The sequence below is a fragment of the Cynocephalus volans genome, chromosome 4 (genome assembly GCF_027409185.1).
Source record: "Cynocephalus volans isolate mCynVol1 chromosome 4, mCynVol1.pri, whole genome shotgun sequence".
In the NCBI taxonomy this organism is placed as follows: domain Eukaryota; kingdom Metazoa; phylum Chordata; class Mammalia; order Dermoptera; family Cynocephalidae; genus Cynocephalus; species Cynocephalus volans.
The window spans coordinates 80,354,283-80,498,461 of record NC_084463.1 but is presented as its reverse complement, the minus strand read 5'-3'; the positions used below and the strand labels follow the sequence as shown (position 1 = coordinate 80,498,461).

Sequence of the window (144,179 nt, the reverse complement as noted above, 5' to 3'; positions counted from 1 at the left end):
AGAATCAGTCATAGAGCAGAATGAGGCCACCACACAAGCTACAGGTTAAGAGTAAGAGCTCTGGAGTCAGGCAGACAGAAAGACTCTGGGTTGAAGTCCCAGCAACTTCACTTACCAGCCTCTGACACTGAGACAGTTAGTAAAGCCCTGTGATGGTATGCTCGGGCGATGAGACACATATGTTTAATGTTGGATAATTACTGGTCACTTTTTTAATCCTGTCAGGGTATCTCTGTCACTATGTGTGTATTGTTATTAAATTGTATTTAATAGTATTCTAACCAACCTCATAGAACTCGTGTGACGATTAAATAAAACAAGCAAAAGTCTCAGCTTAGTGTTTGACTTACAGTAAGTGCTCATTAAATATTTAGCTATTATTATTATTTCAGCTGTTGATAATTATCTTAACTCCAATTTCTGACTTAATTCATTTCAGCCAGGTAACATATTCACATGCTAGATAACTAGGTGAAAAGAACTATCTTTTCTCCTAAAAGGATGATGAACATGGCATGTGCTTTGTGTTTCACTCATTGTTCAGGAAGATTCCATTTCTGTATAAAGTTGTGCTATCGATAGGTTGCAGATAGCAACAATTCTGCCAAGGGAGGCATGAGTTTGCACAGGTACTAGAACAAGCAGTCAACAAGAAACAAGCATTTAGTGTCATAAGGACTGGGAGATACAGTTTGGGCTTTAAATCATTAAAGACATCATTACAAATTGGACTCTTTGACGATAAGAGGAAAGAACCAGTAACAAACAACATCTTGAGGAACTGTCCAGGATTTATCTACCATTGTTTCCAAATCAGTTCTTAGACATGAATCTTGATGTCACAGCTAGATTGAGAGCTTGAAAACAGAAAACCGTATATTTTTTACTTTTTATTTCCCCAAATTCTTAGCAAATGATAGATTCTCAAATAACACTTGCTACCTGTCTTATTGAAGACAATTAAATATTTGCTCAGTGGTAAGTGGAAATGCCTGCGTTTTTGTTTTATTTGGTTTGTTTGTTTCTTTGTTTCCAGTTTGCAAGGTATGAAATTTGCTTGGAGCACCTTGAAAACACTGTGCTCCCCTACATGCCTCTCTCCACACATTTATCACAGTGGCTTAGCAGAGCTCTACAATTGCTTAGAGAACAAGAGAGGACCAGGTCACTTCCACTTTTTGTGTCCTCTGCATTAAAATTTTTTTTTAAATTTAAAGGGACATGAAAATCAACTACATTGTATATTGATAAATTTAAATAAATTAATTAAAAAAAGACTTTACACGTATTAATGCATTTATTCTTCTTAATAATCCTATGGATTAGGTACCCCTTTTCTCCTTAAAAAAAAAAAAAGGATTATAAAACACAAAGCAATACAACATAGCTTTGCTAATTAGAAGATAATTAAAATATTCATACAAATATTAGAAATATAACAAAAATAATTGTAACAGTAACTTTACAATATTTCTATAGCTTAAATTTTTCTCAAAATTATAAGACAAAAAAGTAAAAATATGATAAGATAAATATTTTAATTTACAGTGTACTATAGATGGTGTGGTCTGGCAATGAGAAGTTTATAATCACTGACAACGTCTTTGGATCTTGTTAAGATATCTCTGCAACTATATGTGTATTATTATTTGTAAACAATGTCTTGTGGTATAGGCCAAATGGCCCTCTTCCAGCCCCCATTACCAGCCAAGTATAATAATTTTATCATTTGCTTTGTGAGTAATGTCTACTTATAAATGCTCAGAATTTGAAGATCCCTTAGAAGTTTCCTGTCCAGCCACTTTCTCCTACTCTTTTTTCCCTCCTCTCTTCCATACTCTGCCAACATCTGCTTTTAATATTCGATGAAAATGAGTCAACATTTTCAATAATCAACAAAGTGATCTAAACTCCCTAAAATTGCTAAAGTAAATCTGTAATTTGATACCTCCTAGCATTCTAAAATCTGTACAATACAGAGGGAAGTCCTTCATCTCCTGTCATAGATCTGAATCCATTTCTCTTCTGTGCCAGAACCCTTGGAGTTCTTTTTCTTCTACTCCTTCCCCTTACTCCTCCTTCATTATCAATCAGATATCAAACCCTGTCTGTTATTTTTTTAAATATTGATTTTTATACTTTGGGTAATAGACCCCTATGGGATAAAAATTATGGGGTGATAGGCACGTTATATCAGCGTTGTTTTTTATCTCCACAAGGTTAAGTAACTTTCTAAGATATGAAAGCTAGTACATAGTGATGTTTCAGTGTAGATTTTCTACCTCCACCGTTAATGATTGCATAAGTCATTGTAGTGGATTGAATTATGTCCCCCCAAAACTCACCAAAGTTTGAATTGTGTCCCCCAAGTTTCATACACTGGAAGCTTAATCCCCACTGTGACTGTTGAGGGTGGGAAATCTTGTCACGGTAATTGAAAGGCAGTGCCTTGAAGCGGTGATTAGATTGTAGGACTATGCCTTAGTGAGTGGATTAAAAATGGTGGTTATGGGGCCGGCCCTGTGGCTCACTCAGGAGAGTACGGCGCTGTTAGTACCAAGGCCGCGGGTTCGGATCCTATATAGGGATGGCTGGTGCGCTCACTGGCTGAGCATGGTGTGGACGACACCGGTGTGAGCATGGTGTGATCCCCTTACCGGTCAGAAAAAAAAAAAATGGTGGTTATGGGCATGGTTTGGAGGGCTTTAAAAGGAGGATGAATGAGGAAATTGTCCTCTTGACCTCTCTGCTCCACCATTTCACAATGTGAAACCCTGCCATCACTGTCACTACCACCAAGACCCTCCCTGGACTTTGGACTTCCCCACCTCAGAAACTGAAAGCAATAAATTTCATTTTCTTTATAAAATACCCAGTTCCGTATATTTTGTAATAAGCAACAGAAATGGACTAATATGGTCATTGTTCTCTAGAGAAGTAGAACCAAAAGGATATATATAGATATATATAGAAAGAGAGTTATTGTGAGGGATTGGCTCATGCAGTTATGGAGTCTGAGAAGTCCCTTGATCTGCCATCTGCAAGCTGAAGGCCCAAGAAAGCTGGTGATGTACTTCCACTCTGAACCTGAAGGCCTGAGAACCAGAGGAGCCAACGGTGTAAGACCTAGACCCAGTCCAAAGGCCCAAGAGCTGGTGGGCCAATAGTTTCAGTTCTAGTTCAAGTCCAAAGGGCTGAGAACCAGAAGTGCTGATGGGATGGCCAAGGGCAGGAGAAAATGAAAGTCCAAACTCAAGCAGAGAGTGAATTCATCCTTGCTCTGCCGATTTGTTCTACTCAGGTCCTCAAAAGATTGGATGATGCCCACCCACATTGGAGAGGGTAGATCTTTCCTCAGTCCACTGATTCAAATGCTAATCTCTCCCAGAAATACCCTCACAGATACACCCCAAAATGTTTTACCAGCTATCTGGGCATCCCATATCTCAGTCAAGTTGACACATAAAATTAAACTGTCACAATGATCTTAAAATACTGTGATGTATTGCTCCTACAGAGGGGTCAGTGAAACCTATAAAACTTGCTATTCGTAGAAAAATACACAGATAAACTATACACAACATCTAAATTTGAGGTTTCAAGAATCCTGAAGTATATCCTCACACCCCCTAAAGGGATCCATGAACCACAAATTAGGAATTTGCTTTAAAGTATGTCTTGGTTTCACATTTTCCCCTCTATTCCCATTGCCATCACCCATGCCCAGGTCTCCCATAACATCTTTCTTCAGCTTGTACCTCTCCTCTTCAATCTATTCTGCTGCTAGCTTAAGGGTCCTGAACGCTGCATTCATCATATCATGCTTTTGTTGAAAACATCCACAGCAATGATGTGGATGAGTCTGTACATTTTTTTGTATTGAAACATAATTGATTATACAAGTTTTTGGGGTACAGAGTTGAATATCGATACCTTGTAGAATATGTGATAATCAAATCAGGATAAGTAGCATATTCATCATTACAAATCATAAGCATTCTTTGTGTGCACATTTTAATCATTTACTTAATTTATAATTTTTTAGATTCTGTTTTGTCCACTATATTTGTAAAATCCATGGAAGGTAGGAACAAAATCTGCTTTGTTTATTATTATATGGCAATTCCTAAGCACATAATAAATATTTATTGCTTTACTGGGTTTTGGAGCACCCTCCTACGTGAACAGTGGGAATATAAATCCTAGGGAAATTTGCCACTGTATTTATATGCATTGAAAATCTGCTAGAGAAACAAAAGTATGTTAACAGTATGTATCTCTGAGAAGTGGATTGGGGAGGGCTTTTATGTTCTGGGTCATTTAAGAAAAAAAAGCTCCAATGTTTTACATTAACAAACTTAAACATATCTTTTTCTTCCTCCCTTCCTTCCTACCTCCTTTTGGCTTGTCTTTTAAAAGGTCTTTCAAAGTCTGGGCCAATTTTACTAGATCTCCCACTGCACTCTGATTAAAAAGCTCTTCTCCAGTTCATTTATCTATACATCCATATTAATTATATTTATTGAGAGCTCATGACTTGCCAGGCACCACTGAGTGGGGAAAACAGACATATGAACAATTCATTACATTAGGATGTGGTTAAGTGCTGCATTAGAGATGCACACAAAGGCCTGTGGGAGCACAAAGGAGGGAGTGATTGACTTTGCCCAGGTGCCAAAGGCGGTAGGGGAAGGCTCTGGAAGAAGAAACTGTATTTGAACTGGAGCTTGGAAAGGGATTTGGCCAGGCAGAAAAGTGAAGAAAAAATATTCTAGGCAGAGTGAGAAGCCCATGAATAATTTCATGTGGTGTGTTCTGGAAATGGCATGGAGTAAAATAGTGTGTACCCAAATCACAGGAGTCCATGGGCAGGAGTGACGGTGACAGTCCAAACCCAAACATCTCACATTCTGCTTCCTCTAATAAGTCTTCCCAGATGCTCGTGCTCTCAAGAAGGGGCCTCTCTCTTCTTGTAGTCCTATTGCTGGATTATTTAGCATTTGATTCAAGACCTCTTTTATTATTCTCTTGTATTTCCCCATCTGGTTTTCATCCTTCATGTTTGTTCTCCTACTATCCACCTTAATAACAAATTAAGGCACTCTCCGGTGCATAGCAAATGCTTAAAACTAATTGCTGACTGATAGACAGGTGATCCTTTATCTTTCATATTTTCGGATACAAGGCTGTCTAAATAGCCACACCCCAAATGGTTAATTTTAAAGGTGACTGACTGGAGCTTTTTGATATACCACTGGAATAAGGACTGGTGTGCAATCACCTCAAACCATCTTTAGAATGCTCTCTCAAAGTAAAGAGGGCAGACCCATCATTGGTGCAGAACCAGAGTTTCTATAAATAGGGTCTGCTGTGGCCCCATCAGACCTTTCAACACTGACTGAAGAGCTTGCAGTGTTTACTAAACTCCTGAGATCACTAAAGTCTGAAGTAATCTCTCATGCCTCATTAATCTCCGATGTTTGAGGTAATCGCTAATGTGTAATAAATCTCTAGTCTCTGAAGGTTTAAGCCACACAGATGTGTTGTTTCTGATAAATAATGACACACATGAGTTTGCCATTCAGTCATTCAACCCACACTTACGGAATGTCTACATGTTCAAAGCACTAACTTAGGCTTGCTCCCTGTGACCCACACTCTGTATCCTAAGGGCTCTATGTCATAACAAAAAGTGGACAATATACAGAATGGAAGTTCTACGAATGCAAATAAAAGAATTATTTTAGTATTCAAATAGATCAGGGGGACTTTTCCCATTGATTTAAAGTAATGACTTGGAGATTCATTCATTTATTCATTCAATAAATATTTATAGAGAACCTACAATGTGCCAGACACTGTACTAGAAGCCAGAGATATGATAATGGACAAAAGAGGCATGGTTTCTGTCCATATGGAACAAACCTTGCACACAGAAAGCAGAGTCATCTAGAGTTTTACATTTTACTATTCTTTACTGAATACTCATTTTATGCTAGGCAATAATGTGGTCAAGATAAGTTGAGTGAATTATATATGTTCATTACTTGAAAGTATGCCTTCTATTGAATAATAATAATGTGTTTGGGACATGAGATTTGGAGTTAAAAAACTTGAGTACTACTCTTCCTTGTATTAGATATGTGACCTGAGAAAATCATTTTCTTCTTTGTGTCTCAGTTTCCTTATCTATAAAACTGGGAAAGTTGTAAATGCCTACTTCCTGGGATTTTGACAGGAGCACAGAAGACAACTCTCTGTGCTGCTGTGCATGCCTTTCTTACTCCCTTAATTGTCTTTCCCATCTCCCATTCTTTCTGCCTGATAAACGCCTCTTATCTTTGAAATCCCAGGATAAGTATCACTTAATTTAAGAAGTCTTCTCTTTCTATCCCTGATGGTACTGAGCATTCTCGCCTCTGGGCCATCATTGTGCCCATATGGGCTTTTATATTGCGATTACCACATGATATTGTCATGAGGAAGGGCAGAACCTATGTGTTATTCACATGTTCTCTACCTAGCACCGTGCCTATCCCATAATCAGTGCTTAAAAATCTTTGCTGAATAAATGAATGAAAAATATGTTGGGAAAATGCTTCATAAACCCCCAAAATATTAAATAAAAGTAAAATATTATTATTATCATTGTGCTTCTTGTTTTAACTTGGGCTCTATAACAAAACACCATAAACCAGGTGACTTAGCAGCAGAAATTTATTTCCCACAGATCTGGAAGCTGAAAGTCCAAGATCAGGATACCGGCATGGTTGAGTTCTGGTGAGAGCCCTCTTCCTGGCTGCAGATGGTGAATTTCTCATTGTATCCTCACATGATGAACTAGCTGTCTGGCCTCTTCTTGTAAGGGCATTAATCCCATTCATGAAGGCTCCACTCTCATGACCTAATTGCCTCCCAATGGCCTCACTTCCTAATACATCACATTGGGATTAAGGTTTCAACATATGAATTCTACAGGGGCACAAACATTCAGTCCATAATACTTCCAATTCAAGTGGAATTCAATTCATCTTTACAAAATATACAATTTATTTTGGCTGAATTCTGATATGTAACTATGGTGGATGTTATGCTGCTCCCTAATATATCAGTTCCCATCTTTTTCTGGACATATAGGAGAATCATACTTCCCTGCCCACTTGGAGGTAGGAGTAAATGTGTGACTTGCTTTAGCCAATAAAATATGTGGCAGGATACCTTCCATGTGGAAGCATTACATTGCCAGAGCTTGGCTCTCCAGCTCTCCCTTCCCCCCTTGCTGATCATGGGAGTGCACGTTGATATGGAGGTTCCAGAATGGTAGCCTTGAACCACGTGGGGAATAACTGCCCTCAGAGGCACCTAGGACAAAGGACTTGGCACAACTGAGAAATAAACATGTATTCTATTATTCCTCTGAGATTTTGCCATTTCTTACTACCACAGCATAGCCTAATTTACCTTGACTGATAAAGTCAACAACTCACTTCCAGGAAAAAACATGTCAATTTTCTGGGAATATAGACACGGCAGTGATCAAAACCAAAAGCATGAAGAAAAAACATGTCCGAGAGTTGAACCATAACACAAAGAATCTAATTTACTCTATCAGGTTGTTAAACCTCTCTTAACTTCAGTCTTCTTCCCAGAGTCTAGAGAAATCTCTCTTGCAGTCAGTGAAGAAGTAAGGACCAAATCTCCTACTTACATCAGAAGGACAATTTATAAAACAAAAATATTTTTTGAATAGACATTTGGCATAACTTGTTTTAAAGAAATGTGCTTAGGATCTTCGACCAACATGACCACTGCTAATGTTCCGATCACTGCTAATGTTCGGATCACTGCACCCCTCCCTAACTGTAAACAGAAATGAGGAGGGTCACGTGACTGTCCACTCCATCCAGTGCAAGAGGGAAACATTCTTTTATAGACTTGTTATGATTTCACTTTTTTGTTTATTGTGAAATACACACACACACAAAGGACATGAAACATATGTTTACAATTTAACAAAATCATTATAAAGTGAAACTGACATAGTCATACTCAGGTCAAGAAATAGAACATTGACAAGACTCTAGAATACCCACTATGTATTCCTTTCTCTGTAGGTAACTACTGGCCTGACTTCTGGGATAATCATTCTCTTACTTTTCCTCATTATTTTACCATTGTGTCTATTTTTAAAATATGTTACATCATATTTACTGTGACTTAATTCATGTACAATAAAATACACCTGTTTAAAATTAGTTCACTGAGTTTTGCAAATGTACACATCTGTGTTACCCTCACCGCAATCAAGTGCAGAATTTCCATCACTACAAAAGTTTACTCATGTCCCTTTGCAGCAAATACCCCAAGTCCCAGCCCCCCACTACCTCTAATCTGCTTTCTGTTACTACAGGTTAGTTCAGCCTGCTGCAGACTTTTATGTAAATGGAACCATATGGTATATACACTCTTGTGTCTGGCTTCTTTCATGTGGCATAATTTATGTCTGATTTTGAAGAGTATATAAATAGAATTGTAACTCATATTATGATTCTTTTGTTTCTTCCTTTTTTGTTCAACATTATGTTTTTGAAATTCATCCATAAACTTGCATATACCTATAATCCATTCGCTTTTATTGCTATATATAACCATTGTATGACTATAGTATAATTTATTTATCCATTCTGTTATTAACAGACAGTTGGGTTGTTCTACAGTTCCACTACTGTCACGTATTGATTTTGTAAGTTGATTTCACAGCCAGCTGGCTTTCTAAGCCTTCTTATTAATAACAACTCATCTGTAGGTTCCTTTAGATTTTCAGTGCATATATTCATATTATCTATGAATAGTGACAATTTTCAATTCTTACAATAGCTATGTATTTTGTTTCTTTTTTTTTGCTTATCTGCTGTCATGAGGACTTTCAGCACAAAGTTAGGCAGAAGCATTGACAGTGGCATCCTTGTTTTGTACCTGATCTCAAAGGAAAAGTTTTCTAATATGTCATTATCATGTATGACATATACTGAAGGTTTTTGTGGTTATTCTTTATCAGAGTTTTTTTTTTTTTTTTACCAGAGTTCTCTTTTAGTGTAAGAAGTTTTCATGAAGAAAATCATGAATGTGTAAGTGTGCTAAGAGTTTCAACATGACTGGAGAATGAATTTCATCATATGCTTTTTCTGCATCTATTGAGATGCTCATATGAAGTTCTCCTTTAAACTGTTAATGGGTGAACTATCTTAATTAATACTCTCTTATTAAACCAATCCTCCATTCCTCTAACTTGGTAACAATATCTTATCCATTATTTATTTTGTTTATTATTTGTTTATATCCAACTTCCTAAGTGAAATTGGCCTGTAATTTTCTTTTCTCATACTCTCCTTGTCAGGTTTAGTCTCAAGGTTTTGTTAATCTCATGAAAATCTTAGAAAATTGTACTCTTTTTTAGTATTTCAACCTTGTGTATGATTGGACTTATCTTTTTCTTAAATATCTGGTGGAACTCACCAATGAAGTTGTCTGGGACAGTAATTTCCTCTTCTGAAAACTTTTGATCACACATCTGAATTCAGGTTTTTGACTTCTATTCCTTTTTGAGTTTGTTTGGTAACATATTTTTTTCAAGGAATTGTTCTGAATAATTTATTGGTAAAAAGTTTTTCATAAAAATCCCTATATCAACATTTAATATCTGCAGCATTCTGCAGTGTTCTATATACTTTGATTAGATCATGTGATAGTTCATTTTCTGTGTCAACTTGACTGGGATAGAGGATGCCCAGAGAGCTGGTAAAACATTACTTCTGGGTGTGCTGTGAGGGTGTTTCTGAAAGAGATTAACATTTGGATCAGTAGACCGAGTAAAGAAGATCCACCTTCATTAATGCAGGCAGGCATCATCCAGTCCCTGTATGGGAAGCAAGGATAACTCAGAATCCGTTCTGGAGATAAATGACGGCAACAGTAATGGCTATATCCAGGTTCCGAGGGCCATGAATTGGTTAGTGGTGCTGCCAGCAGACAACGTTAGTGATGTTAGCAATGTAACCTGTGCTGTCTGCTATTAGTGGCATGAGTATTAGCAGTGGTGTCTTCATCACATCAAAGCTCTAGGGAAGTGTCCTTGGTAGCTTGGCCCTAAGCCTTCAGCACTCACAGAATCACCACAAAAAACCCTCATCATAAATTCTTTCCTACTTCAGTCAGCCAGAAGTAGTTTCTGTTGCTTGCTGCTAAGAACCCTAACTGTAAGAATAGTTGTTTGATTATTTTAATACTTTCTTGATGATCTAAAAGGTGTCAACGTTATGCAGTTCCCCAATTTTTGAAAAAAAATTATTAGTTTATGAAATAAAAAACTATTCAGGAACTACTGTAATGCTATGTTGTGCATTCAAAACTCCAATGAATAACTAAACTGACCTAAAAAGAACTGATTTTCTCTTAGACTAGCATAGTGACTAAACATAATATTGAATAACCATGTAGTCTATATTATTTAGTTGTTCATACAGCCAAAGTAACTGAACTGACTCTTGCAATAAGTCTATCTTCTTAGCAAAGGAAATGGATTGACTATGTGTCTATATCATTGCCTTCTCAGCAGTTATGAAATGCTTGATCCAGTTAACATTATAGATCAGCTCCTCTTTTTAGGAGATTAAAACAGCATGTAATTAATTAACTAATTAATGTATTGATTTATTATATTTACTTACTGAGTATAGCTATAAGTTTTCACCAAGCAAGATCCCCGGCATGCAAAAAGCTTATGATCTATGTGGGGAGACAACAGCCATTATAACCCATTCTTTCTATCTCCCCTGCAACCACCTTCCTGGCCACCCACCATGACCTCCTGTCTGGACTTCTGTGATTACTCCCTGGCTAGTTTCTTTTCTTCTGCTCCTGCTCTTCTGCAACCATTTCCACGGAGAAACAAGGCTATTCTTTTAAACCATTAATTGGGGGACACTACTGCTGTTCTATAAACCCTTAAAAATTTTCATATATCCTTAGCTTTAAATCTAAAGTTCTTAACACAGCCCCAAGGCCTCACAGGATCTTCCTATATTTCTAACCTTATCTCACTCCTGCCACCAACCCTCTGCCACAATGCCCCAAATATACTTTCCTCCTTTCAATTGCTAAAATGCTTTGATCTCTTTCCTCACTCAAGGTCTTTAAACATGACTCCTTCTGCCTGGAGTGTTTTTACTCCTGCTGTCCACCTAGCTAATCCCAACTTATACTTCCTGTTTTAAGTGTCATTTCCTCAGGGACACCTTCTCTGACCACCCAACTTTCCTCTCTCAAAGCATATAGTAGTTTTCCTTCATAGCTCTTACTGTGATCTGAACTATATATTTGCATATTTGCTTACTTGGGCAGCGTCTGTACGCTTCAGGAAAACAGCCTGTCTTGCTCACCACCCGACACCCAGCAAAGCACCTTGAATGGCTCCTTCAACATTTGTTGAATGAATGAGCGAACAAAGCCAAGGCTTACACGATTCCACGTAAAAACGGTGTTCTGGGTAGAAAGTGCTGTGAAATCACAGAAAAGAAGGAACCCAGTGTAGCCTGAAAAGCTAAGGAAAAGCTCCTGGAGGAGGCAGCACTTCAGCTGGACCCCAAAGGATGGGTAGGATGTAAACAGGCCCTGATGAGACCTGTGAAGACAAGCGACATTGCTCAAGGAAAGAGCAGGACTGGGGAAAGATGGACACTTAGCAGGAGACAGTGAGGGGGTCACATCTGGATGTCAGTGAGTAGTTGGCTTCCAAGTACTCGGTGAGGTCATGAAGTAGACAATTTCTTATTAATCCTATCTCTTCAGTAAACACATTCATGCAGTGCAACTACCCAGGACACAGTTCACCAGGTGTGTGGGGTGAACATTGTGGCAGATATTGTGGGCCAGCTGCGTTGATTCCATGCCAGCCCCTTGCAAGGTGTGCTTCCTGCATACCTGAGCCTAGAAAGCTGAGACTACACCCCCAGGCTCCCTTCAGCTTGAGTTCTGCACCTGATCTACATTCTGTCAAGCAGATACTCCCATGCCAGATTTGGGAGGAAGTGAATGTCATGCATAAGAGGCCACATTTCTGCTGCTGCTCTCTGCAAGCATAGTAGTCAAGACACTTGTGTTTCTGCTACAGCTGTAGCAGAGGTCTCTGGGGCTAGTCATTAGCTTCCTGATTATTGAAAGATATGTGCAGAGCATCTCTTTTGCTCATGCAGATCGTAGCCAAGGTAAAGTGGTTCCAGAATGAAAACTGGAGAGCTCATGATTTCATGGTCTCTCTTAACTAATAAAAAGTTTAAAAATCACTTTAGAATGCAAACACAGTATCAATTCAATCATTTAAAATGCTTAGCCTCAGATAACAATTAGAACTCCAAACTTGATTAAACTTAAAACCCCTTCCCCTCCCACAAGTAAACTAAGGCCTGCTACGGGCTGGCCACTTACAGGGCTTAGAGGGTCTGGTATTTCATTCCTTTTCTGCTCTTCTTCCCAGCTTCCCCCCCTCCCCACACACCCAGTTTTTGACCTCTCCGGGACTGAGGATCAGGAATGTAGGAAAGGAAAGGGGACAGATGAGTCTTCATTTGATGGGTGCTATTGTAAAATGGCTTCACATGTTTCTGGATCTGGCACATGTTTAAAGTTGATTCACTTTGGTGGGGAGTGGGGGGAGGTTCTTTAGAGACCTTAATGTCAAAGTAGTCTTCCCCCTGCAGTTTCTCTGATCTGAGTAAATGCATGCTATTCCTGCACTTCCTTCCTCTACAAGCTCTAGGGAATGGGTGACAAGCCTCAGCTTCATTTCTGTTGAGTGTCGTTGTTCCTCCACAGTGCACCAGCCCACCTCCAGCTTCTAGATTTCCAGGATGGAAGTCAAGCCACATCCATGCTGATTCTCTAACTGCAGGGGAAACAACAAGCTATCCAAGTGATCCCACTGCAGCCCCTCTTACTCAGCTAGTGCTAAGATTTGACACCTCTCCTGCTTTGCGTGGGGGCTTGAGACTCACAGCACACCAGCATCTCCTTCTTTAAAAATCTTTCACACCAAATCCTCTCTCAATCTCTACTCTGTCTACCATTTTATGTCTTTGCTATGATTGACTCATCTGATCAGTTCTCTGCCATCTCTGCCACCTACTTTGAAATGCCTGCTGTGTAATCTGTCTTACAGCTCATTGATCTTATTGTTGTCTCAGTTGATACATGGATTTTAACATCTTTGTGCACGAATATTTATCTCCACACCTTTAACTTCTGCCTTCCTAAGAGAAACTGCTCTTTTTGGATATCCATTCCATCTCTGGAATCCTGACTTAGTGTAACTCTATCTTAGTATTTTGTCCCTCTCACTAATCATTAAGTCATAAATCATGGCTTAAGCTAATCAGGAAAGATATTCTCCAGGTCTATTATTGGCTCAGGTTAAGAATATGTCCTAAATTAGCTCAGTTATATCAAAAGGAAAGAGGCTTCCTCCCTATTTCACCTGCTTGGTATGAGAAAGGAAGTATCTCATCCTCATTGCTGCCAGCAGCCTTCTTGTGGAAAGGAAAAACATCCTGAGGACAATATCAACCAGCAGACCAGGCAAAGCTGAGACCTGGAGCTCTTATCATCGTGTGGCTGGAACTGATCTACCTTTAGATTTCTTGATGAAAGATAAAATACATGTTCTTATTACTTTGGCCAATTTGAGTCAGAGTGTGTGATCTTCTATAGATTCCCTCTATCAGGTCATGAGCCCTGAACTGTTTACTGTGGAAATGGAAACGTTTAGTAATTTAAAAAACATGCAATGATGGAGAACATTTATTGTTAGAGCATAGGTCATTTGTTTCTTCCCTGGAATGTGGGATAGAAGTGACTTTCCAATAACCAAAGGGCTCCCCCATATTTTGGGGAAGCAGAAGAGGTAAAGTAATACCAAGGAGGCAAACACCCCACTGAGACGATAGGCAGAAGCTTCTAAAAACAATTTCTGAAACCATTCTCTTTTGTGGGAAAGAGTTAGACTGCAGTTTTAATGTTCCAGTTGCCTAGGTACCAATTAACAGCACCTGGGTAATTAATGTTATTTGAGATAATTGCTTCACATATATTGCAGAGGTCCAATATGCTTGATCATTTCCTTCCCGGAGAAAATTCTAAACTAAATTTTATTAATTTACAAGGCTAGTGGGTATTTCAAAAAACAAAACCAAAACTCTACAAATGTATTTTGTAGGAAGATACCAAATCAACACATGACCTTCTGAACTTTATTTTTAATTAAATAAATGTCTATATGGGAAGTCACTTTTTCCAGACAACAAGGCTCTTTAGTTAACCATTTCGTTTTTATATTATTAGAGTACTTAATTCTATCAGTATGGTAAATTACCTTGTGTATTTCTGGGAAGCTCAGGATCTCTTTGTGATTATTTTGATGTGTTCAGTGTGAAGAAATAGGATCACACCGTAAGCAATGCCACTTTGCTTCCAGCTACCTGTGGCGTCAATGATAAAAATAGACAGGAATGAGACACAGAATGGCGTCATCTATGTTATGGTTGGAAAAATGATCAATAACCTCTAAATGTCTCTTGAATCTTCTCCCCTACCACTTTAGTTCAGACTTTCATTATCTTGCTGGTTTGCTGCAAAGCCACTAAAGTGTTTTCTTTTTCATTTCCTGTTTTTCTCCTCTTCAGTCCAGGCTTCATGCTGTTTCCAGATAAACCTGAAAAACGCACAGCTCCTACTGCATCGTGCTCTCACTCGAGAGCTTTCCGGAACCCTCCACTGTCAGCCCAAATCAATGGCATTTGGGGTCCTGATGTGTAAAGGTCTTGTAATGTGACCCAAACACACTTTTCAAACTTTCCCCCCAGCCTTTCCCTGCACATAGCCTGTGATTCAATCCACTGGACTGTTTGCTATTCCCCAAACACCCCTCATGCTCCCACTCCTCTGAGCCTTGGCTGTGACCTTTCTCCTCTGATGACTGTCCTCTAATCCTGCCCCTCCTCCCCCAGTCTATGCCTCCTGCCTTTGTACTTGTCCTTCAGAGCCCATCTCAAGGTTAATAATTCATTCCGTACATGTTTATCAGGCACTCTCTATAGGCTAAGCACAGGGGATAGAAAGATCAGTAAGGCCTGACTCTGCGTTAAGGAGCACGTTATCTAATAGGGCAATTTCCCAAACTTAACTAATTACAAGAATTACCAAATGGGAGTGACACCACTCACTATTATTACCCATAATGATTGACTGTTAAAGAAAAAAATTTCATGTCATTTGTTAAAGATGGTAAGGAAGATCTTATTCAAGAGAATGACATTGTGTAGGGGGTTCAAGGCATTTGGGGGCTAATCAAGAAAAAAGATATGCCCACAAGAGGCAGTAGCGCTCAGACTTTATCAGACAGCTCTTGGACAGGATTGCACAAATGTGGAAGTCTCTCTCACAGCCGGAGACTGTTCAGAGGCTGCAATGTGTAGGGGTCACCATCCACAAGGGGAAGAGGGAAAAGAAACTCCTAGGTGAGAGAGGGATAGGAGAGGTGACTTATGTGTCTAGGTGAAGTAACTCAGCAGCACAGAGGAGAATCTCTGGTCAGAGAACTCTGAAGCACCATAGCAGCCTAGGATCTTATAACCACAAGGCTCTGTCTTATCAATGGCCAGCAGATGTGGGGTGAGGTTTTGCGGGATATGCAAAGCAGGCAAGCTCTAAATGGCTACAAACTTGCTTGTTTAAGCTATTTTCTAAATAATTGGATGTGTGAAAATTTGAGTTTGGGGAGGGAAGGCTTTTGAACTAACAGCTTGCAGTGAAGAAATAAACCTAGGGGCAAATACACAGAGACAATCTTTCGCTCAATTATATAACATATTAGGAGATAACTAGCAGTCAGTGCCACAACAACCATTTACAAATTGGATTAAGTATTAAACATTCACAATTTAGTAGGTAGTCCAGCAAATGACAAGACTTATCCTTTAGAATTGTAAACTAGAAAAGGACAAAACCAGTCTGATTGGTGATGGCAGTATTTGGGAATGGGGGGGTGGAAAGGCAATTGTCAGTTCAAATAAATACGATATATAAAGTCAGCCTAGATGTCCTACTGTGTTTTTATTTAGAGGTGAAATAGTCATTCTCATTCTCCCCCTTTTCTTCTAAATAAATCCATGACAGCAGGAGCAATCCAGTGGGTCACTCTAATCAGAGTTCAACCTAAGAAGCCCAAACTGAGGTGTTTATCAGCATGATGGGGAACAGAGGCCCTCAATGCTATGACCGCACAACAGCTTCTGGGTAGGTAATTTTCATGAAAGGATTTCCCTTCAAAATGGAAGAGAAAATGCATTACTCTGCCATGGAATGGTGTACCATCAGAATTGTTTATGTAATCACAATTTAAAATATCTCCCAATTCATACTATTCCCTTACAAAGAATTTCTTCATTTTAATATAGGAAGTTCCTACAATTTGGTCTCATTTTCTATAGTTCAGAGTTGATAAATATCCCAATTATATATTGCACATAAACACAGAAGCACAGAGAGTCTTTACAAACTGAGAGGTTAATGTATTAGAAATTCACAAGTCCCTTAAGAAGTTTCTCAGACATGGGTTATAAGATTTTAATTATGACTTAGTACTCCTTGAGAGGTTTCCTATGTTAATTTGAAGAGGTGGTTTTCATTGTCTTATCCTTGATACCTATTTTTTTGTTCAGCAAATATTTATTGTGCCAGGCACTGGGCCAGAGGATAGGGACATGGCAGTAAACAAGTCCCACGTGATTACTGCTTTAATGGTATGGGGAGTGATGGTCGCCTCCAAAATTGAAGATTCTGACAAGGTAAAACAAAAATGAGTCATTTTGGTGTTTCATTTTCTTGAGGTCTGAACTCCCCTAGGGCTGAAAACTTGTTGCAAATCTGGCTGAAGAGAGAAACTCCCCTCTCCTTTTTTTTCCCCCCAAAGGGAATTGATAGCTGTGTGAATCACTGGTCTGAGGACTTGAACTGAAGCCCCAATTTGCTTCAGCAACGTTTCTGATCAGCCTCAAGGAGGCCAGTTATGGAATCCCACATTCTGACCTACCAAAATATTCATTTGACCTTGAAAACATTCTTTCTGATGCGATGCGGGAAGAAAACAAATAAAGTATTTGAACAAAATATTTGCATCAGTGACTCCAAATTGACACACACTCTGTAGTTTGTCTGGGATGAGAAAACTCTCTAAGGCTCATTTTATTTAGTGCCTGCAGTGTTTTGTTATTCTCTGTGCTAAAGCATGACAAGCGGCATGTTAATCAAAGAACTGACATCCTTCAATTTACTCTTTTCTCACTGCTTGCTATATTCCTCTTTCTCCCCCCAAATCCCACTCCCACTCCTGCCGTTCCTAAAGAAGTGTAAATGAAAGGTTTCATAGTTTTTACATGAATAATTTGGGGGCAGATACTGTTCTTCTTCTAACCCACTTTATGGCAAAGTCAAATTGTGTGCCCTGTTATTTTACATTTTTATCTTTTTAACACAAGAAAAAATCATTTTGGTAAAGGTTAATGCCTCCTTAATATTTATACACTTGAATCATATTGAAAATACATATTAAAATTCTGGAATCTTGAATTAATATGACAACACGCAAAGACTATGTGACACCATTTGTAATTCATTAGCACATACTTTACAATATATTAGCATCAAATGTGAAGTATTCTGTTATGGTCCTGGCAGGCCTGTGAGTTCCATGCTAGTCTATTCTCTAGAACTTTAAGGTTTTTGACATGGATGTCCAGGGACAATTCCAAATGGTTCTTGCAGATCAGGAATAAATTAATCTATCCAGCAACCTGCTAAGTATAATATATTACCCTGAGAAACATGTTCACCTAGCATCCATCCAGCATATGTTTGTCTAGTTCTGAGCAGATTTTGAACACCAGACTGCCACAATGTGAATGAATTGTGACATGATCCTGGTAAATTGGTGACAGCATCTGCTATACTGCACCTGGTACCACGTCTTCCTCCTGTAGTGAGTCTGCAGATGATTAACAGTCCCTACAACTTACATAATTTTGAAATAGTGCCTGGATAACCCCACATGTATCGTCAATGGCTCCTGGAACAGATGAAAATCTAACAGTGTCACATATTTCATAAGTTTGTTCTTTGCTGGTGCTAAAACCCTCTGGAATATTTATTTTAATGACCGGCTCTCTTGGGAATCTGAAAGCCAGTCTCGGACTGACAGGTACACACAATGTCCAAAACAGTAATTTAATGGCTAAACTTAGTTTGACTATGTTCTCAAATATTTAAATCTTAGCTCTTAAAAAATTTCCAAATCCTCTAAAATCATTTGACATTATAAAATATTCAGAGTTCCCCAGGGCTTGAAAACATTTGTAAGGAGCACAGTACAGGAGTTTATGTTTAAAAATATTTATGGGAATATTTTATCATTACAGAGAAAGCAGAATCGTCTGAATTTTAGAATCAGAAGGGCTGCTTCATGTTTATTATTAATCTCTGTGACTGAACTGTTCAGAGCTGCAGTATATTTTTGACCTATTGTGTAGTGTGTATACTTGAGTATGTGTATGTGTGTGTGCACGTGCGCATATGTGTACAGATCTTTAGGGAAAAAAGCAAATGCACTAGTGAATGCCCACATATAGTCTTGTCTTTGTGATCATTGTTACCTGCAAAAGTCAATTTGTCCTTGTGTCCTCCCAGTAAGCAATGACAGCTTTGCTCTCAGCCTCATTCCTGCCATGCTGCCTAATCCCTCCACTTATTATATAGTCATCCTCCAGTTATTATACAGTTATTACTATTACTTATATAGTTGTGATTCTTATTAGTTATTGTTGTTAATCTATTATTGTGCCTAATTGATATTATAGGTATGTATGTATAGAAAAAAATTCCATATATGGAATTCAGTAATATCTGCATTTTCAGACATCCACCAGGGGTCTTGGAATGTATCCCCCACAGATAAGGGGGGACTACTGTATCCCTCTTATCTCCTCTATGGTAACGACACACTGCATTTTAGCTACATACATTGTTGCTCACCCAAACACTACATTTTCCAGTCATCCTGGCAGCTAGGTTTGGTCAAATCACCTCATTTTAGACATAAATGGAATTGTGTGAAGCGCATACGCTATCCTTTGATGCCTTCTGTCAGTCTTGCTGCCTGAGACACCAACTCAATGGCTTGGGTTCCAGCAGCCTTCTTGTGAAAGTATCAAGTGAGGTCCACAAAATGAGCTGGAAGACTTATTCTGTGACAATGGGGGGACCTCACCAGTCCCAGGCTGCCTATCCTCAAATTATTTTATGTAGGAAAGAAACCTTTATCTTGTTCATGGTACTGTTTTTCCTGCTATTGTTGTGTGCAGATGCAGACCAAATTCTAATTCATAGAAGATAGAAGTGCCCTGGCCATTTCTTCTGCACCTGCCCTCGATGCTGTCTGTCCCCTTCTCTGAGCCCTGCTATTCACATTATCCATTGTGCCCCTGAAAGCCCTTTCATGCCTGTCTAACATCCTTGACTGACCGCATGAGGCCTGCCAAGATCTGATGACTGCCTCCCTGTCTAGCTACTCCTCCCAAACTTCAAACTCCATGTTTTGGCAATATTACCAGTCTTCCTCACCCTTCCAATCTGTGTTTGCTCTCTGTCTAGAATGTCCTTCCTGTGCTCAACAACCTGGGAAACTCAAGTTTCAGCTCCAATACTTACTCCTCTTTGAAATCTTCCATGATATCCCCAGATAGAACAGACTCATGTGTCCTTTCTTTTATGTGCCCCTACAATGGATACATGCTCTCATCATAGCAATTAACTAATTGCAGTGACACCTTTTGTATGTCTGTCTCTGTATCAAACTATAATTTTTTAGAAAGCAACATTTCTTCCTTGTATATCTTGTAACAAACACATTTTAGTCACTCAGTTATGTATGCTGAATGAAAACACTGAATGAATTAGTGAATGATTCTGCTAGGGACCCATTCTATTAGGAAGTGACCTACTCTTTTAAATAACCAAGTTTCAACTCCTTAGTTGCATAGGTGACAAAGGGCCTCACTGATTTTTAAAAAAATCATACTAGAACCTTACAGTATACTGTTTTACATTCACTTTTTAAGTGTTTTAGCTACAAGAGCTTGTTAGTGTAAAACAAATGGCATAAAAGTATAGATGAGTACATTTTATACTTAATTAGTTTTAATAATGGCTGTTCTGTATTTGGCATCTTACAGTGGCAAGCTGGCACTGCCAAACACTCTGCTTAGTGCTTCATGTGCTTTATTTTATTTTATTTTTGCCATAATCCTATGAGGTAAACATTGTATCAGGACTCTTCCAGTTGTAAGTGATAGGAACCGAAGTCAACTTATCTTAAGCAAAAGGAACTTGCTGGTGCATGTAGTTAAAAGATCTGAGGGTAGTGGTTCAGGTGAATCTCAAACAATGCTATTAAGATAATACTATCCCTATTCTTATCTCTAGCTCTATTCCTCTCCCCATCTCAATCTCTACCCTCACTGCTATCTCATTCTCTATCTATATCCTGTCCTTATTCTTACCTGTATCTCTGTCTCTCCAAAAGTCTCCCTTCACATAGCAATGATAGTGGACATCAGTAACCTCAAACTTATATTCCACTAGCTTAGTGAACCAAAAGGAAGGAAGCATCTTCCCCGAGGTTCTGGGAGAAAAATCCAAGAGAATTTTCTGATTGGCTGCCTGGCATCATCTGCTTATCCTCAAACTGAGACTGACTAGAGGGAAGGGTACTGTGGTTGGCGAGGCCCAGATCATACCCAACCATGTGAATAGGACAAGGTGGGTTCAGTCTTCCTGAACTAACCACATGGAATGAGTGTATCCATAGGAAAGAGGGGTTCAAGAAAAGGTGAAAAAATGCCAGGCAGGCAAAAATGGAAAATTTCTACCACAGGTATGCTCTTTCCCTAGAGATAAAGAAACTGAGTTCAGAGAGATGACTTAATTTTCCCAAGGACCCACAGGAAGTAATGATGGGACTGGGATTCAAATCCGGTTTTTTCTGACTCAAGAGCCTTCATCTAGCCTCACTCTGCTGAGATATGTTCCCATATACAGTACTAAAAAATAAATACCAAACCCTGAAAATTTAACTGATGATGAAACTGAAACAAACAAAAATAATTAATTTGTTCAGTTCTGTGAATTAGGGCTAAGGCTGAGATCTGAATTGCCATCTCCTACTCAACCAATTCAAGTCTTCTTACCAAAAAAGTATACTATTCATAAGTATAGTTAGGAATACTGTCCATAAACAAATAATTTATGTGAATCACTTCACTCCTTTAAGGACTTTGTGGTTTTATTTTTCTTGAAGCTTTATTCCTCACACAGTCTGTACAGAGGTATTTTCTAAATGGTATTCAGCTTCTTAATACCTTTCTCTGACTAGACATAATCGTACCATCCTTAAACTACCCAAATGGATTCCTATGTGCTCTGTATCTATCTTGACACTACTGTTAATGCTGATCATGCTTTTCGGTTTCCCTAAGAGAATGCAGGCTACCCTGCTCACATACTTTCTATGTTTAAACACTCAACCATTGAAATCATAAAAGATATAAAACATGCCACATTAATATTAAGGTGTTTTAGTGTGAGGAAAGATCACAGAGATCATTGAACCCAACCATCTCATTTTACAGATGAGAGAAATGAGATTCAGAGATTAAGTGATTTGTCCAGTATCACACCATTGGTTTGGCAGAATATGAGGCTCCGGGTCTTCTGGTGCTTTTCTAACAATGTGCCATTACCCCACGTTGCTCCACATTAATTTATCATACACTGCTTCAGTCTTCCTCTCCAATACCTGAATTACAATCTCCTCTGAGACATTGTAGGCCAGAAAATTCATGCTAGAAACTTTTGCCTGTGCACACCAGCCATGTTATTAACATAAAGATCAGGCAGATACAATCAAATTGCAGGGAATATAAAAGTGCCATTGAAAAATGTCGGAAAACCCAGCTATTCCACTGCTGGGTATATTCCCAGAGGAAGGGAAATCATCATGTCGAAGGGATACCTGCACTCCCATGTTTATTGCAGCACTATTTACAATAGCCAAGAGTTGGAACCAGCCCAAATGTCCATCATCAGATGAGTGGATAAGGGAACTGTGGTATATCTACACAATGGAATACTAATCTGCTATAAAAAAGAATGAAATACTAACATTTGCAGCAACATGGATGGACTTAAGGAAAATTATATTGAGTGAAATAAGCCAATCACAGAAAGAGAAATACCACATGTTCTCACTGACTTGGGGGAGCTAAAAATAAATAAATAAATAAATGTACAAACAAATAAATGGGGGGTCGGGGCAAGAAGACACAACAATCACAACAGTTCCTTGAACTTGTTAAGACAAGTGAACAGATATGATGTTAATGGGGGAGGGGGAGAGGGAGGGGGAAAGAGGAATTGGTAAAGGGACACAAAAATCAACTACATTGTGTATTGATAAATTAAAACAAAAAAATAAAATAATTTTTTAAAAACATCAAAATTATTTTTTAAAAAAATTTTGGGAGATTTTAACAGATCCTATGCTTGACGGATATAGGTATGCTTCCTGAATCTTGTACAGAAACTCATTTTCATCACAGAAGAAATAATCCAACTGCTGCAGTAGTAGAAATTAAAAAAAAAAAAAGAAAAAACATGATAAAAGAGTGACAATAAGTCCTTGCAGAAGACTGTTCAACATTGTCCAGATAATTCTGGTATTCTGCTTTTCGATCACATGGCATTTCTTTTCTTGCCTTTTTAATAATTCCTTTTCTGAAGTTATTCAACCTTCATTGAGTTGTCATGTTGTCATGGTAGCCTCATCCCCAAATGTGAATTAGCTATATGTTGACCTGCATGGTCATGATTTTCTTATGAAGTGTTATGCCAATATTGCCAGTGAGGAGATATGCACTACTTGGAAAACTCTCAGTAATAAAATTCTATTAATCCTAGTGCTATCAAGCTTCAAAGTATATCTTTATGTTAATGTTAAGAAATAAAAAATTAAAAATCCTAAATGGCTTTCATTCAACTGTAGCAATTTCAGGGAGAGACCCTGAGCCAGAACCACCCAGCTAAGCCCCTCCTAAATTCCCGGATTATAAAAACTGAGATAATAAATGTTTGTTGTTTTGAACTGCTAATCATTGGTGTAATTTGTTACACAGCAATTTATAACTAATATAGGTTTATCCTGTTCTGTTGTTCTCTTCTCTCCCTTTTATGTGATTGTAAGCAACACTGCAACAAACCTCTTTATATGTAAATCTTTAGATGCTCTCATAATATTATTTCTGTAGGATAAAGTCTAAAAATTAAAACTTCCGACTGTACCTTTTTTAGAGTTAGATAAATATCATCAAATACCCAAATATTGCCCAAAATAGTTGCAACAATTTACACACTTCTGAACAGTGGGTGAGAGTGTCCCTATGCCTTTGCTAATTTTAAATGTTATTAGTCTTTCAAATGTTTCTCAAAATATCGGACAAGAGAAAATATCTCATAATTTTACAAATTTATATTCTTTAACTATTGGTGAGGCTGAGCATCTTTTTGCATGTTTATGGCTAGAAAAATGCACCTTGCTTATTTCAGATGAAATTCTCTTTGCATGCTCCTATCACTTGATCTTTCCTGTTCCACAATGCTTTGCATATAGTTCATATTACCTAAATATGCAGTTTTTGAATGTATAAATGAGTGAATAAATGAAATACAGACATGCAGAAAGTCTTCATTTAACTTCATGGTATTGACTTTTAATTGGGAAAAAAATACTTGAACAAGCAATTAATTTAATTATCTATTCCCTTCCTCTTTATCACTACTAAATTATCATTCAAGTGTTCTCTGACTAAGCTCTTTATCTTTACAACTTGTTCAGGCTAATTTGTTTCTAAAAGCAGCCATATACTTTTCCTCTCTGAATATTTTAAAAATAGTAGACTAGTTATATGATAAATAATAATACTAGTAACAACAATAATAATGATAATTGCAATGATTCTTGGGCACCTACTACATGACAACTGCATTATAAGCATAGTGACCTAATATAACCTTTACTACAGCCCTGTAAGTAAGCATTGTTATTTCCCACTATAGAAATGAGTAAACTAATATCTGATGAGGTCAAATTAGCCGCAGTCATTTAGCTATTAAATGGTAGAGTTGGGACTGAAACTCTTGTCTGTCTGAATTCAAAGTTCATATTCTTTCTACAATGCTCAGCTGACTTTCTTTAAAATAAATCATTGGTATAGTTGTTTTCTCATATTGTGTATTCAAAGAAAAAAGAGAGGTCAAGAAAAGAAAAAAATTCCACAGTTTTAAATAACAAACATTGAAATTATATGTTTTTACTGCCTGGGAGGGCAGCTGCTAACTGCTATGGATTCTTTTTTCAATACCTACTAGAAAGGGAAAATAAGGATTAAATACAGAAGAATGAACATTTTTATTTTCTTCATGATTGACAAACTTAATTTAACCATCAGTGGGCAAGTGGCTTATACCCACTTAAAATGAGAAAATGCAATTAAAAAGTTAACAATGAAAAGAGGAAAAAAAGAAAATGTGGTTTCTTCACACAACTATCAGTCTCTACCATCTAAGGATTTATATCTGGCTGAGAAAATTCTCTCAGTCAGTTCAGAAATAGGATTGCACAATGAATTTTAACACAATACCATGATAATGAGATTGATGCCTTCTTTACGAAGCAATTTACAAACTTTCAGAGATAATTTGGGTTTTTGGATGTTGAGGTCACCACAGACCAAAGGTGAGTACACTTTTCAAATGATATTCCAAAATGCTCTATCAGAATGATGTAAATTTATTTTTTAGAGAAGATAACTCCCCTAAATTGTCAAAAGTTGCTTTCTAACAAGGCTTATGTAGAATCACAGCACTGTGGAATGCAATAATGTGGGGAGTAAATAGCACTGTATGTTGAGGGCACTATGAACTAGAATTCATGTGTAAGCATTTCTCTGCTTCCTTTTTTGAAACATGTTTAAGAGTTTCCATAATCTTAGTCCAGGGAAAGGAAAGAGAAAATTGTTATTGTTGTTGTTATTCTATTGAATGTGACAAACTCATGTTCCTTCAATGATGGACTCAGATGTGCCCTAGAATAACGTTTTATTATAGGTATAACAACTCATGTTCAGCAGCAGCAGCAATGGTGTTAACATGCTTTATACCAAGAACAAAAAAAGGCATAATGGTGGCAACATGATGAGTAGTCTTGCAATACAAACCTAACTAATGAGAGTACCGGGAGTCATTTTTCTTCAACCTGCATGTTGTTCCACATGATCATTGAAGGGTGACACTAAAATTGATAAAACACTGGTATCTCTCTCAAACAGGTGCTGCAGTCTCTCATGGTAATGGCAGAATGTTTATTCATTAATATTTGTTTGAAGTACTTGCTCATATATCTCTAGTTCAGTTTTATTCAGCCAACTGCATGTTAACCCTTGCTTATAGGGTAACCAGAAAATGGCATTCAGAGATACACAGGAATTAATTCTCAATTTATGGAAGTCATTTCAATAAAATTAAATAACAGAAAAAAAAACAATTGAATTTTCTAATACAGAATTCTGTGTCATATATATATATATATTAAAGACATATTTTCTTATTTTATAAATAGGTATATTGTATTCCTTAATTTTTCCATAACATCACTATTTATAACTGATGAGATATAATCTTGAATCACTATTTATTTAACACATTTATATTTTTCACCCTTCCTGTTTCCAAAAACAAAGAGCTGAGGGAACTTAAAAGACATTTATATATAATGGAATATGAAAAAATTTTTAACTGATGTAGGAGCGAATTCCATTTCTGGTAGCATGTTTAGTTAGCTACCCTGAACTTCTCTAAATACGTTGCTGAGTTGGAATAAAAAAAATGAAATCCATAGGTTACAAAACTTAAGTGAAAGCAGGAACACTAACAAAGGAGTGAATGCAAAATATAGCTTTTGCCCTGAGTATTTCTGCTTATACTGTGATGACTAAATGCAGAAGGACAATAGGATATAAAGCCCAAGACCAACCCAAGTGAGGGTTCCAATAGAATACACATGCATATAACTTTTGGGATCCCAGAAGGCTACCCTCACTATAAAAGTAAATGAGGCACAAATAGTGAACCTTAATGTATGCAAATTTTAAAAATCATTTAGGAAGTTGGAAAATCCCAGGAAAGAATGCAGAATGTGACAAAACAATCTAACTGTATTACAAATGTGTGATAAAACTTCACTGAAAGAGATAGACAGAAAAGGTACTGATCTAAGCAACTTTGGAAATGAATGGGATCTATAAGGCTAAAGGCAAAACTAACTGTATATAAGCACCGCACACTAATTGATAAAGTTGTTTCCCACAGGGTACGGGTGAGCAATTCTGGTACTGTTACACATATATATACTGCAGTTGCACTATTAAGTGAATGAATGGTCGATAGTGAGAGCCAGTTTTTCATTGTTGGACTAGAAGTTTATGGATAAGCAAGGGGAGTAGGTTAGAATGATCCAGGTAAGTAACACAGTTGGAGATACCATTGTGAGCTCATGCTAGCTTAATAAAGATACAAATGGTTCCAAATAAAAACATTTATAGGCATTTGTATATACAATGTTTAGTATTACACACATACATTTCCTTGCTTTGTCAGCTGAAAGGGACTAGAAACAATAATACCCAAGTAGCAACAGCTCACCCAGTGCCCAAAGACATTGGTTTCTAATTCATTCTTAATAAATGGAATCAGGGCTCCTTGAAGAACGTGACAATTCTAGGACACAAGCAGGAAATACACTTACACGAGATGAGCCTGGAACATCTTTTAACACCAGAAAGTAATGAAGTTGTCCAAAACAAAACAAAACAAAACAAAACCCCCACAATGATGAGAGTATATCAAACGGATATAGAAGCCAATTGAAAGAGCTCCAAATAATTTGAGACATGAAATAAAGTACCTTTGGATTATAATTCAAAGTATATACAATGAATATCCTTCAGTCCATACTGATATAAATAAATACGGGAGATAAGACACATCTTCCACGCAGAAGAACTCCAAATAATTGATGTAGACACTTTACTCTTCAGGAGGCGGAGCATAGCTCCTTCAGTGTGGGCTGCACGTGACTCCCATCTAAAGAGTACAGTATGGAAAAAGAGAGGAAAGACTAACTTTACAGTGGAGAGACCTGACAAACACTATCTCAACCAAGTGATCAAAGTCAACATCAGTAGTCATAAATCATGTCAATAGTATATGTCTTTGATAAAAGGTGATAAAAATGGCCGTTTACTTCTGTGATCTTTCTCTCAGGCTAATCATGAGAAAAACACCACACAAATTCCATTTGGGAGACATTCTACAAAATACCTAACCAGACTCTTCAAAACCATCAAGATCATCAAAAACAACGAAATTCTTGGAAACTGTCACAGCCTAGGGGTGCCTAGGGCGACACGATAACTAAATGTAGTGTGGTATCCTGGATGGGCACCTACAACAGAAAGGACATTAGGTAAAAACTAAGGAAATCTGAATAAACTATGGACTTTAGTTAATAATATCAGTATTGGTGTATTAATTGTAACAAATAGACAATGCTAACATAAGATATTAATAATAGGGCTACTGGATGTGGGGTATACAGGAACCCTCTATACTATGTTCACAATTTTTCTGTAAATCTAAAGTTGTTCTAAAGTAAAAACTTAATTTTCTTAAAAAAGGCACAAAAGTGGAACAACAGAAAACATGCCTATCTTGACTATAGCACCAGGTGAAGAAAAAAAAAAGGAAAGAAAAGAAAAAAAAAATTTGGAAATTTGTACCATAAGCTGACTTACTGTTCACTCACCATAGTACCTGTTTTGTCTGGAAAACCTCCTATAAAAAATGTAATGTGAAGTGGTTTGGGGTTGGTCATGTCCCCAAGCAAATGCAGATCCTCTCTGGGAGAATTCAACCTCAATCCTGCCCTCAAAGATGTCCCAGAAATAAATTTCTCCCTGAGAATATCTCATAGTGAAAACTATAAAACACACAAGAAAACAAGACTGCATAAGAATGAGCTAGCAGCAGTAAATCCAAAATATTTCAGAAATTAGAATCATAAGACACAAAATAGAAAATTATTACTATTAATATGTTTGAAAAATAAAAATTAAAAAATTAAAAGAGAAGCCTAAATATTTTGACAGAGAAATATAAATTATATATAATGACACAGATGATTTATAAAATAACCAAATTAATTTTTACAAAGTTTAAATTCAAGAAATACTTCTTGAATACTCCTGATATTCCAGGGCATGTATTAAATACTTTCATGTATATAATCTTTTTATTTTCATAACAACAAATAATTCTATTGATAAGTACTATAGTTGTAAAACCTTCATAGTAAAATATTTTCTATTATTTTTATTTTCCCTACCCTCTGGATATTTTCTTCTGATATATTTTCCAATTCCCCCTTCACTTGTGTCAAATCTACCTTTATATATATCTGTTGTGTTCTTATTTTGGGTTATTAGTAATTTTTTTTAGTTTTAGAATTTCTATTTGGTTTCTTTTCAAATATGCAGTCATTTTTTTATATTCAGTGCTCCTTGCAAATTTTTTTAATCTTGTGTTTTATTTCTTCAAATATAATATCCACATTTTTTATAATCTTTGATTCCAATATCTTAATCTTCTGAGGTTCTGTTTCTGTGATCTGTCTTTTCTACTGGTTTTCTCTAATTGTCTCATTTCCTGATCCTAGATTATATTTGAGTGTGTTCTGGTCATTGTACTTGAGAAATTATTCTTAGGAATTATTTGAGGCCTAGAATGATTTTATCTTCTTCAGAGAAAGTTTTTGCTTGTTCTTCCAGGTATCTTAATCTAACAGTCCAGTACCATCTTAATCCAAGTTCAATGATGGAGGTTGTCCTGAATTACCTAGGTGATCCAAAGCTGGGCTGCAAGTCAGCAAGAGTACTGATTTATTTCCACTTCACCATTTTCCTGAGTGCTAAGCTTTCTGGGGTCCCAACTTAAAGCCAAGGGGTATTTATTGACTCCCTACCTTGGGTGGGCCTGTGTTTTGTCTTCTGTCCCCTTTGTTTCACAAGACTAACAAAACTGCTGCTCAGTTTTGCAGCTGTTTCTTCCAGAGCATCAAATGCCTTCAAGGAAAAAGCAGCACTGAGTGTGGGGCTCACTTCTCTAGGTTCTTGTCTTTTTCCTAGATTTTGACCCAATAATGCATCACTATCATATTAGCTAGGGACCTGAAAGATTTTAACAGAGATGAGCTATTGGAAAGAGCTGACCCAAGTAGAGGGAAGCTGTTCAGCAGGCAGGCCCAGCTTTCTTCCCTGGCTACATGTTTGTTTTCCCCTCCAGGTAACTTTCACTTCAGCATTGCCCCTGCCATGCTTGGCTCCAGGAAATAAGTATTCCATCTATAAATTTTAGCTCATGACTGTGCAAAGTCTTCCTCCTTCAGTTCCCCTTAAAATCCAAAAGAGCATGACACTTTCAAAACCACAGACCAAAACACTAAGGGGACATAAAGAGGAAAAATATAGGGAAAAAATCATGATAGCCATTTCCCAAAGAATGTGGTTTTGTTTTCTGAACCTAAAATGAGACCTGGGATTTTGAATTCCCATCAGGAGGACATAATCCCTTGAAAGCTGGGGCCCTCATCAGCCAGGACTAAGAGATAAAGCCCTCTCAACTAGTCTGAATTCTCTTCCCTGAAGCAGCCTGCATAGGGATGATTGACAGACCTAACAAGTCTGTCAATCACAACACAGTGATTGAACTCACCACCCTACCTGGCTCAGTGCCCAAATTCACACATTTCTCTTCAGATGTCCAATCCCTCTCCCAAACCAGAACAGGTATGTGAGGACTTTGAGGCAAGAGACTTTCATAGTCCGTCTGAAATAACGCCAAAATAACATGCTAGTGCCATGCTGTTTTGGTTACTATAACTTTGTATTATGATTTGAAGTCAGGTAGTGTAATGACTCCAGCTTTATTATTATTATTATTATTTTTTGTTCAAGATTGCTTTGAGGTCTTTTTTGTTCCATATGAATGTTAGGATTGTTTTTTTCTATTTCTGTGAAGACCGTCATTTGTATATTGGTGACAATTGCATTGAACATAGATCACTTTGGGTAGTACAGACATTTTCACAATGTTAATTCTTCTAATCCAAGAACATAGAATGTCTTTTCATCTTTTTGTGTCCTCTTTAATTTCTTTCAGTGGTGTTTTGTAGTTCTCATTATAGAGATCTTTCACCTCCTTCATTAAATTTATTCCTAGGTATTTTATTTTTGGGGTGACTATTGTAAATGGACTTGCTTTCTTGATTTCTTTTTCTGCTAGTTTATTATTGGAGTATAAAATGCTACTGATTTTTGTGTGATTTTGTATCCTGCAACTTTACTGATTTCATTTATAAGCTCAAAGAGTTCTTTTGCAGAGTCTTTAGGCTGTACTATATATAGGATCATGTTATCTTCAAACAAGGATAATTTGACTTCATCTTTTCCAATCCAGATGCCCTTTCTTTCTTTCTCTTGCCTGATTACTCTGGTGAGTACTTCAAATACTATGTTAAGTGGGAGTACTGAAAATGGGCATCTTTGTCTTATTCCTGTTTTCATTCAGGATAATATTTGTGGTAGATTTAGTTGTCTTTTACTGTGTTGTGATACTTTCCTTCTATACCTAATTTCTTGAGAGTCTTTATCATGAACGGATGTTGAATTTTGTCAAATGCTTTTTCTGCATCTATTGAGATAATCATATAGTTTTTATCCTTGATTTTGTTGATGTGTATCGCATTTATTGATTTGTGTGTGTTGAACCATTTTTGCATCCCTGGGATGAATCCCACTTGACATGGTGTGTAATTTTTTTGATGTGTTGCTGTATTCTGATTGCTAACATTTTGTTGAGGATTTTTGTGTCTATGTTCACCAGATATATTGGCCTGTAGTTTTCTTTTTTGTTGTTGTTGTGTCTTTGTCTGATTTTGGTATTAGGGTGATTCTGGCCTCACAGAATGAGTTTGGGAGAATGGTCTCTGTTTCAATTTTTGGCATAGTTTGAAGAGAATTGGTATTAATTCCTCTTTAAAGATCTGGTAAAGTTCAGTAATAAAGCTATCTAGTCTTCGGCTTTTCTTTGTTGGGAGACTGCTGAATACTGCTTCAATCTCACTGCTTGTTATTGGTCTCTTCAGATTTTCTATTTCTTCTTGGTTCAGTCTTGGTAGTCTGCATGTATCCAAAAATTTTATCCATTTCCTCCAGGTTTTCAAATTTGTTGGCATATTGTTTATAATAGTATCTAATAATTCTTTGTAATTCTGTGGTATTGGCTGTAATGCCTCCATTTTCATTTCTGATTTTTGTGATATGGCTCTCCTCTCTTCTTCTTTTAGTTAGCCTAGCTAATGGATTGTCTATTTTGTTAATCTTCTCAAAAAAAGAAAAACAACTTTTTGTTTCATTGATCTTTTGTATTGTTTTTTGAGTCTCTATTTCATTTAGTTCTGCTGTTATCTTAAATATTTCTTTCTGTCTACTAACTTGGGGTTTAGATTGTTCCTGTTTTTCTAGTTCTTTGAGGTGCAGCATTAGGTTGTTTATTTGAAATTTTTCTATTCTTTTGATGCAAGTGTTCATTGCAATAAACTTTCCTCTTATTACTGTTTTTGCAGTGTCCCACAGATTTTGGTATGATTTCTCTTTATTTTCATTAGTTTCAAGAAATTTTTTGATTTACTGTTTAATCTCTTCTTGGACCCATATGTTGTTTAGGAGCATGTTGTTTAATTTCCATGTATTTGTATAGTTTCCAGAGTTTCACTTGTTATTGATTTCTAGTTTTAATCCATTGTCTGAAAAGATATTTGAAATGATTTCAATTCTTAAAAATTTATTGAGACTTCATTTGTGACCTAACATGTGGTCTATCATAGAGAATGTTCCATGTGCTGATGAGAAGAATGTATATTCTGCAGTTGTTGGATGAAATGTTCTGTATATATTTGCCAGGTCTTATTGGTCTAAAATGTAGTTTAAATCTTGTGTTTCTCTTTTGATTTGTTGCCTAAATGATCTATCCAGTGCTGAGAGAGGATATTCCAGTCCCCTACTATTATTGTATTGTGGTCTGTCTCTTTCTTTAGGCATAATAGTATTTGCTGGGGATTCCAGTGTTGGGTACACTTATATTTATAATCGTTATTTCATCTTGTTAAATAGAACCCTTTATCATTATATGGTGGGCTTCTTTGTCTCTTTTTATGGTTTTTGGTTTAAAGTCTATTTTATCCAATAAAAGAATAGTTACTCTTCCTCGTTTTTGGTTTCCATTCATATGGTATATTTTTTCCATTCCTTTAGTATTAGCATGTGTATCTTTACAGGTGAGGTGAGTCTCTTGCAGACAGTATATACTTGGGTCTAGCTTTTAACCCAATCTGTCAGTCCATGTCTTTTGAGTGAGAAGTTTAATCCATTTACATGTAGGGTTGGTACTGAAAGGTATTGTCTCACTCCTGGCATTTTATCTATTTTCATTTGGATGTTTTAAATATCTTTTGTTCTTTTCTTTCCTTTTTATTGTTTGTCTTTGATACTTGTTGGTTTTTTGAGATGGTAAAATATACTTTCTTTCTCTTTCTCATTTGCATTTTTGTTCTACCAGTGGCTTTATTCTTTTTTGTGTACTTGTGGTAGTGATTATCATTTTTTGGATTCCAGATGCAAGGCTCCCATTAGGATTTCTTGTAGTGCTGGTTATGTGATGCTGAACTACTGCAGTTTTTGTTTGTCTGGAAAATACACTATTTCCCCCTCATTTCTGAAGGGTAGCCATGCCAGGTATATTATTATTGGCTGGCAATTTTTTTCTTTCAGTATTTTGAATATACCATCCCATATTCTTCTGGCCTGTAGAGTTTCAGTTAAGAAGTCTGCTGTTATTCTGATGGGGACTCCCTTATAGGTGACTGCATACTTTTCTCTTGCTGCTTTTAGCAAGAGACAAACTCTGTTTGTCTTTGACCTTTACCAGTTTCACTATAATGTGTCTCAGAGAGGATCTTTATGGATTGAACCTGTTTGGGGATCTCTGAGCCTTCTGGATCTGGAGGTGCGTATCTCTCCCAATACCTGGGAAGTTTTGGTTATTATTTCATTGAATAGGTTTTCAATGCCTTTTCCTTTCTACTCCCCTCTGGAACATCTATGATTCAAATGTTTGTGCACTTAAGGTTGTCTGCTAGCTCTCTTAGACTTTCTTCATTTTTATTTAATTCTCTTTTTTTTTTTCTTTTTTGTCCACCTGGGTTATTTCAAACAGACTATCTTTCAAGATCAGAAATTCTTTCTTCTGCTTGTTCTAGCCTGCTGCTTAAGATATTGCTTGTGTTTTTATTTCATTGTGTTAATCTTTCTCTTCCATGAGCTCTGCTGCATTCTTTTTTAAATTATTGATCTCTTTATAGATTTCCTCCTTCATATCCTTGATTTCCTCCTTCATATCCTGTATTTTTTTTCTTGTTTCACTATTTTTGTCTAACTGAGTTTTCTCATATCTTCTGAAGTTCCTTTTCAGTCATTTTAAGGGTTTCCTGCTCTATAGGGTCTGATACTTGAGAATTACTGTATCCCTTTGGTGGTGTCATATTTTCTTGGTTTTTCATAATTCTAGTATCTCTGCATTGATGTCTGGTCATCTGGTAGAGCAGTTGTTTCTTGTAATACTCTGGAGCAGGCTTTGAAGAGAGAGATTTCCTCTTTTTCCAGTCTCTGCTGGTGACTATCTTTTTGTCAATGCAGTTAAGGGGTAGTGGGCCACCTGCACAGTGGCTGTGGCTGACTCTGTGGTGGTGAGCCACTCTTGCATCAGCAGTGGCTGTGGTGGACACTCATGCAGAAGTAGTGTTTTGGGCATTCTCCTGCCTTCTGCTGGGTGGGAGGTGCTGCACACAGCTCCTGCCTAGAACCCCTGGTGTGCTTCTACTTTCTGCTGGGCAATGGGGACTGACCATGGCTCTTGCCTAGGACCCTGGGTGCATTCCTGCCTTCTGCCAGGTGGTGTGTGCTGCCCACAGCTCCTGCCCTAGAAAATTTCTTAAACTTGCTTCCATTTACAAAAGTAGCATGAAAAATAAGAAAAAACTCTGGTTCCAATCTGTTTTTGCCATTACCTAGCAATGAGACTAGTCAAATCAGTACAACTCTTTGGGATCTGAGTTTCTTTATGTAAAATGAAGGGGATAGATGATGTTCACTCTACAGTTTCTTCTAATTCTATGATTTTTAAAATTATTACTAGGTTAACTTTTTTCTATAGTCTTTTCCATGCATAGGATATATTTTTTTATTATTGCAAAGTACATATAATTTTTGAATTTGCCTTAAAATTAATATAAAAATGAATATTTCTCTTGTTTTTACAAAGACACACATCAAGCTATTTTATATAGCCATGCATATGTTAAAGCTGCATGTTCATTTTCCATATTACTATTATAAATTGTGGCATAATAACACTTTTGTTAGAAAAGTTTTTCTGATTTCTAAGATTCAGTCTATTGCTATTATTATTTATTCTTTGTACTCGGTCTCTTAGTTTTTCTTCCACAGATCATCCTTGTTCTTCAGCCATTTATGCCTTCTATAGTCTCTTTAGTCCATTTCTGGTTATACAAGGGGACTTCAAAAAGTTAGTGAGAAAATGGAATTAAAAGATAAAAATAAAAAATACAAACTTTATTTCTCAATATAGGCTCCATCAAGTTAAAGACACTTTTATAAGTGATAATACAAGCCACTTAGTCCATCCCTAAATAACTGAGGGTCCTGGGAATTTGAACATGTCAATGCAGTCTTTTATTCACCTTATTAACTGAAAAAAAAATGGGTGCCCTTTAAGGATTTTTTAAGATTAGGAATAAAAAAAAAAAGCAAAATCAGGACTGTAAGGTGGATGCCTAATGATTTCCCATTGAAACTCTAGTAAAATTGCCCTTGTTTGATGAGAGGAATGAGTAGGAGCATTGTTATAGTAGAGAACTCTCTGGCGAAGCTTTCCTGGGTGTTTTTCCTCTAAAACTTTGGCTAACTTTTTCAAAATACTCATAATAAGTGGATGTTATTGTTCTTTGGCCCTTCAGAAAGTCAACAAGCAAAACACCTTGAGCATCCCAAAAAACTGTTGCCATGACCTTTGCTTTTGGCCAGTCCACTTTTGCGTTGACTGGCCCACCTCCACCTCTTGGTAGCCAGGGATTCCATTGTGCTCTGTCTTCAGGATTGTACTGGTAAAGCCATGTTTCACCTCCTGTTAAATCTCTGAAGAAATGCTTCAGGATCTTGATAACACTTGTTTAAAACTTCCATTGAAACCTCTGCTTTTGACTGCAGCTGATCTGGGGGCAACAGTTTTGGCACCAATCAAGTGGAAAGTTTAGTCAACTATAATTTTTCAGTCAGAATTGTGTAAGCTGAACCAATTGGGATGTCTGTGGTGTTGACTATTGTTTCTGCTGTTAACTATGAGTCCCCTTCAATTAGGTAATAAACAAGATTAATTTTTCTTCTCAAAATGATGTGGGTGCCGTGGGTTTTTTAAAAAAAATTTACCTTCTTGTTTGTTTGTTTATCTACAACTCAAGGAACCAACAAACACAGAAACCAAACAGTAAATCAGAAAGCAAGGAACAAAAGACACCTAAGACAACCAAACAATAATCATTAAAATGCTAGGAATAAATCAACACCTTTCAATAACAACTCTTAATGTAAAAGGCTTAAATTCCCCAATCAAAAGACACAGACTGGCTGACTGGATCAAAAAGGAGGACCCAACTATATGCTGCCTACTAGAGACCCACCTCACCCATAAAGACTCACACAGACTAAGAGTGAAAGGATGGAAAAAGATTTACCATGCAAACAGAAAAGAAAAACGAGCTGGAGTAGCTATTCTTATATCTGACAAAATAGACTTTAAACTAAAAACCATAAAAAGAGACAATGAGGGACACTACATAATGATAAAAGGATTGATCCATCAAGAAGACATAACAATCATAAATATATACACACCCAATGTTGGAGCAGCCAGATTTATAAAACAAACTCTATTAGACCTAAAGAAGGAAATAGACACTAATACCATAACAGCAGGGGACCTGAACACCCCACTGTCAATATTGGACAGATCATCTAGGCAAAGAATCAGCAGAGAAAAACAGATCTAAACAATACTCTAGACCAATTGGAATTGGCAGATATCTACAGAACATTCTATCCAACAACCTCAGAATATTCATTCTTCTCATCAGCACATGGATCATTCTCCAGGATAGATCACATAGTAGGTCACAAATCAAGTCTCAACAAATTCAAAAAAATTGGAATTATCCCCTGTATTTTCTCAGACCACAATGGATGAAAATTAGAAATCAATAACAAATGAAATTCTGGAAACTATACAAACATATGGAAATTAAACAGCATTCCATTTAATGACATATGGGTCCAAGAAGAAATCAAGCAAGAAATCAAAAAATTTATTGAAACTAATGAAAATAATGATACATCATACCAAAACCTGTGGGATATTGCAAAAGCAGTACTACAGGGGAAATTTATTGCATGAAATGCTCACCTCAGAAGAATGGAAAGATGGTGAACAACCTAACACTTCACCTTAAAGAACTAGAAAACAAGAACAATCCAACCCAAAGTTAGCAGATGGAAAGAAATCATGAATATCAGACCAGAACTGAATGAAATTGAAACCCAAAAAACAATACAAAGATCAATGAATCAAAAAGTTGGTTTTTTGAAAAGATAAATAAAATCGACAAACCATTAATTAGCATGGCTAACAAAAAAAGAAGAGAGAAGATTCAAATAACAAAAATTAGAAATGAAAAAGGTGATATTACAACTGATTCATCTGAAATACAAGGAATCATTCGAGACTACTATAAACAACTATACGCCAACAAGTTTGAAAATCTGGAGGAAATGGATAAATTTCTGGACACACACAAGCTCCTAAAACTGAGCCATGAAGACGTAGAAAATCTGAACAGACCAATAACAATAAAGGAGATTGAAGCTGTTATCAGAAGGCTCCCAACAAAGAAAAGCCCAGGCCCAGATGGATTCACAGCAGAATTTTACCAAATATTCAAAGAGGAATTGACACCGATTCTTTACAAACTATTCCAAAAGATTGAAACAGATGCAAATCTCCCAAGCTCATTCTATTAAGCAAACATCATCCTGATACCAAAACCAGGTAAAGATATAACCAAAAAAGAAAACTACAGGCCGATATCCTTGATGAATATAGATGCAAAAAACCTCAATAAAATATTAGCAAACAGAATACAGTAACACATACATAAAATTATTCACCACGATCAAGTGGGATTCATCCCAGGGATTCAAGGTTGGTTCAACATACGCAAATCAATAAATGTGATACACCATATTAATAAAATCAAACACAAGGACCATATGATCATCTCTATAGATGCTGAAAAAGCATCTGATAAAATTCAACATTCATTCATGACAAAGACCCTCTATAAGTTAGGTATAGATGGAAAGTATCTCAACATAATTAAAGCCATATATGCCAAACCCACTGCCAATATCATCCTGAATGGGGAAAAGCTGAAAGCTTTTCCTTTAAGAACAGGCACTAGACAAGGATGCCCACTCTCACCACTCCTATTCAACATAGTGTTGGAAGTACTAGCCAGAGCAATCAGAGAAGAGAAGGAAATAAAGGGCATCCAGATTGGAAAAGATGAAGTCAAACTGTCCCTGTTTGCAGATGACATGATCCTATATCGAACAGCCTAAAGCCTCTACAAAAAAACTCTTGGAATTGATAAATGATTTCAGCACAGTAGCAGGATACAAAATCAACACACAAAAATCAGTAGCATTTCTATTCTCCAATAGTGAACATGCAGAAAGGGAACTCAAGAAAGCCTGCCCATTTACAATGGCCACCAAATAAATAAAATACTTAGGAATTGAGTTAACCAAGGAGGTGAAAAATTTCTATAATGAGAACTACAAACCACTGCTGAGAGAAATTAGAGAGGATACAAGAAGATGGAAAGATATCCCATGCTCTTGGATTGGAAGAATCAACATAGTCAAAATGTCCATACTACCCAAAGTGATATACAAATTCAATGCAATCCCCATCAAAATTTCAAAGACATTTTTCTCAGAAATGGAAAGAACTATCCAGACATTTATATGGAATAACAAAAGACCACGCATAGCCAAAGCAACGCTGAGCAAAAAAAATAAAGCTGGAGGCATAACACTACCTGACTTTAAACTTACTACAAAGCTATAATAACCAAAACAGTATGGTACTGGCATAAAAACAGACTCACTGATCAATGGAAAAAAATCCAGAAATCAACCCACACACCTACAGCCATCTGATCTTTGACAAAGGCACCAAGCCTATACACTGGGGAAGAGACTGCCTCTTAAGCAAATGGTGCTGGGAGAACTGGATATCAATATGCAGGAGAATGAAACTAGACCCATACCTTTCACCATACACTAAAGCCAACTCAAAATGGATTAAAGAATTAAATATACAACCTGAAACAATAAAACTTCTTAAAGAAAATATAGGAGAAACACTTCAGGAAGTAGGACTGGACACAGACTTCATGAATACGACCCCAAAAGCACAGGCAACCAAAGGAAAAATAAACAAATGGGATTATATCAAACTAAAGAGCTTCTGCACAGCAAAAGAAACAATTAACAGAGTTAGAAGAAAACCAACAGAGTGGGAGAAAATATTTGCAAACTATACATCTGACAAAGGATTAATATCCAGAATATACAAGTAACTCAAACAACTTTACAAGAAAATAACAAGCAACCCAATTAAAAAATGGGCAAAAGAGCTAAGTAGGCATTTCTCTAAGGAAGATATCCAAATGGCCAACAGACATATGAAAAAATGCTCAACATCACTCAGCATCCGGGAAATGCAAATCAAAACCACATTGAGATACCATCTAACCCCAGTTAGGATGGCTAAAATCCAAAAGACTCTGAATGATAAATGCTGGCGAGGTTGCGGAGAAAAAGGAACTCTCATACATTGTTGGTGGGACTGCAAAATGGTGCAGCCTCTATGGAAAATGGTATGGAAGTTCCTCAAACAATTGCAGATAGATCTACCATATGACCCAGCTATCCCACTGCTGGGAATATACCCAGAGGAATGGGAATCATCAAGTTGAAGGTATACCTGTTCCCCAATGTTCATCGCAGCACTCTTTAGAATAGCCAAGAGTTGGAACCAGCTCAAATGTCCATCATCAGATGAGTGGATACAGAAAATGTGGTATATCTACCCAACGGAATACTACTCAGCTATAAAAAAGAATGAAATACTGCCATTTGCAACAACATGGATGGACCTTGAGAGAATTATATTAAGTGAAATAAGTCAGGCACAGAAAGAGAAATACCACATGTTCTCACTTATTGGTGGGAGATAAAAATAAATAAATAAATTCACACACACACACACACACACACACACACACACAAAACCGTGGCAGCGGGGAGAAGAAGACATAACAATTACTATTCCTTGAAGTTGACACGACATGCAAACAGAAAGGACATTGTTGGGTGGGATGGGGGAGAGGGAGGAGGGAAGGAGGTTTCGGTAATGGGCCACAATAATCAACCACATTGTATATCGACAAAATAAAATTTAAAAAATAAATAAATAAATAAATGTGGGGAAAAATTTTTTATCTTCAACATCATCTCATCCTTTCTTAAAATGAGTTATCCATTTGTAAACTACTGCTTTCTTTCGGGCATTGTCCCCATAAACTTTTCATAAAGCATTGATAATTTCTCCATTCTTCCATCCAAGCTTCACTATAAATCTGACGTTTGTCCTTGCTTCATTTTTAGTGGAATTCACATTGCTGTAATAGGGACTCTTTTCAAACGGATGTTTTATCCTTCTGAGTGCCTCAAACTAGATCCTGCTCAGAAGTGTTATAACAAGTTAATACTAGTATATTTGGATGCAAAAATTTGTTTAAATTCATGCACAGTTTTTTCAAAATATGCACTTTCCATGAGCTTTTTGGAGACCCTCTCATATTCTCTATCTTTTCTTAACTTTGTCCTCTTTCAGGACTCAGGTCTCTTGCCATCTCTTGCCAGTTCCCTTTTGGAAGGTTTCCACCCTGGCCACATTCTTCTTTCCCTTCAGACTTTGGGCCTCCCTGTTCTCACCTTTTTCAAAACAATTTCACCTGAAAAGATCTAATTATAGGTACATTTCAGGGTGAATTCAAGTCTTTGCAGTTACTTCTTATTGGGGGGATGGGGGTGAGGGGGTCAGGTCTTGGTATTTTAAGTCTTAACTCTCATCCTGAAATGAAAGCCTTCATTCCTATTAAATTGAATGAGGTGTTCCTATTCTGTATTTAAATTGTACTACAGTCCATTACAGTATGTATCTTCTTAGAAGTCCTTTTATTCTTTCTTATGAGTACGTGAAATCTACAGTTACCTATGCAAGATCCTGACTGCTAAAGAAATCAACTTAACTGTAATTTTTGGAGAGAGTTTGAAGAACAGTGGATTTGGAATAAGATGACCTATGTTCACATATTAGCTGCACTTGAACTAGATGTATCATCTTGGACAAATCCTTTATCCCTTAGCTGCTAAAAGGAGATACTGATATTTGTTACACTTGCCCAACAGGGTATTTCTGAGCCTCTAAGAAAATAATGAATGTGAAAGCACTTACCAGTGGTAATAAGCAGTGTGAGTGATCTTGGGCATCCTAAAACTTCATTAAACTTTGTTCCTAGTTCCGTTTTCCCTTCCTTAGGTCAGAAAAAATACATTGACCCATTCGATTTAGACAAGAATAAAGAATATGATTAAGGTTTTCAGAAAAATGGAAAGTTTCAAGTTAAGATATCATATGAGAGATATGAAACACTTATTAGAACTAATATCCTAAGTTACTGCACACAATTCATCTGTGAAGCTCAATTTGTCAAGAAACAGCAAATGGCTTTATGAAATTCAGATGAAACCTGGATGGAGGAATGTGGGTTGGTATTAAATTGATAGGCACATTAAAGAGGCAAATTAATGTTAAAGTTGTGAAAGTGGATTGCGAATAAAAGATTTTAATAAATTAATGGACTGGGTGTACTGGAAAGGAATTCTGTCCCTAACAATATTTTCCAAACACAAAATTCAAGTACTTAAAAGAAATCACTCAAGATGTTGGGGGGGAGGGGGAAATATATATACATATATATATATTCATATACATGTATGTTTTTCCCTGTCATTTCCTCTGTGAAATCAGGAGGTAGGACAGAGATTCTGTCATCAATTATTCCTGGAATCTGGTGGAAAAAGGAGAGAATTTGGAATCAGTCACCTCGAGTTCCACCCTAGTTCCCCCACTTATCAGCTATTTTCTTCTGCCTAAAAGGGAGGCAACACTGTCCTCTTCGCCCAACTGACAGGGTTTCCTAAGGACCCCATGCGCTGTATGGGAAAGACAAGTACAAAAATGCTGCTGTCACCACTGGAATAAGTGTGGACTGAGCGATGTCGTTAAAAGAAATCCAGAAGCCACTTTGGTGAATAGAAAGGCAGCTCTCTCTACCCCAAGTCTATTTCTTTCTCAAACCGCTTCAAATTTGGGTAAGAGGAAAGAGGGCCGGGGGATTTAAGGAACTTGGATTCGGTACCCCCCAGCCATTCACGCTGCTCCTTCGTTGTCTCCTTGGTTCATTCCTTTAACAGTGATGTCCCCGGCACACTTAGGTGCCAGGCACTGGGCTAGACAGCGAGACCACACAGAGGCAAGGACCCCGACGTGGTCTCCTTGGCCTAGTGGGTAGCACCGAGACGCGTAACTGCGGGGCAGCGAGGTCGCGCTCGCGCCCGTGAAGTCTGGGGCCGCCGCGCCCATCCCCCTGCCCCGGCGGCGGCGAGTCCGGCCGCGTCCCCATGGCAACCAGTGGCCGCCCCGCGGACCGGCGGCGGGCCCGGCGGAGAGGCCCTAACGGCCTCGGCGACCGCGCGGCGGGAACCGGGCGGCGGGTGGCGGGGCCCCTCGGGGCGGGCCCAGCCGGGCGGGCGGGCGGGGACCCCGCGGTTCTACTCCCGGGGCCTCGGACCGCTCGGGCGAGCGCGGCGCGGCACAGGTAACCGGCCCCCGGCCTCGCCCCCGATCCTTGCCCCTCAGTCCTGCTTGCCCGGGGTTGGCGTGAACCGTGCGCGGGTCTGGGAGGGGGCGCGCGGCGGTGCAGAGCGCCGGGGAGGCGACCACCCTCTGGGGACTCCAGAGCGGAGACGCTGCCTGAGTTAGGCGGTGCGCGTTCTAGTCCTGTGGCCTTGGGCATGTCACTTAACTTGCCCGTGCCTCAGTTTCCCTGACGTTAAAGTGAGGGATCCGGGAACCCACAACATCATTTATTCCTTCGTTGGTTCTGGTCGTGTTTTCGTTCACCATCCCTGCTCCTCGTCCCTCTGTTCCGCACACAATTCCAGGGTCTCTCTCACATTCTGATTTGGAAGTGACATGAGCCCAAGAACCCTTGAATGCTATTTAATTGACATTTACTCAGTGATTTGGAGGAGTTGAAGACCTTTTCAATATTTTGTCCATTTATCCTCATAGATCGTTTGTTAACTAAAACTTTACTGCTGGGAAAAACTTTCTTTTTTTTTTTTTTTTTTTTTACTTTAGGCGAGTACTAACATCCCTATTTTGTCAAGAAGGTGAGCCATTGCCCACAAAGCCATAGAAGAATTTTGTAAGATTTCTATCTTAAGGCAGTTCGCCTTTCCGTCCTAAATCTTATGGTATATTCATTCTAACAAAACCCAGAAAGGGCCAAAGAAAGCATGTACTCAAATAAAGGCAAACCTTTAGGGGATCCACCAGAATGGAAGGTTTGAGAACATCCGGCTTTTATAGGACTTCTATATTACTCATCCTTGTACTGAGCACTTGGCAAAGTATGTGGTACAAGGCTGTTTTTCAGTAAATAGGAATTGGATGCTTATTTCAGTCAGTACCATATATTTCAACTTATTAGCCAATATCATAAATGCATGGGGGCGCTCAAAAGAAAAAATGTCCCAGGTTTCTACATTTTGTAGAACCAAGAGCTGTACACTCAAACACTCATACTAAATGGTTTGCCAGTAGCAAATTTTTCATGTTTTATAGGTTAATAAATGTATAAGCATTTTAGGAATCTAGATGATTTTTTTCCCCAACAGATTAAAAATCAAGAAATATAAACCAGATGTAGCAGTTTCTTGACATGGAGAACCAAGCCCAGAATAAAATGGGGTAAGTGCTAAGAAATTTTTATTTAATAAGTTGATACTCAACTATGCCAAAAACTCCCTGATGAAATGTGAATTTTGAAATTTACTATTAACAGAGGGATGTGTTGATTATTTTGGTGAGGACGGTGGGGGGAAATTTCAAGAAACTACAATTAAGAATCGATAGTGTAAGTCTTTCCAATTTTGACTCTATGGATCTGCACTTGCAAATTGCTCTTTTCCAACTTGTAGTGACTTTGTCTAATGTCTCAGGGTGATGGACACCCACACAGGCCCATGTGCTTTTACATTTCCACAGTGCAGCAACTCTTAGCCAGCTCACTTCTTTCTTGTTGCATTGAGTATCCCAAGTTTCCCTCTGCTCTTGCCCTTAAAGCTGAACTCAGCACTTAAAAACAGCCTTAAAATAGATCCAGCTCCACAAGACAGCAACAGGAACTGGATATTTTACCAAAAGTTTCATGAAGAGATAAGGAATAGAATTTGTACAATGTTTGCAATCATAGAAAATGAATCAAATTTCTTTTCACAAATATCTGTCCCTACCCCTTCCCTGCAACTGTCACCACATAGGTTCCTCTTCGTATTGTTTCACTAGCCAACCGGCCACTTGGCTGACCCCAGAGCTTGTAGGGGTGGTACTGTAGGGCTAATTGTGATTGTGACATACTTTGGCACTAGTCACACCACTCCAGGTGTCACTTTCAGTGATTCTGCTCATACCTGACTTTGATGTCAGGCTAAAGGAAAGCTGCACAAGTCTGGGTAATAATAATTATCACTTTTATTTTTTTAGCTCTTACTGTATATTCTTCCTTACAACAGCCCTGTTATGTGTCGTTCTCATCTTATAACTAAGAAAACTGAGTATGTTAGAGTATAGCCTAAGCTGTTGTAACAAAGAGACTTCATTGGCTTAAATATGATTGAAGTTTATTTCTGCTTCATATACTAGTCCAGAGATAAGCAGACCAGGACTCGTATGGCAGCTCTGCCATCTCATTAAATGATTTCTATCTCTGGGCCCAAAGTGATTGCTTCAGCTCCCACCATCATGACTGTGCTCCTGCCATCATGACTGTGCTCTACAACTGTGCCAGAGAAAAGGGAAGGGCAAGAGGAGAGAGTAAGAACTATCCTTTTAGGAGTATGACACGGAAGTGGCAGGTCTCACTTCTGTTCACTTTCCATTGGCCAGAACTTAGTCCAGAGTTACAGCTAGCTGCAAGACGGGCTGGGAAATGTTGTCTGAAACTGGGCAGCCATATGGCCAGCTGAAGCTTAGATTCTCTATAGTAAAGGAAGAAGAATGGATATTGATGGATAACTAGCTGACTCTGCCACATTGAGGCTCAGGGAGGTAGGAAGAAAGACAAAGAAAGCAGGACCTTGCCCCAGTATATATATACCTGTTTAGTGGAGGAGGTAGAATTTGAATTCAGGCATGTCTGGCTCCAATCCCTTCATTCCTTCCTGTACTGGAAATGGATAGCAGTGGGATGTGGTAAGCAGCCTGCCTAATATCCATAGCAGAGCCGGGTTAGGATTCTAGATTGAGCATGTGTTGGGCCCCTGGTGTAATGATGGCACTAAGATGCAGATTGAAGGTCTCAAACCTAAGGTTGGGTACCAGATACCACTTTACTCCTGTGAATCCGAGGCCATGGAGACTGCTCTTCATTCATTCTTTTGAAAAAAAATGTATCGAGTACTGAATGTATGCCAGACACAGTACTAAGCCCTGTGGTTCATACAAAGGTCATTAAGAAACAGAACTTGTCCTTAGAGAACTTGGAATTTAGTAGGGAACTGTAGAGCTTGTTTGCGTACAAAGTAATCACAAACCAGAAGTTAGTGAGAACTATTGGAGGTTTCCATGAGGAACTACTCCATTCATCACAGCAGACAAGGGAACACCCATTGTCCACCATGGTCTCCAAAGCAAGGAAAGCTTAGGGTGGCTTTGCCTCTTTCCTACATGCTATTGAGAAATACACAAAAATCTATATCATGAATACAAGAAAACTTCATTCATTTGGGACTCATTATGTAGCTTTATCAAACCATGTCACCTACATACACAGTAATGTTTTACGGAGCACAGTTCATTCAACAAATATTTATTTAGAAGCTACTATGAGCCATTCATTGATCTAGGCACCAGGAAGATAGCAGTGAACAAAACGATGGAGATTGTCCCTCAAGGGGCTTATACATTAGTGGGAAAGACAAATAATAAACATATAAATATATATCATATAGTGATATGAAGAAAAATAAAGCAGGCTAAAAGGTGAGAGGAATAGAGTGTGAATGGAATGGTCAAACAAAAATGCTTTGGAAAGGGAGCATTTGAGCAGAGTTTCAGACAGCAGGAACAGGATGTGCAAGGCCTAAGGTGGGAGCTTTTACACAGAGAGTCAATAGTTTGGGTGAATCATTATTCTCTGACACCAGGATTGTAATAGGGTTTGATTTTTAGCTTATGCATGATTTCTCCCACTTGTAAATGTTTATATTTGTGCCATTATAATCAACCTAAACTCCTTCTAATCAAAAGTCATGTTTATGTGAATTTGCCCTGTTTGTTTTTAGAGTGTTTCAAGAAAACAATTATGGAACGAATAAATTATCTATTTCTGTTGACGTTTTTAAGAAAACCATCTCTAGATTTTGCTTTGTTTTTGTTTTCTTATTCATGAATTTCTACTGTTATTAATTTGTCCTTTTATGTTTTTTTTAATCTTATTCTTCTGATTTTTGAGTTGAAAAATGTGCTTCAGTTATTTTCATGATATCTGGATTTCATGCCTTCTTTAAGTAATAAAAACATTTAAGGCTAAACTTCCTCCTGAGCTTTGCTGCCTGCTGTAGGTTTAGTGTTTTCACTGCCTTTTCTAAATAGTCTATTACTTCAAATTTGATATCTTTTTGATTCAAGATGTATTCCGGAAACATAATTTCCAGGGGAGTTTAATTAGCTTTTTCTTGCTACTTTCTACTCCTTCTGATATCGTGATCATAGAATATGACTTATATGATTTCAACTCTGTCAATTAAGTATACTCTTGTAATCTATTGCATGAGCAAACTTCTATAAATGTCCTTTGGGTATTTGAAAACAAATGTATATTCTCTATTGGTTGAGTAAAAAGGTTATGAAAATTATGGAAAGGGTACTTCAAAAAGTTCATGAAAAGATTCGTATTATCTTTTAATTCTATTTTTTCCATGAACTTTCTGAAGTACCCTCATATAACTGAACATTTTGTTACTATTATTATTTTTTGATTGTTTTCAAATACGCTCTTTCCTTACTTTTTGTCTATTTGATCTGTCAAATTCTAAGAATGATCTTCACTATGATTGTAATTTGCCCGATTCTTATGGTATTTTGAACAGTTTTGCTTTACACATTTCAATGCTCTGTTGCTCAGTGTGTCAAGGTTCATGGGTGTTATATCTTCTTGGCATGGTATATGATTTAGCACAAGTTAATATTTTGTGTTTGAATTCTACTTTGCCTGATATTAATATTACCATTCCTTTCTTTTTAATTTATTTTAATCTATAATATGTTAGTTCATCCCTTGTTTTCAACCTTTTTTTAGATCATATTAAGTATGTTTCCTGTAAATAGCGTATGGTTAGATATAAAAAATATATATCTCAACTGAAGGTACATTTTTGCCATTGAAAAGTAGATTTTATGGTAAGTAATACATTATTGTTTGACCCTTTTTACTTTACCAGCATTTGCTAAGCTGATCTAGATTTCTTTATCCTCTCTTTCTTTTGGGGGTTCCAAGTCCAGTATTGTAAGTTGTTAATTTATATTTTTGTGAACATTTTAAATTTGTATTTCTCTTTTGGCATCCTGAGTTTTAAGTAATTTTGACCTCCCTCAGTCCTAGTAAGACTTGACCTTTAGTAATGCATATGCTTTCCCATTCCCTTGTCCCACCTCTAAGCTTCTATTTTAATTATCTGGATTTCTAGTTCCTTATAGCTATTAATTGTATCTTATTCCTCTTTCATTTTAAAAATACTTTTTTAATAACTGTAAGTTTATTTCACTGCTCATTACTGTTTTTTGTATATAAAATCTTTCCTGTTCTTGATTTTTAAAAAATTGTATTCATTTTTAATTTGACTCAAGTACTTCTTTAGTTAGTCTTTCAATAAAAGTGAACATAGGTCGCATACTTTTTAATTTCTTGCATGTTCAAAATGGCTTATTTATACTCTCAGACAGGAACTCCATAGCTTTACTCCCATTGTCTTGAAGCATTGCATGTTATAGATGTAAAGTGCAAAGCCAGTCTCATTCTCTCCCTTTCAGGTTCCTTTTTTTAATCTTTTTATTTTAATGTCTGGAAGTTTATAGGGCTTTCCTTATCCTTGGAATTGACAAATTTACCAGGATAACTTTCTAGGTATGGATCTTTTTTCAATAATCATGCACAGCACTTGATGAGCAACTTTATGCTAAGGATTAAATATCTTGAACCCAGTGAAATTTTCTTCTCTTCCTTTAATTAACAATTCTTCACTATCTTGTTTCATTCTCATATCCTAGAACTCCTATGTATTCTTTTTTTCTCCTAATTCCCATCATTGTCTTTTTTGCTCTGTATTCTGAAGGAATTTCTTGAGTGCTGTCATTCTCAGTTCAGCAATGATTAGATTCTATTATTTACTGCCTCTTGGTATGGCAACAATGTTTTTATTTCCGAGAACTTTTTTTTTGTATGTTTTTCTATTGTTCCTTTTACATAGTAAATCACTTTCATTTTCTCAATGCAATATACCACTGACTATTATGATTATTATTATTCTAACATGAATTAGAAATATTTGTAATTATCGCTTGCTTCTCATATCAACTCCTTTCAGTTATCAACTCCAACTTGCTTCTTGAGCAACTATCAACTTGCTTCTTATATCAACTCCAGTCAGTCATTCTGAAGGTGCGGCTGTGGTGTAAATCTCCAGTCTCTCCTGCAACCCTGAAAACTGCTACATAGCCCAGGCATTCTCTCAGCCTCTGCTACCCTAAAAGTGAAATCAATTAGCTTTTCCAGAGAAATCTGTTCACCAACTACAGTGCAGCTTCAACTACCTGCACTGGGCTCAGCATGGCCACCAGTTAATGTGTTATACAATCAAATATATTTAGGATTTTTAAAGTTATGTCTAATAAACTTATCTCTGAAGGTCATTTCTAAATAGGAGTTCCACAAATGCATTAAGCAATGGTAAGGTTAATGAAACACATTCATAGAGTCCCAAAATGGATGAATTCTGGAGTGCTGTTTTTTTAAAATGTCATTTTCCCTTCATAAGTGGATGCACATATGATAGATTACTTTTTAAAAATGTCCTTTCTAACTGAAAAGAACATTTACCCACATCTTTCTTTACTTACTTACATGTGTGTGTAGTTTAAAAAGTCATTTGCTTCTTCATCACTGTTACCAAAAAAAAAAAAAAGCAAAAGCAATCTCCTGTTCTCTCCCCAGTTTTCCACTCCCAGAGACAACTGCTTTCAATTCTTTTGGCTGATTTTTTTTTTTTTTAATGTATTTACCTCTGTGTCTCTAAATAACAGGCTTATATTGCTACTTCTTGGTTTTTCACTTGTAGGCATTATCTGTTGACTTCCACAATGGATATTTTAAATGCCCCCCACACCCTCATCTCCACCACACACACATACAGACACATGCACACACTAACACTCATGGTCACACGTCCCATTTCTCCATCCTCCCAATATACCATAATTTTGGTTAGACCAAAATTCCATTTGTTTTGTTATGACTTCATAAGTAGCATTCACCTCTGAGCCATATAGTAGTACACTGTGATTACTTTTCCCTTCCTGCACAACATTTTGTTTTTCCTGGAATTAAGAACTCTGGTGTCTTAATTATAATTTTTTTTGAAGTTTTCTTCTTCATGCATAGTTTTCTTCAAAAAATGTTTCTGTTTGTATTTGATCTACCTTGTCTGTCATGCGAGCTGCTTTTCTCAAATGTCTGGGATCCCTGACTGCTTGCTCCTCTTGAAGAGTGGTGGAGTGGAAACCTGGTGGGGAGCTCAAGTGCACATGGGCGGGGCTGCTGACAGTGGTCTTCTCTGTATAATCATCAGGCTAGGCGGTTCCTTGCAGGACCCCACATCACTCTCTCTCCGTCTTTTGTCTCAAGATGATCAGATTCCTGAGAATCCTCTTCTAATCTGCCTGGAGGTTATAATTTGAGATACCAGCATTCTGGGAGATGAGGAGGAGGAGGGAGGTAGGGATTTAGACTTGCGCTGTTGACCTTGACTTAATCCCCCAGTTTCCAGTATAGTGACCCTGCCTTCTACTGTGCCTCATGTTCCCACCAGTCCAGAGCCTCTCAGTTTTGCCTTCTCAAGAGAATGCACCTCAAGTCTAATGCCAGTGAGGAGATCTAAGAGTCCAACCCCTTCTTAGTCATTCTTCATGTTTTCAGGCTCACATCACCCCCTACATCCCGGAGTACCTTGTTGGGTTCCTTCTTGGCTTTCTCCATTGCCAGCTCCCATTATTTTTGTCCTTGTAGGTTTAACCTTGTAGGTTAAAATATTCCTTTGCTTTATTTTAGTAGGATTTGTGAAGGGAACAAAATGTGTGTATTCATTCATCTTTAGCCAAAAGTCACATTTTTCTCTACTGAATTTTCTACTGTACCTTTTATTCTGTGACTTTTCCTTAGGCATTCATCTCATTCATAGAATCTTGTCATATGCTTCCTAAAAATCTAGATACTGTTATGTGATCCACCAAATTCTTCTTATCTACCGAGAAAGTCATATTTTCAAAGAACCAAGGCAGATGAATATTAAAGCGTAACTTCTCACATCTGAATTTAGAAAGATCCTTTAAAACTGTACTCTTCCATTTGTGCATCTTTCTTAACCCTTAAAGTGTTCTTTCCCTCTGAGATGTATTAACTTAGAATCACAACTTTATTTACCAATTTCTCAATGAGTTAAATACAGTTTTAATTGCAGTCTGTAAAAAATTTCTAATTTTTTCTGATATAAGTCATTATATTGGTACTTTAATTATAGTAGTGTTTTCTTTTTGCACATTGAAAATCCTTTTTAATTTGGTTGATTCTCTTGCCTTCTGGATAGCCCAGACTTTACCCACTTATTTTCCCTTCATCATACTTTATACACACACACACACACACACACACACGTGCGTGCACACACGCATACATGCACACTTCTTTTCAGAGTAATCAAATTTGACAAGTTCTTCTAGTTTCTTGTTTCTCTGAAGAAGAAACAGTAATGTAGAATTGGGGTAAAATCCTGATATGTCAAACTTGAAGGTAGACTCTGAGATGTTAGCACAATGCTGTGTGATTGTAGGAATTCAATGAGTGATTTTGAAAGGAGGAAAGGAAATTAGGAAGGAGGGAGAGAGAGAGGAAGGAATGAAAAGAAGGGAAGATTCCTTTGAGAGACTAATTAAAGGGCAGAGCAAGATGGCCGACTAGAAGGATACATTGCTCATCTCCCCTGCAAAGATGGAGAATACATTGAATGCACAACTACACTTGGATGAAAAAGGTGAAGGGAGAGAGCTGGAACACATCAAAGGAGCAGTGTAGACACTGGTGAGTGCCGAAATTCAGGATAGCCAGATACAGTACAGAATAAAATTCCCAGCCTCACCACTCCATCCAACGACTGGGAACAGCAAAGACCCAAGAGGAGTCTCTGCCTACAAGAGCAAGCCACGAAGAGGTAATGGAGGACTCTATGCCTCTCTTGGGCATAGACCCATGCCTCCAGCACCAGTGAGCCTTCCCATGGCTGCCTGCCACAACAGGGGGGCTTCAGAGGGACCCAGCATCTCTCTTGGGGACACAGCAGCCCACCCATAGACCCAATGACATTGTGCAAGTCAGCTCCTTAGCCCAGCTGAGGAGCTCCAAAATGTCTAGTATGTCTCAGGGTCACAAGAGCCTGCCCACAAACACAGTGGCCATGCCCAGAGTGGCCATTCCAGCTGAACAGCTACAGAGGGCTCCAGCATTCCTCTTGGGGGTGAAGGGTCCCACCAAAAACTGCTAACACCTCACTCATCGTAGCTCACTTTAACAGTAGTGCTGCAGGCTAATTTAGTGCCCTTCCTCAGGATATGGGGCCCCACACATGAAACCAGTGACCTTATTCAGTGTTGCCCATTCAACAGCAAAGCTGTAAAGTACCCCTATACCTTCCCAAGGGTACAGTGGTCTTCCTAGAGCTCCAGTGACACCATTGAGTCACCTACTCTAGCTGAGAGGCTGCTGAGCACCTCATTGTCTCCCTCACCTAATCCTGACCCCCAGTGATGGAGTTTGGATGTGTTGTCCCCTCCAAAACTCATGTGGAAATTTGATCCCCAATTTTGTGGCAGTGTTGGAAACTGATTGAGTCATGGGGGTTGATCCCTCATGAATGGATTAGCACTCTCCCTAGGTGGAGGGACTAATGAGTGAGTTCTCACTCTATTCGTTCCAGCGAGAACTGGTTGTTTAATAGACCCTGGCACCTCCTCTCTCTCTCTCTCTCTTGCTTCCTCTTGCCGTGTGATCTGCTTATACCTGCCAGCTGCCTGTTGCTTTCCACCATAAGTAGAAGCAGCCTTGAGGTCCATGCCAGATGCAGCTGTCCCAGAATCGTAAGCCAAATAAACCTCTGTTCTTTATAAATTGACCGGTCTCAGGTATTCCTGTTACAGCAACACAAAATGGACTAAAACACCCAGAAACCTAACCCGTGGTTATCCATTCAAGCTAGGGAGCTTTAGAACATCCCAGTGCATCTATCAGGGTCATGGTGTAACAGACAGGGTGACAGCAAGTCCACCTAGGATCACCTACCTCAGCCTTGGAGTGATAGGGCACCTAGATGCTTCTCCTAAAAGCTCAAGCTCAAGATCTCACCCATGACCTCAGCAACCCAACACATTTTCACTTCAGTCAACAAGGAACTAAATGCCTCAGTGCCTAGGCCATGGAAGCACTCACAGACAACTCTAACATTGAATATGGCCAAAGTAACCACACAGAGACTATACTACTGCATCTACCCAGAACCAAAACTAAGACACCCTACCCAACAGTCAATATAAAACATGTCTACAGAAGGAAGTCAGTCTCTCTCCTCAAAAGCCACTCCAGAGAAGCATCTGTTGACATCAATGCAGGGATAATAAATATATGAAAAACCAAGAAAATAAAACACACCCAAAGGAATACAATAATTCTCTGGTACCAAACCCCAAACAGCAAGAAACCTTTGAAATGACTGAAAAGGAATTCTAAGTAACAATGTTAAGGAAACTCAATGAGATACAAGAAAACTCATATAGACAACAAAATGAAATGAGAAAAACAATCCAGGATCTGAAGGAAGAATTTTACAAAGAGAAAGATACCTTTGAAAAGAATGTAGCAGAACTCCTGGAAATAAAGGATCCATTCAACTGAATAAAAAACAACAGAGGGCCAGTCCGTGGCCCACTTGGGAGGGTGTGGTGCTGACAACACCAAGTCAAGGGTTAAGATCCCCTTACCAGTCATCTTTAAAAAAAAAAAAAAAAACACACAACAGAGAGCTTAAGCAGCAGGCTAGAGAAAGAAAGCAGAAGAAAGAATTTCTGATCTCAAAGACAGTATTTTTGAAATAACCCAGGCAGACAAAAAATTTAAAAATGTTTTTAAAAAATGAAAAAATCTATGAAAGCTAGCAGACAACCTAAAGCATACAAACATACCTTAGTAAAGACCTTGGATTTCACTGTGTAAAATGGGAAGTCACTAGAGGACTTTGAGCAAAGGTGTGACTTTTTCTGACTTAATGTTTTTAAAAGCTCACTCTAGTTGCTGTGGAAAGAACAGACCACAGGAGGGCAAGTGTAGAAAAGACAGAGAAGCTAAGCTGTTGCAGTAATCCAAGTGGGACATGACAGTAGTTTGGATCAGGTTGGCAGAGGTAGAAATGGTGACAAATGAGTATATTTTGACAAAACAGGTCACAATTTTATAGATTATGGATTGGGGTGGGTAAGAAGTCGATGAGCAAAGAATGATCCAAAGACTTTTGCCCCACCAGTTTGGAGGGTAGGATTGTCCCTTATTATAATAAGGAAGACTGGAGAAAATGCAGGCTTGGTTTGAGATGTCTATTATACGTCCAAGTGAAGATGTCTAATCATTAGCTGTATATACAAGTCTAGATGTTATCTTTCCCATTTGCCACCCTCAGTGTGTAGCTTTGTTGTTTGTGGTCACCTTACAGTTACAGATGGCTGAATGATCTCCAGTGTCACATCTGCCTTCCAGGAAGGGAGCAGAGGAAGGGCAATGGGTTTAAAAAAAAAAAAAAAAGAGTGCATGCCCACATCCTTATTTTGGGTTCCTACAGAAGCCAGCTTTGAGACAAGGATTTGGATTCAAGTAGTTTATTTGTGATATGATAATATAGCATACTCGTTTCCTGTGGCTACTAATAACCATGGATAACAAATCACTACAAACTTGGTGGCTTAAAACAACCAAAATTTATTCATTCACAATTCCAGAGGCCAGAAGTCTAAAATCAGTATCATAGGGCTGAAATCAAGATGTTGGCAGGGCTCCACTCCCCCAGACCCTCTGTGTGCCAGTTCTCCCTCAACCTGTCTCTTAGGGCCCATCTAGGCATGGACTAACACTGCAGTCTCTCATCAAATAGGCCTTCAGGCAAGAGGGAATTTTAATTGTCCTAGAGAACAGCTTACAGAACCCAAGTAATACATGTGTAGATAAACATTTGTTTATTATTAATTGTATTATTAATATGCGTTGATAATTCAGATAACTCACTTTATGAGGATAGTCAAGCTCTTTATATATCTAGATAATCGTAAAGATCACCCTGAAGAAAGAGGTTAGTGCCTGCTAGTATTTCACTGTCACTATCTTCTCACTTCCTTCACTCTGTAGACAAAGAGTTTACACAGAATGTGAAAAGTTAGCACAGAAAAAGCTTATCTGCTATGTAGATATTTTAACAGGGCTTCTACTCTTATTAGAACATAAAAAAATGATATTTAAAATTTGTATGTGCCTAGAATTCTGATAAAACATTGATAGGGACCTGGAAGTTGTAGAGTTTTATTTTATTTCTATTAATGTCTTCCTCTGATGATTATAATGAAGGCTTAGAACAAGGCCTTTTAAGAACACTTAAGCACACTTTTTTTGGAACAGTGAGGTTTATACCTCCTCCACGTCCAAGTATTAAGCTTATTGCAAATGAGAAGAATGGACTGAATAAGAGCCATCATCTCAATTATGCAGTAAAAATAGGCATTTTAATGCTTCTAAGTCAGCAAACACTAATGGTGATAGTAAATAACATTTTTTTTCTTTTTTATTTATTTATTTATTTATTTTTCACTTTAATTTCTCAGTATATGTTGTAGTTTATTTTCGTGTCCCTTTACCCGTTCCTCTTTCCTCCTCCCTCTCTCCCCTTGTCCCCCCCCACTACATCATATCTGTTCACTTGTCTTAACAAGTTCAAGGAATTTTTGTATCTTCTTCCCCCGCCACCACTCTTTATTTGTTTGTATATTTATTTATTTATTTAATTTTAGCTCCCACAAATAAGTGAGAACATGTGGTATTTCTCTTTCTGTGCCTGACTTTTTTCACTTAATATAATTTTCTCTAAGTCCATCTGTGTTGTTGCAAATGCTAGTATTTCATTCTGTTTTATAGCACAGTAGTATTCCATTGTGTAGATGTACCACAGTTTCCTTGTCCACTCATCTGATGATGGACATTTGGGCTGGTTCCAACTCTTGGCTATTGTAAATAGAGCTGCAATAAACATTGGGAGTACAGGTATACCTTCGGCATGATGATTTCCATTCCTCTGGGTATATTCCCAACAGCGGGATAGCTGGATCGTATGGTAGATCTATCTGCAATTGTTTGAGGAACCTCCATACCATTTTCCATAAAGGCTGCACCATTTTGCAGTCCCACCAACAGTTTACAAGAGTTCCTTTTTCTCTGCAGCCTCGCCAGCATTTATCACTCTCGGTCTTTTGGATATTAGCCATCCTAACTGGGGTGAGATGGTATCTCAAGATGATTTTGATTTGCATTTCCTGAATGCTGAGTGATGTTGAGCATTTTTTCATGTGTCTGTTGGCCATTCGTATATCTTCCTCTGAGAAATGCTTGTTCAGCTCCTTTGCTCATTTTTTAATTGGGTTATTTGGTTTTTTGCTGTAAAGTTGTTTGAGTTCCTTGTGTATTCTGGATATTAATCCTTTGTCAGATGTATATTTTGCAAATATTTTCTCCCACTCTGTTGGTTGTCTTTTCACTCTGTTGATGGTTTCTTTTGTTGTGTGGAAGCTTTTTAGTTTGACATAATCCCATTTGTTTATTTTTCCAGTAAATAACATTTTTTGGATGACAAGAAAAGTGATTTTCCTCAAAAGCTATTTTTATCTGTAATTCAATAATTAATTTTGAACAAGGGTAATCATGAAACTATGACCTAAAGGTCATAAAGTAATAAATCATTCACTCTACTGTTTTAGGAGAGACAATCAACTAAAGAGCAGACTGACATCACAGACATGTCTGTGAAAATGAGCTGTAGGACTTTTCCTGAAGTCTCACCCCATTTGATCCTGTTTATGTGTCTGGTGTGATAAAGTATTTGATGTACAGAATAGAGTCTGTGAGCCACCATGGAAAAGTTAAAATGTATTTTGTATAGCCTATTAACTAAAGCAAATAAGTATGTAATATATTTTAGAATGAGTTGTATTAAAATATGTTGAAAAAGTTAAAACCTAATATAATTGCTCATCAACTTTTAGGAAACTCATTTTCTTAGACTATTCCATATTTCATGAAATAGTCTCCTGTCTCTCTTTTCCCTATACCTCTCTCCCCCTCTTCTTCCTTCCCTTTCTCCCTTCTCCCCAATAATGATTTCCATATGTCTTTTAAGCCCTCTCTTCTCTCTCCCAACCTCCAGACCCATTTCTATTCAGATATCTCACATGTCCCAAACTGAATTCACTATTTGTTTTTTCTTTAACAGAACTGTCTCTCCCACTCTGTTTTCCAGATGGGTGGGCAGACCATATATCCCGGTTTTCCCAGAACAATCACTACTCACACCTGAGGTCCTGGCATAATTATCATTAGTCCCCCTTTCACTTTCAGAATTGTCCTGGTTTGGATAACAAATCATATGGTCATTGTAGCAACCTGTTTGCTGCCCTTTTAAGAACCAGTGTGTAAACTCATATGTTAAAGGACTTTGAGGTGAGGTCTCATCAGCCACAAAATCGCTCTGGGACACCTCCATACCCAAATATGTTCCTGTATCTTACCCTGGTTCTTTTTACTCTGAATGTGATTCCTCTGTTCCTCTGTTGCTTCCCAACACACTTGCCACTACTACCACTCTTTACAACATCAGTTTTCTCTTTTGCTCCCTCTTCATCTCCAAATTTGTTATCCTGATGTCTTGATGCTGGGCTCCCAAGACTGGTATGTTACCCTGTGGATCTCAGTGTACCTCCTCCCTTCTGGCTTAATGCATTAACGTACTAATGCAGAAGGATCTGGCCTGACTCTGAGCAATTCTTGTGAATTGCTCCCAAGGATAAACACCCAGTAGTAAGGACTAGGGTTTGCATGTCTTAGACACAATCCATCCAGTCTGCAAAGCTGGATGACTCAGAGGATTTTTCTTTTTCAGCTTCTCAATCAACTTCTCTAAAATTGGGATAATAATACTTACTTTATGGGGATGTTGTGAAGATCCCTGAGAGAAAGTACAAGAACACTATGCTTAGCATACTGTCAGCATTTGACTAAAGGAACTAATGAACATATAAATAATGTTAGTGCCCAGTTATGGATAGGAGGCTAAACCAAGCTTTTTTCATTTTATTTTAAAGTTTGCTAGATTTAGGAGCAAATATTGATGATAGTGAGACAGCTGAACTGCTACTAGTCATCTCGGAAAAGCTGAAGAACAGAAGATTTATTAGAAGATTGGACAATTAAATTTCAAAAGGGAATATTAAGTTTGACAAAAAGCTGATCTGATGTAAAACTAATTTTAACTAAATCTCTGGAAGCGATTATCCGTGGTTTGTAGGCATCCAGAAGAGGAAGCAGTGGCCTCCAGGACTCAGGGTGGATGGCCCTGCGCATGCATACTAGACCAGCCTCAGTTCACAGGGTTAATATGCTGGTGCATCAGTGAAGCATCATAGGTAAAGTTGTATTTGGGCTTTCACATGATATTTTACAGGACTTTTTACAATATTTAGGGGGAAATTTTTAAAAATTGCAAGGTTAATTAAATGGATTAGTACCTGATTATAATGAAAGAAATAATCAATGGATCACTGTCACCCTGAAGGGCTTGGTAGTTGAATGCCATAGGGCTCTGTCCTTCATTCTCTCCATTACAGCATTTTATCAATTACTTTTATAAAAATGTATATTTCGTATGTGTATATATGAAATATATTTTTATATGTACAATATATATTTCATGTATACATATTTCCTTTATATATAGTGGTATATATAATCAAATCTGCACCTAACACAAAACTGGGAGGCATAATGAATTTATTCTCTGACAGAAACAGTATTCCAAATGTGAGCTCAGATGTTACCTCATTTAGGAAGACTTCTGTGCTAGCCCATCCTCTCCAAGTCAGTATTCAGTACCCCTCCTTTCTGAGGAGCCTGCACGTAATCATCAGTTTTTTATTCTGCCTACCTGCCTGCCTTGCAAGTGTCTCTCCATTCACAGGCAATTGGTCTTATGTCTTTATTTTCCCAGTTCCTAACACAAGTGCTTAATGAATGTTTGCAGAAAGAACCAGTGGTGATGACCCACATTGAAAGGCTGAAACTGTCAAGCTGAAATTTAATAAGGATAAATGTAAAGCCCTGCCCTTGGATCCTTCCCAAAAAACTAAATAAGCATAAGATAGTGAATAGGTGGCTTACTCATAGCATATATGAAAACAAATAAGGTTTTTAGACCAGAATAAACTTACCTTGAAACGGTATGACATTACTGCTTTACCCTTCTCCCTCCCAATTCAAAACTAATGTGATCTTCATCTGGTTGAATAAAAGTATATGGCACCTAAAACAAAGGATGTGAGAGTCCCTCTCTGAACTGATTAGATCATGCCTGTGGTATTATGTTGAAGTTCTGAATGGTACATTTCAAGGAGAAAATCAACAAACAAGAACTTGTTCAAAGGAGAGCACCAGGATTATGAAGGGTTTGAAAATCTTACCATCATCATTCAGTTTTTCGTTTATTCAACAAATGTCTATTAAACATCTAGTATTAGGCAGTATACTGGGTACTGAGTGTAGATTGGGGGAGGGAAAAAAAACCCTCTAGGAGCAATTGAAGGAAATAAAGGTATTTGTGGAAATAAAGACCACCCAAATGAGAACAATCAAAGGCTATTTATTCAGTGCTTGCTATACAGAGGGAATCACCCTCTAGACTCACAGGCAGGCAGGGAAATAGGAAAGGTTTATAGTGAAAAAAGGGGAAGGTTTTAGCTCTGCTGTTACTGGAGGCTGTTGGCATGGAGAAGCCAGAGGCAGGATAATTACAAGCGGGGCATCCCGTGTGATTGGCTTGGGGAATGTATTTGGCTTTCCACATTTGCTTCTGAGTTAGAAGTAGGGGCAAAATTAGGGAAGCTGGCAGTCATTAACCAAGTCCTGACCATTTTGGGATGATTGCTGTACTTTTTGGTTTGGCTTCCTTGGCTGGTTATTCCAGAATTTGTGAGTCAGAGTCTACTATCATGTGGTTTGGCCATTCTTTGTTTGTATATTCAGTTTCTAATATTGAACATTGGAAAGACTGGAGGTGCACTGAAAACTGTACTTGGCACACTGATGACTGTATTGAAGTACTTCAAGGTCTAGCATATTGAAAAGGCATTTGTTCTGAATGGTATCAATGGATCAAATTAGGACCAATGCATGAAAAAGTTCTTCAATATAAAAAAGAACTTAAAGAACTTTCTAAAACTCATTGCTATATAGATACAATCTCAGACAGTGGTTATCTATTAAGGGAAGAATTCAGATCTAGGCTGGATGACCTCTTTGCAATGATATTGCAAAACATACTACAAACTTTGGTATGCATCACAATCACTTGATATCTTTGTTACTAATGTAGAATCTTTAGCTCTATCCTAAGCCTGCAGAACCTGATCAATGGTGTATGATAAATGCTTCTCTTAAGAAATATTTGTGGAAAGAATGAAAACACTGGATGGGTAGTTGGACTCTTAAAAGTCATCCCACTCTGAGAGTTTAACATTCTAAGTTTTGCATAGCATAGTCATAACCAGGAAATTAACCATTCATTTATTTATTTAACAATATTAATTGAGTAGATTATGTTATGCTCACGCTGTACTTTAGGCCTGTATTTTAATTTTGTTAGCATGGTGCATTCCTGTATGCCAAGGAGAGAGCAATAAAAAGAACTCATTTATTCATTCTTCAAAGATTTATTGAGTATCGTACTGGGGCACTGTGCTAGGCTCTGGTGAGATGGTGATGAACAAGAAGGATATAGTTATAGTCCTCTTTTTTTCAGAGCTTACACTGATATATGTAATCCTTTTCTTCAGGGCAGGAAAAATGCACAAAATATTTACAATAAAGGGTGATACATGTTGTTATGAAAAAGAGAAAATGGTGTGAAAACACCAAACATAGTTCCATTTTTTTCCCTTACATCATAATTCCAATTAAAATTCAGTCAAGTTATTTATAGAGGAATTAGTATACTTCCTTTCCTCAGATTTGTTTTAGGTTTCAGGTAAAAATTGGGAGCCTTTGGATCTTAGTTCAGAACTGCTTGGAGATGACTTCATAACAGCACTTTTCACTTAAAACCTCTCTGATGTCAAAACTAATAAATATACTGTTGAATAAACCAAAGGAACATCCCTTGTTCAGGTTGACTCTGAGTATTTTAGAAAGTGATTCTGGAAATTCTGAATACTTTGGTATCTAATACTTGCTTCTAACCCTATTGCAATGAAGCAAATTTGTACTATATTTTTCAAGCACATTAATCAAAACATCATGTCTTTTTCTGTGATATACAGAAAGGCACATAAGATAGGGGGCAGCTGCCTAGGATCCTTAGTTCTGGCTCTTCCACTAATTAGCTGTGTGACCTTGGACCTCTCTGGGCCCCAGCTTTTTCAAAATGCTAAATGATCCTTAATTAGCCCTAAAATTCTAATTTGGTGAAACAAAATAGAGGAAATGTTGTCATTTTGCACCTGCCTCTCCTTCTTGCCCTCCTTCCAGCTACACAAATATATTAGAAGCCTCATCACCACCACTTAAATGGATGCTAAACTAACTTGTTTTTATAATCTGGACATTTGCGTGTTTCTTAGGCTGAAGTCTGAGGCTTCAATATCTACCTGCTGATTCAGTGTGAATGATTGGACTCATGGCAGATCCTTGGGGAATGCTTCACCTTCTTTAAAGGATAACCCTGTACTGGGAGCACCTAACAGTCTGTCTTCTCACCAACTTTTAGTGTCTTTAATTCTAGCTGTTACCAAGGGTCTTGTTTCAAACTCAGTAGACCCTTGTAGACCCAAGATATTGCCACCTACATGACTAATAGTATCCCCATTGTCTAAAGACTTACACTACTCTGCTCACACATGCTTGATCAAATTCCTTCTAAGCAGATACCAGCCAGATCATGCCAAGTTCCCCTCCTTGAGGAACAGAACTATCGCCCGGTTAATACTCTTTAGTCTGGCCCTACCTAGCCCAGGCTTGCTCTTGTATCCCTGATAGACATGATTGATGTCCCAATTTGCCTCTGTCAAACCTCCTCAAGTTATGATAGACATTGATACATGTATATTTACATATAAGAGCATTAATCCTTAAGCTAAGTCTTACCATTTTACATTATTAGCATATTCCCTAGAATTAACCCACTCTAAAAAATTGTTATTTTTAAAAATTAAATATACATACACTGTTAGCTCTGAAATTGGCTTTTAGTACTAATTTTTAAAAATTAACCTGTAGCTTTTGAACTTCTTCCTATGTAGATAATTGAACAATGAGGAAATAATGATCAGGCTATACAAAGCAGTATAATAATTTTTCTTGCTCTCACATCCCACTCTTTTTAAATGTGTTTACTTTTCTGCAATTGCCAGAACTTCTCCTTGTGAGGCTGAGCTTCAGGAGTTAATGGAACAAATTGATATCATGGTAAGTAACAAAAAATTGGACTGGGAAAGAAAGATGCGGGCTTTGGAGACACGATTAGATCTTCGGGATCAAGAGTTGGCAAATGCACAAACTCGTTTGGATCAGAAAGGTCAAGAGGTACTGAACACATGTTAATAAATTGCTAATTCATCAGACTTTTATAAACAGTATCTATTCTATCAGAGTATATTTTTCATTAGACATACTTTTTATCAGGCATCAGCAACAGAATTTATTGCTTGAAATTCCACCAGCAGATAGTTTGCTAAATAATTCTGTCAAATAAGTGACAATCAGAGCCTAAATCCATAGATATTGGCTGATGAAGACAGACATATAGTGTCAATGCCATCTATAAAAGTAAACAAACATTTAATATATATGTGAAATAAATACTGTCTGCCAGCAAAGATATAAATGCTTTTGCTGCCACAGAAACAAAGAAGTAGGCATCAAAACTGTGTTTTGGACAATGCAGAGTTCAGGAGCATTTGCCTCTTGTAATCTGCTAGAAAAATATTTCTGAAAAAAGTGAGATGTCAAGAAGTGATCAAGTAGCACAAAGAAGAAAAGAGTTTGGTGAAGATGTGTATGTGCACAGCTGGGGCACCCACTTAAGAGGAGTTTTCCTCAGTCCCTGATAGGCTGCTCACTGCCAAGCAGGTGATCATAGAAAAATGTATGAGTGCTGTCAGGCCTGCAAAGGAGTTCAGGGAAACCATATGCTTCATCTAATGTAGACTTTTGTATCTGTGAATCCGAGAGGGGTGGGGGAGGAGGCATAGGGAAATGTTTACCAATCACATACTAAAATATTATTTACAATTCCATTTTCCTAAAACATCTTAAGGATAACTTGTCCATCAGCCATTTTTCTATTTTTATTGGCTTCTCAGTGAAACTTAGATTTTGGCATAGTTAATTATATTATTGTTTGGCATAGTTAACTTCTTTATCAGCATCTAGTTTCCCTATGCAGTAGAGGCAGATCATCACATATGGAATATATGAGGGACTATTCTCTCACTTCTAGACCTGTAACAACACAGACGTGTCAGCAGGCGCTGTATCTGCTCTTCAAGCAGACAAATTCTATAAGCCAAATTCTTTCTTTCTTTCTTTCTTTTTTTTTTTTTTTTTTGTCTTTTTCGTGACCAGTACTCAGCCAGTGAGTGCACTGGCCATTCCTATATAGGATCTGAACCCGCGGCGGGAGTGTCACTGTGCTGCCAGCGCCGCACTCTCCCGAGTGCACCACGGGCTCGGCCCTAAGCCAAATTCTTAAGATCTGCTCTTAGGCATTTTTCTTTTTAATATTTTATTTATTATAAAAAACATAACAATTATTCCATAGTACCACCAAAATGGAGCTCCACTTGAAGGCAACGGAACAACAACAAAAAAAAGCTGAATTATATTGGTAGAGGTTTTGCCTGAGTAATGATGACACAGCCTCCCAAAAAGATAATGCAAAGTAAATTCTAAATCTTAATTTAAAATGTGATGGTGATAAGGATCTTTTGTTAAATATCCATACTGTACTGTCCTAATGTGTACCTAGTGGAATAGTGCTAGTAATGTTTGGTTTTTGTCAATTTAATTATTAATAGCTATTTTAAGAACTGTAGTACAAGTATTTATTCTTGGTTTGGTACAGCAGTTTTATTTGAATTGTGCTTCTCCTTTGGCCATTTTTTAAGTTTTAGATAGACAATATCTAGAAAAAGTAATATTAAAGTATTCTTAATGTAGGTGGGGTTACTTCGACAGAAGTTGGACAGTCTGGAAAAATGTAATTTAGCAATGACTCAGAATTATGAAGGACAACTACAAACCCTAAAAGCTCAAGTAAGAAAACGTATTATAATTAAATACTGTATATATTTTGACATGTGTTTTTGACCTATAAAATTGTGTTAATTTTATTAAAACTAATTGTTTTTAATATAAACAAAAGTTCTTATATTTTAATTACATTTGGCTCTGATTGTTTTATATGTATTGATTTTGCCTCTTCGACTAGATTGTCAGCTCTGTATACCTCTGTACTCCATTAACTGTTAGCACAGTACTAGATGAATAGCTTTCTGTTTCTGAAGAGACTTGTTGGTTGGTTAAAGGTAATAATTAGCTATGTGAACAACAACAACAAAACAAAATTATCTTTTGTGGTTATCACTACTTAATAGGGATGTCCTTTATTCTATGGAAATTTTAAATATGGAAATTTGCTATTATGAAATAGATAACTGAGAGAATAAAACTAGTCCTTATTACCTTGGTACAGGTAGGGCTTTTTCATAAATGATAATGTGTCTGCATATGTGGTGAGAGGGATACTGATTTCTTTCTTTCTTATCCCTATATCATTCCTCTCTGCTGACAAGCAAAAAGTCTTCTCTCCCTTACCACACATAGCACATAAGGGTAGAAATCATCTGATCATCTCAGATCTAGTAGATGCTATATTCTTGCTTACCCTAGTAAATGAATCAATGGGAAATATGGTTTGATTATAAAATTTTATTTTACTTTTTTTGGAGTGCAAAGATTTCATATATGATAAGCTGGTTAAAGGAGCCCAGAGTAGTTAATGCTCCTCATCAAGTACCTTTTAGGGAGAAGATTCAGCCATTAAGATTGGAATATGAAACATGTGATGCCACTTAGCAGCTGTGATCTTACCATCAACTTCTTGGTCTATCTAGACATTTTGCCTGCAATTCAAGTAATTGCCACTAGATGGTGGCTTGGGGTATGAAATTATATATGATTTTTCCTAGCTGAGACTCCAAGCATTGATACTTAAGTCAATCAACCTTGCTTTTTAAAATAAAGATAAAGCTCTAAAACAGCAACAAAAATATTAAATCATTGTAATTGTTCAGTGTAAACAAAGATCACAATCTGGAATGAGTTTGAAAAAGTGAAAATCTAGATACGAGCAAGGTAAGTACCATCGCTAAATTATATTTAATTTAGTTCAATCATTGCTTACCAAATCTTTAATTTATGTTTGTCTGGGTTTTTTTTTTTTTTTTTCACTTCTCTTGTTAAAAAATTTTGGGCCTTGTTTACAGGTGCTGAGCAGTTCTTCAATATATGAATCCTTGCCATTGATTCTTTGTAGCTCTGTTTTATTATTTAGCTGCTGGCTGGTTTACAGTGCTAACCAACATATATCTTTATGGTAGTTTCATGAAAATTTGTTCTGTAGAACACTAACACTGAGAGTTTAGGAAATGCTGTTTCAGTTAATGCTGGCCAGGTTAAGACTCCTCCTCTCCTCCTGGAGATTCACAGTACACGTTAGCATATTACAAGCTGGGTGAAGTCCTGCATTAAACAAACCCATTTAACCTTTTCATTCCATCATTTTCCAAAGATACTTGACTATGGGACCCTTTTTAATTTTTAAACCAAAACCAATTAATACCCCTGTAAACAGTGGTTTCATGGAATGCACAATGTAAACACTACATTATTGTTGAGAGAACAGCCATCTGTTTCCACTACAGTTTTCTGCTTCTCTTTTTTTTCCTCTGGTTAAAAGAAAGGAAGGGAGAGAATTAGGGAGGGAGAGTAGAAGAGAAGGAAAAAGGGAAAGGGGGAAAAAGACAGAAAAACAAAAGTACTATGTATTTGATTTTGTTTGCATAAAAGCTAACAATATGTCATTTTTCTGACCAGAAAATGGTATCTTGTTGGCAAACATGCTTTTGTTGCTGCTAGCTCACTATGCTCAGACTTCTGCTTCTGGAAAGATGGTATAGTTGTACTCTTCCCTATCCCCCCACTAAATACAGCTAAAAACCCTGGATATTATTTATAAAACAACATAAGAAGACTGTGAGAAGTGGAAAGAAGAGACAGATTGGTTAGGGACCTTGGGACTCAAAGAATGACACGGTGATGAGTTCCTGGGATTTTTTTTTTTTTTTTTTTTTTGCCTCATATTTCCCAGAATGGGAAATAAAAGCTAGCAATTTAGACATGCCAAACAAACAAACAAAAAGAGCCCCTAGGAAAGCCAGTCAGAAGACCAGGAAGGAAACAGCTTAGCAAGATAAAACACTTTCAGAAAATAACCATTCTACTTCAGCCACATACCACAGGACAAAAACAAAAATACTACAGGCCCACTCCCACTAGTGAAAGCTGAATGGAAAACCTTGATTTCCACCTTTGCCAAGCTATAGCAAGGTAGCCCACGGCCCTGTGCCTGGGCGATGTCAGAGAAGACTGAGTAGACACTGAGTAGACAGGCAGGACTTCCATCACCACTAGATACTAACAAGGCCCTCCCCAACCCATAGTGTCAGTGGAGACCATATGGAGAGCCTGGACTTCTACACCTAGCTGGTGGCACTCCTCCCCACTCCTGCCTGGAGTGGTAACAGAGAAGGCCTAGTGAAGAGTCACCACCATCTAGTGGTGACAAGGCCACTCACCCCAATACAGTATCACTGAAGGCCATCTGAGAAGTAGTAACAAGGCACTTATGCCCCTCCAGTCAAAGTGGTATCAGTGAAAGACTAGTGAGGAACCCGAACTCCCACTCCCACTTGGCAGTACCTCCCTAGGTACCAACTGAGTCCAAGATAAGACCTGGATATCCACTGCCACCTGCCAGCAATGAGGTGGCACTCCATTTTTCCTGCTGGAACATTGTCAAAAGAGCACTGCTAAAACACAACATTTAAATAAAATCCAGAGTCTCATAACGCAATACACAGAAATGTCCAGGCTTCAATAGAAAATCACTCAAGTAGCAAGAACCAGGAAGATCTCAATTTGGATGAGAAAAGAAAATCAACAGATGCCAATGCCAAGATGACACAGATGTTAAAATTATCTGACAAGGATTTTAAAAGCAGGTGTTATAAAAACATGTCAATAAGCAATTACAAACATGCTTGAAATAAATGAAAAAAAAATTGTTTTAGCAAAGAAATGAAAGTATAAAGAACCAATTAGAAATTTTATAGCTGAAAAATATAATAACCAAATTAAAACATTCAGGGGATGGGCTCAGAAGCAGAAAGGAGAGGATAGGAGAAAGAATCAGTGTAATTGAAGACAGAACAATAGAAATTACTCAATCTGGACAACAGAGAGAGAGAGACTAAAAGAAAATGAACCTTAGGGACATGTAGTATAATAACAAAAGATTTAACATTCATGTCATCAGAGTTCCAGAAGAAGAGAAAGAGGGTGAGGGTAAAAAAGCATTCAAAGAAATAATGGCTGTAAAGTTCCAAAATTTGGCAAAATATATAAACCTACAGATTCAAGAAGCTGAGTGAACCTCGAACAGGGTAAATCTATGTCAAGACACATTATAGGCAAAGTTCTGAAAACTAAAAGACAAAGAAAAAATCTTGGAAGCAGCAAGAGAGAAATTACACCTCATCTATAGGGGAAAACCAATTCAGATAACGGTGGATTTCTCATCAGAAACCATGGAGGCCAGAAGGAAGTGGCATAACATATTACAAGTGCTGAAACAACAGAACCATCAACCTGGAATTTTATGTGCAGCAAAAATATCTTTAAGGAATGAAAGGGAATTCAAAACATTCTCGAATGAAGACCTATGCTAAAAGAATGACTAAAGGAAGTTCTCTTAAAAGAAATGGTAAAGAAGAAATTTCAAGACATCAGGAAGAAAGAAAAACACTGGAAAGAGTAAAAACATGGGTAAATGCAATACTTTTTCCTTCTCTTGAGTTTTCTAAATTGTTTGGTACCAAAAAATTATAGCAATGTCTGATATAGTTTTCAATATATGTAGAGGAAATGCTTTAAACAATTATATTATAAATGGGGCAGGGTAAAAGAGCATAAAGGAAAATAAGATTTCCTCACCTGAACTGACAAAATGCAAATACCAATAGACTGTGATAAGTCATGGGAATATAATGTAATACCTTGAGCAACCACTAAAAAAGCTATACAGAGTGATACACTCAAAAACACTACAGATAAATTAGAATGTATTCTAAAAAAATGTTCAGGTAACCCACAGGAAGACAAGAAGGTGAAAACAGAGAAACCAAAAACAAGAGAATAAACAGGAAACAAACAACAAAAAAGTCAGGCTTAAACCCTGACATATCAATTATTACATTAAATAGAAGTGGTCTAAATATACCAATTAAAAGACAGAGAGTGACAGTAAATAAAAAATAGGACCCAAATATAATTCTGTTCCAGAAACTCTCTTTAAACATAACTACATAAGCAAGTTGAAAGTAAAAACATGGAAAAAATATACTATGCAGATATTAATCAAAAGAAAGTAGAAGTGGTGCCAAGATAATTCAATGGAGAAAAATTAGTCTCTTCAACACATGGTGCAGAGACAACTGTATATCCCTATGCAAAATAACCAGTTTGGACCCTTACCTTAAACCACACACAAAAATTAACTTAAAATGGATCAAAGATCTAAATATAAAAGCTAAATCTATAAAACTCATAAAATAAAACATAGGAGTAAGTCTTTATGACCTCAGATTAGGCAATGGTTTCTTAGATATGGCACCAAAAGTACAAGCAACAAAAAAATTAGATAAATTTGACTTTATCAAAATTTATAAACATTTACACTTAAAAGAATACCATCAGGAAAGTGAAAAAGACAACCCACAGAGGGGAGAAAATATTTGCAAATCATATATTTGATAAGGGACTAGTACTGGAGTTTATACATATTTCTTACTAGTCAACAATAAAAAGACAAAATTTTAAAACAAACAAAGATTTAAATAGACATTTCTCCAAAGAAGATATACAAATGGCCAATGAGCACGTGAAAAAATTCTTAACATCAATAATCTTTAGGGAACTGCAAATCAAAGCAAGAATATACCCCTTCATACCCACTAAGCTGGCTATAATCAGAAAGATGGACATTAACAAGTGTTGGTGAGAATATGGAAAAATTGGAACTCTATACATTGTGAGTGAGAATGGGAAATGGTGTGGCCGCTCTGGAAAACAGTTTGGCTGTATCTCAAAACGTTAAACTTCAAGTTACCATATGACCCAGCAATTCCACTTTTAAGTATATACTGAAGAGAAATGAAAACATATATCCACACAAAAACTTGTATACAAATGTTCATAGCAGCATTATTCATAATATCCAGAATTGAAAACAACACAAATTTCCATCAATTGATGGATGAATAGAACAGAATGTGGTATATCCAATACAATGAAATATTATTCAGGTGAATTTTATAGTAGGTAAATTGTATCTTAATAAAAAATTATATAAGCAAAAAAAGGAAAGAAAAGTGGTTACTTTAATATCAGATATAGTAGACACAGTTGTTCATAGATTTATTTGAAAGAGGAAATAACTCAAAACAATCAAAATGTCTCAGTATGTGAATGGTTAAACAAAATAGGATGCATTCATACCATGGAATACCTCTCAGCAATTAAAGGGAATGAGCTATTGATATACACATGGCTCTCAAAGGCATTAAGCAGAGTATGATTCCATTTTATGACATTCTCAAAATGACAAAATTATACAGATGAAAAACAAATTAGTGGCTGCCAGGGGTTAGGGGTGGGTGGATGAGGGTACTGAGTGTGATTCTAAAGGGGTAGCATGAGGGAGATCTTTGTGGTGACAGAATAGTTCTGTATCTTGATAGTGGTTGTGGTCACACAGATCTACACATGTGATGAAACTATACACATATATTAAGCCAATTTTTATTTCCTGGGTTTGGTATTGTACTATAGTTCAGTAAGGTGTAAATACTGGGGAACTTGGTGAAGAGGACCCAGGACCTCTTTGTAATAACTTTGCAAATTCCTGTGAACTTATAATTATTTCAGAATAAAAACACAAACGAAAAAACATTTGAAAACAGATAAACAGAAATTTCCTCACAGATGTTGATACACTATGCTGCTTTTAATCTTTATTTGAAGGTAGAACAAGAAACAAACAAAAATTACAAAGTTTGCTTTATTATAAAAAGAATTATCAACAAAAAAGAATTACATCAGTTTTGATATTTATATTTATTTAAACATATCCACATGAATAGTGGTTTACATTGCTTGTATCCTTTAAATTATATTCTGTTTCCTTGAATAAAGTATAAGCTGTCTATTTTATAGATTGAGTCACTGAAATTAAAATTGTCAACACAAGATGGCACTAAATAAAAGAAAGAAAAAACTTATCTTTTTAAAATTGTAAGTTTTGCTACATATGGTTAAAACAGAAACTGAATAAACCATTTATCAAGTGAATCATTGTTTAACTGTGCAGTTAATGAAGTCCCAAATTTGCATGAAAGCTGAACTGTGTTCAGCTTCAATAATTAAGTTTTAATAACTGGTTCTATCTTCACTAACTGGAACATTTCAGCTTTACTGTACTTTCTAATCATGACAAATTTTCAAAGAGGTACACAAGAAAAGAAATGTAATGAAGTCAAGTTACAGATAACTGGTAATGGTAAAATGTTAGCATTTTCTATTATTTACAGTTTTCCAAACTAACAAATAGCTTTGAAAAACTGAGATTACACCAGATGAAACAAAACAAATTTCGACGAAAAGAAATACCATACCTCAAAGAAGAAATACCCTTTGAACTGAGCAATCTGAACCAGAAATTGGAGGTGAGATAGATTTTCTAAGTATTTTTGTATGTGTTGAGGGTTGATTCCCGTCGTTGTGGGCTGTTTGTCTCCAGTGCACACAATTGCATGTGCAGCTGTGGTAACAAACACCATTACAAATCAACTTCTACTGAATGTATTTTCCTAGTGCACCTTCCCTTCAGGCACTTAGTGAATTAAAACATCATTTTGATTTATACATCTTTTATATATATCAGCATTTGGGGAGAGCAAAAAGAAAAAAATGTTCAAAGAAACTGCAGCTGTTGAGAAATTGAAGGACACCCCTGGGGTCAGTTAAAGAGAATATCTAATAAATCTTTTAATGGCCACTTAACTATTAGGTACTTAAATTCCAATTGAAGCCTCATAACAGTTTTCAGAATAGGACTTGAAGTTTCAGGGTTTTTTCTTTAAAGGTGTAGTGCCACTCCAACTAAGTCACCCTGTATCACCCAGACTTCTAAAGTCTTGGTCCCTAAAAAGATTCGCTGTGTCATAGATGCACTTATTCTTATCCTCTAAATTTTCCAACCTTGGAAAAGATAAACGAGTTATTTTCCTTCCCTTTGCTCTTGGGCATTCCTCCTACAAGTCATGTAACAGCAGATAAATTCCTATAATCTAACCTTAGCTGGTTTCCCACTCAATTTCTTCCATTTCTTCTCAAGTCCTAAACCCCAGTGTCGCCCACCTCCACCCCCTGATTTTGGTTTCTTCTACTCATTGACAGATAATGGTCCTGCACCTCACAATCACCCAGGATAGACACCTCTTTGGAATCTTCTATCTGTTCCTTTCTCTTACTTCTCATATTCCAGCCCAGATCTTCCCCTTTGCCTTGTCCAATGCCTCTCATCTTCTTCCTATCTAGTTGTCATTGCCCTGATTCATATTTCATCATCTTACTCTTCAATTAACAGTCCTTCTGTTCCAAAATATCTTTAAGAGCAGAAAAAAATAAAGTCTGGGATCATAGTCCTAAAAGAAGCCTGTTGCAAGAACTTTGCAGGAAGTCCTAGGTTCTATCTTGAAAAGTCCTACAAATTTTACATGGTACTGAATAATATACAGTTTTTAAAATAAAAACTAACTAAGCTGGCCCTCTGGAAGAATGCACTGTGTAAGTACTCCCTGGCTCTTGCAATGGTGTAACCAGACTGGCTCCAGAAATAACCTGGTCTCATAGAAGGTGTCCAAAGATGTGCAATGTAACATATATGTGCTTTTACTGAAAATGCAGAGATCGAGTCACTGATTATCCATTTGAATGACTTTTCACGGGCTTTTGTGAGAAAACCACACTCATATAAATTATTCAGACCAAAAAAGAGCCTGAAGTTAATATTAAGTACTTTGTGTGTGCACATTTTATATTTAGGGAACTAAATATTTATAAAAAATATATTTCATTAAATTATAGTGGAAATTAGTAGCAAAATATATTTTGCTTTGTCTGTACTTATATAAAAAGTTATAAGGACACACTATGTAGTTACAATTTAACTTGCATAATTATAGAAATACTTCTAGTGCCTTGTTTTTACTTATAGCCATCTGAAAAATTAACATGTAAGAGATGGACTGTTTCAGTTTTAGTCTACATGTAAACACGTTTTTCCTCTGTGACAAACATTTATATGCTGGTATAGTAATAGCAGTTGGGAGCAGCATGTAGTAGTGAAAGAATATGATAGTTTATAACTTAAAACAGTCCTTGACACACTCATTTATTTACCCTGTGACCCTTAGGCAAGTTCTTAGCTTCACAGAGATTCCATTTTTTCATCAGGAAGTGGGGTTAAAAATACCTTGTAAGTGGCATTGTGGTTATGGAATACATACACATACACACACGCACATTTATATGCACACTGAAACATTTAGAGGTGAAAATACATGAGGTCTGGAAGTTGCCTTAAAATGCTCCAACAGAAAAGGTGGAGAGATAGGAGAAATAAAGATGGCCTAATTGAGCATCACATATTGCACACAGGTAATGATATTCAACTCTGTACCCCACAGATATGTACAATCAACTATGTTACAATAAAAAAATGAAACCCCTAAAAAAAATTAAAATGAAAAAATAAAGATGGCCTAAGTTGATGGTAGTTAAACTGGATGAAGGGTACATGGAGGTTTGTTTTACTCTCTACTTTTATGTAAGTATGAAAATTTTCATAATAAAAAGTTAAAACCATCTTACAGGTATAGGTACCTGACATTTAGTAATCACTAAAGACCATCTACAGCATTTAGTGGAGGGCTTTTTAAAAAAAAATCTAATAATGTAGCCATCACCAGGAACTCAATTTTAATGGCCCTAACCAACTCTCAACCTTAAAGATCCAGAAAAGGATTTCCAGCCATGGAGAACTGACTCTGGAGGTCTAGCCAAGGCTATAGATCGTCTGAAACCTAGGCTGACATTTCCTGTCTCTACATAAACCCTATGAAGCTCTCTAGGTCTCTGTATGGTCCCGTACTAATACTGTATGGTCCTATATACTGTGCTGGCTCACTAGTCTTGAAATCAACACATCTGTAAGACCAAGGAAGTCAGGACTCTTATAAGCACCTGCTGATATGTCTGTGACACACATTTCTAGCTGTTCTTGACCTAATTTTTACCTGTTGCGATATTTGTAATAATGGTCTTGCCTTCCCTTAAAGTATGCTGGAAAATATTTATTTTCAAGATTATTGAAGGTTGTTGAGTAAGTGATGCTAAGTATTTGTGTTATCTAAAATATATGAACTGCTTAAGTCAACCTTACCCAAATTTTGACTTCTGACTCCAAAGACTCCTTTCTAAATTAAAAATAAACAGAATTTTAAAAATCTAGATTGCAGTGATTTGAAAATGGTACCTATTTTCTACTAGAGCCTAGTTTTGTAAATTTGTCACTATTATTGAATACCCTGTTTTTATGTACCTAATTTTTTTATTGTTGAATGTCAGAATCAAAGTCAATAACTTTAAATGGGCTATCTCCATTTATCCTAGTAAACAATCTATTTATCATAAGGCATTATTATATAATTAGAAGGGAGTCTATCCATATTTCTCCAACCTTATTGCTATCACTCAATTTTAGGTCACCTTTAATTACTATAAAAGCTTTCTAATTTATGGCCTTTTTTCACTGATTGCTTTGGGACTTGTGGATTTATAGAATGAAAATTTCCCCAAATATTCTTTAAAATCATTTCTGTATAGAAAATAGAAAATGCTGTGTTCTCATTTTAAGCAAGACGTAGCTTTCATTCTCCAAACTAGCATATTTATTTTCCAGCATAGCCAATCTAGTCATTTCAGCCATCTTCAATATAATACAAATCACTCTGGCCAAATGAACTATGTTCCAGTTTGACATATTATGGGAAATAGCTGAGATAATCACAACATCCTGTACATGACTTTTATGTGACAGTATTATTATACTTATCATACTGTAAAATTAATTGTTTATATGTACATTTGTCTACTATGTATTCCTTGATTTTAATCATTAGTTTCAAATTTACTTCTCTTCACAGTACCTAGTAGACATTAAGTGCTCAATAAATATTATTGAACTGGTGATTGAAAACATCAGTTTATTCGTCCATGTATCTATATGCAATAATATATGGTCATGGACCTAGTAGCCATAGAATTTGTTTCCAACCGTGTTGTTTTCTTTGTAAAATTTAGTAAGAAATGTTTAAATCTTAGGAAATGTTAATACTGTACCCTGGTTTTGTTTGCACATTCATGGAATATAAGTGGTACCTGGCACTTTGTTGGGCACTGTACGTGATACAAAAGTAATAAAATATACAGCCTTTATCCTTAAGTTGTTTAAAGCCTGGAAAGAAAGATAAGATATAGTGGCCAGCCCTAGGTGAAATTGAGAAGCAGTGAAGTTTTCTTTGGTTCCCCAAAGTCACATTCTTTGCTCGTGTTAACTAGTGAACAGATAATCATGCTCTATGATTACACTATTTGAGCAAAAACTTGAAGAACTGAGCATGCTTTATCAAGCTAGTTCCACCATTTCTTCCCCAAGTTGGCCCAATTGTTATCGCCTAAATAAGGCCTGAGATGATTTTTCTGCTCCCAACATTGAGTTGATTTCAGCTTCACCTTAAATGGTAGCTTTGAAAGCCACAAGGGGACAAAGTCACTGTCTTAGTTCTGGCTGTTGTAACAGAATACCATAGACTGCGTGGCTTAAACAACAGACATTTATTTCTCATTGTTCTGGAGGCCGGAAGTCCAAGATCAAAGTTCCAGCATGATCAGATTCTCCTCCTGGTCTGCTCATTGTGTTCTCACATGGCGGGGAGAAAGAGAGCAAGATAGTGAAAGCAAGCTCTCTCATAGCTCTTCTTATAAGGGCACTAATCCCATTCTAAGAGGGCTCCACCCTCATGACCTAATTACCTCCCAAAGGCCACACCTCCAAATAGCATCACATTGGGGATAGGCTTCAACATATGGATATCAGGTGGGACAGGAGTATTCAGTCCATAGCAGTTACTAAGTAAGTCCAAGCCACACCCTCCAAACAAAACAAGAAATAAGTTTGGTGACTGAGTGTAGGGAATGTAAGAAGGGAAAAACTTCTCGTATCAGGAAAAAGAGTAGAAACAGAAATCAATGTTTGTTTTGCACTTGTCGATACAAAAAGTTTGAAAATTTCTTATTAGTAATCAGCATTTGTTATCAGAGAGACTTTTTAATGTTTTTAACAATGAGTAAGTTACAGATTTTGTATTTTCCTAGCAAAAATTAGAAGATAGTAATAATTCCAACATGAGCAATTTAATACTTATTTTTGTTTTGTTTTCCTAATAGGTAAAGAATGGACTTTTTTTTTTCCCAGAAGGAAGATATACAAATGAAAGAAGCCCTGTTCATTGTGCATTAAAATGAATATTCTTCCATTTATGTTTGTCCCCCAACTTTTTTATAGGAATTTAGAGCAAAGTCAAGAGAATGGGACAAGCAAGAGATACTATATCAGACTCATCTGGTTTCTTTAGATGCTCAACAAAAATTATTATCTGAGAAGTGTAATCAATTTCAGGTGAGGAGGGGAGGGAGGAGCGGGAGGAGGGAGGGGGGTTTTGGTAAGGGGCAACAATAATCAACCACAATGTATATCGACAAAATAAAATTAAAAAAAAAAAAGAAGCTAGAGGCTAAATATTGGTGTCTTTGCCATTTAACCTGTAATCTATTTATAGATAGAAATGCCAACTATGGGAAAATAACCAGAGTAGGTCCAATCGTGAGTATAGTCACAAGTGCATGAAATATCTGTAATGGTGAATTTAGTCTACATGTCTCAAGGGATGGTGCTATGAAAAATTCCTTTGTTGTTGTTAACATATGTTTTTGCATGTCTATGGGCAAGCACCTAGAAAGTCTGAGACTGCTTGATTTGCTTTGCATTTCCCTTACTGCTTGTAAGACTGAGCATCTCTTCATATACATCTTAGCTTTTTTCATTTCCTCTTCTGTGAATTGCCTGTTCATAAACTTTGCCCATTTTTCTTTTGCATTGTTTGTCATTTCTTAGTGATGTTTAGAGTTTTTGTACACTAGGAATTATTAACCCATGTTATATGCATTGAGAACTTTTTTCCTACAATCCAATTGTCTGTTTTATTTTGTTTATTTTATTTATTTTTGGTTATAGGGACATTTTTCAACATTGTGTAACTGAATTCATAATTTTCCTCTTTTTATGGCTTCTAGATTTTCTTTATTGCTTAATAAGACTTCCCTGTCCCTAGTCCCCTTCCCTGCTCTACATCTTTGCTCTGAGGGTATACAAATATATTTTCTGTTTATGCAATCTAAAATTGAGATTTTATAGCAAACACAACACTGAATTACAAAGGACAAAGCTTCATTATCCAGTAACGTATTTAAAAATGTTTTTACTAATTCTTTTCTATCATTCTTGAAATTTATGTAAGCTTAAATATGATATTATTTATTCAATTTACACAGTTTTTATGTTTCTCAGAAACAGGCACAAAGTTACCAAACTCAACTAAATGGTAAAACACAGTGCTTAGAAGACAGTAGCTCTGAAATTCCTCGTTTGATATGTGAACCAGATCCCAGTTGTGAACACAATGAAAGGGATGAGTTCATTATTGAAAAATTAAAATCAGCTGTGAGTGAAATAGCATTAAGCAGGAATAAGTTACAAGATGAAAATCAGAAGCTCTTACAAGAACTGAAGATGTACCAAAGACAGTGCAAGGTGAAGATTATATTTTTATTTTCCAGCTAATATTGTCTATGAATTGTATAAATGGTGACTCGACGGGTATAGGGATTAGAAAGCTAGTTTTCTATTATACGTGTAAATTCATTCATATTTCCTCTTGGTAAGTAATTCTCACTTGGTGAGTAAATTCAGTAATCCCACAGGTACTAGAGTGCACTTTGGTTCTGCAGTGGCATAAAAATAATGTATTACCAGTGCAGTGTAACAGTGGTCACTTAGAGACTTCTGTGCCTAAAAACCATGGCCCTTTAGCCATATACCACCCTGTCCCCACTACTTTCTCTGACCCTATGACTCTTTGACTCACAGAAATCCTGGGTTAGAGATACAGGAAATCATGAAGGGGTCAACAATCCAGTAATCTCAGCAAGAGGCATGGGGGTTACTCCCTGTAATTTATCATAGGTAACCTTATCATAATCATTTACCAAACAGTAGCCTAGGATTTATTTTTATGTAACTTTCACATTGGCAGAAATGACTGATGGTTTTTCCAAGCCTTAATTGTTTTCCTAACCCAACAATATTTTTTGTCTGTCTACTTCCTGCAGTCATCAGGAAGGTCATACAGCATTCGTCAAAAATGGGTCATCACTGATGTATGTCTTATTCATGAATATCCATTTACTTGAGACATTCTATAGTTTTGTCTCCCACCTCCAGTCGGCCTCTTTCTGCAATTTCCTCAGTGACAATTGGCCCGTCCCTTTGCCCCACTCTATTCCCTCTCCTTCCTAAAATACACTTTTTGTGGATTTTTTTTTTCGTTGGCTGCCCAGTAACAGGGATTGAACCCTGGACCTTGGTACTATCATCACCACACTCTAATCAACTGAGCTAACTGACCAGCCCCTAAAATACACTTGTTGAGGTCACTGTCTGAGCAGACTTCTAATTCCCTAAGATATTCCACCGCAGGATCTTCTGCCACTTAAACTCCCAGGGTCATTTCTTAGTCCTGCACCAACTCCTCATTTCCCCAACCTGCCACATTATATATGGGATTGTATATGGGATTAGTCCTTTAACTTCTTTCTCTACCGGCATCTGCTCTTCTTCTGTGTTCCGCTTTCCCCATGTTTGGGAGTGGACAGAACACAAGGCTCCCAGCTTCTCCTATTCAGTGGCATTTCTAAGATGTACATCTCCCCCATCTCAAACTCCAGCTTTGTTGAGGAGGAAAGTGTTATCTTAATACAAATTAGAATGCAGATACAAACAAACAAACCAAGCTAAATTGCAAATAGTAAACACTACGGAAGCCAGGAATTTTCTAGAAATAGAAAGTTTTCTCTGGTTTCATTATACTGTTAATGAGATTAGCCCTTACTCTTCTGCTCTAGAAGTTTTCCCGGGGATTGTAGAGTTTAGCTTGCCAGTCAGCCTATGTGTCCTGTTTGAGCTGTATTGCATGAATCCTGGCCATGTGGTGATGGGTGTCTTTCCCTTTCAGATGCTGTTTTCCATCCTCCTCCCTGGGTATGGGATAACTGGTCATGCCTCTGTTTAAGGATAACTTAAACTTATATTTTGCGTCTATTTTTGTACTGCTGGAATATGTGCCAGGATCACATTCAATAAACAAGTAAATTATTTTTCTGGGTACTTCCCAAATATTCTCTGGGCTTAGGTCATCCTGCAGACTGAAGAATTCTCTGGTTTTTCCCTTCTTGAAGTCTTCTTAGTTATGGTCCCTACAAATCTATTCTCTGCTCAGGCGTATTTTTCTCTGTTCAGTTTAGTTTGCCTGAAACATATTTCATTAGTGGGTCCAGTTATCAAGTCTGATTCTACCCTTCAGTGAGGTTCAACTTCTTCACTAACATCAGTTCCTTTGAGTTTTCCAAAAGAGTTCTATTTGTACCTATTTACAGAGTCTCAGCGCATCCTCTTTTGTAGGCTGAGGTTCAGCTTTTGTCTTTGGCTCACATGCAGAATAGAAATGGCTACTCTCACACCTGTATTCTAGGGTAAAAAAGAGCCTCTGTTCCCCATTTGGCAGCATGACTGACTTTCTCTGTAATGCTTTCTTTCATGAACTCCACCTTTTACCTCCTTAGAATTTTATCATTTATACTTTTCCAGGAAGTAGGATGGAGAATCTCGTTAAGAAAAAAAATATTGCAAGTAGAGGAAGAGTATACACTGAGGAACATTAATAAATTAACATTCCCAGTTCTTATCACTGTCTGTACCCTCCCTCCAAATAAATGCCTTCAGCCTGTGCTTATCACACTGACACAGTCCTATTGGCAAGAAGAGAGAGTGTACATAGCCTGGGAGTCTGAAAGGGCAGCAGGAAGCCAGATGCTGGCCAAGGTCACTCTGTCCTTTACTCATATCATTTAACTGACTTGCCCTCCTGACCCAAGTCAAGCAGGATTTGACTTACCACCCTTCTCCCCCTCACTCCCCACAAAAGATTTCTACAGACTTTCAGGGGCTTACATGCACTTCTGAGAAGGCTCTGTGGGTTGCCCATATTAAGGAAAGTCCATGTTACCTACTTTGATTTCTCCTTCTGTATGCATATGTTAATATACGTCATGATTTAGTAACCTGAATGTAACTAAAAAATTAAAAAACAGCTATTCATAGAAGTTAATATAATTGTGAGATATTTTTGCTGATATTTATACTGAAGGTTGCAGAACAGCAGTACTAATTACCTAATTGTTATGACTTTTTCTTTAAATCAGCAGCTCTCTACTAGGGTGATTTTGCCTCCCAAGTGACATTTGGCAGTGTCTGGATAAATTTTTGGTTGTCACAACAAGGGGAAGGGCTGCTACTGGCTTCTAGTGGGTACAGGCTATAGATGCTACTAAACATCCTGCAATGTACAAGACAACCACAACAAAAGATTACTCAGTCCAAAATGTCAAGAGTACTGAGGTTGAGAAACTCTTCTTTAAATTTTGATATGTTATTTTTCTCATATTCTTTACCAGTAATTCTCTAATTCTACTTTGTGATGTTTTTCACCATTAATAATACATTTTAATGTGACTGATACTTATATTGATTTCTATCAGGAAGCTTACCAAAATTATATTTTTACAAATATTTGTTCATTTAAAAAATAATTTAATTATCCTTGGATCTAGGAGCATTATTAAATTTTAACTAAGAATTTTATATTTTACAAAGGAATTGGATAAAAAACCAAACCTAATTATTCTGGAGCATGTTTCACAAACCAAAAACATCTGTTATATTCCTAATGAAAAGATTTTTGAAAGGTAATTTGGCTCAAAATATTCAAGGTGTCTAAAAGATAAGATTTCTACTCCTAGGTAAAAAAAAAACTAGGTATTTTTGATCCATTTGGGAAAAAAATGCTGAAAATAGTATTTTTATTGAGACTTTCTCGTGTTTTATTTACAGATTTTACTCATGATTTATTCTTTTGCTTTAGGATAAAGGCTAAATGAGAAGATATCAATTATTTATATTTGGTAGTTAATTTGAAGGTTTAAAATCCCTGCTCCTCTGAAACCATTAGGCAAATTTCTAACTAAACAGATGGGCCTTAAATATGTTTTACAAAATTTAGATTGCCCAAATGGGAACAATTAGAGGTAAATAATACTGTAACCAGTATATGTATTTGGAAAGAAGTTTCTCTTCTCCTCTGGAAAACTGTCACAACAGAGTGTTCTATATCTTGCACATGAATGCAAAAAGACAACCATTTCAATTTGAATTACTGTCATTTATTGTATATAAAATTCTCTTTTGTTTACAATGCATTTTAATGCCATATGCATCTGAGTTTTCACATGTATCACATCTTCTCAAGTCTTTCTACAACCTTGAAATGTGTCAGTATGCATATTAATTCCATTGCATATATTTATTTACTATGCTACATTACACTTACATTTTTAAAAAATGCAGTATTTCCCATTGGAGGTTAATGACAAAAATAGATTGCCCTGCATTTTTCTAATATCTGTGTGTGCTTGTTAATGTGTCATTAAGGTACTAAAGCAACATTGTCCAATAGAAATATAATGCAATCTACAAATATAGTTTCAATTTTTCTAATAGCCACAATAAAAGAAGTAAAGAGAAATGAATGTGTAATAGTAATATATTCTATCCAACCTAATATACATCCAAAATGTTATCATTTCAACATGTAATCAATATATAAAAAATTATTGAGATATTTTACTTTTTTCTCATACTAAGTCTTCAAAATCTATTATTTATTTTACACTTACAACATATCTCAATTTATACAATAAGTATTCATTGGAAATACCTTATCTGTATTTAGATTTCATAAAATATTATAGTTAAAAAAGTAAATTTATGTGTGTATGTTTTTCCAAAACAAACTTGAAAGTGTTCCAATAACTGAATCAAGTACAAAGAATCATTCTTCTGAATATTTGCATCCACATTGACAAATAGTTGATTTGTCTTTCGTGCAGCAGCATACTACATTCAAAACTACATCTCAGCTAAATAAGTTCACTAATTCTTATAGTATCAACTTGGCATTATTAGCATTAACTTTGAAATCAAAACACAATTCTAAATTTATTGATAACAACAAAGCCTTCAAATTTTTCTTATACTTTTGCAGCCAATTTACGTAGTAATGTCAATTATAATTAAAATATTTTGCATATCCCTTTATGGGTCAAATCATTATTATTGATTTGCATTATGAAAAGTTTCAATTTTAACATATATTCTCATACCTGTATAGCTGGGTCACAGATAAGTTTTTTTCCCCTCAATGATGTCACTCTTATAGATGTTATTTTCTAATCACAGTAAATACATAGATGCTAATATTACATTTTACAGAATTTCAGTTAACTGTAGCCCATGGTCACACTACATTTCATTGGCCTGGAGTGAGAGCCTTTTGTGCACATCCCTTCTCCAAGTAAAGGCAGGCCCACTTTTCTACATGCAGCTTCATGTTTGATTGCTCCCTGGTGGCCAATTTGCAAAGCAGGGAGCCCAGATAGGGCCTTCTTCAATTGGGCAAAGTATGGGTAACATTTGCATCAAGTTAATTTGTCTTTCTGTGTGATAATCTATTGTTTTGCATTCTTCTGTTTTTAAAATTCTAACCTCCTCTGAAAAATCCCCACTGTTCAAAACAGAGACTTTATCCAAACAAGAGTATTAAATCACCAATTTGAATCTATTTTTATATTTGTTCCTAAGTCAGCCAGGAACTTCTGGGGCTAAAGTATTGCCACTAGGCCCTTTATTGGACCCAGGCCTCTATTCATTCAATGTAACCATTTTTGTGTGATGATTTGGTTATTCTGTGTCTTTATCACTTGTAGTATAGCTCACTGAGGACAGGTTCTGTGTCTGTATCCACAGAGTACATAATAAGAGCTTAGTAAATATTTGTTGAATAAATGAATGAACGAATGGAATTCTCTAAGACAGAGCAAGCAAAGGACTAAATACCAGCTTGATTAAAATTAGGCTTGTTTATAGATATTAAATATTTTTAAATGCATTATACATCATGATATCCAAAAATGAGCATTGAAATGTTTTGATGTTTTTATTCAGGCCATGGAAGCAGGACTCTCAGAGGTGAAAAGTGAGCTACAGTCACGTGATGATCTCTTGAGAATTATAGAAACAGAACGATTACAGTTACACAGAGAATTATTAAAAGTAGGAGAGTGCCAAAATGCTCAAGAAAATAAAAAGAGGTATATTCTTTATATCTGACAGTCTGAGAGAAACTTCTCAAAACATGTTTGAATGTTTTTAGAGTTTTATATTTGATTTTTTGTGTTGTTTTGTTTTGTTTTTTGGCAGCTGGCTGGTACAGGGATCTAAACCTGTGACTTGGTGTTATAAGGCTGCACTCTAACTAAATCTGAGCTGACCAGCCAGCATGTGTTTTATATTTGAAAGTAGAATAAAAAATCTATTTTGTATTAACATGCTGTTAATTAGTGAATCATAATAATAAATATTACAAATAAAAATGGTTATTTTCATCTTTAAAACCTTTACTTACCTAGAAAATTATATCATGTTCTGATTTATAGTTACTTCTGTCACACTGAGTCAGAAATTTTCTTAGAACTTTTATTCTTCAATGTCATAAAAACAATAGTATACAACTGGTCACCACCTTGTCAGTTTTAGTAAGGGTCCTTATTAAAACATTTTTTTTCCCTCTTTTAAAATCAGACAGATAGGGCTTGACAATTAGCTCAGTTGTTTAGCATGGTGCTGATAACACGTTGGTCCAGGGTTCAATCCCTGTACAGCCAGCCACCAAAAAAAAAAAAAGAAAGAAAAAGGAAATAAAATCAGGCAGTGTATACTTCGTAAGTACAAGAGAAATGTGAATGCTGAAGATTATTAAATGTTTATGCTTGTGAATAGACAGTTTGACTGCTTTTATAGTTAATTGATGTTCTTAGTCTCAGAACTTGAATCATTCTCAAAATCAGAAAGCTAATGTCAGATCAATGAATAGCCAAAAAGAGATATTTTATTGAATGGTGATTACATTGTTTTGAAGGCAATAATTATTTCTTCAGAGTTGTGAGACCTGCTAGCATTTCTTTGAGGTCCGTGCTTAAGAACAAATGGCAAATTAAGATCCCTAAAAATGACCTATTGGGTGTCTCACCAAGGATGGCAGAATGCCTATGCACCAATCAGCATTATTGAGTGCTCTGTATACAAGCTATACATCATCATCATCATCACTTGTCATTAATAAATCTCTTGGATATTTGTTATGTATAAGGTGTTGTTCCAGTGTGCTGAGTTGGTGAGAAATGTCTTCACACAAAGAGAAGAACGTACGTGCCTAAAAGCATAAGAAATTTCATAGAAAAGCACACCATTCAACACATGTCTAGCTCTGGTTTTGTGAAGGTACTTTCTCTGGCGCTCTTACAAGGCCAGTGCTGAATTCCAAACATTTCCAACTTTCCTTCAATACATGATTTGATCTAAAATCTTGTACTTATTCAGATTTGGCCGATAGAAACTCTTTTGTTTTGTCTGTTTGCCATCCTATATTTAATTTGGTATTTCTTTTGGTCTCCAAGCTACATCTTTCTCACTCAGAGGGTATTCCTCAGTTGTAGTTTCATCAAGTTCTGAGATTTAACAAATAGGTATATATTTAACCTTTCACAGCTTCCATTATCTTTTAGACTTCTTGGCCTTCAGTTTTCCCACTGAAAGTTTCTAATCCTTTTAGTTCGTTCTCATATGAATGCTGGTCTATCTGCTTTATTGTTTGGTTTCTTTTATTTGGACTTTTCTCCTATTTTACAGTTGCATTAAGGTGAAGCCACCCAGACTACTGAAACTAGACAGGCGGCAGTTTTATAGACATATTAGAGTGATGTTTTTATTTGTTTTCACCTTTCTCAACGATGCTAAGATTTTGTTAGCTTTTTCTTTTCTTTTCTTTTTTAGTTGTAGAAGCACCTTGAACTGATATGTTCTGAGAGTTATTAAAAATAACTCCAGTGCCCTTTTCGTACATGCCAAATTATGTGATGGTTCCTGTATGTATTTCATCAGCACTTTATAACAGCATGACTACTGTTTTCTTCTTTGCACCTGTCCACACTGGACTTTAACACTTGTTCCATTCACTCACTGAACTTTGCCAGATCACCATGAGGTTTGCAGCATTCAGTTCAGCATTCCACCCCCCGAAATTGCTTAGGAACATTTGAAAATTAGGAAATTTTATTTTTCACTTCTTCCAAATCATCACAAGTAAGGAAAATTTAAGACTGATCCTGAAATAATATTTTAAGAAAATATTAGATAAAATGGAAAATACTCACAATATATTACTAAGTGAGAAACAAAAGGAGACTGAAAAATAATGCATACAATATTTTCTAATTGTATGGGAAATGTGTATTTAACATTTATACATATATATGCATAGGGAAAAAAGACAATTAATGTATTAGTCTATTTTGTGTTGCTGTAACAGAATACCTGAAACTGAGTAATTTATCCGGAAAAGAGGTTTATTTGGCTTACAATTCTGGGACTGCTGCCTCTGGCATGGGCCTCAGGCTTCTTCTACTCATGGCAGACAGTGGCAGGCAGCCGGCGGGTACAAGCAGATCACATGGCAAGAGGAAGCAAGAAAGAGAGGGGGGAGGTGCAAGGGTCTTTTAAGCAACCAGCTCTCACGGACCCTAATAGAGTGAGAACTCATTCATTAATCCCTCCACCTAGGGAGAGCATTAATCCATTCATAAGGGATCCACCCCCATGACCCACACTGTCACATCAGAGATCAGATTTCCATGAGTTCTGGGAGGACAATACATCTGAACTTCATCATTCCACCCCTGGCCTCCCAAAGCTCATGTCCCTCTCACATACAAAATACAATCATTCCATCCCAACAATCCCAAAATTCTTAGCTTGTTCCAGCACCAAGTTCAAAGTTCAAAGTCCAAAGTCTCATTTGAGACCAAAAGCAAAAGTCCTTCCAGCTGTGAACCTGAAAAACAAAACCAAATTTATCTATTGCCAAGATACAATGGTGGAACAGACATTGGGTACACATTCCCATTCCAAAAGAGAGGAATAGGCCAAAAGAAAGGAGAAACAGGCCCCAAACAAGTCCAAAACCCAGCAGGGCAGACATTGTCTTAAAGCTCCAAAATAATCTTCTTTGATTCCAAGTCCTGCATCCTGGGTACAATTGGGCATCTGAGACCCCAAAACCTTGTGCAGCCCAACCTCCACAGCTCTGCCAGGTGCAGCCTAGTGGGCCACACTGGTGCCTGTGGCTTTTCCAGACCTGTGTTGCATGTTACCAGTAGCCCTGCAGTTCTGGGGTCCTGGCAGCAGCCCTGCTGCCTTGGCTTTCCTAGACATTTCCCTGGTGGGGGCTCTCTGTCGGTGCTCTGACCCCACTTTCCTGCTCTGCATTGCTTTAGTAGATGGCCTCTGTGGTGGCTCCACCCCTGAGGCAGGTCTCTACCTGGGCCCCCAGGCTTTTCCATATATCCTCTGAAATCTGGGTGGAGGATGCCACACCTCCACTGCTCTCATGTCCTGCCAGCCTGCAGACTTAACACAATGTGGACGTGACTGAGATTTCTGGCTTGTGCTCTCCAGAGCTGCTGAATGAACCACACTTGGGGCTGCTCCAGCCAGAACAGCTGGGATGCTGGGAGCTGGTTCCCGAGGGCAGCTGCACCCCAGGTCTGTCCTCCAGGACAACTCAGTCATTCTAGGCCTCAGGGTCTGTGATAGGTGGGGCACCCTTGCAGACTTCTGAAATGCCTTCAGGGCTTTCCTCTCATTGTCTTGGCTATTAGCATCTGGCTGTGTCACCGTCAAGCTAATGTCTTTAGCAACTAATTTATCTGCTTCACCCTTGCATTTTTCTCCTACTCTCTGCTTCTCTACCTCATGGCCAGACTGCAAATTTTCCAAATCTTTATGCTCTGCTTCCCTTTTAAATTCTGGCTTTACATCATACCTTTGCAGCCATAACTCAGAGTAGGCTGTTACAGGTAACCATGCAGCTTCCTTAATGCTTTGCTGCTTGGAAATTTCTTCTGCCAAACATTCTGGTTCACAATTCTTAAGTCACACCTTCCACAAAGTCCAAGGGCATGGACACAATGCAGCCAAGTTCATTGCTATGGTGTAGCAAGGATGATCTTTTGTCCAATTCCTGGTAAGTTCCTTATTTCTATCAGAGACTTCATCATCTTCATGGCCTTTACAGTCCACATTTCTATCAACATTCTGGTCATAATGATTTAACCAATCTCTAAAATGTTCCAAACTTTCTCTCATCTTTTTGTCTTCTTCTAAGTCCTCCAAACTCCTCCAACTTTTGCCTAATACCCAGTTCCAAAGCCACATCCACATTTTCAGGTATCTCGATAGCAACACCCCACTCCTTGGTACCAATTTTCTATATTAGTCCGTTTTGTGTTGCTATAACAGAATACCAGAAACTGGGTAATTTATAAGGAAAAGAGGTTTATTTGGCTTATGATTCTGGGACATCTGGCGTGGGCCTCAGGCTGCTTCTACTCATGGCAGAAAGTGGCAGCAGCTGGTGGGTACAAGCAGATCACGTGGTGAGAGGAAGCAAAAGAGAGCGAGAGGAGGTGCAAGGGTCTTTTAAGCAACCAGCTTTCGCAGGAAATAATAGACCAAGAACTCACTCATTAATCCCCCCACCTAGGGAGAGCATTAATCCATTCATGAGGGATCCACTCCCATGACCCAAACTGTCACATTGGGGATCGTATTTCCATGAGTTCTGGGAGGACAATGCATCCAAACTCCATCGATTGATATACACAAAAATTCTAAATATCATCTTTCCTGGATGATAACATTATGGCAGTATATTATAGCTTGATATACTCTATTGTCTACAGTTACATATCTTTGATAATCAGAAAAAAGCAATCTAGTCTAGTCACATGTCCCTCAGGGATATCACTATCAATCTATGTCTTTTGAAAGATCCTCTATTTTCAATTTTTTAATTCGCTATTTCTCCATCATTGCTAAGATTTAATTTGTTCTTTTATCTGGGTGGTTTCAGTTTTTGATGTGTGAAATCTTTTCAAAAGTTCTTTGGAAATCTGAAATTATACTCACTTATAAGTGGGTATATTCCACAAACACCACACCACCAAAATAGTCAAGCCTGACTTCCAATAGAAACCATACTGCTTTCCCCCACCTGGTTAACTTTATTTTTGTGTTTTGATTACTTTTATTTTACCAATTTGCCTCATATAAAAGTGAACATTACCTCCTTATACTTCTCCAAACTTCCTGTGGGAATTGTACTTTTTATACTAGTTTCTGCTTTTTCCATCTAGTATTAATATGTGGTTACAATTCCATTTTATAAAGTGAGCAGCCAAAGAATAGGTCTATTTTAGCTCTTTCTGATCTCTGGTTAGACTGTCAGATTTTGTCATGTTTGACCTCTATTATGGGGCAGTTGTTTCCCTTGGACTTCTCATGACATAGTTTCCACAATGTATTATTAAGTTGGGTGTGTTTTCTTTTTTAAAAAATGGGTCCTCTATTTTATTATAGGAAGCAGACTTTTCTTCTTATCCAAAAATCTTATCTACATATACAGTCCCAATATTCTGCCAATTTTTTACATATAATTGAAATCCCATATTAATTGCTACCTTTATTTTTTTATTAACACAATTTGCACTCAAAGATGTAAATATCTATGAAATCTGAATGTATTAGAACTTGCAATTTCTGTAACCAGAAATGTTTCCAACAAAGTAATGATCTATCTCTGTAGCCTTCAATGGTCTAAATTAAGAATATGATCATAACATTCATCAAGATAAGCTTAATTTTTACTCATTTTATTTTTAATTTGTAGACTTGAGTCATCTTATTCACCTTCAATTAAAGAACCAGAAAGGAAAAGGAAAGAGCTGTTTTCGGTGATCCCAAATCAACCACATCATGAAAAAGAATTGAACAAGGTAGGAAAATAATGAGCTCTATTCTTCCAGGTAGATCTGAAGCTTTTGCATACAAAGGGGTAAAAATTTTTCCTTCTCATTTCCTTCTTTTTCCTTCTATATTTTCTCCCAAGATAATAATCTAACAAGCCGCTAATTCTGACATTGATTGTCTGAGACTATAAAGAACACAAGTCTTAGGTTATCACTCTGCTGCTAGGAGACTGCCTATGAAATATAGAGGGCCCACGTCTCTGTAAGTTGGGGCTTACAGCAAAAGGGCTAAGAGCACAGACTCTGATATTCAAACACATGCATGAGCTTGGGGAAGTTGCCTGTGCACGTTGCTCAGGATCCTCATTTCTAGGACGGGGATAATTAGTACCTACCTCATAAGGTTGTGATGAGGATTAAATGAACTAATAATAGCTGCTACTTAAATAGTACTAACCATGTGCCAGGAACTATTCTAAGGACTTAAATCTTAATTTATTTCTCACAACCATCTTATAAAGTAGGTCCTGATTTTATCCCCTTTTTACATTTGAGAAAACTAAGGCACAGAGAAGTTAAGGAATTTCCCCCAACATTACACAACTAATAAGTGGCAAAGGCCAGATTTGAATCTAGGCCATCTGGCTCCAGAGTCCATATTCTTACCCTAGGTTAAAATCCATGAGATAATGCTTGTGTATTAGTCCATTTCTGTTGCTTATAACAGCATACCTAAAACTGGGTAATTTGTAAAGAAATAAAATGTATTTCTTACAGTTTTGTAGGCTGGGAAGTCTAAGGTCCAGGGAACATTTCTGGTGAGGGTCTTCTACAGGGTTTCTCTACAGCAATGCAGGCTGTCACAAGGCAAGAGAATAGGCTGAGCAAGAGCGAGCTAAACTTCTTACTCGCTCTCCTTATCAGACATTTGAACCACACCCGTTATCAATCCATTCACAAGGGCACAGTTCTCACAATCTAATTACCTCTTAAAGCCCCCACCTTTCAAATACCATAATTGGATTTCCTACCCTCCTACCACTATTGCAATGGAGGTTAAGCTTCAATGAGCGTTGGGAGGACATTCAATCCACAGCAGCATGTAAAGTGCTTAGAACTGCTGTTATATCCACATTTTTCATTGAGCACCTAACAAGTGCCTCACACTGTGCCAGGAGCTAGGAATACAAGGATGAGTTAAGGCCTGGGCACTGTGTTTAAAGAGCTTATGATTCTGTACTGTCCTACAAATAGTATATATTCTCTTCTCCTTTTAGTAAAATCCAGTAGTAGCTTTCTTTCAGTGAGTTTATTATCATAGCTACTAGCCACCTCTCTGGTATTTAGGTTTGAGGATCAGACAATATTAAATGCTATAAAATCTAAACAGTTGTTAAAAGTTAAACAAACCTGAGCATGGCTTTATATTATCAACTGATGCCTTGTATAGTGCTTTACACACAGTAAATGAAAATAAATATTTAGAGAATGAATAAATGTTAAGGCTAAGTTCCTCCATAAATGTATAGGGTAATAAATTCAGTTGTTGTTTTTATAAATTAAACAAACATTTATTGAGCTTCTAGTAGGACTACAGCTATTCTGCTAATTTTTATAGGAAGGAAATACAATGATATGAAAGACAGATCGTGTCTGCCAAAGAGTTGACTGTCAGGGAACTAATAGAGGTAAAGTGTAGAAAAGGTGTTACAAATTAATGATCATTTTCCTGATATTTTGAATGCATTAATAGCACATACTCCCATGAAACTGATTTTACTGATTTTAAAAATACAACTTTAAAAAAACTTTTCTTTACTGGTGTCCCCAGTGAACACATTATGGTGAAAGATTGATTAAAGTCATCTAAAGTATAGTTACACCATTCTTAACCTCATAGACTTAGACGGTGTGATAAAACTTTGAGTAATATAAAGAGGCTACTGATTTTGCACTGTTTTGACATGGTGGGAGGGAATATGAGGCACAAATCTCTTTTTACACTCTTGGAGACCACTAGAGAGTGTAATGCTGTGCAGAAAAGGTAACAAATGAACTGTATATAAATATCTAAAGCTTCCAGGAAATGTTTGTGGAGAGCATTTTAATTCCCTTGTAATAAAACCAATAAGAGCCATGTATTATAAATCTTACATTTTATTTCCTTTCTCTTTTTCCAGTATAAGACTATTTTTAGTCATTTATTTTGTGATAAAATTCACATTTTTAATAAAGCCAAAATTCATTTGGAGCTCAGGTAAATTAATCTCATTGAGAAAGAAGTTTTGCAGTATAACATGTGTTTAATATCTTTACTATCTAAACATTGCAAAGATGCAAATATAACAAAAATAGTTTAGTGGGTTTTTTGTATTTGTATATTCATTTGTTTACATTTTAAAAGTTCCAGTTTAAGAGAAACATGTTAAACTACACCATAGGGATGCAATCAGCAAAATCCAAACTGGGACAAACTACAGAACAACTCTGTTATTTCATCAAATAAACTGCAAGGAAAAAAATTGGAGACAGAAGTGATTAAAGGAGATTTGTAATATTGTCCTTAGGGTTAGGATACCTATATACCATTCTCCTAGTCTCCTCCTTTGCTTTCAGGAGCTAGGTAACCTAGGCCCAGTCAGATCTCTTCCCTGTGAATCTTTTTTTTTTTTTTCATTTGATAGACGGTGGGCTTAGACCATGTGATTTGTAAGGTCATGTCTAACTCTGAAATTCCAAAAATGTTAGTAAGAATAGAATCAGATGTGGGTTGGTGGCATAAAGCCTGTTTTGATGAATGAAATTTTCCTCTGGACACTTGTACTTTCCATGCTAGGTGATCTCATTCTAGGCATCATCCCCTAAAACCCACCTTTTTCCAGTGTGTCACCCACCATTTTCCAGTGTGTCACCCACCTTTTAGGGCCCTGCCCACAACAGGTTGCAGAATTCAACGGGTAAGGTCATAGGTCCTAGAATCAGACCGCCTTTCACCAGGAATGTGACCCTGAAAAGTTATGTCCCTTAAGGGCATTTTCTAAGAAGCTAAATAGAGTAACGTGCAAAATACAGAAATATTGTGTAGATTAAATGAGACGATGCATGTAACGTACTTAGTACCCATAGACACAAACGAAAAGAGACTTTAAAAAGATATATAAGCCAGTCTCAATGAGTAGATCATATTTAGATCCTAACTCAATCAAACACACTTAAAGAACATTCATTATATTTTTGAGACAACTTTAAATTTGAATACTTCCTGGATACTTCCTGATATTCAGGAATTGTAGTGGACATTATAATAGTATTCTGGCTATGTTTAAAAGAGAGAGAAAAAACCCTTATTCTTTTAGAGATACATACTGAAATTTAAAGGTGAAATGAAAAAAAAATCCATTTTAAAAGTTAGTGTCCTGGGGTAAATTCATATAAATTTCTTTTGTGTGTAGCCTCTACTTAACGCTCCAGCCTTATTTCTCACAACACGCTAAGTCCTGCACTAAGTCCCAGCTACTCCAAACTCCTTTTAGTGTACTCAGTGTGCATTGCACTCCTCACTCTCTCCCCCCACCCCATGCCTTCACTGCATTCTTTGCCTGGGACCCCTTCTCTGTCTCTCTGGAGTGGCTTCCATTCATCCTTCAATATTGGGCCTGATGACCTCTCCTCTGGGAATCCTATCCTGACATCCCCAGGCTGGGTTAAGCACCCTCCAGTACACACTGCTAACATAAAGTGCTACACTGTACTGTAAGTGTCTGTTTATCTTTCTGTTTCCCCAATGGACTATGATTTTTTTGAGATGGGTTATTGTGTACTTTGTATTTGAATCTCAAGAATTAGAAACAGAGAGTGGTTTCTAGAAAGATGCTAAGAGGCTGGACCAAGACAGCAGTAGTAGGAACGGAGAGCAGAGGTGAGATTTCATAGAAGTGAATTTGCTGTCCAACTGTATTTGGAAGGACCAGGTTGGAGAGGAGTCCAAGATGATCAGGTGCTTCTGACATGGAAGTTAAGCCAAGATTACAAATGTGAGAGTCTCTCCAAGCTTAAGGGGAGGAGGTGATATGTTTTCATTAATGCATTACATTTGAAATTTATTATAAAGTGATTCTGAAAAACATAGTGTGTAGTCACAAAAACAGTATTGAATTTAAAACCAAGAATCCTCAGTTCTAGTCCCAGCTCTGCCAGTTGTTTACTTTATGACTTTGAGAAAGTCGCTTAACAAGCCAAGTTTTCTTCATAAAGAGAGCTCGATAATACTTTCTCCACCTTCCTGTCCAAGTAGTTATCAAAGTAGATCAGTAGTAGGTGATGATTTGCATACAATAGAAAATAGAAGTGAGAATGAAATTTTTGAATTGCAAGGGAAAAAGTAAATCCTTATTTTGCGTCCATTTTTTATTTACACTGATCAGAAAAGGAGGGTAAGTGCGGCCTGCCAAAGTTTTAGGATAGGAGGACTGAACATGGCTAATCAAAGTTTTTAGCTGCTCCATAAGTAAAAGGATTTGTTAGTATTTTACAGTCTCTATCTGCTGCAGATAAGAAGCAAACTCCAACAGGAGGAAGAGTACCACAGCTCCGAGCAGGAAAGAATGAGGAACGAAATCTCTGACCTAACAGAAGAGCTTCATCAGAAGGAGATCACTATAGCAACTGTCATGAAGAAGGCTGCCCTTCTTGAAAGACAGTTAAAAATGGAATTAGAAATAAAAGAAAAAATGTTAGCAAAACAACAGGTATGCAAGCAGGCAGAGCAGCACATGTCCAGGGTACACTCTTGCTCAGTGCTGATAGTAGCCTTCATTATTGACCAATAAAAAAGAAAAACATTGCATTTCTCAGCATTAGTTCTGAGACTAACATCACAGAAATGTTTTGTAGTGTCGCAGAAATCTTTGTGCAAGTCACATAAAACCTTTGTGAGATAACAGTGTCTCCAGAAAAGAACTACAGAAATAAGTGACAATGTAAGATAATTTCATTAAATCTCATCCTGACATTTTCTTGTAACCTGTATTCTGATCACCTCCCACAGTGTGCTCTAATCAAAGATTTCTCACTGATTTTGTTTTCTATAGTTCCCTTTGATTAACAGTTTTATCTTTTAAGAAGAGCCTCTATTCCAACTTTTCTCGGGCACTTCCCACCCCCCATTTCATGTATTTCTTTTAGGGTTTTTAAAAATGGATGTTGAAACATGAAAATCAGTTCATATTTAATGAACATCCACTCAATGCACAGTATGGTTCATGGGAAAAAACAGTAATTGTAACATTTTACTGTTAAAATACTGTGACTTCCTTCCTTCCTATTTATTTTTTAAATTCCCACAATCCCTTCCTCATGATCAAATTGGTAGCCTGATACTGAGAGCACAGGGTTTATCTGCCTTTTTCCCCTAAATCTACAGGTTTTGAGAGCACCATTCAATATCTTTCTAGGTATATGAGGTTCACATCACAAATAACACAACTATTTAAATCCTATGTATTATAAAAACAGAAAAGATTCAGCCTTTGCCCAATCATAAGCCTTGAACTGTGATTAATTTGAACAATACACAGGAAAACAGCACAGATGGGATAGCAGGATTTGTTGTACCAGCATAGAGAAGGATATTATACAGATATTAACCATGGTCTGGGTATTTGAATTATGAATTATTTTTATTTTTACCTTTTAATTTTTATATATTTTCTAGGTTTTGCAATGAGCATATATTTTGTAATTTACAAAAGTAAATTTTTTTTAAGGCAAGTGTTTTGTATAGAAATGAGCCCTAGATAGATAAAAGGACAGACACTATATCCACGTACTGTTAAGTAGAAGAGATCAGGGAAATAAAAAATTAAATTGAGACAAACTGAAGTAGTCACAAAAGAAAGAGGAAAATTTGGCAAAAATATCAGAAAGAACAAAATTAAACGTGAAAGTCATAAATTATGTACTGTAAAAATTAATCAGGTGTTGAAGAAATTTAATGGACACTTATTCAAGCATGTTTTTAAAATTGTTATTTTTCTGGTGATAATTTGCATACAATAGAAAATAAAAATAAAAATGGATTGAATTGGAAGGAAAAATGTAAATTAATCATTATTATAAGTATCTGTTTTTAATTTAGCATTGATCAGAAAAGGAGGGTAAAATGAAATAAAATAAAAAAGAAAAGGAGGATAAAGTGGGGGCTGCCAAAAATAGGAGAACTGAATGAGAATACCTGATTGATAATGATCATAGCTAAGAAGAGTACCCTTCACCCCACTTAGAAAAGATATGTATTCACAAAAGAAAATTAATTTTTAATAGAATTATGAATTTTTACTATAAAATTTACATTCACCTTTTATCTACTAATCTTTCAGGTCTCAGATATGAAATATAAAGCTGTCAGAACTGAAAACACACATCTGAAAGGAATGATGGGAGATTTAGACCCTGGACAGTACATGGTAATATGCTAAAATCATTCAATAAGCTGAACAAAGAGATTACTTAGTTGGTCACGATTTACCCAGACATCATTTACTGAGTGCTTGCTACATGCCGGGCATGCAGGAGTTGGGGTGACGAATTATCTTGCACTACAGTTGAACTTACTTTTATCCTCAGGCTTGAACATTTGAATTTCTAGTTTCCTCCCTTGTTCTTTTTTTGGACTGGGCTCAGCTCCGATCATTTCCCCAAACATGCCAAGTATGCTATTTCCTTGCTTTTGCTTTTGCTGTTGCCTCTGAAATCCTACATCCTGACGTTCAAGTGTCAGCCTTCCCCTCAACGAAGCTGCCCCTGAAACCCCAGTCAAGGAATCATTCTGTCCACATTTGGTTTTGTTTTTGGTTTTTTTTTTTGTCTTTTTTGTGACCGGCACTCAGCCAGTGAGCACACCGGCCATTCCTATATAGGATCCGAACCCACGGCGGGAGCGTCGCCGCGCTCCCAGCGCTGCACTCTCCTGAGTGCGCCACGGGCTCGGCCCCCACATTTGGTTTTTACTTCAGTCTCAGTTGTTTTGTATCTTGTCACTTTCCCAATGGATGGAAAGCGGGGACCATGTCTTATGAATGTTTGTTTCACCAGCACCTCACAACATCAGGCATAGATTGAGTGTTCAATGCATATTGGGATTGAAAACAGGATGAATAAATGAATCACTGAGGATAAGAGCTTCTGGTTTTAACCATTGGCTCTACGGGTTTACACAAGGCAACCTAAACAGGCTCTGTGCTTCTCATTTCAATTTTTTAAATGAGCTGAAGGTAGATTTTAATATGAGAATTTTTATTTATTGAACAAATGAAATGTCTTTGTTACTTGTTTAACATTTATTTGTTCTGACAGAAAAATTCTAAAATAATTTTTCTACCATTTGAGGAATGGAGAGGATAAGAGATGAGTATAGTAATTGTTTAAACTGGCCTCAATTTCTACAGCTATAAAATGATGGGGTTGAATTAGGACTTCTCCGTGGTTGCTTCTTAAGCTGTGATACTATATTTCTGTGATATTATGTACTTGTTCTCATCATAGTCCAGATTCTAGCATCAAAAGAGTAGAAGCATTCTGCCTTCTTCTTTGGGCATGGTTATCGATCCTGTGGTTGCAGGATAGATGGATAAAAAGGAAAGCATTTATGATTTCCCGATCTGTTATAGTAAAAAAATCTGCATGTCCCCTAAGACTTTTCATTTCTAAATGCTGAACACACAAAAAGTTAAATCAGATCCTTCCCCCACGTGTGTCTTTTTTTGCTCACAAAATGGCATTTTATTATTTTTTAAATTTTAATCTGAATGTTTTTAGGCATGTATTCTGGGTTATCACAGGCCCCACTGAACCTGCTTCACTCTGGCTCCTGGAGGCTTTTGGCTTTGTTCATTTATATTTGTTTTGTTTTTTAAATAAATAAAACCCACAAAGATGTGTAAAGAAGAAGCTAATTATCCACATCCCTAGCCCCAATCCCAATTTGGACCCCAAAGATATCCAGTGCTAACAAACTAGTGTGTAGCATTCCATAACTTGTTCCTTGTTTGTGCACACATATGGAGGGGACGAGGTGAGTGTTTTTTACAGAAATAAAAATATAATTTATATAAAATATAATATTCCAAAACTGGAAATCTCTGCAAGTCAGTAGATAAACGTCTTTTTATATTTCCTAATTTCTTAGAAAAAATATATTACTCATGTGAAATATACATGATTTTTAATAAATTGAATCATAACTTATAGACTGGTAGTTTTAGTGGTCTTTTTTTTTTTTTTTTTTGCTTGCTTGCTTGCTTGTTTCACCCCTGCCGCTTCCCTGCAATCCTCTACCCACATCATACCACATCCAACAGAAAATACATGTTAACTACTCAGTATGTATCATTTTGTACTTTTCCATATATACATTGGTCATATACCTATTGGGGGATTTTGTCATGTTTTAAAAATCAGATCATATTATATATACTTCTCTATGTTTTGCCTTTGTTCACTCAACAACCTCCCTTGGAATCCTTCCAAGTCAACTGGCTTCTTTATAATGGCTTAATAATATTTCATGGTATGGATATACCCAAATTTATTAAACTATTTTTATAATTATTTCAACCATAATTTATTCAACACTTTCCAGATTTTTTCCCAAATGAACAATACCATAAGAAAAATCCTTATCTTGGAATAGCTTCTAGAAATGGAATTGCTGATTCAAAGGATATATGTGTTTGAATTTTAATATCTATTGTCAAATCATATTCTACCATCTCTTTATGAGAGTACCTTTTTTTCTTTCATCATTACCAGCAATAGGTGTTATTGCTCTTTTTAATTTTTGTCAATCTATGGTTATAAAGTAGCTTCTCAGTAGTACTTTAATTTGCAGTTCCCTGACTGTAGGTGAGCATATTTTTGTATATTTACTGGCAACGTGTACTAATAGGAATTCATCATATCCTTTGCTCACTTTTCTTTTGGGTTATCTTTTTCTTGTCAGTTTATAACAGCTCTTTTCTAAATCTGTTGTTTATAACTTTGTTTCTGATACATTTTTGCCATATAAAAAGTTTTAAACTTTTTATTTGTCTAACGTGTATATCTCTTGTTTTTAGCCTTGAGTTCTCTTCCTTGAATAACAGGGTTCTTCCAACTTCTAGACATATACATAGCATCTTAGGCTTTTTTTGAAAGATATTTATATTTTTCATCCTAGCCTTTAATCCATGTGAATTGTGATTTTGCATGTGCTATAAAATGAGAACACAATTTAAGTTTTTATATGAACATTAAGCTCGATTTATCCAGTTTCTCCTGATTACTTCCTGTTGCATTCTTTTCGGAATTGAATTAAGTTTATACTTTGAAAGATTTGACATTTTTATTATAGTAAATTTTCCCATGGCTTTCCATTTCTTCATATCTTATTTTATCTTTTTCAGTATGATCTAATGATTGTTTTTTGTATAGGTTTTGTGCTTATCTTTTAAAATCTGTTCCCAGGTATTTTACAATTCTTGTCACTGTTGAGAATAGAATATTTTCCTTTTTCTATATCTAGGAAATTATTGTTAATACAGAAAAAATCCAAATTATCTAGTAGGTTTTTTTACTAGAATTTCTTGGGGTTTTGTTTGTTTTTTTGAGATACACAGTTATATCAACAAAAGTAGATAATCTTATCTTCTTTCCCACTGTTCATATCAGGGTTTTTTTGGTCATATTGCATTTGCTATAACCTTCAAGAAAAACATAGTAGTAGTGATTGCTGGAAGATTTTCTAGTTCCTGATTTTAAATGACATGGTTTTAGAGTTTTGCTGTTTAGTGTAATATTTGTTCTTGATTTAAAGTCTTTATAACTTTCTATTCCTATTTTAATTAGAGTTTTTATTAAGAATTGCTGCTGTTTTTTATCAAATGCCTTTTCAGTATATATGATATCATATGGGTTTTGTCCTTTAATTTGTTGATGTGTAATAGACTATGGTTAACAGACTTCCTGATATTGATCCACCTTTGAATTCCTGGAATAAACCTTCTTAGTCATAATATTAGTTTGAAAGGGCTGCTCTAACAAAGTACCGAAAACTGGGTGGCTTAAACCAACAGAAATTTATTGTCTTATAGTTCCAGAGGCTAGAAGTCCAAAATCAAGGTGTCAGCAGAGCTGTGATCCCTCTGAAACCCGCAGGGGAGGATTTTTCTTTGCCTCTTCCTAGCTTCTAGTGGTTTGATGGCAATCTTTGGGGTTCCTTGGCTTGTGGATGCATCTCTCCAATCCTCTGTATTCATATGGCATTCTCCCTGTACCTCTGCCTTCACATGAGCGTCTTCTTCCTGCATTTCTTCACAATCTTCTCTCCATGTGTGTCGTTTCTGTGCCCAAATTTCCCCTTTTATAGGACACAAGAAATTTGTATACAAATTTCCCCTCTGTATAGGTCACCATTGTAAAATGGTGACCTCATTTTAACTCAATTATCTCTGTAAAGACCCTATTTCCAAAGAAGGTCACATTCTGAAGTACTGGGGGTTAGGACTTCAACATATATTTGCAGGGAGGACACAATTCAAACAATAACAGTGACACTCTAGTAATTTTGACGTGTTCCTGGATCCTATGTGATATTTTACTTATAAATTAAGGTCTGTGTGTATAAATGAGATTTGTATATAGTTCTCTCTTTTTCTACTGGTTTTAAAGTTATGCTGGCTTTATAACATAAGTTGGGAGCTTTCTATCTTTATGAGTGGTATAGAATAGTTTAAATAATGTAAGAATTATCAGTTCTTTAAAGGCTAAAAGACCTTAGCTGTGAAACTACCTGGACCTAGAAGCTTTTCAATTACCTTCGCATTCTCTTTTAGGGTACTTGGTAATATGTTCTTAAATATAAAACATGTAAATACGCTACCTGTGTAATTCAAATTTCACTACTTATTCTTAGGTTATTTTGGCAATTTGTTTTTTTCTAGGAAATCTTTACCCATTTCAACTTGTTTCCTTTTTGCCAAAGGTAGCAATATCCTACTTTTCGTTTTTTCTACATCCAGTTTATGCTTCCTTTGTTATTCCTAAGCTTGTATAATTTAGCACATTCTCTCACTCTCTCTCTTTTGTTTTAACTCTGGTTCATAAGAGGTTTATTTATGCTATAAGTATTAAGTATGCTATAAGTATTATAAGTATTATGCTTTTGGATTTATTTTTTTCATCTATTTTTTAAATTGTATTATTTTTAATTTTTGTCAATTAATTTCTTCTTAAAGATTCGTTTTAATTTGTTGCACTTTTTCTAATTGCTTAAAATGAAGAAAATTCTCTCATATCTGTTGTGTTAAAATCCCATAATTACGTGGTTCATCGCTTCTGAAATAATTGGAATGGATAAATAAACATAGGTTAAACAATTGGTGTTGAAATTTTACTTAAGGCAACAAGAAACAAGATATTTACATCGTGATTTTTAAGTCTTCTGAAATATTTGATATTTGGATGATATTAAAATAATAATTACTTTTTCCTTTCTAGACAAGGAAATTACTGGTATTGAGGTTGGCTATTTCTAAATAAATATACCTTGGAGAATTTTTCTGCTTGACTGTGAAGCTCCCTGCTCATTTCCACTTAGGGAAAGAAGGGCATCCGCCCAGTGGGAGGAATAGGGGATCCTGCACTCGGTCACCACCTGGTGTATGCTCAAGGCCATGCAGCTCCCGTGTTCCTCTGGAGAATGTACTGATAGGACTAACCATCTGGTGCCTAAGTTTTCCTGGGTCTCAATGAGATACTTAGGATAGGAATGGAACTAGCAAGATGTTCCTGGATCTGAATGAGATGTTTTTGTTGGATTTGTACAGAAACTTGACTATGTGGAGAAGAGTGAGGGGATTTCTTTTATTCTGCCCCTGGGTAGCTAACAACGAATCAAATTTATTATGATAGCTTTTTTTTTTATTGCAAATTTACTTAGTCCTATAATTGTATTTATTAATTTTTCTTTAAGGAAGTTGTAATAAAATCAGATTTAATCAAAACTCAGAATTCGTAGTAGTTTTTAAGAAGACAAATTTGCCTTTCACTATCCATAACTTTACTGAATAAAATAGTAGCATAAAAATTAGTACTCTCACAATAATTAAAACATCGATTTACTTACTGAAAACTAACATACTAACCATAAAACATAATTAAAGCCAGTCTTTCTGTAGAAATATTTTGTTAGCTTGATTATTATTGTTGAAATATATATAACTAAAAAGAAAAACTTGGGCCGAACCCGTGGCGCACTTGGTAGAGTGCTGCGCTGGCAGCGCGGCGACGCTCCCGCCGCGGGTTCGGATCCTATATAGGACTGACCGGTGTACTCACTGGCTGAGTGCCGGTCACGAAAAAAAAAAAACAACAACAAAAAAAATAAATAAATAAAAAAGAAAAAGAAAAAGAAAAACTGTACATGCAAAATGCTATTATTCAGACATTTTAATAATTCAATTGGCTTCATCCTAGTTTGTCCAAGTAAATAAGCACAAGGAGGTTTTGTCCATTTCAAGAATAAATAAATGGATTAAAACTATGGAACTCTAAAATTTTGAAATAAACAAGAGTTAAGTAATAGGCCTATAAAAAAAACTTATCAGAAATACAGAGATAGATTTAATTCATGTGTATTTTCACATAATAACCATCTAGTGGGGGATAGAGTCCTGAAATCACTAGAAAAGTGTTCAAGAAAAGCATGAAAGGAAAGAGCCCCCCAGAAAAGTTTGTTGTCAAGAAAAATAAAATTTGTTCTTAAATATAAAACATGTAAATATACTACCTGTGTAATTCTTTCAGGTCATGCTCACAACACTTATTTAATTATGATATATTTAGAAAATGTGGGGTCGTTAAAAATTATTACTATTATTCTTAATTCCTTTAAACCAACGTTGGGCCAAAAATAATCACAGGTGAAATCTAATTTTATAGAAAAAGCTTGAATAAAATTTTAACTGAACAGCAGACCATCAAGAATTGTATATTTTGACTGGTAGATGTCTTATTAGGAGTCAAAATTTTGAATCTTATCCACAACCTTTTTCAATCAAATCTTCCCATATGAATTTTTTCCTTGTGGAGGGCAAAATTTATAAGACTGGGCCTCCTTTATAATTTTTGTAAATTTACTCTAATTTTAGAATAAGCATTGCTTTCTGTTTTAAGGCAACAGGCTACAGATTACTCTTTTATCAGCATTTGTGTCTCTCAAAGAGTAAACATTGAGAAATTCTAGAGTCAAGGGCCTAGCAAACAGAGAAATGCCTTCAATGGCCTTCCTTTTTCAAGGAGCACCCTTGGCCAATAAACTTAGAAAAATATCACCCTTCCTGTATTGTTTTGTGGCAAAGTTTGTCCTCCTGGGGCACTCTCTTCCATTCAAAAGTCAGAGCCTCCTACAAATTTACTGAACTTCTGCAATGAATTAGGCAGTAAACAGAAAATGTAGCAAGCTGACTGACGGGCCTTTGAGCAAAAAATAAGTAAATGTTTTAAACAACTAATATGTATATTTTTTACACTTATTTATCAGTACTTATACTAATATGATAGTATATTAACAATTTTCAATGTGGAATGAGCCAAACATTTTAGAAAATTTAGAGTAATCCCATGGGGTCCCATCCCATATGAATGACGCTCAAAACTTTAAATTTAGGAGCTTCAAAAAGGAAGTTCTAAGCTCTGATTATTTATAATCTCATGGACTTTGAACCATAGAAATCTGGAGCTTCAAAAAAGATATTTTACTCAAGTTATGCTTTTTGGGCTAAAATATAACGTTTCTGAAAACAGAGAATGATTATTTAATCAGCAGCTACACAATTCATGGATATTCCAATTATAGGACTAGAAAGGACTATATAGAGTTCTTTAAGGCATTTTCATGAGTATTCGTGGTGAGAATATATCCTATTTTTAAAAAATTTTGAGAAGAAAAATTTAGACACTCCCCAGGAAACTTCTTACAGTATTTAGTTAAAACAGCCCCGGAAATCTTTATTCCTACCCTAAAATTCTTATTTTGTGATTTAAACATGTTTCGTATTTTATTCTGAGGACATATTAAAATTGAGTGGCCCCTACCAGATGGTAAAATTTTATAGTGAAGCTATGTTACTCAAAACTGTGTTGTACTGGCACAGTCTTCACTGTAAGATCCATAGGATAGAATGGCTCAAAACCAAAGCCCTTTCATACGGATTTAGCATATAATTGTTGCATCATCCTACAGGGAGGAATGGATGTTTTAACCAATATGTGATTGAAACAGTTGCAATAATTGATTATTCATTTTTAGTTTCCTCTTTATACCAAGATTAATTCCAAATAAACTAAAGAATTAAATGTAAAATAATGGAGTTATAAAACAAATAGAAGAAAATACAAATGAATATTAGCTCTTAGAATTAAAAAGACTGAAAAATAAAAGCAAGGAAGAAGTCACAAAGGAGAAAGACTGATAGATTTCACTAAATAAAAATAAAAAACAAATCTTTCTGGATGAAACACACCACACACTAAAATTAAAACTTAAAAATCACATGGAAGGGCTGGCCAGTTATTTCAGTTATTTAGAGCACAGTGTCTTAACACCAACGTCAAGGGCTTGGATCCCTATACTGGCCAGCTGCAAAAAAAAAAAAAAAAAAAGAAAAATCACATGTAAAACATATTTTCAACTAATTTAAGAAACAATGGAGTACTATACCTAATGTTAAAAAAAAAAATCTTTCAAATTAGTAAGAAAAACACAAACAACCTGGAAAAAAATAAGCAAAGGACACAAACAGGCAATTGACAAAAGATGGAAAAAAAAATTGCCAGAAAATAGGTGGAAATATATTCAGCCCCACTAATAATCAAATAAATAAAAGTTACTATTTTATCTATTAAGTTAGCAAATTTAACAAAATGGTAATATTAAATGGTTTGTGAGTGTGATAAGATAGGCCCTTTAATACATTAGGGATGGGAATTTATGAAATAGGACTTTATGACACTTATGAGGGGAAAAATGGCACTTTTTTCCTTGAAAATGTTCATACAGTTTAACCCAGTGGTCCCATTCCTTGGAATCTATCTAAAATAATATAGACCAAGATTTGTGTGTAAGGAAATCAACACAGTGTTATTATTTTGAAAACAAACTAAATATTCAATAATAGAAGAATGATTAAATGAATTTGTTTATGCCTCTACAATGCAGTCATTGAAAATCTTATTTTCAAAGAATATATGAGGGAATCTTCAAAAAGTTAATGGAAAGATTCATATTATCTTTTAATTATATTTTTTCATGAATTATTTATTTATTTATTTTTTTATTTTTTTAAATTTTATTTTGTCGATATACATTGTAGCTGATTATTGTTTTCATGAATTATTTAAAGTACCGTTGTATAATGTTCAGGGGAAAAAGCAGTCTCCAAAACTTTATTGCATTTTATACATGACAATTTTATAATTATGATTACAATTTTGTAAGTACTCATATGTTATATTTTGTATTAACTACATTGTATTTCATGCTGATATTTATATATTGATTATAATTTGTAAGTATCTATACATAATTATATTGATATTTTATGTTGATTGTATTGTATTTTCTACTGATTAAAAAAAGAGACTAGAAAGATATAATTGTTAATAGTAGTTATCACTGAGTGTTGTTAGTATGGAGTATTTATTTTGTTCTCAATAATTTTCCTTATTTTCTATAATCACATGTATTATTTTACATGCCCATATATTATTACATGCCCAAGTTTTATTTTAATCAGAAAAAATTTCTTTTTAAATTAAAAGTTATATTATGCCTATTTCCATTATTAATCCAACATTAGAAGGTAGATCTTATAAAGACAAAAATTTGAAAATCTAGCCAATTTATTCTAGATACAGAGAACGATAATGCATAGAGTAAACCTTTTCTGTGTTGGAACATGGGCAGTATTGTATGCACTGCTTTTGTTGCAGATGGGTTGATTGGCAGCTGTCACTGAGTATCTGCTTGTTGTGAGGTAGGGGGTGGGAAGGAGCATTTAGGAGGTGAGCAAAAGTAGAGCCACATTACTTGGGTCAGATGAAACGGCCTTTTCAACACACATGTCCAAGCACACAGAAAAATACATTACTCATAATGGACAGTTTATTCAATGATTGTTTATTTTGTTCTCTAGGGTATGGATTTCACTAACAGGGACTATTCAAGGCATACATCTATAAACAAACTGGAATATGAGAATGAAAGGCTCCGAAGTGATCTTGCAAAACTTCATGTCAATGGAAAATCAGCATGGACTAATCAAAATACCTATGAAGAAACAGGAAGATATGCCTATCAAAGCCAAATAAAAATGGAAAAAAATGAAGACAGGTATGTTGGCTCCATTATATAAGGACATAAGTTTAAAAACGTTTCATTGAAATTTATTATTTTTACAGTCATGTGTGGCTTAATGACAGGGATACATTCTGCAAAATGCATGGTTAGGTGATTTTGTCATTGTGAGAACACCATAGAATGAACTTTCACAAATCAAGATGGTGTAGCCTGCTGCACACCTAGGCTATATGGTATAGCCTACTGCTCCCAGGTTGTACCACCATCGTGTATGCTCCGCCATTGACTGAAATGTCATTCTGAAGCACATGACTGTAATTCAAATTATAACTTTATACACTTGCTCTTCAGTTGTTTAAAAGTTTATTTTATAGTGATAATTGCAGTAGTCTAGATACATTGGTTTTTTTTAGATATTCTGTATTGTCAGTAGCTTTCAAAATATGACAGCGAAATAGATGGAGTGTTATAGTGGACTTTATTTTGTTAGTCACTTAAGACCATTCTTGGAAGCTGATGCGGTACACAAAATATACAAATAAGGGCTGGCCATTTAGCTCAGGTGGTTAGAGCATGGTGCTGATAACACCAAGGTCTGGCGTTCAATCCCTGTACCAGCCAGCTGCCAAAAAAAGATACTAATAAGCATACCAATAAGTAATCTTATTTTTTATGTCATGGGAACAGAGAAAACTAGATTTTAATATATTAGGTATATTGTTCAAACAAAATAGAAAATATAGGAAGACGTCACTTCTCACTTATCTTCAATAATATATATACTTCATATGGACATTCTAGCAGTGGGGACAAACAATTGGTGACTTCATAGGGAAGGAATATATTGGATGTATGAGAGGTTTTCTTCAAGTGAAGAGAAATGTATGGAAAATTAGTATCAACTGTTCACATTATTACTGTGCCATTTAAAATGTCTTAGTTCAAAATTTAAGTAAATACACCAGCCATAAAAAATAGGCTAATTTATCCCATTTTAATAAAAGATTTATGGAGGCAAAACTATCTCTGAAGGCTTTTCATTGTTTTCCCAAACTTGGAAAATGCTCAGTAGAATAAACAAGTTTTTTTCCTACAGGATTTTTCAGAGCCATTAATATGTTAATTTACATTGTGAGTTTCTGAGGAAAGGTATGGAATGCAGCATTCCCCAAACTTATTTGATATCATATTTATTAATATTCCATGGCACTGAGAAATGGTGAATTAATAGGTCCAGACTCAACTTCAATACAACATTTGCACAGAAGCTCATAATAATTAGCATGGAAAACCTTACATATTGTTTTTTTTTTTTTTTTTCTGACTGGTAAGGGGATGGTAACCCCTGGCTCGATGTTGTCTGCACCACGCTCAGCCACTGAGTGAACTGGCCATCCCCATATGGGATCTGAACCTGCGGCCTCGGCACGATGAGTGCCGCACTCTCCTGAGTGAGCCATGGGGCTGGCCCCATATTGTTTTTATATAACAGAATAAATACTTATAACCTTAGAAAATTTGCATACCCTTTCTCACCCTCAAGTTCCCGTCTGACAAATAGGGATAAATTTTGTAGATTTTAAAAGATTATAGGAGAAAATCGTGTAAAACATGGTTCCATAAATGTTAGGCATTATTAGTATTTATAATAATATTAAGACTTCTCCAACAGCTTACAGTGCCTAGAAAGCATATGTTGGTAAATAGACAAAGGCTGAATTTGACATTTCCTCAGAGACAGTCCTGTAGGGCAGGGGTGGTGCCAGGCTCATCTGCCCAGTTGTACAGGTAGATAAATCCATACACCCATGAGACATATTAAAAACTATGTCTGTTCTGGAGAATAACAAATGCTGGCAAGGATGTGGAGAGAAGGGAACACTCCTACACTGTTGGTGGGACTGTAAATTAGTACAGCCACTATGGAAAACAGTGTGGCGGTTTCTCAAACAAGTACAGGTAGATCTTCTATACAATCCAGCAATCCCACTTCTGGGTATATACCCAGAGGAATGGAAATCATCATGTCGAAAGGATACCTGCACTCACTCCCATGTTCAGCGCAGCTCTGTTTACAATAGCCGAGACCTGGAACCAACTGAAATGTCTATTGACGGATGACTGAATAAAGAAAATGTGGTATATTTACACCATGCAATACTACTCTGCCATAAAAAAGAATGAAATTCTGTCATTTGCAACAACATGGATGAGCTTTGAGAAACTTATGTTGAGTAAAATATGCAAAGCAGAGAGAGAAAAATACCACATGACATCACTAATAAGTGGGAGCTAAGAGAGAATGAAGGAAGGAAAGACCACAGTGGTGTGTTGGACTTGCAGAGGGAGAGAACATACATAGGATTGCAAAGTGGGGTGAGGGAAAGGGGGCCGGGGGGAGATCGGAGATTAATTGGGTGGGGGACACGGGGTATAATCGCAATTTGTGGTAGTAGGCATGCTGCCAGTATTGATCTGGCTATCACATCTTGGGCACAAGTTGTGATAGTCAGCTTTGTACCCCATGAATATTCATAACCAGTAAAAAAATTTAAAAATTAAAAATAAATTTAAAAAATATATATCTGTTCAACATTCTTGTGGGTATAGTACAAGTCTCTCCTACTTTCACGACCTCAGCCCTGTATGTATTAGGATGTACGAGTGTGCTAGCCCAATGCAAGAAACAGCAACCATTCAAAAGTGCTAAATTAGCAACCTCTCTTCAGGCCATTAAGGAAAGGAATGAAGGAGGACTGGCTGCTACCCCAAGAAAGTATCAATGGTGGGATGCTGTGGTGTGGTGGTGGTGGTGGTGGTGACAGCAGTATAAAAGCAATGCAGGGAGGATGGAAGAGGTCATGGGGCCACAGCCACAGACCAGGTTTCTGGTGAATGTGCTCATGCCGACTGACTGGCATAACTGAAAATCTGTCCAAAGGGGTCTAATCTTGATTTTGGAATAAGAATACATTTTCTAATATAGAATAAACACTTTACAAAGTGCTTCCCTACTATTATATGGATTCAATTCTCCATAGGTCACATCATGACTCCCATGTATCAATGACAGTTTTCTCATTGTTAGAGAAAAGCAGACCTCTAAATATAATATAACGGGTGCTCCTGTGTATGTTAGTCACTGGTCTGTATTGAGCACCTACTGTGTATAGAATAGCTTCCTATTCTTACTTGTTGAGAATAACTTGGAAAGCCTAAGATAAAAGTAGCAGGTGTGTTATTTAAACAAAAAGACAGTTATTCTGACTTTTATTATTTTTAAAAAGTATTTTTATTGTTTGGATTGCCCCCTTTTTTTCTCCTTGTCAGGCAGTACAGAATGTGTTAAAAGTGCCTAACAAAAACAAGACTGTAGGGGACGCAGAAAGCAACATAAGAGGTAAAATGCTCAGCAGGAGATTATCTTAATAAGCAGTTTGGACTACTATTCCTGCTGCAAAGCCTTGTGTCCTGCCAGTTTTATCTGTTGAAAGTTTCATTAAATTTGTTTTAATGCCATGTCTGATTTCAGTGTTCTCCAGTGACCTGGTTTTTAAAAGAAACAGCATTTCAAATGTTCTGAATAAATTATTACCATGTAAAAACCACTATGGGGAAGAATTGTTGAGATGCAAGGACACCGTGAACTCACCAATGGAGAACTGTAAAGCACATATCTCTCTATTAATTTTAGCAAGTGAAAAACGAATTCTTTCTTTCTTTCCCTCACAGCACAGCTTGGTGAAGTGAAATAGTAAAAGCTATCCATATTTGTTAGGAATAAATTAATCAGAAAATATATAGTCATCTTTACATATTAATGGCTAGTGCAGCAAGGTCTTATTAAACCACTTTGTAAGTAAAAAACTTCTAGGTAAAGGTATATGAAGATAATGTTCCACAAAATTTAAAAGTTCGTAGCCTAATTCCAAGGCAATTCTTGCTTTTAACTGAGGAAGATTTGTATCATACATTATTAAAATAATATTTATTCTACTCTGAAGCAACTTTACTTTTGTTGTCGTTTTTCACCCCATTTGAAGTGATAAGTTTTTAATGCTTATTCACTTCAAATATGAAGCATTTTAGGATCTTCCAAAGCATTTGGTTTCCTATAAGCACTTTAAAAAAATTATGAGTAAAATGTAATTGAATTTGATGAGGATTTTCTGAATATCGTTTTTAAAAGTTAGAGTTTTGAAGTTTCAGGAAAATTTACAAGTTAATTTGGAGTAGTGGTATCCAGAGCTATTAATATATAACTACTTTTAATGACAAATCAATTTTGTAATAAATGGAGTTTTATCTCTATGTAAGATACACACTGAAAAGTGAATTTATGGTTTTGAAAGTTGTATCATGTACTGGAAACATTTTAGTAATCACAACGTTAATCATTAAAATGGTTTCAAGTCTAGCTAATAAATTAAAAGTTTCTAATACTAAAAAAACTACAAAGTCAGCAGGTTTATCATAACCACTCACAAGATCTCTTGTCAAGGAATGAATAGTCATCTAGAAGCCGAAAGTAAGTTGAGAAAATGTTATACCATGGCATTGCTCAATAAGGAGCAAAGCAGAGTTGAACAATTCTAGGCCAGGAAACAATGACCAGTTCACAGCATAGGCAGCTTATGTGATATGAAGTGGTAGGAGGTGAAGCTGGAAAAAGGTAAATTACCTGTAGCCCAGGGAAAAATTAATGGAGGGACAGGACTGAGTGTACATGTCAGACGATCCTGAAAACAGCTCAGTGACTCAAACCACAAGTGGACAGAGTTCTGCTCCCCAGCGAAGCAATCTGGACCAAGTCTCCTGGCAAAAGCAGGCAGCAGCCTTGGAATATAGGGCCTGCGGAAAAGCTTATTGAACAGAGTAGCTTGTGAGGGCATATTAAAAGCCTTCTGAAATAATTTTTAAGATAGCTTTTAAATTGATATATGTAGCATTTTATGCAGAGTGGTTTTATGGAGTATTTGAACAGCTATATTCTAGAAGAAGAACTTATCAGATATAAAGATGATTTAAAACAAAAGTACTTTACTTCATAATATAGTCTTTCTTTCAATCACTACATTTTATTGATTTTACAATAAAAAGAATGCTCTTATATAAATTTTAGTAATTATCACCATAAAACTGTATCTATACACCCAAAGCAAAATGGATAATTAAGATAATTATTTAGATAATTTAGGACAAATAATACTTTGCCCCAAATCTCTGTATAATTGAGATTAGAAAGAGATATATATTTCTTGAACCACTTCTATAATTACCTTATTTTTTTTCCACTGTGCTTTGAAGTATAGATAGTAGCCTCACTCAAATTAAAAGGTTCAGTTGAAGATTATATGAGATGTACTATGCAATTGTTATAATTCTATTTGAATTGTGAGATGTTTCATCTTATTGTGCACATCATAAACCATGCTATTTCAGTTTAATTTGCTGTTCTGTTTCCATGGTAATTATGGTTTTGGAGAAAGGGCAAAAAAAATAAAGTTATATTGCAAGATAAGAAAAACTGGAAAACATGTTGTGTTTGTTTTATGTACTAATTTACAGACTCCTCACTTAACTTTTATTGCTCTTGGTATGCATAGCTTTGAAAATGTTTACATAAAAAGAAAAATGTCAATATAGATTAGTCTTTGGATAAGAACAGAGAAAAATATGACATTTTTTTTGAACTGTGTGAAATTAAAATAGGAAGACTTTGAAATGGTTAATTAAAAGTTGTGGGGAAGTTGAATTATTAGTAAAAATAAATAAGCTTAAATTGAAAAGTTTTTAATGTTTTTATGTTTATGTTTTATTTTTATGATTTTTATGTTTTTATGGTCTTTGCTGATTAGATTACATATAAACCCCATTTTCATGAAAGATATTTATTTAATCCCAAACATGCCATACTCTTAGGACCTTTTTTGTAAAATTTTATGACAAATTGGTTTGTTATTTTTGTTTTATTGTTCATTCGTTTACTCAGCAAACCAAAATTTAAAATCTCACTGGTGTTTTTTTAGTCTCATCTTCTACTTATATTTTAGCACAAACACCAAATTCTATACTGTACCTTTCATCCAAATTGTGGAATTTGAAGTCAAGAAAACCTGGATTTGAGTCTAAAATCCAAAGTAATCATTTTCTAGCCATTTATTTTGGTTTTTAAATGATTAGATAAATAATTTAACTTTTAAGCCTTAGTTTCTTTATCTGTGGAGAGTAAACACCTTGTTATTGTTATTTTGAAGATTAAATGAGTTTAAAAAGAAATAATAATAATACCTAATCTTTACTAAGCATTTACTATGCGTCAGGCATTGTGTTCTCAGTGTTTTACATGTATTACTCATTCAACTCTCATAATGATTCTTTTTAACAAATGAGAAAATTAAAGCCACAGAGAGAAAGTCACCTGCTCAAGGTCACACAACTTAAAGTGGAGGAGCTTAGGAGATGATGTAAACTGAAAACATGTCATAAATTATTAAGCTCTGTAGAAGTTAGAGTTATTATACAAAGACTTGTTTTAGAATTTTAAAAAAATATAATTCTGTTAAGAAATCCAGTGAGGTTAAGTGTAATAGAGGATAGAGTATCTGTTTAGAACTCTAAAGGGCGGCAATGTTATCTGTTTTGAGATTTTTCTCAAACTGGCTTCATGTAATTTAATTAAATGGCAGAGACACAAAAATAAAACAAAGAAAGGGAAGCAATACAGGCAATAAGGATAACAGAATATTTTTAACAATTATTCAGTTTTCTGCTTCATTATTAATCATTCTAAGTCTTAAAGTAAAGTGGAAATTATTAATCATGAAAGTCATTTTCAAAGAAATACCCAGATAACAAGCAAAAACATTTTGTATTGTTTTCCCCCTAGGTGCACCTCAGAGAAATCAAAATCTTTAGCTACATAAACAAAGATGTGTCCTTGGTAGCAATAATGACAACTGTTCCTTCTCTTTCAGACTTAACCAAGACTGTGAGCCACATAGAAGTGCAATGCCTCTAGTGCCACTAGTGGCATTACAAACCAAAGAAGTCACAAGTCCTTTGGTTAGCGATGATGAAGTATTCCCACTGGTGAGTTGCTGGTTGTTGGGTTTTTATTTTTTTCTTTAATGGGTGATTACTTTACTGTTACATTGATAGCAATATGTTGATGTCCATAGTTTAAAAAAAAAAAATCATTCCTTTAGCAGGACTCCAAGATGGGTCTATGAGTCGTTTGGCCATCCCTGTCTAAAAAGAGATCCATAATGTTTCATGAAATACTTCAGTCAATGGTTATTAACCTCTATTGTGGGCCAGAATTAATGGTGATGCTTTTTTAAAAAAATACAAGTGCTTGGGACCCACCCCTGGATATTCCATGAGCACTCAAGGATCTGTATATTTTAAAGAGCTACATGTGATCTTTTGTGTCTATTTAAAAACATCTTTTTTATTGACTCTGACATATGTACAGAAACATGTACAAGTCATAGACAGACAGCATGATGAAATATAACAAAAGAAACATATCAATGTTAACTGTCATCCAGGTAATAAATAGAACATTACTAGCACTCCAGAAGCTCCACTCATGTCTCCTCCACTCCCTACTTGTACTTGCTCCCATGGTAACCACAATACTAACTTTTAACATTATCAATTAGTTTTGCCCATTTGTAAAATTTATTTAAATGGTGTTATACCATATGTGTTTTTTGTGTGTCTGGCTTATTTTGCTCAACATTGTTTCTGAGATCTCTCATCATCCACATTGTTTTATTTTTTTATAAAGTTCATCCACATTGTTTTATATAGCTATAACGGATTGATTTTTGTTTCTCTATAGTAATTCATTGTATATAAATATCACATACAATGATACTAAAATTCATTTATTCATTCTACTATTGATGGACATTTGAGTTATTTCCAGTTTGGGCTATTACAAATAATGCTGCTGAAAAATTCTTGTACATGTCTTTTGGTGCATGTGTAGACACATTTTCCTTTTAGTACAGCTTTTGCAGTATCCCATAGGTTTTCATATGTTGTCTTCCTATTTTCATTTGTTTCAAGGAATTTTTTTATTTTCCTTTTAATTCTTTCTTTGACCCATTGGTGATTCAGGAATATGTTATTTAGTTTGGATATTTGTGCAACATCCAAGGTTTCTTTTGTTATAATTTCTAGTTTTATTCTCTTGTGGTCTGAAAAGATATTTAATATGATTTCAATTTTTTGAAATTTGTGCGACTTGATTTGTGGCCTAACATGTGGTCTATCCTAAAGAATGTTCCACATACTGATGAGAAGGATGTGTATTCTGCAGTTGTTGGATGAAATGTTCTGAAATGTCCATTAGGTCCATTTGGTGTGTACTGCAGTTTAAGTCCAATGTTTCTTTTTTGATTTTCTGTCTAGATGATCTGTTCAATGCCAAGAGTGTGATATTGAAGAACCTAACTATTAATTGTATTGGGTCTATTAGATCCATAACATTTGCTTATATATCTGATGCTCTGATATTGGGTGCATATATATTTATAATTGTTATATCCATTTGCTGAATTGATCCCTTTATAATCATATTATGACCTTCTTTGTCTCTTTTTATAGTTTTTGATTTAAAGTCTATTTTATCCAGTTTGAGTATAGCTACTCTTGCTTGTTTTTGGTTTACATTTGCATGGAATATATTTTTACATCCCTTCACTTTTAGACTATGTTTGTCTTTACAGGTGAAGTAAATTTCTTACAGGCAGCATATAGTTGGGTCTTGTTTTTTAATCCATTCAGCCAGTCTATATCTTTTAAATGGGGAGTTTAATCCATTTACATTCAATGTTGTTATAGAAATGTGTGGCCTTACTCCTGACATTTTATTAATTGATTTATGACTGTTTTTTAAATATCTTTTTTTCCTGTTCTTCCTCTTTCATTGTTTGTCTTTGCAGTTCAGTGGTTTTCTGTAGTGATACAATATAATTTCTTTCTTGTTTTCATATCTGCTCTACCAGTGAGGTTTTTTTTTTTTTTTTTTTTTTTTTTTTGCATGTTTTCATGATGGTAGTTATTGTACTTTTGCTTCCAGATGTTGGACTCTGTGTTAGTCTGTTTGTTGTTGCTGATAACAGAATACCTGAAACTGGGTAATTTATATAGAAAAGAGATTTCTTTCTTACCATTTTGGAGGCTGGGATATTCAAGCTCCAGGGGGTGACATCTGGTCAGGGCCTTCTTCTTGGTGTGGATTCTCTACAGAGTCACAAGGCAACACAGGCAATCACTTGATGAGAATGGCAAGAGTGCTTTCACATGCTCATTTGCTTTCCTTATAAAGCCACTAGTTCACATCCATGATAACTCATTAAATCATTAACTAACCCATTACTCCATGACTTGATTAATCTGTTCGTGAGAGCATAGTCCTCAGGATCCAATCACCTCTTAAAGGCCTCACCTTTTAATACTGTCATATTGTGACTTGAGCTCCAACATGAGCTTTGGAGGGGACAGACATTCAACCCATAGCATTTTGCCATTAGACCCCAAAGTTCGTGTCCTTTTCACATACAAATACATTCATTCCATCCTCATAGCACCGAATTCTTAACTTGTTCCAGCACCAACTTAAAAGTCCAAAGACCAAACTGTCATCTGTGGAATTAAAACAAGTTATCTGCTTCCAAAATACAATGGTGAGACAAGCATAGGGTACATTTTCCCATTCCAAAATAGAGCAACAGAGGGCCAGCCTGTGGCTCACTCGGGAGAGTGCGGTGCTGATGGCACCAAGGCCACGGGTTCGGATCCCATATAGGGATGGCCGGTTAGCTCATTGGGTGAGCGTGGTGCTGACAACACCAAGTCAAGGGTTAAGATATCCTTACCAGTCATCTTTAAAAAAAAAAAAATAGAGCAACAGAGAATAAGAAAGAGCTAACTGGCCCATAGCATATTCAAAACCCAGAAGGGCATGCATTTAATCTTGTTTTTGTTTTTGGTGGCTGGATAGTGTGGAGATCTGAACCCTTGACCTTGGTGTTATAACACCACATTCTAACTAACTGAGCTAACTGGCCAGCCCCCAAGCATTTAGTCTTAGAGCTGGAGAATGATCTCCTTTGACTCTGGCATCCTCTGCACACTGATATGGAGCTTGGGCCCCCAAGTCTTCAGGAAGCCCCACCCCTATGGCTTTCTAGGGCTTAGGCTGTACTTCAGCTCTCCAAGGCTGGCATTACACACTGACAGTTCTCCTGTTTTGAGATCATGATGGCAGTCCCGCTTTCATGTCTCCAATAGACATGGCTTTGGTGGGGGTTCTTGGCTACAACTCCGACCCCACATTTCCACTCAGCATGGCTCTAGTGGAAGCTCTGTGCTGTGACTCCACTCCTGTAAAAAACCTCTTCCTTGGCCCCCAGCCTTTTCCATACATCCTTTGAAATCTGGGTAGAAGTTTCCATGCCTCCAGACCTCTGGCACTCTGCAAGCCTGTAGACTTAACACCACGTGGATGCTGCCAGTACTTACAGCTTGTATCTTCTGAAGCAGCAGGTCCAGCAACATCTGGGGCCACTTTAGCTATGGCTGAGGCAGCCAAGGAGCACTATGCTGAAATGCAGGGAGCAGCTTCTTGATGTGGCCCTGGGCAGTTAGTGTGTGGAGGGATCCCAGGTCTGTTCTCCAAATCCATTATTTCTTTCTAGGCCTCTGGGCCTGTGATGGGAGGGGCAGCCTCAAAGATCTCTGAAATGCTTTCAAGGTCTTTCTTCCATTCTCTTGATGATGCCTTCTCTCTGTACTAATTTCCTTAGTAGGCAGTTGCTGGACTACACCCTTTGATTCCTCTCCTGAATATACTTTTTCACTCTTTACGTGACCAGGCTGAGAGTTTTCCAATTTTTTACCCTCTGCTTCCTTTTAATTATAAATTCCTCCTTTATGTTATGCCTTTGCTGCCATAACTCAGCATAAGCTGTTAGAAGTAGCCTAGCTGCCTGAATGCTTTACTGCTTAGAAATTTCTTCCACCAAATACCCTGTTCATCACTCTTAAGTTCCACATTCCATAAAACCTTTGGGCATGGGCACAATGCTGCCAAGTTCTTTGCAATTCTATAACAAGGGTCACTTAATGCTTCAGTTCCCAATAAGCTTCTCCTCATATCCATCTGAATCCTCCTCAGAATGGCCTTTATTGTCCATATTTCTATTAGCATTTTGGACACTGCCACTTAACCAGTCTCTAAGACCTTCCAAACTTTCCCTAGTATTTTTGTCTTCTAAGCCCCAGAATCTAGGTATTTTCTAGTCTGCTCCTCAAAATCCTTCCAGCCTCTATCCATTACCCAATTCCAAAGCCACATCCACATTTTCAGGTATTCATTATTGGCAACACCACACTTCTTGGTGCCAGTTTTCTGTTTCTGATATCAGAATACTTAAACTAGTAAATATATATGGAAACAAATACAGTTTTGGAGACTGGGAAGTCCAAGGTCCAGAGGCTATGTCTGGGGGGGCCTTCTTTTTGGTAGGGGCTCTCAGCAGCGTGCCAAGGTGATGCAGATTATATCACATAGTGAGAATGGCAAGAGTGCTTGCTGTGGATGGACTAAATTGTGTCTCCCAAAGTCCATACATTAAAGCTTAATCCCCACTGTAACTGTTGAGGGTGGGAAATCCTATTATGGTAATTGCAAGGTGTGGTCTTGAAGAGGTGATTATATTGTTGGACCATGCCATAGCAAATGGATTAATAATGGTGGTCAGGGGCATAGTTCTGACTAGACTAATACAGTGCTTTAACATGCTGACTTGCTCTCCTTATAAATCCAGCAGTATACTCCCTGATAACCCATTAAACCATTAACCCATTACTCCATGGATGGATTGATCCATTCATCAGGGCATAGTCCTCATTATTCAATCACTTCTTAAAAACCCAACCTTTCAAAATGCCATAATCAGATTTTCCACCCTTTTATCACTGTTACAATAGGGATTAAAGTTTCCAATACATGAACTTTGGGGGAACACATTCAACCAATAGTGGACTCCCTTAAATATTTCTTGTGTGGCTGGTCTAGTGGTGTGGTGATGAATTCTCTCAGTTTTTGTTAGTCAGGGAGAGACACTATTTCTTTCCTTTCTGAAGGATAGCCTTGCTAGGTATAGTATTCTTGGCTGGCAGTGTTTTTCTTTCAGCACTTTGAATATATCATTCCATTTTCTCCTGGGCTGTGAGGTTTCTACTGAGAAGTCTACTGTTAGTCTGGTGGAGATTCCATTACCTGTGACTTGACACTTTTCTCTTGCTGTTTTTAGAATTATCTCTTTTTCTTTGCCTTTTACAGTTTTACTATAATGTGCCTTAGAGAGGACCTTTTTGGAATAAATCTATTTGGGGATCTTTTTTTTTTTTTTTTTTTTTTAATTTTATTTTGTTGATATACATTGTAGCTGATTATTGCTCCCCATCACCAAAACCTCCCTCCCTTCTCCCTCCCCCCCTCCCCCCCAACAGTGTCCTTTCTGTTTGCTTGTTGTATCAACTTCAAATAATCGTGGTTGTTATATCTTCTCCCCCCCCTCCCGGTTTGTGTGTGTGTGTGTGTATGTGTGTGTGTGAATTTATATATTAATTTTTAGCTCCCTCCAATAAGTGAGAACATGTGGAATTTCTCTTTCTGTGCCTGACTTGTTTCACTTAATATAATTCTCTCAAGGTCCATCCATGTTGTTGCAAATGGCAGTATTTCATTCGTTTTTATAGCTGAGTAGTATTCCATTGTGTAGATGTACCACATTTTCCGTATCCACTCATCTGATGATGGGCATTTGGGCTGGTTCCAACTCTTGGCTATTGTAAAGAGTGCTGCGATGAACATTGGGGAACAGGTATACCTTCGACTTGATGATTTCCATTCCTCTGGGTATATTCCCAACAGTGGGATGGCTGGGTCGTATGGTAGATCTATTTGCAATTGTTTAAGGAACCTCCATACCATTTTCCATAGAGGCTGCACCATTTTGCAGTCCCACCAACAATGTATGAGAGTTCCTTTTTCTCCGCAGCCTCGCCAGCATTTATCGTTCATAGTCTTTTGGATTTTAGCCATCCTGACTGGGGTTAGATGGTATCTCAATGTGGTTTTGATTTGCATTTCCCGGATGCTGAGTGATGTTGAGCATTTTTTCATATGTCTGTTGGCCATTTGGATATCTTCCTTAGAGAAATGCCTACTTAGCTCTTTTGCCCATTTTTTAATTGGGTTGCTTGTTTTCTTCTTGTAAAGTTGTTTGAGTTCCTTATATATTCTGGATATTAATCCTTTGTCAGATGTATATTTTGCAAATATTTTCTCCCACTCTGTTGGTTGTCTTTTAACTCTTTTAATTGTTTCTTTTGCTGTGCAGAAGCTTTTTAGTTTGATATAATCCCATTTGTTTATTTTTCCTTTGGTTGCCCGTGCTTTTGGGGTCGTATTCATGAAGTCTGTGCCCAGTCCTATTTCCTGAAGTGTTTGTCCTATGTTTTCTTTAAGAAGTTTTGTTGTCTCAGGGTGTATATTTAAATCCTTAATCCATTTTGAGTTGATTTTAGTATACGGTGAGAGGTATGGATCTAGTTTCATTCTCCTGCATATGGATATCCAGTTATCCCAGCACCACTTGCTGAAGAGGCAGTCCCTTCCCCAGTGAATAGGCTTGGTGCCTTTGTCAAAGATCAGATGGCAGTAAGTGTGTGGGTTGATTTCTGGATTCTCTATTCTATTCCATTGGTCAGTGTGTCTGTTTTTATGCCAGTACCATACTGTTTTGGTTATTATAGCTTTGTAGTATAGCTTAAAGTCAGGTAGTGTTATGCCTCCAGCTTTATTTTTTTTGCTGAGCATTGCTTTGGCTATTCGTGGTCTTTTATTGTTCCATATAAATGTCTGAATAGTTTTTTCCATTTCTGAGAAAAATGTCTTTGGAATTTTGATGGGGATTGCATTGAATTTGTATATCACTTTGGGTAGTATGGACATTTTCACTATGTTGATTCTTCCAATCCAAGAGCATGGGATATCTTTCCATCTTCTTGTATCCTCTCTAATTTCTCTCAGCAGTGGTTTGTAGTTCTCATTATAGAGATTTTTCACCTCCTTGGTTAACTCAATTCCTAAGTATTTTATTTTTTTGGTGGCTATTGTAAATGGGCAGGCTTTCTTGATTTCTCCTTCTGCATGTTCACTATTGGAGAAAAGAAATGCTACTGATTTTTGTGTGTTGATTTTGTATCCTGCTACTGTGCTGAAATCATTTATCAATTCCAACAGTTTTTTTGTAGAGGTTTTAGGCTGTTCGATATATAGGATCATGTCATCTGCAAACAGGGACAGTTTGACTTCATCTTTTCCAATCTGGATGCCCTTTATTTCCTTCTCTTCTCTGATTGCTCTGGCTAGTACTTCCAACACTATGTTGAATAGGAGTGGTGAAAGTGGGCATCCTTGTCTAGTGCCTGTTCTTAAAAGAAAAGCTTTCAGCTTTTCCCCATTCAGGATGATATTGGCAGTGGGTTTGTCATATATGGCTTTAATTATGTTGAGATACTTTCCCTCTATACCTAACTTATAGAGGGTCTTTGTCATGAATGAGTGCTGAACTTTATCAAATGCTTTTTCAGCATCTATAGAGATGATCATATGGTCCTTGTGTTTGAGTTGATTAATATGGTGTATCACATTTATTGATTTGCGTATGTTGAACCAACCTTGCATCCCTGGGATGAATCCCACTTGATCGTGATGAATAATTTTTCGTATGTGTTGCTGTATTCTGTTTGCTAGTATTTTAGTGAGGATTTTTGCATCTATATTCATCAAGGATATCGGCCTGTAGTTTTCTTGTTTAGTTATATCTTTACCTGGTTTTGGTATCAGGATGATGTTTGCTTCATAGAATGAGTTTGGGAGATTTGCGTCCTTTTCAATCTTTTGGAATAGTTTGTAAAGAATCGGTGTCAATTCCTCTTTGAATGTTTGGTAAAATTCTGCTGTGAATCCATCTGGTCCTGGGCTTTTCTTTGTTGGGAGCCTTCTGATAACAGCTTCAATCTCCTTTATTGTTATTGGTCTGTTCAAATTTTCTACGTCTTCACGGTTCAGTTTTGGGAGCTTGTGTGTGTCCAGAAATTTATCCATTTCCTCCAGATTTTCAAATTTGTTGGCGTATAGTTGTTTATAGTAGTCTCGAATGATTCCTTGTATTTCAGATGAATCAGTTGTAATATCACCTTTTTCATTTCTAATTTTTGTTATTTGAGTCTTCTCTCTTCTTTTTTTTGTTAGCCATGCTAATGGTTTGTCAATTTTATTTATCTTTTCAAAAAACCAACTTTTTGATTCGTTGATCTTTTGAATTGTTTTTTGGTTTTCAATTTCATTCAGTTCTGCTCTGATCTTAATGATTTCTTTCCGTCTGCTAACTTTAGGATTGGATTGTTCTTGTTTTTCTAGTTCTTTAAGGTGAAGTGTTAGGTTGTTCACTTGCCATCTTTCCATTCTTCTGAAGTGAGCATTTAATGCAATAAATTTTCCCCTCAATACTGCTTTTGCAGTATCCCACAGGTATTGGTATGATGTATCATTGTTTTCATTAGTTTCAATAAACTTTTTGATTTCCTGCTTGATTTCTTCTTGGACCCATATGTCATTAAGTAGAATGCTGTTTAATTTCCATGTGTTTGTATAGTTTCCAGAGTTTTGTTTGTTATTAATTTCTAGTTTTAATCCATTGTGGTCTGAGAAGATACATGGGATAATTCCAATTTTTTTGAATTTATTGAGACTTGATTTGTGACCTAATATGTGATCTATCCTGGAGAATGATCCATGTGCTGATGAGAAGAATGAATATTCTGAGGTTGTTGGGTGGAATGTTCTGTAGATATCTGCCAATTCCAATTGGTCTAGAGTCTTGTTTAGATCTTGTGTTTCTCTACTGATTCTTTGCCTAGATGATCTGTCTAATATTGACAGTGGAGTGTTCAGGTCCCCTGCTATTATGGTATTAGTGTCTATTTCCTTCTTTAGGTCTAATAGAGTTTGTTTTATAAATCTGGCTGCTCCAACATTGGGTGCGTACATATTTATGATTGTTATGTCTTCTTGATGGATCAGTCCTTTTATCATTAAGTAGTGTCCCTCATTGTCTCTTTTTATGGTTTTTAGTTTAAAGTCTATTTTGTCAGATATAAGAATAGCCACTCCAGCTCGTTTTTCTTTTCTGTTTGCATGGTAAATCTTTTTCCATCCTTTCACTCTTAGTCTGTGTGAATCTTTATGGGTGAGGTGGGTCTCTTGTAGGCAGCATATAGTTGGGTCCTGCTTTTTGATCCATTCAGCCAGTCTGTGTCTTTTAATTGGGGAATTTAAGCCTTTAACATTAAGAGTTGTTATTGAAAGGTGTTGATTTATTCCTAGCATTTTATTGGTTGTTTGGTTGTCTTAGGTGTCTTTTGTTCCTTGCTTTCTGATTTACTGTTTGGTTTCTTTGTTTGTTGGTTCCTTAGGTTGTAGATAGTGTTTTTGTTAGCTTGTTTTCTCTTCATGAATGCCATTTTTATTGTACTAGCGGGTTTAGATTTTTCTTAGGTTTTTATGGCAGTGGTAGTTATTTTTCAGGAACCAAACCCAGTACTCCCTTGAGGATTTCTTGTAAGGGTGGTCTTGTGGTAGTGAACTCCCGCAGTTTTTGTTTGTCTGAGAAATATACTATTTGCCCCTCATTTCGGAAGGATAGCCTTGCAGGGTAGAGTATTCTTGGCTGGCAATCTTTGTCTTTTAGTATTTTGAAAATATCATCCCATTCCTTCCTAGCTTTTAGGGTTTGTGATGAAAAGTCTGATGTTAACCTGATTGGGGCTCCCTTATAGGTGATTTGACGCTTCTCTCTTGCAGCTTTTAAGATTCTCTCTTTATCTCTGAGTTTTGCCAATTTGACTATGACATGTCTTGGAGAAGTCCTTTTTGGGTTGAATACGTTTGGAGATCGTTGAGCTTCCTGGATCTGAAGATCTGTGATTTTTCCTATACCTGGGAAGTTTTCTGCCACTATTTTGTTGAATATGTTTTCAATGGAATCTCCATTTTCCTCCCCTTCTGGAATACCCATGACTCGGATATTTGAGCGCTTGAGGTTGTCTGATATCTCTCTCAGATTTTCTTCCATGTCCTTGATTCTTTTTTCTTTCTTTTTGTCTGCTTGTGTTATTTCAAACAGCCCATCTTCAAGTTCAGAGGTTCTCTCTTCAACTTCGACAAGCCTGCTGGTTAAACTCTCCATTGTGTTTTTTATTTCGCTGAATAACTTCTTCAGTTCAGCAAGTTCTGCTACATTTTCTTTCAGGACATTGATTTCCTTGTATATTTCCTCTTTCAGATCCTGTATACTTTTCCTCATTTCATCATGATGTCTAGCTGAGTTTTCTTGTATCTCATTCAGTTTCCTTAGAATTATCACTCGAAATTCCTTGTCAGTTATTTCAAGGGCTTCTTGTTCTATAGGATCTAGAGTATGAGATTTATTAACTTTTGGTGGTGTACTTTCTTGATTTTTTGTATTTCTGGTGTCTTTTTTCTGGTGTTTATTCATTGTGGCAGGGGGTTTCACAGTCCACTGGTTTGAGACTAATGACTAACTAGGATGTTGCTGTGGTTGCCAATTTGGTATGGCTCCTGCCGTGACTGCTCAGTTGGCCTCTAGTGTCTTGTGTGTGTGGTTGCCTCGGGTCTTGGGCTTCTCCGGGGATCCACCTTTCTGGTCAGCTTGGACTCTGCTGGGCTGGTGGATCACGTACCACAGGGTGTGTGATCTCTGTTGAGCTTTCACTTCCTGTGCAGGACTTCTCCCCGTTCCGTGTGCTCTGGCCCAGGCTGTTAGATCGTGCAGTGGCGACCCCACCGGGTGTGTGGTTTCTGTCGAGTCTCCGCCTCCCTGGCCGCACGTCTCCCCCCTCTGTGCACACTGTGCTGGGCTGGGGTGTGTCTTCTGCACCCCTCGTCTATCAGCTGGGCCTTCAAGACCCTGCTCAGCACCGCCTCGCCCAGGAAGTCTACCAGGTTTCTGCTAGGCACAGACGACCGGTCTCTCTGGGTGCCTTTGTAGCACTGTGTAGATCTTTCTCGGGACTTGTTCACCTTTGTATCCCCCCGGTATAAACCGAGTCTAGTGCCCGCCTGCAGCCTGCTCTCCGGCAGGTTCAAGCGGACCTGGGAACTCTCCTACCACACTATTCCCAACCAGAAATTCGTTAGGCTTTTTTCCAAACTGGTGGTCGCAGAGATGGTATCTGCCTCCCAGTAACAGGAAGTTTACCGGGCCGGAGTCCAGGGTGTGGTGGAGTGACAGTCGGCCTGCCCGTACTTCCTAGCCCTCCCAACACTGGTCGGGACGCCCCACACCCCCAGCCCCGCCAGAGAACCGCGGAGGGAGTGGGAGAGGAGGCCGGCCCGCAGGGTCCGGAAAGCCCCGTGCCAGGCCAAGCAAATGGGCTCAGTGATGGCCAAGCAGGGCGGAGCTGCCCGCACCTGGGAAAATGGAGGCAGCACCGGGGCAGTGAGTGGCCTGGTGGTGCAGGCGGGAGCCGCGTGGGCATCCACCCCCCGAACAGAGCTGTGCCAGGGATCACTCACAGTGCTGTGCCAGGTCGGGCGCTCGCTCTGTCTCTGGTTTGTTGCCTTCCGTGTTCTCGGCGCTGCCGCCTCGGGCTGTTCAGTCGCGGCGCCGCTCGGGCGCTCCCAGGAATCTTCTTTAATGCCGGCCTGAAACCTCGAATCCTGAATAGGGCAGCTGGCCGCCTTCAGTGCGGCCCCAGCCTCCAGGATCCTGGCTGCATCCACAGCAGCCCTGGCGCCGTGTTCCCTGTTTCAAGACTCGCTTTTGCAGCTAAGAATCAGTTCTTTTCCTGCTCCACACTTCAAAGCTGTTGCCTGTAAATGAGGCAGCCTCTCCTGCCGGGGGCAAAGTGGCGTTGAGCCCCCACGACCGGCCAGCAGCAGCAGTCCTCCCTTAAGAGATGGCCAGAGGAAGGTCCACAAGTTTCCCGGCTGCCTGAGGCCCAGTGGCCACCTTTTCCACCTCAGCTACTCCGCGCCCGCCGCCGCAGCCGCCGCCATCTTGAAACTCCCTATTTGGGGATCTTTGAGCATCTTGGATCTGGAAGTCCATATCTCTCCCAAAATCTGGGAAGTTTTCAGCTATGACTTTATTAAATAAGTTTTTGATTCCCTTTCTCTTCTCTTCCCCTTATGGAACACTCACAATGCCACAATGCAAATGTTTGTATGCTTAAAGTTGTCCCATAAGTGTTGTAGGCTTTCTTTATTTTTTAATATTTGTTTTTTCTTTTTCTTTTTCTTTTTTTTTTTTTGGTCTGACTGAGTTATTTCAAAAGATTTTTCTTCAAGATCAGAAATTCTTCTGTTTGATCTAAGCATGTTATTTAAGCTCTCAGTTGTATTTTTTTTTTATTTTACTTAATGAATTCTTTAGTTCCAAGATTTCTACTAGATTCTTTTTTATGATATCTATCTCTATTGAATTTCTCATTCAGATTACGAATTGTTTTTCTGATTTCATTGAATTGTCTATCTGTATTCTCTTGCATCCCACTGAGTTTCTTTAAGATTCTTATTTTAAATTCCTTTTCAGGCATTTCTAGATTTTCTATTCTTTGGGGTCTGGTAGTGGAGACTTATTGTGTTCCTTTAGGAGTGTCTTGTGTCCTTGCTTTTCAGTGTTTCTCATATACCTATGGTGATGTCTGAGCATCCTGTGGAACAGTCACTACTTCTAATTTTCCGGAGTAGCTTTAGTAGGAAAAGACTTTTTCCTGTAGATGTATTCTATAGTGTCAGTTGGATAGGGTATTTGGGGTTGGTTTTGGATGAGCACAGTAGTGTAGTCTCTGTGTGATTTCTTTGACTGAATTCAACATCAGAGTTGTCTACAAGTGCCTCAGTGGCCTAGGCTGTGGATCTTTGCAGAAGCTGTGATGCAGCTTTGCTGGGGGCAAGTGCTGTCACTGTTTGGTTTTCAGGCACTGGAGGTATGCACCCAGGTATGTGGCAGATCATCTGGCCAGTGCTGTAGGGTGGCTGGGGGGAAGGCCCCAGGTGAGTCAGGTCTAGGACCCTGGAAGGGATGCTCAGGAGCTCAGCAGATTTTCCACTCAAATGAATAGGGTCACTGGGGCCATGGGGGTGGGTCCTCTGACCACCACAAAGAGCACTGTAGTGTTCAGCATCTTCTCTGATATACTGGGCAGGGTTTGGGGGCTACAGACAGGACCTTGGGCCCCCAGGAAGGACACTGGTGCACTCAGCTTTTCCACTGAGGTGGGTAGGAAGGGTACTGGGGCACTCAGTTTTTTGACTGAAGTGGGCAGGGTCACTAGGGCCATAAGCAGGACTCCAGGCCCCCAGGATATGCACTGGAGCACTCAACTGCTCCTTCACTATAGTGGGCAAGGTCTGCTGGAGGTGGAGGGCAGGCAGGACCTTGGGCCCCTAGGATAGGTGCTAGGGCATTCTGTTGCTCCTTTTCTGGAGTGGGTAACACTGGGCAGGGTTGCCAGGTACTGTGGTTTGTATGTCTCCCCAAACTCATTGAGGCTTTGTCCCCACTATGACAGTGTTAAGAGAGTAGGAAATCCTATTGTGTAGTTGAAAGGTGGGGCCTTAAGAGGTTATTGGATTGTGAAGACTGTACCCTCATGAATGGATTGATCCATTCTTGTAATAACGGGAGTGGTTCTAGTGGCTTTAAAAGGAAAGTAAATGAGGAGGTTAGGTTCACTCTCTGCTTCACCATTCTCACCATGTGACACCCTGCATTGCTGTAGAGTCACCTCACCAGATGTATTCCTTGGACTTTGGCCTTCCCAGCCCCTGAAACTGTAAGCAATAAATATTGTTTCTTTACAAATTACCCAGTTTCAGATATTTTTGTTATAAGTAACAGAAACAGACTAATAAACCAGGGCTGCAGGTGGGACCTCAGATTTTCAAAAATACACTGAGGCACTTGGCTGCTCCTCTGTTGGAGTGGGGAGGAGCCCTGGGGGAAAGGGGACAGGCAGGACCTCAGGTCCTTGGAAGAAGCATACTCAGTGACTGGAGTGAGCAACCCCATGTGGGGTCACTGGGGCTGCAGGCAGGACCTCAGGCCTGTGGGAAAGGTGCTGTAGCAACTGGGTGCTCCTCCACTGGAGTGAGAAGGGTTTCCTGGGGTGCAAACAAGTTTGGGGGACCTCAGATAATGTGCTAGCTTACTTGGTAGCTCCTCACTGGAGTGACACTGGGGAAGGTTGCTGGGGCTGCAGGCAGGACCTTGAGCCCCTGGGAGATGGGCTAGTATGCTCAATGACTCCTCAGCTGAAGTGGGTGACTCTGGATGGGGTCACTGGGTTCGTAGTTGAGACTTCAGAGTTCTGGCAGAAGATTGTACACCCCTGGAAGAGGTGCTGGGGAACACTGAAGCTCCTCAGCTGGAGTTGGTGATCCTTTGTGGGGTTGCTGGGGCCTCGGCCAGGATTTTGAACTCCTGAGAGAGATGCTGGGCATTCTGAAACTACTCAGCTGGCATGGATAACTCTGAGCAGTTTCAATGGGGCCTCAGGCAGAGCCCTGCACCCTCAGCAGAGATGCTGAAGTACTCTGTAGCTCCTCAGCTAGAGTGGGTAACTGGGTGGTTTTGCTGGGGCTGTGGGAAGAACCCTGTGCCCAGGAAAGGTGCCAGGGTGCTCTGCAGATCCTCAGCGGGCGTTTGTAGACCTGGGTGGGTTCATTGGAGCCATAGACAGGACCGTGCTGCTGGGAGAAGCATCCAGGCACTCTGCTGAGGAGATCATTGCTGCCAGGAGCAGCAGAAGGCCCCAACTGGTCAGCTCTCAGGCTCTGGAAAGTGTGCACATTGGCTTCCTTTGTCTTGGGGTAGCCTCCCCACTGTGCGGGACCACCATTTTCCCAAGGTGCAGGGCACTGCCTGTGTTCCAGTGCCGGAGTCACAGTGTGATAGGATATAGACATGGCCTTAGGGGTATGGAGATACCACGACTATTGGGCCCCAGGGCAGAATGCACTCTAATGTTGACTCCAATCCCCAAATGGTGATGTGCTACAGCATCCTGGGTCCCAGGCGATGGTGGGGCTCAACTTGTATTCGTTCTCTGGGATAATACAGTCATGTGGGCTCCATGCAGCTCCCTATACTGGGCTCACTGCCTGTAAGGTCTGTGTAGTTCTCTTGAGCTAGAATTGCAGGCAGCCATGGTAGGAGTGTAGACTGTTGGGGTTTTCTGCTTACCTTTTCCCCATAGTAAGGAGTCTGTCCTGGCCCTGAGCCAGTTCCAGTTGGGTGCTACACTTGCCTTTCTATGCTGCCATCCCAAGTTTCTGAGCCTCTTCACTATTTTGCTGAATTCCAGTGTTCTCTCCTAGATACTCTATTCAGTGTGTGATTATCTATTTGTTGTTTTGGACTTTGTGGCAGAGGTGAGAACTGACCTCTAGTCAGCCTCCTGAAATGCTTTTTTGTTTTCATCTCAATATAAAATGCCAACATTATTTGAACAGAATAAAATTTCTTACTAGTAAAGTAAGCTAAATTACCTTCTTCATTTCTGCAAATATCTTCTCCCCCTCTTACTTGGTGTCTTCACTTAATGGTATCTTTTGATAAACATAAGTTCCTAATTTTAATATATATCAAATTAATCTTTTATTTTATGGTTAGTATTTTTTGATGCCCTATTTAAAGGTTTTACCTCTCCCAATGTTATAAAAATATTGTCCTTTGTTATCTTCTAGAAGATTTGGTTCTTTTTATATATAGATATAAAATCCAACTGGAATTAATATTACTATATAACGTAAGGTAATATTCTCAAAGCTTTTTCCTTACGGAAATGTTCAGTTAACACAGTGGGACTGGAATAAATGGTTCTATATTCACAGGTTCTATATTCACAATCAAAATAATAATGGTTTAATCTCCTATGTTCAAATCTTTATAACTTTTTTTCTTTTCCTTGCCTTATTGTACTGGCTAGGACCTCCAGTAAATGTTGAGTAGAAGTGATATTGCCAGCATCCTTCTCTCATTTTCACCCACAAAAGGAAAGCTTTCAGTATTTCACCAGTATGTATGATATTTCCTGTAGATATTTTGTAGATTCCTGTTAAATATTAAGGAAATTCCCTTTTAATCATAGATTGTTAGAAATTGTTTCATGAGTAGATATTGGATTTCCTCCTTTGCTCTGTTAATGTGATATTTCATCTTAATTTTAGATTGTCAACCTGATTTTCCATTCTTGGAATAAACTTCATTTGATTGCTGGATTTGGTCTATTAATATCTGGTTTAGAATTTTTGCTTTGTGTTCACAATAGAAATTAGCCTGTAATTTTCCTTTGCTTGGGAAGGGTTCTTAATTTCAGTTTTAATATTTTTCACCTCTTGAATTTTCACTGGATTCTATTTATAGTTTCCAATTCTCTGCTGAAATTTTCTTTGTGACCTAATTTATTGAACATAATAATCAGTTTTTTTACGATATGTAGTTTTTCTCCTCAGAAAGTAATTGTCATACTTTTAGCAGTTACCTCTACTTGTATTCAAACTGTACTATTTATTTTTTCATTTTCTGTCCATGATATACTAATATTGCATATAAATTATGAAAAAAAATTACACACACACATACCAGAAAATTTAAACTGGATGGGCTATCCCATGAGTTTTTTTTACCTTTCTGGAATCTATCACCTTGTACTGGTAGAGACTGGAGGTAAGATTAAGCTATTGTGGTAGAAGGAGAAGGCTTCATTGTGTTCCTCTCAACATAAAATGCCAACATTATCTGAACAGAATAAAATTTCATACCAATAATGTAAACTAAATAAACTTCCTCATTTAAGTTACGGGGATCTTAAGGGGACTCTACAAATTCTGCACCAACAAAACTTTGATCTTTAAGGACTTAAAGTGAGCACGTATTCTAGTCAAGCAATAGAGGAGGGAAAAGTGATAAGTTGCTAAATACTCCATTGTTCTAATATCTGATGATTTTAGAATTTAGCATCGTTAATTAGTCTCTGCTCAAATATCACCTCATTAGAGAGGCCTGAGCAACCAACCTACAATAGCCCCTCCCCCTTGTCCTGCTTTTATTTAAATAATACTTTGAGACATTTTATTTGTTTGTCTCCCTCCTCTAGAATGTAAGCTCCATGAAAGAAGAGAATTTTTCTATTTTTGTTTATTGTAGTAACCCAACACCTAAAATAGTGCCTGAAACTAATAGACATATAAAAAAACATGCAGAAGTATCTGTTGGTTTAATTTAATGAACACTGGCTTCCCTCCACCTCTAAAATTCTACATTACTCTTTTGAGGAGTTGCTAATTCCAGAGTCACCAGGAAAGAAAATTCTCAGCTGTTCCAGGATTACGTATGGGGAACTTAACCTACAGTGGAGGCCTTAAAAGTTTTCTGGGGTACATTGCCTTTCCCACTATTCTGAGTCTGGTGGTTTCCATCCACTGCGGCATTTTGACTTCCACATCAATGCCATTCCTACTAAGACCAGTGACCTTCTAGTTTCTAATTAAATGCACACTTTTAAGTATTCATATTCTTTAAATTTTTTTCTTGAAACTCTTATGTTCTCTGGCTTTTATGACACTATTCTTCACTGAGTCTCATGAAGCCTTTCTTGTTTCTCTTTCTCAGTCTGCTTCCAGGGTTCTCCCTTCTACACCTGCCTGTTAAATATTAGTATTCATTCATTCATATGGTCATAAAATAAACGTGTATTAAGCACCCCCACTATATAGCAGGTCCTTTTCTAAACATATCCTTGAATGAGATAGACAAGTCTACAGTATGGTGAAAAACTCCATCAGTGGATGAATGGAGAAACAGATTATTTACATAATGGAATAATATTCAGCCATAAAAAGGAGTGTAGTACTGATACATACTACAATGTAGATGAACCTCCAAAACATGCTAAGTGAAAGAAGCCAGACACAAAAGGTCATATATTGTATGATTCCATTTATATGAAATAGCCTGAATAGGTAGATCCATAGAAAGAGAATACAGATTAGTAATTATTAGGGATAGAGGGAGAAATAGGAAGCAACAGCTCAATGAGTACAGAGTTTTATTTTGGAATGATGAAAATATTTTGGAATTAGATAGAGGTAGTGGTTGCATAACATTGTGAATGTACTAAATGGCACTGAGTTGTTAATTTTTAAATGGTTAATTTTATTTTATGTGAATTTTACCTCAAAAAACAAAAATGAGAGGAACAACTAAAGACTGGAAATGAACAAATAAGAAAATATCAAATAGTGGTATGTGTTGTGATGAAAAGAAAAGCAGGTAATGTGATGTAGGGAGTGATGAGAGTGCGGGGCATTACTTTAGGTTGAGTGGCTAGGAAAATTATCACTGAGGACAGAACATTTAAGGTGAGACCTCAGAAAACAAAAAGATCCAGCCTTGCAAAGATCTGACTGAAGAGAGTTTCAGGCAGGAACAAGTTTGGCAAGTTTGAGGACCTGAAAAGGGGGGTGGGCAGTGCTAGAACTTAGGAAGAGGGAGAATTGGAGGAAAGGGAACAGAGAAGTAGGCAGGGGAAGTCCAGACATATAGGGACAGCTGGCCATAGGAAGGAGTTTGGATTTTATTTTATTTTTAAAACAATGGAGAGCCATTGGAAAGTTTCAAATGGGGAGTACATTATCTGCTTAAAAATTTTAAAAAGATAATTTTGATGCTAAATAAAGAGTACAGTATAGAGGGGCAAGGGTGGAAATGGGAGAACCATTATAAGGCTATTTCAGTAGTCCAGACAAGAGATGATGCTGCTGTCTTGGTAGCAGTGAAGGGAGAGCAACGTGTAGGATCCAGAAAATGTTTTGCAGAGAAAACAAGACTTGGCAATGAATCGGATATGGGGAGTGAGGGAAAAAGAGGGACCAAAGATGATTCAGAATTTCAGCCAGAGCACTGGGTAGATAATAGTACCACTTTCTGACATGAGAAGATTAGGTTAGAGGAGAAATTATGATTTCTAGGTTGGACATTTAAGTTTAAAATGTTTATTAGACACAAACATAGATATTAAATAGGATATGTAAATCCTATTCAAGAGAGAGATGAGAGCTGGAAATATAAATATGAGAATAATCAACATATGGCTGGTAGTTATGTCTATGGGACTGGATGAGAATACTTAAAGAGTATAAAGAAGAAATTATCCCTAGATAAAGCCTTGGGTCATAACATTTAGTGGCCCAATGGGAGTCTTCAAGGAGAAGAGGAAAGTTTGCTGGTGAAAGGAGTGGGCTTAAAGAGCAATGTGGTTCATTTTCAGAAGCAAAGACATTGACAAGATAAGAAGGAATAGGATCCATAGAACAGGTGGAAGGATGAGTCTCTGAAACAGAAGGATGAGACTCTGAAATAGTAAAATATGGCTTCAGATGCAAATGAGCATGGAAAGATGAGGGAGCTCCCCCTCCCGCCCCAGGAGGAGGCCAGGTCACAAAGTAATGAGTGAGAGAGAGAACATACTAGAGAAGTGCAGCAGAATCGCCAGGCAGTGTTAACTAACCATTTGGCATTTGTGGTCATGAATTTAAAGTGAAACTAGTCCATGCAGCAATGTAGTCCCCTCCCCCACCAACCTGTCTGTCCCAGCATTCAGCACTCAGGTGCAGTATGATCCTGGCAGACAGGTCAGTTTAATTAGGAATGAGTTTTACCAGGTAACTAGGATAGAGAGAGGGTACTGGGAGGGCAAAGTTGATGAACAATTACAATCATGGATATAGAATATAATCAGAGTTAGAAGAGAAAGGAGGATATGAGAAAGATAATGAATAGTGAAAAGAAAAGAGTCTAAATGAGGTCAAAGAAGGACTGGACTGGGAGTACAAGACTAAGGTGAAAGGATAATAGGTAGGCTGCTTCAAACCTTGCTTAGTAACTAATGCAGTTGTCGCTGAAGACAATGTCAAGAACATGACCGTGGAAGTGGTGCCTAAAGTGAAGTAATCCCCTGGGCTCCATTTTTTAACTTCTTTTTCTTCTTATTTTATTTGCATATCTTGGATAATTTCAGTCAATATTGTGGCTTTATTTATTATCTTTAACTTCCAAATTGATATCTGTGGTCTAGATGTATGTTCTGAACTGATATATCCCACAGTCTACTTGACAGTCTGAGTCCCAAGTCACCTCAAACTCAGTGTTATGCAAAACCAACTGCATTTTCCTCATTCATGTACTAACTAAAATTTTATTGAAAACACACTTTAGCCCAGAATCTATGCCAGAACCTGGAGAATCAGAAATAAATAAGATCTTACCCTTAGTAGGCTTCCTTTACTGTTTTTTTGTTTTTGTGTTTTTTCCTTTCCCAATAAATGGCATCAGTTCCACCCAGCCACTCAAGCCAGAGTCTAGGAAGTCATCTGTCTGAGGTCAAGTTTCCTGGAACCTGAGCTGGATATTCCTGTGAAAGTGATTTATTGAGGGAGAATTTTCAGGAGAAGAGTGAAGGGAAGGCTAGGGGAGGAGAAGAAAGCTAAGAGAGGATGTCGTCTCAGCTAGAGATTACTTTAGCCTGGTCCCCAAGGGAGCTTGAAGCATGAATGGCACCACGACTTGGTTCCCCCTGCAGGCAAGAAGTCTGGTGTTTTGTGTCTCTTTATCAGTCATTGCCTCAGGGAGGGAAGGGAATGAGCAGAGGGGGGACTGCAATTTCCCCGATGAGGCATGAGACTCCAGTTCAACCACAGGTAGTTCTCCAGGAAGCCAGCTGTGAGCTGTTAGCAGCCAATACCCACAGCTGGAAAACAGATGCACCAGCCTGGTAAAGGGGATCCAGAAGGGAACCAACATCATCCACCACAGTCCACTTCTTCCACCGTTCAGATCTACCTTCTTCCACATGGTTCATTCCATTCAGCCGCAGCTTCTTCAAGATTCTGGCTGCTCTTAATTTCTGGGAAAACTAATAAGATGAGGGTTAGTGGGACAAACCACAGCCTCTGACACTGTAATTGGTCCCAAGGCCATAACTGATACTTATCATCTCACCCATTCTAGATCCCTCTCTCCTTCACCTAGCACTTCTGTTGGTACAAGTGGCTTGTCTTGTGGAGTGAACCCCTGGTTACCATGCCCTTATCAGGATGTGGTTTCTGTACTTGTCATTTACAGTTAAAACTGGGCATGAAATTTCCAAAAGATACCCCAGTGGATCATCTGAGTACCAGACATATCCCTCACTGCCTCTATTATGTAGCAGCATTCTTACTTCTTCATGATGATTAGGGAAAGTTACCTCTACCAGTATAGTTAACTCCATTCTGTGCCTCTGATCTTTTGGCATGAGGATTCCAAAGTGCCCACGTGGCAGCCAAAGCTTTAAGCTTAATGGGATTCATAGAGGTCACCTGGTGGAAATATTCCCCCTCTAAGACCCAGGACCCATAGACCAACAGAGCTTACAGGTACAGAGACAGAAAGCACAAATTTTCCAGGTGGGTCTGCAGAAAGTGATAGAGAGTGGAGTCATTCCTACATCTATCCCTTTCTTCCCATATCTACGCATCCCACCTGTTAGGGACACAGCACCATATAACAGCCATTGGTTTAAAGTCTATACTACATCCTGAGGAATGTAACCCCATCCTTACAGGATATAATCTCCAATCTGGTGCCTCAGCTGTGCCTTTACAAGGTCATCCCCAAGCTCTGTCATGCTAGCACCCTCTGGCTAATGCTGCATGTGGTTAGGACCAATGGATACCATGGTCATGCCCACCCCCCACCCGCCATACTCTTCTGCTGTAAAGTAGGTTCACTATTAAGCAGGGTCCCTTGTCAGCAGATCAGTCATTCTGTGAGGCCTCAGATAGTGGTGCTGGCCAATACACTGCAGACGGGAAAGGCAAACGTATAAAATGAGTGTCAGTTCTGGTAAGGATAAAACATTGCCCTTTCCAAGGTATAAGGAACGTATGTAATCAAATTGCCACCTAGAGGTTGGTTGGTCTCCTTGAAGGATGGGGAAACATCAGGAGCTCAACTTTGGTTTCCATTGCAGGCAGGTCAGACATTCAACAGCAACAGTAGTAAGATTACCCCTGGTGAAAGGGAGACGTGCTATTGAGCCCATGCATAATTTCCACTGGGATAGCTAAGGTGAGGGGCTGTATCAAATCATCCAATTGCTAGATGTTCCATCTCAAACAGGACTCAACAGCATGATGGGAACTGTTTTGCTAATTCTTGTAGTTTACAGGTGTCTGCTAAGAGATGGTATGGCCTTGCTCCAGAATCTTAAGCGTCTGCAACACAACTTTCCCACTGAAACTTGTAACAGACTCCACAAGGCATTTTCTCTACCAGAGATTCTTCTACTATAGGATCTGCTAAGTCATTTGACCCAAGTAACAGGAGTGTTTGCACCCTATCTTGAACCTACTACAGAGTCCTTTCTTGTTCTGGGATTGCTGAAACAAAACAAGACAAAACAAAAACAGACTTCTATGTCACCCAATAAGTGGGCCAGATTATTCCACCCAAGGGTGGAATATTTTCAAGGTACATTCATTTTTGCTTTAATTAGGATGTCCTAACATGCCCCATACCACTGGACACCTAAAAGCAATGTGTCAAGCTCCTGAATCTTTTGTGGGATTTATCTTTTAACCTCTGCAGTACATGCATCTATCCAAGCCTTTGACACACTTACCACTTCTTGCTCATCAGGTCTTATTAACATGATGCTAATGTTAATTTATGACTTCCTATGTAATAGTCTTTGGAATATCTAGATGGTCCAGGTCCCTTCAGAATTTATTATGACAGCATCATTAACATAATGTTGGGGCAAGACCATGGATGTATACTGTTGTCCATCCATGGGAATGCTGACTGCTTCTCATCCTTTTTATTGGGTATTAAAAAGAATGCATTTGCCAGATCAACAGTAGGATACCATGTGCCCAAGGCTGTGGTATTCTACTCTAGTGAAGATGCCGTATCTGGCACAGCAGCTACAGTTAGGGCTACTAGTTGGATAAATTTGCAGTATTCCACTATCATCTGCCATGATCCCTAGTCTTGGCAGGGGCCAGACTGGTGAACTAAATCTCCCTATTACAAGGTTCACTTGTATACAGATTGTTTACCCTTCAAATACTTTTAAAAATTAAAATTGCTTGTGGGCTTTTAAAATGAAGGACTGTAAAATTACGTAATACTCTTCTTTATTCTTTAGCCACAGATTTTTTTCCCCAAATAAGCATTAAACAGGTTGCAAACAGTTAAATAGCATTTCCATACCACCATGAAGGGTGGAATTCTGGCACCCATCACTGAGACTTTCTGAGTTATGATAGGACAAATAAGATACATGGCAGCATTAAGGCCCTCTCAGCTAAGGAGCCACTTCCACTCCTGAGATATGTGATGCAGCCAGCTCTCCTTACCTGCTAACTCCAAGCATCAATTAGCCCCCTTGCTAAGCCAATCCTTATTTTTTTTTTTTCTATATAAGGCTTCTTTGCCCAATTCTACTGTAATCTTTACTGAAGCTTTTTGGAGCTGCCTATTTTCAGGTGGGAATCATTAGCTTTGCAAATTAGTGGAGCATGTTCCATGGTGATTACACTGTCCCCACATTTGCAGTTGGACACTATAATATTCATTTCTAGGGCTTTTTAATGTGAGGGAGTTCAGCTCAAGGTGTATTCTTTTATTAAGAGCTGCAGTGCCTGACAACATGTCAGGGATGAAGTGTGCCTGAAAATATGAAGATTAAAAAAGGCTCTGCATTCCTCATCTCACTGTTCTTTCTTTCTCTCTTTAGTCTCCCCCAGATATATCCTTCCCAGCTTCTTTGGCTGCACAGCATTTCCTAATGGAAGAAGAGAAGCGAGCAAAAGAACTTGAAAAACTTCTAAATACACATATTGATGAACTGCAAAGACATACAGAGTTTACTCTTAATAAATACACCAAGCTAAAACAAAATAGACACATATGAGCTTTTAAACTTTTTTATTTGCTTCCCCCACCCCAAGAAAAAAAGCTCTGGTAAAATATTTACAAAGCTGATTGATGAAACTGAGAAATTTTGTTCTATTTTTTGAGTAAATAATTTCTGTAAGGCAGCTAGAAAATAGTATTTTGTTTGATAAAGCTGTTTATATTTCTACATTAACATACTAAATTGTTCTGATGTAGAGTTACTATAAAATAAACACGACTACTCCAAAAGAGATTTCTTTTTTCAGTGTAAGGAATATTTTGGAATTGAACATGCAGTTTTTCCCCCCATTTGAATCATGTATACTACAAATACATTTCCTTTGAAACAACACAAAATGAGGGAAAGGGAAGTACTGTACTCCAAATATAAACGAATAAAGTGCAGCTCAGTTGTACTAGGTTTGAAAACTCAAGAATTTTTTAAAAAGAAAAACAGCTAAGTATTTTGAGCTATGTAAACATCCTAAGATCTCTTTTACAGAAAAAAATATATAGCTTTACTGTATTTTACATTCACCTTTGTAATGAAAACAATGAAGGACATGGTATGTGCAATTTGCACACTTAAAGTATATGTGCCAAAGATTAATGCTTTCCTGTTAATACTAATTACTTCATGGTCATGAACAAGGTAAAGAAAACATAAAGCATTGTTGTTGCTACATTCTCCTTTGTAATCACCTCTGTTTTTAATACAATAATGGAATAGAAAATTCAATGGACTTAAACTATAAATACCAAATCTGTATAGAACAATAATAGCATAGTAATGAGCAATAAAATTCAAGTTACAAATATACAAGAATGATAATCCAATATTCTGTTCTTCCTTTAAAATGAGATCTATCTATCTATCTATCTATAGAGAGAAAGAGAGATTATGAAAAAATCACAGTAAGTTTATAGTTTTCTGTTTCTCTTGAAGAAACAATCTCAACCTACTGAAAGATGTCAGTGCCTTTGGATAATAAATGTCATTTTCACATGAAAAATGAAGAGCATTGTTCACTTTAGGTGACATGTCCATGTGTATTTGTATAGCTCTTGATGTTTGCAAAAAGCCTCTGTCTTAGTTTGGGCTGCTATAACGAAAATACCATAGACTGGGTGGCTTAAACAAGAGACATTTATTTCTCACAGTTCTCAAGGCTGGGAAGTCCAAGATCAAGGTGCCAGCTGATCTGGTGTCTGGTGAGGGCCCAATTTCCTGGCTTGCGCACAGCCACCTTCTTGCCGTGCTCACACAGCAGAGGTAAAAATCCTCACTCTCATGTCTTTGTGAATGGGGTACTAATACCTTCCATGAGGGTTCTACCCTCATGACCTAACCACATCTTAAAGGCCTGACCTCCTGATACCATTACATTGAAGGTTAGGACTCCAACATAAGAATTTTGGGGGCACAGAAACATTCAGTCCATAGCACCTTCATATAGCATTATTCATTTAAACTCAAAACAAGCCTGTGAAGTCAGCAAAGCTAGTATCCTTCTCCCTGGAGGAGCCAATTCCCTGGCCTTCTCATTCCTGGCTCCAGCTCATCTGACTTCCCAGTATCCTTCTGGTAAGCAAGCACGTGGTGAATGGAGCCATATCCACAGGAGCCGTGTCTGATGACAAAACATCAGGGCGGGGGGGCAGGGGTGAGGAAGCAAAGCCTTTAGTGGACCCACAGAAGCCCCACACAAGGAAAGAAGAAACATTATGATGCTTTTAAATTATTCAGTAATTTCTGGACACGAAGAAAATAAAATATTTTTCAGTGTTATCTTTAGAAGATGAGAAGAAAAACTGTTTAGGAAAAGGGCATTCCGTAAACAAATTCTAAAACCTTTATATCCCTAATGCAAATGCAAACAAAGAAAAAGTTTAAGTGTACATATCTCTATAATCCCCTAAATCTAAATGCCATTTCATTCTCTTCATGGTAAAGACACAACTGAAAATTATTTGCTGAAGTAAAGATATGGGCTACAATGTTCTTAAAATCCAGCAGATTCAAGAAAGCATGAACTTCGGGTACTCTAAGACTAGCACTGAATTTGCCCCTATGGATTATGACTTCAAATCCACAGCAAACTTCTTTTAAATCACTAGTTCAGCATTCCACTAATGCCAGCTTTCTTAAAACAGTGGTTTCCAATATTTTTTGCTTAACAGCAGGATACAATATTTAAAAGGATTATGCTGAAGTCCTATATATATATATATAAAATCAAGATAAAAAGCAAGCAGCTGTGGCCAAATGTTGAGAGGAGGAAGGGGTGAGGCCTGCCTGCTGCTCATCTGCTGTCTACTCCTCTCTCCTACCCTCGTCCCTTCAGACGCCAAAGGGAGGCCACAGAGCAGGTGCCCCAGATGTTGTGGGAGGAACTAGAGAAACAGATTAGCTGTTATTACCTTAGCACAGAATACATTTTCCTACAGAAACCTCATCATGGATAACGGTTATAACCTCCTCCACACTATAAAAGCCAATTTATCAAGGTTTCAAACGGGGAAGGCTTCAGCAGGGCCAAGCATAGAGCTAAGGAGACCCTCAGAGCTACCTGGCTGGTCCCAGGACCAGGCTAGAAATGTTTAGGTCTAAAAGTTCTCCGTACATTAAGACAGGTTAGATCTGCTAGAGACAAGGTTCTCCATACCTTAGCCCTGTGACCTTAACAAAACTTACCTGTAGAAAGGACATATTAATACTACCTAAGACAGAGCATGTTGTAAGGATTAGAGGAGCGTAGCACAGAGCGCGGGACATACACAGTAGGAATTCAGCACACGCTAGCTGCTAGCACTTGTCGTCCTTGCCCTCTGAGGCATTAGGTCTGAGCTCAGAAGACGAAATATATCCTCAAAGAATAATACTGTCACTACATATAAGTTAAATTCATTTAATCATTAACATTTTTATTAAGGACTGTTTTATTAATCATTTCAATTTAACAGTTTTAATTAACTAAATTAATTAACAAAAATTAATAGTTTTATTAAGAACTTATATATCACAAAATTCACCCAATTCATGGCTATAATTCAATGATTTTTACTAATTTACAGAGTTGTGTAACCACTGCCACAATCTAATTTTAAAGCATTTCCATCAACCCGAAAAGATCCCTAGTGCCTATTTGCAGTCAGTCACTCCCTGTTCCAATGCCCGACCCCAGGCAGCTGCTAAACTGCTTTCTGTGTCTAGATTTACCTGGACATCTCATAGAAATGGATTTGTATACGGGGGCTGGGTTTTGCATCTAGCTTCTTCCACTTAGTGTAAGGATTTTGAGGTTCACATTATAGCATGTATCAGTATTTTGTTCTTTTTTCATTGCTTGATCATATTCCATCGTATGAATAACTCACATTTCATTTATCCATTTCCCCAGCTGATGGACATTTGTTTCCAGTTGAGGGCTATTATGAATAAAGCTGTTATCAACATTGACATACAAGTGTCTGAGTAGACACATATTTTCATTTCTATTGAGTAGTTTTCTAGGAGTAGAATTTCTGGGTCCCTTGGTATAGTTAGGTTTACCTTTCAGAAGAAACTGTCAAATTGTTTTCCAGTGTCTGCACCATTTTACATTCCCACCAGCAATGTATAAGGTTTCCAGTTTCTCCACATCTGTCCCATGCTTTTTGTCTGTCATTTTGATTATAGCCATTTCAGTGTGTGAAGTGGTATTTCATTTGGTTTCAATTTGCATTTCTCTAATGACTAATGATGTTGACCATCTTTCTTTGTGCTTATTGACCACTCACATTTATTCTTCAGTGAAATGTCTACTCAAACCTTGTGCCCATATTATAATTGGGTTATTTCTCTTTTTATTGAGTTATAAAAATTCATTATGTATTTTCGATATAAGTCCTTTATCAAATATATGATTTGTACATATTTTCTCCCAGTCTGTGGCTTGTCTTTTCACTTTCTAATGGTGTCTTTTGAAGCAAATAAGTTTTTTATTTTGATGAAGTACAGTTCATCCATTTTTTTCTTTTATGGATCATGCTTTTGGCATCATATCTATGAAATATTTGCCTGACCCAAGATCAAAAAGATTTTCCCCTATATTTTCTTCTAAAAGTTTTATAGTTTTAGGTTTAGATTCATCATTTTACATGTGGATATCCAATTGCCCCAGCACCATTTGTTAAAAAGACTATTCTTTTCTCCCATTGAATTTTCTTAGCATCTTTGTTGAAAATCAGTTGACCCTAAATATAAGCATTTATTTCTGAACTTTTAATTCTGCTCCATTGGTCTATATGTTATTCCTTATGCCAGTGCCACATAGTCTTAATTATTGTAGCTTTGTAGTAAGTTTTGATATTGGGAAGTGTAAATCCTCCAGAATTCAAGATGATTTTGGCTATTTTGGGTCCTTTGCGTTCCCATGTAAGTTTTAGGATCAACTTGTCAGCTTGTCAATTTTTGCAAAAAAAAAAAAGCTTGCTGGGATTTTGTTGGGGATTAATATGGCAACTCTCTCCAAATTGTCCTAAATGGAATCTCAATTTGGGCAGAATTTCCATCTTAATAATATTGATATTAAGTCTTTCAATTTTTGAACATGAAATTTCACATTTATTTAATCCTTTTATTTAGATCTTTAATTGCTCTTGGAAATACGTCATAGTTTTCAATGTGAAAATCTTTTGCTGCTTTTGTTACATCCATTCCTAAATATTCTATTTGATGCTATTGCAAATGGAACTTTTTAAAAAATTTCATTATCAGATTGTTCATTGCTGGTATATAGAAATAGAATAGACTTTTGTATATGGGTCTTGTATTCTATAACCTTGCTGAGCTCATATCCTACTGGAGGTGTGTGTGCATGTTCCATAGAATTTTCTACATACAGGATCGTGTAGTCTTTAAATAAAGACAGCTTTTTTACTTCTTCTTTTCCATGCTATGTGCATTTTTTTCTTTTTCTTACCTCATTGTACTATCTAGAAACTACAATACAGTGTTAAATAGAAGTGATGAGAACAGACATGTTTGCTTTGTTGCTGATCTAAGAGAGAACTTCCAGTCTTTCACCATTAAGTATGATATTAGCTACAGGTTTTTTGTAGATGCTTTTGATCAGGTTGAAGAAGTTCCCATCTATTCCTAGTTTGTTGGGAGTTTCTGTGATTGGGTGTTAGGTTCTTTTAAATGCTTTTTCTGCATCTGCTGAGATGATCATGTGGTTTTCGTCCTTTATTAATATAGTATAGTATATTAACTTTTTAAAATGATAAACTAATCTTGTATTCCTGGGATAAATCTTACTTGATGTATAATTCTTTTTATATATGGCTGGATTTGGTTTGCTAATATTTCATTGAGAATTGTTGAGTCTATAGTCATGAAAGATATTGGTCTGTAGTTTTCTTGTCATGTCTTTGTCTGGCTTTAGTATCAGGGTAATTCTTGCCTCACAGAATGAATTGGGAAGTTTTCCCTGCTCCTCTATTTTCTGTAAGAGTTTGTAATAGACTAGAATTATTTCTTTAAATGTCTGGTGAAATTCACCAGTGAAGCTATCTAGTCTGAGCTTTTCTTTGTGGGAAAATTTTAATGATTAATTCAACATCTTTCCTTGTTATAGGTCTATTCAGATCTTCTTTTCTTATTGAGTCAGTTCTCATGATATATGGCTTTCAAACTCAATTTAATCTTTATAATAACTCCTAAAAGTAAGAATTAGGCCCATTTTAGTTTGAGACTTAAAAGACTGAGTGATCATATTCCAAGGTCAAATATCTGGAAAATAGCTGGTCTGTGGGATTCCAAAGCCCATGCTGCTTCCACCAGGCCAAACTGCCTCTAAGCAGACATAGGGTTTTTTAAAGGAAAATGCAACCTCCCACCCCCACCAGGGTTACCACTAAAAACAGCCCTCTTTCATGAGTTTTCTGGGCATCCTAGTCCATCTAAGTTTTTTCTCTCAGTTGACTCCCTGGAGTCTAACTTGCTGGCAGCAGGGATGCTAAAAAGGCCCGACCCTGCTTCTGCCCACAGATGAGGGATCTCCTTACTTGAAAGCCCTTTATTTGAAGATTGCAGCCTTAGGAGTCCCAGCATGATGCTCACAGGTAAAACCTCCTGGGAAAGTACCCAATGATAGAGGCTACTCTTAACAATTTAAACTGACATGCGTTCCTCTTTTGCCTTCTGAGGAGAGGAAGAGCAAAGTGCCAAAGGACATAAGTGGCTGGAATGAGCCACACTTGTTTTGATGTTGACAGTGGTCAACTGATAATCAACAGCTCTGCTAGATAAGAAGAGCTCGGATGCGTGACTTCCTGAAAGTTGTTCCCTCACACAGAAATGAAATGGCTGCTGCTCTAACAGGAAGAACCCATCAGAGATAAATATTATTTGGTTCTGTGTGCTTCCCGCAAAATAAAAATTCAAGTTTTTCTCTTACCTGGTCAATATGTCTTTTATCAGGTATGGTGACCCACTGTCTTAGTCCATTCATATTGCTGTAACAAAATACCTTACTGGGTAGCTTATAAACAACAGAAATTTACTGCTCACAGTTCTAGGGGCTGGGAAGACCAAGATCAAGGCACTAGCAGATTCAGAGCCTGGTGAGGGACTGTTCCTCATAGACGACACATTCTAGCTGTGTCCTCATGGTAGAAGGGACATACTTGGCCCTCTTTTATAATGGCACTAATCCCATTCATGGGGGCTGAACTTCATGATCCAATCATCTCCTAAAGTCCCCACCTCTGAATACTATCGCACTGGGGATTAGATCTCCACATACGAATTTTGGGAAGACACAAATATTCACACCATAGCACCTGCCTAAATCATTGTAAAAGATGGGGCCAAAGTCCTATACGTAGCAGAATTTATGTTGTGCTTGAGGTGTGCACAACAGATCTCTCTTCATTACAAAATTTTATACCTTAAAATGATAAAATAGAGGGTTACAGTCAAGATGGCGGAATAGACAGTCCCCAGCGTCACTCTCTCCCACAAATCAACAAATTTACAACCATAAAAATATAACAACAGCCAAGCTGGGGCCACTAGAGCTCAGGGGAAGAGGAGTAGAGACATACAGAGTTCATGAAAGGAGGAGAACCCATGATGAGAGAAAGAAAAAACTGCTCGGAGCGTTTCAGGCCACAGCCACTTTACAGCTGGAGCTGCTGAGCACATGGAGCAGGAACCAGCAGAAGCTGCAGCTGTGCCCTTCAGATGGAGCTGCTTGGAGGTGGCAGGGGAGAAGGGAGCCTTGGTGGCCCCCAGGACAGCAAGACCACTAAGAGGGTTCCCGTGGACCCACACAGGAGTGAGTGAGGAGCGAGGAGCAAGGAGCCACTCAGAGGTGAGTCATTGCAAAGAACTGGCACAGGGCCCATCCCATGGGAAGTGTTTGGAGCAGAGGAGGTGGTGGAGACAGGCCCACCTGGGGGGAAACTGGGATATAGCAAGGTGAGCTGATCCAACCCCCAATCAGCGCAGGACCACTCAGAGGTGATTGGTCAGGAATACAGAATTGCATGGGGTGCAGTTTGATGAAAAGATTCAGGCCCAGATCAGAGTTTCTACACAACCCAGGTGCACCAGGTTGGAGAGCTGGAAGTACCTAAAAGGTCAACCATTAAACTCTGAGCTGTACAAAAAGCCTTCCCTAGGGAAACAGCAGCAAAGCAGCAATTTAGCTCAACTACAGAACTCAAGTACTGGTTCCCACAGGAAGTTCCCCCATTTTAGAAGTAAGCAAAGGACAAAAAATTAGTTCTGGCCCAGGCACAACACCAGTGCCTTGGAACTCGCCAGGGCACCTGAGGCATGGATCCAGGGACCGCCCCCCCTGCCCACAACCAGACACACTGCCAGTGCCTTGGGGCCCTGCCCAGAGTCCTGAGGCATAGAGCTAGGGACCAGACCCCCCCAAAACCAGGCACACTGCCAGTGCCAAGTAGCATGCCAAAAACATCACCTCCATGTGGGTGGCCCACCACAGCCACCGCAGTAACCATGGCTGCCGCAAAAGTGGCTAGACATCACAACCACCACACAGATGGTCCACCAGTCACTGGAGTGCATTGACACAAGGAGAGTCACCAGCAGAGACCAAAGAAAAGAAGAGGATGTCTCTCTCCACAAAGCCCATTCCAGAGTGACAGA

General features: G+C 37.3%; 1 protein-coding gene across 1 annotated transcript; it reads left to right on the top strand.

The window, feature by feature from the left end:
- The first annotated feature begins 62,020 nt into the window (after positions 1-62,020).
- On the top strand, positions 62,021-136,028 carry DEUP1 (deuterosome assembly protein 1). The gene is made up of 12 exons (XM_063095712.1): positions 62,021-62,185; positions 63,821-63,916; positions 70,591-70,725; positions 75,690-75,803; positions 76,752-76,994; positions 82,578-82,723; positions 88,417-88,522; positions 93,046-93,243; positions 94,873-94,959; positions 104,725-104,921; positions 111,866-111,980; positions 135,852-136,028. Exons 1-12 carry the CDS (start codon positions 62,048-62,050, stop codon positions 136,026-136,028), a joined length of 1,752 nt encoding a protein of 583 aa, XP_062951782.1. The 5' UTR covers positions 62,021-62,047.
- The last annotated feature ends 8,151 nt before the right edge of the window (positions 136,029-144,179 follow it).

Excerpts from the sequence above, each read along its gene's own strand:
- DEUP1 (XM_063095712.1), top strand. The coding sequence starts at position 62,048 with ATGGAACAAATTGATATCATGGTAAGTAACAAAAAATTGGACTGGGAA. Across the intron at positions 62,186-63,820 it reads TGGATCAGAAAGGTCAAGAG|GTGGGGTTACTTCGACAGAA; the intron begins GTACTGAACACA and ends TTCTTAATGTAG. Across the intron at positions 111,981-135,851 it reads ATGATGAAGTATTCCCACTG|TCTCCCCCAGATATATCCTT; the intron begins GTGAGTTGCTGG and ends TTCTCTCTTTAG.